We start from the raw sequence: 113137 nt of genomic DNA on the forward strand, positions 1-113137 counted from the left end.
AGCCCGGTCCCCGCAGCAGCCACCGCAGCGCAGCAAACCCAAGCCACCACAGTAGGCTTCAGGCCACCAGCAGCGTGGACCCCACCACCTGGAGGCCGGCGAACGCCCCCCCAAGGGCACGTTGGTGCCCGCGACCCAGGACAGACCCAGGGAGGTAGCGCCAACCATGACCCTAGGGCAAGCCCTGGCGTCAGCTGGTTCCAGCGGGAGCCCCAGGAAGGCCAGGCAGACCAGACCAAAATATCCTGCAGCCCAGGGCACCCCGAGCGAGCCGCCAAGCCCCAGCGGACCCCACCATCCACCGGGAGGGCCGACCTCCCCCCCGCCCCCAGAACCAGCAGCGCTCCACCCACGTACCGGAGAACCATCCCCGACGAGCCCTAAGGCAAGACTGGGGATGGGCAAAGACAGGGACAGCGATGCAGCAGAGCATAAGACCAGTGGCAGCAGACACCCAAACGCCCGGAAGAGCACCGTCCCCCCAGCAGGCCCCACTCCGAGGAGCATGCCCCCCATCACCACACGCCACCCAGGCCCCCGTCCCCACGAGCAGGATCAGGCCCCCTCCCAACACACAGCCCGGTCCCCGCAGCAGCCACCGCAGCGCAGCAAACCCAAGCCACCACAGTAGGCTTCAGGCCACCAGCAGCGCAGACCCCACCACCTGGAGGCCGGCGAACGCCCCCCCAAGGGCACGTTGGTGCCCGCGACCCAGGACAGACCCAGGGAGGTAGCGCCAACCATGACCCTAGGGCAAACCCTGGCGTCAGCTGGTTCCAGCGGGAGCCCCAGGAAGGCCAGGCAGACCAGACCAAAATATCCTGCAGCCCAGGGCACCCCGAGCGAGCCGCCAAGCCCCAGCGGACCCCACCATCCACCGGGAGGGCCGACCTCCCCCCCGCCCCCAGAACCAGCAGCGCTCCACCCACGTACCGGAGAACCATCCCCGACGAGCCCTAAGGCAAGACTGGGGATGGGCAAAGACAGGGACAGCGATGCAGCAGAGCATAGGACCAGTGGCAGCAGACACCCAAACGCCCGGAAGAGCACCGTCCCCCCAGCAGGCCCCACTCCGAGGAGCATGCCCCCCATCACCACACGCCACCCAGGCCCCCGTCCCCACGAGCAGGATCAGGCCCCCTCCCAACACACAGCCCGGTCCCCGCAGCAGCCACCGCAGCGCAGCAAACCCAAGCCACCACAGTAGGCTTCAGGCCACCAGCAGCGCGGACCCCACCACCTGGAGGCCGGCGAACGCCCCCCCAAGGGCACGTTGGTGCCCGCGACCCAGGACAGACCCAGGGAGGTAGCGCCAACCATGACCCTAGGGCAAGCCCTGGCGTCAGCTGGTTCCAGCGGGAGCCCCAGGAAGGCCAGGCAGACCAGACCAAAATATCCTGCAGCCCAGGGCACCCCGAGCGAGCCGCCAAGCCCCAGCGGACCCCACCATCCACCGGGAGGGCCGACCTCCCCCCCGCCCCCAGAACCAGCAGCGCTCCACCCACGTACCGGAGAACCATCCCCGACGAGCCCTAAGGCAAGACTGGGGATGGGCAAAGACAGGGACAGCGATGCAGCAGAGCATAGGACCAGTGGCAGCAGACACCCAAACGCCCGGAAGAGCACCGTCCCCCCAGCAGGCCCCACTCCGAGGAGCATGCCCCCCATCACCACACGCCACCCAGGCCCCCGTCCCCACGAGCAGGATCAGGCCCCCTCCCAACACACAGCCCGGTCCCCGCAGCAGCCACCGCAGCGCAGCAAACCCAAGCCACCACAGTAGGCTTCAGGCCACCAGCAGCGCGGACCCCACCACCTGGAGGCCGGCGAACGCCCCCCCAAGGGCACGTTGGTGCCCGCGACCCAGGACAGACCCAGGGAGGTAGCGCCAACCATGACCCTAGGGCAAGCCCTGGCGTCAGCTGGTTCCAGCGGGAGCCCCAGGAAGGCCAGGCAGACCAGACCAAAATATCCTGCAGCCCAGGGCACCCCGAGCGAGCCGCCAAGCCCCAGCGGACCCCACCATCCACCGGGAGGGCCGACCTCCCCCCCGCCCCCAGAACCAGCAGCGCTCCACCCACGTACCGGAGAACCATCCTCGACGAGCCCTAAGGCAAGACTGGGGATGGGCAAAGACAGGGACAGCGATGCAGCAGAGCATAGGACCAGTGGCAGCAGACACCCAAACGCCCGGAAGAGCACCGTCCCCCCAGCAGGCCCCACTCCGAGGAGCATGCCCCCCATCACCACACGCCACCCAGGCCCCCGTCCCCACGAGCAGGATCAGGCCCCCTCCCAACACACAGACCGGTCCCCGCAGCAGCCACCGCAGCGCAGCAAACCCAAGCCACCACCGTAGACTTCAGGCCACCAGCAGCGCGGACCCCACCACCTGGATGCCGGCGAACGCCCCCCCAAGGGCACGTTGGGGGCCCGCGACCCAGGACAGACCCAGGGAGGTAGCGCCAACCATGACCCTAGGGCAAGCCCTGGCGTCAGCTGGTTCCAGCGGGAGCCCCAGGAAGGCCAGGCAGACCAGACCAAAATATCCTGCAGCCCAGGGCACCCCGAGCGAGCCGCCAAGCCCCAGCAGCCAGCGGGCCAATCACGGGGGTAGGCAGCCCGCTACACCTACCAGTCCAGCCCGCTACACCTGTGTGTGTGATGATGGTATTGTGTAGATTGTGTGCAACAGATGTGCAATTAAAAATAGGCCTGCCCCATAGGGCTGACCTAGTATGTGTGTGGTGTATGTGTCTGTACACAGACAATGCTAGCAGTGACCGATTGACTGCCGCATTGACTGGCCACAACATTAGGTATACCTCCACAGTGGCCGCGTCGAACACTGTCCACTTCCGGTTTGTACCCCGCCCACTCCGAGTACGGATACAGATCATTTTGATGGGTGAACAGATAGAGATAATTGTGTATTCGCGCATCCTCCATCCTTACTGAAGTCTCATTTGCATGTTGCTGTGCTTTAAATGGATGTGCTATGACTCTCTTAGATTCTTCATACTTGGCGCTCTGGCACTGGATTCTGGAAGAATAAACATATATTGGTCTGTCCTTTTTGGATCAACTTCTACTTTTGAGCAAGCCATGGTTCTATTCGAAGACTGGGGGCATAGGAAATGGATGGACGGCTGGCTCCTGGCTCCTAAATAAACAATTCAATTGGCTCATTTTGTGTGATGTCACCACATTTGCTGTCATCTAAACCTTAATAACACGAGTGATTACGCCGGCAAGCATGATGGTATGTTATTGTATTACCTATTCACTTCCATTGGTCACAGGTCCGCAAAGGGCCCTCACTGGGTCTGGATCCAGACAGAGGTCTGCCATTTGGTGATGGCTACTATAATGCATTCTCTGTTGTTATGGTAAAGTTCTGGATGAATTTCTGTTTGTTATGTTATGTTATTGAATGGCGGGGTGGATGCCGGACAGACTTGATACACACAACATTTTTCTGAGGATATGCTGGAAACGTCTGGCTCCCAGTCTCTTGTTCATTGAGTCTTCAACTCTCACCTTGACAAAGCTTCATCTGCATCCTGTGGGTGGAGCGGGATATTGAGTGTGAATGGGCAATATTCCGTGCCACCATTACTGAGGCAGGAAATCAGAGCTGTGGCCGCAAGGTGGTCGCTGCCAGTACAGGCGGCAGGCCGCAAATCTGATGGTGGACACTAGGCTAAAGAAGGAGTCCTATCGAGCATGGATGGCTTGTGAGACTCCTGAAGCAGCTGACGGGTACTGTCAGGCCAAGCGGCATGTGGCTTCGGAAGAGGTCGAGGCAATTACTCAGGTGTGGGAGGAGTTTGGTGAGGCCTTGGACTTGGAAAAGGCATTTGACCGTGTCCCTCATGGCATTCTGTGGGTGGTGCTCCAGGAGTACGGGATTGGTGGTCCTTGTACAATCAGAGCTGGAGCTTGGTTCACGTTGCCAGCAGTAAGTCCAGCCTGATTCCGGTTAACGTTGGCCCCTGCCAAGGCTGCCCTTTGTCACAGCTTCTGTTCATAATTTTAAGAACTTCTAGGCATAGCCAAGGCGTCGAGGGAATCCAGTTACTAGGACAATTTGCATCTTGAAAGATTTTAGTTGAAAAAATGGCCTCTTACTAGCCCGGTACTAGCCCTCTTACTAGCTTCTAGCCATAGCCTCTGAAATGCACACCAGACCATGGGCTTGAGAGACAGTATTTCCCCCAGCACACACAACAGGCCTCCCTCCCAACAATTCACCAGCCCCTTTTACCCGTGAAGGGCCAACCATAACTTCCCAATGAGAGGGTGAGGCAATTTATCTAAAAGGTACCATATTTACAATTTCAACACCCTTCCATTATGTTACAAAAGCCTTTCAATATTACCACACTTAAGTTTCACTTTCTGTATACATTTTAAGTACTAGATTACATTTAACTACACAACTACCCAGTTAACCCCCCCCCCCCCCACCCCTCCAGGTGACACTTGGGAGAGTCCAATCAAGGTGATCAGCCTCTGGCCTGCACTCACATGGGCGCGCCTCCATGTTTGTGCCCCGACCGTTCACCTCAAAGAAGGGAGAAACTGATGAGAAATTAGGAACAAAACCAATGACTTCTATATGAAAAACGATAACTGTATACCCAACCTCACCAGTAGGTGGTCAGACTTTTGGTTAGTGAGCAACTTGCATAATATTAAAAAACTCCAAAGGCGTCAGTTCTTCACCAGTCATGAACATACAGTAAAGTCTCGTTATATCGACATTCTCGGGAGTCGGAAAAAATACAGATATAACCGGACTATCCATATATCCGATCCTGCGCCGAACTGCATTAAAAGTGGGCAATAATGCACTCGACATTGTTCTATAGTATAGAACAATGTCGAGCAGCTTAAATCAATCTTTGCTTAAGGATTTCAATACCAAAAAAGAACACGGCGAACGGCTGCTTCCAGTCAACTTTATTTTTCACACTTCCACCACCAGAGCCCAGCACACACACCGATTCCCGCACTTCCTGGTTCACAGGTCATGCTCAACCCGCCCCACATAGCTGGCCAAACACATGCCTGTATAGAATCTATACACACGAGAGAAACCACGAACGCCAGCATGTACATATGAAAAACAGTGATTATTGCAAGCGATAAAAAGATATCTGAATACAACACAATTAAATACATGTATTTGTACGCTTGTGTCTTCGTTAGAATAGGTGTGTATGCTATGTCAGTTGGTTCTTCTGTTGCAGGCATGTGTTTGGCCAGCTATGTGGGGCGGGTTGACCATGACCTGTGAACCAGGAAGTGCAGGAATCGGTGTGTGTGCTGCGCTCTGGTGGTGGAAGTGTGAAAAATAAAGTTGACTGGAAGCAGCCGTTCGCCGTGTTCTTTTTTGGTATTGAAATCCTTAAGCAAAGATTGATTTAAGCTGCTTTTGTATCGATATAAGCAGATCAAATTGGCTGGCGGGAGATGAAAAGGGCATCGTAGTAACCGGATTATCATAATAACCGAGTATCATACTAACTAATTATATCATAAAAGACTAGAAATATGCCGGGAAATGAAAATAGTATCGTAATAAGTAGTAATTCGTTATAACCGATATCGATATAACGAGACTTTACTGTAACTATACATCACTGCTTAAATTCTATATAAATAACAGACATGTCTCTACATCTCTATCTCTATTTCCTTTCTGTGTTTCGTCCACAACATTCCACCAAACATGCCTGCACACACAGAAACAAAAGAAAGCAAAAGTGACAGGGGCATCCGCAGAATGATAGAAGGTCTGTGCAAGCGTCCCATCAGGGCTATACTAAGCATCTGCCCTGCCAGGACACGCCCTCGAGCTGTCATAACAGGAGGCCTGGAGGGCCACTCCACAGCCGTACATTCTACAATGTTATCCCCCAAATCAAATCCTTACATATCAACAAATGAATAGTTGCTTTTTGAAGGCTCCTCTTAAAGGTCGTTGAAAAGGTAAGCACATCATCCAAAAGAAAGAAGATAAGACCGCCAGAAGCTCACCCGACATGTACATGCTATGATTTATTTGCTATGATTTGAGAGTAAATAGCCAGCAACATGTCAAGAAAAGGAATCACGACACACGACCTTTCTCTCATTCTCAGACACACCATCTAATTATGGACTTTCTCCATCTCTGTCTGTTACGCAACAAAGATGGCCAGTGTTCTTACAGTGTGCGGGACCCGAGGGACGTGTTGAAGAATGAAGCCATGCTGCACACAGATGCCACATGTCATATGATGCACATCCCATTAAAGAAGGGTAGACAGCGCCTCCAATCAGCAGATCACCTTTTCAAACAGGCCTTTGTTCCCCGACCCCCGGCAGCTGGCAGCAATTAGCTGGCAGGACAGGACACAGTCGTCCAGCTTGCCAGTCAGTCCATGATGGTGTCGGCTGAAATATGGGAGTGGAATCCCGAGTGCTGGGGGGCTATAAATTAGAACTGTGATGTTGTGGAATTTATACTCCCAAATGTGACCCACAACTTCCAGAGTGAGGGAAACTCTATATGGAGTGTGAATTTACGCACACCATAGATTAAATATATTGTCCACAGTCAACCTTTTTTGGCTTGGTCTTGTTCACGCAGCAGAGGTGATGAGCTCAGGTTCCTCTTGAAAAATCTTGTTGCTGACAGCAATAATAAATTGCAATCTGAGCAATCTATAGCTCAGTTTGAACCCCCTAAGTCCTTAAGAAAGAGAGGCCGGGAAAATCAATTAGCAATTTACATCAGGGTGATGAGTGTTGAAAACCCTAAGAAACAGACAGCTTGGAGGATCCCAGCGTAATTAAATTCCAGTCGGTACAGAATGGTGCGTTCCAACATTAAAAAATGGGTTTTGTAGTCAATGATACTGAGTAGAACCCATAGTGTGAAACTCGCTCACTCTGCTCACACGCTGGCAGATTATCACATGGGGGAGTGATTTGTGTCGTATGAAGGGGTGCACTTTATTTTGCCTTAAATTGCGTCAAACAAACTGTCTCGTATGAATGTCAAATATAATAAAACCCATGATGCGGGAACGACTTCCAATTGTAGTGCAGACCTGCCAACGTGTCTGAGCAACCATCCACTGTTTTCCTTTGAGAGAAACTCCACCACTCTCCCCAGTGAAGATATTGTTGTGCTCCAATATCCACAGAATGCCTGGTCACGTCTTATTTGCATGTTGCTTTGCTGTGAAAGAATGTGCTATGCCTCTCGTAGATTCTTCATATGGGCACTAACGTTCCAGAGCATGTGAGACACTGCATTGGCATTGGCACTGGATTCTAGAAGAATGAACACATATCGATCTGTCCTTTCACTTTAAATGTTTGCTTTTCTCGATCAATGTCTTAGTTGTAAGCACGCCATGGTTGTATTCAAAGATTAGCGGCCTGGAGGTAAACCAACAATTTAATTGGCTCATTATGAGTGATGACGCCATGTTTGCTGTCACGTTAATCGTAATAGCTGGAGTAATTCAGAGGGCATCAGTCAGACGGCAGGATGATATGTTATTACCCATTCCCTTTGACTGGTCGCAGGTCGGGCCATCAAAGGGCCATCATCGGTCTGCCATTTGCTGATGGCGGATGTAGAGAGAAGACTGCACAGTCAGAGTCGGAGCTAAAAGTCAGAATGAAGAACAGAAGCAGAGGGTGGTGAATGAATAGTCACTGTTTCAACTGGCTTTTGTTTTAGAAAGGAGGCAAAAAAAAGATGCTGGCTCAAAGGGTTAAATGTTGGCAAAAAGTGGGGAGGGGACAAAAGGCCCATTGTATGGGTCAGAAGTGTCCCCGGAAAGGAGGGGAAAGAAAAGAAAGCCACCACTGGTCGCTCCCTCGTTCCAATGGTAGCATGAGGGGAGTGCAGCCATGCATGACAGATGTCCCTGGCCATTGTTTTCTCTGCGACAGCCTCCTCTCTGGCTCCATCTTAGCTAGCATTCCACCAGACGGCCTCGGTCTGTGACAGTCGTTAGACTGTAGACACATGATCACACCAGGCCATTCGACCTAAAGCAACTGAAAGAGAGAGGAACACCTTGGTGGCTACAACACGTTCTGTTATGATGGCTTGATTTTGTGTGAATGGATTTTTTAAATCTTTTTAGCTCCAAATCTCTATTCTAGTTCATCCAGGAGTTTTTTGGTGTTGAAGTCAGGTCTCTCAGGGTCTTCCACACTAAACTCACCCAACTGAACCATGCTTTGTGTACTGGGGCGCAGTCATGCAGGAGCAAGCATATTGACAAAACATACTGATTGGTAAACATAGTGATTTAGAGGTCTCAATAATGTGCAGGATACCTACTAGTATTAGTTCACGGGGCACTAGTACTAGTATGACTGCTCATGATAATGGAACCAACCCAAACTATCATTTAAATCATTTAACAGGTATGGTATTTGGTATTGGTACTGCTGTGTCAGTACCAACACCATAATCAAAATAGCTCACCAGTAAGGATTTGACCTTTATCATGATTCATTTCAACATGAATCAACTTATGAATCAACTCCTTTCCCAGTGCTAATGCTTCTACCAACTGCTATCATAATGTCCCAAGATGGACCTGTGATGGACAATGGACATCAGTTATGACATTTACTCATTAGCTATTGTATAATCTATTCAACAAACCAATAGAAGTGGACCATAATACATAATACTATTGTTGTGTAATACTAGAACCATACTAACAGACCAGACAATCAGCTCCTCACACATACGTACTGTATGACCTTGAGGTATATCTCAGACACAAACTCACTGACGACGCCTGCACACACCAACTCATCAAACATTGTCTTTTATGGTTTGTTGGAATGTAAAACCAAAACTTATAATAAAAATCTGTGAGGGGAAGCCGCTCATGGAAAAGGATCTGGTTCTTGGAGCAGAGATGGCTTTTCCTCTTTTGGAGCAAATGAAAAAGTTCTGCCTCGGGTTTGCTTTTTGCTTTTTTCCTATTTTTCATGAGCGTGCTATTAGAATTGTAACTCTAACAACCAAAAATAACATGCACTGCCTTTAAACGTTTGAGTGGTTAAAAAAACCTTCACCAAAGTGTTAAGTGAAGTGCAGGTGAAAGCGCTTTCCAAAAATAACGAGTAGAGCAAAGGTAAGCTGATTTCACAAAGTGACGATGTTTGGCATTCCTCATGGAGCAGCCCACCTTGTGGTAGACCCGGACAGGCGGCTGGCCAGGCTGTCATTCACAGCAACGGTGTAGCCATGAGTGATGATCCCAACAATGGTTAATTGGTGAGAGACATAGCAGACAATCATTCATGTCTATGCCTTACTAACGTCTGTTCTCCATCCTATTCTCTTTTCAGGCTGAGCTCGCTCACTCCGACTCCAAGCAGTCACCCGCACCCCCGCCTGCCTGGTAACATTCATTTCACACAAACCCCACACACACCCTCACTCACATTCCAATGCATGTATGAGAGAGACAGAAGAAAGAGACAGATCTCCAAGCAGGGTGGAAAATCTTTTGGAAAGCAATGAATGTTTACTAGGGGGATCAATGGCTGCCTGTTAAATCATTGGTTGAGGTACAACATTGCTGCTGCTCTGTGAAGCCCTGCTAAACACTAAACACTGCATCAGCACAGTCTGTCTGTCTATCCTGGAGAATATTTGGTGCAATACAAAGTCAGCAATGCCTTTTCAAGGGAGCAATAAATACCTCGAGATGATGTTACCTACACATACACATTACATGGACGTTCATCTTCAAAATAATGCTAATGGTAATGGTTTTATTTCATTTGAACATGCATCAGATTCCAATTGAGTGCATCCCATAATCAGTTCACAGTTCCACATGTCCAAAAGGAGTAGGAAGAAGCAAAGCTTATTAAATCCTACCCCTCCCTCTGGTACTTTTACAATCAGTAACTGTTACATTTGTTCACTTTCTGCTTTCCTAATACAGTTTAAGGTTTTTTGTTTCTTTTTTTGTTTGTTTGTTTGTTTTTTTAAATAATGTACCTCGTACCGAAGTATGAGGTGATATGATCATACAATGACATAATGGGTACCATAGTAAGTGTCAATATAGTGATATATATAGCACATCATGACTGGTTCAAGACTCTTCATCCTTGTATTTAGCAAACATCAACTGCTTGTATTTTTTCTTGAATTGGCTCATTCTTGTGCATTGTTTGAGGTCCTTACTCAATCCATTCCATAGTTTGATTCCACATACTGAAATGCTATGGCTTTTTAACGTAGTCCTAGCATAGAAGTGTTTCAAATGTACCTCTTCTCTGAGATCATATTTCTCCTCTCTTGTAGAGAAGTATTGGATGACATTTTTAGGTAATTGGTTGTTTTTAGCCTTATGCATTATTTTAGCTGTTTGAAGATGAACTATATCAGCAAGTTGAAGTATTTGTGATTTTAGAAATAAGGAGTTAGTATGTTCTCTGTAGACGGCATTATGAATTATTCTTACTGACCTTTTTTGCAGTACATTTGAGTGAAGATTGCTTTTATAGTTATTAGCCCATATTTCCACACAATAAGTAAGATATGGTAGAACCAGAGAGCAATAAAGAGTGTGGAGTGATTTCTGATTTCTGATCTAATCTCAATTCATCTGGCTGGAATAAGAGACAAACCAATAAATACAAATAAATAACCAAAAAGTGTAAAAGTATTTTAAAACGTTACAAACATAAACATATATGTACATTTTGGAAATGATTTTGTGACTGCATGCATGAAGGAGAGTTACTACAAACGGGAAAAAATGGCCGATTCTGTAATAGTCCTAATTTACCCTAAACTATGACTGGCCTGTTCACCTCAATGGAAGAGGTGCATGGATGGGAAAGCACCAGATCCCAGGTGTTCTCCTTGGCTGTTGCCATCCTGTGGTTTTTGGTTCATCCCCACAACCACTTTTTGTAGTGGATTATCATCAGCAAACTGTAATGTGTGTCATACATGGGCTTCAATAGAAGATGTGTGTCCACTGATGGGAGTGGATATTATTTCATTAGCACTCCTCTTCTGTGCCAGACACTCATAATCCCATTACCTTGCCTCTAAGTCACAGCTTGCCTGCACAGACACAAACACATCGATCCAACATGTGAACCAGCAAACAGCAATGATGTTCATTCATTGTGATGTCACACATTCACAGCTACCCTATCAATGCAGACTTCTTCTAATCATCCGGGCAGTCAGAGGATTATTTTTGGTCACTTGATGCACATGGTAGTCATTTCCAAGATGGCAGCACGTTCTTTTCTTAGTTCAGTGTCTGTAGTAATGTGTTTTAATGCTCTTTTTTAACACTTTTAACATAGTTATATGTTCTCCGTCCTCACATCAATAAAGTTTTGTGGTTAAATCAGCAAACTATGGACTATTGATGCCAGCTTAATAGCATTGCTCTTTGAGGCCTGTTCCTTGCTGTGCTGCTAGTCAGCCTGGCCCCGTGGTTCTACACACCTTCTCCTGTTTGCAGATTTGAAGTTAGATTTCCTATTTAGTTTTGCGTTATTTTTTAAGCTGCAAGCTGTTTTACGTACCGGCTATACTCAATTTTAGAGGCCTACTCTACATGTGCCAAGCGCAGTCTATAGCATTAAGCTAACATCACCAGGCCAGCTCCACCAGGCCAGGCCAGGCCCAGGCTCCAGCTCCGCTAGGCCAGCCCCAGGTTCCAGCCAAACCAGGCCAGTCCCAGGTTCCAGGAGCAGTCCCAGGCTCCAGCAGTGGGCCATCTTCACCAGGCCAGGCCCAGGCTCCGGCTCTGCTAGGCCAGCCCCAGGTTCCAGCTAAACCAGGCCAGTCCTAGGCTCCAGTAACAGGACTACTCCACTTTCTCCGCAAGCTGTGCTACTCCTGTTTCCAGCCTAAGCTGCTGCAAATTTGTCAGTAGCGAAACAACAACAATGAAGTTTCTATTTGCAATATACTGTCTCATTGTACTGAGAGCAGAGTTGGGTAAGTAACTCAAATTTCCATCAGGTACACTCACCACAGATAACATCCTCTATAACTGCTGCTGATGTATCTTATCATAACCATGTGTAGCATGTACAACGCCTTATTACATTAGCTTTAGGCACAAACCAAGGGTAATTGCAAGATCTAAGCTAGAATCAGAAAAATCCAGATTTTGGCTCTGGGAGTGAGAGGAATTTTAGAGGAATATTACATGTACAATAAACATAGAACAATACAAACCTATTAAAATGGGAATGGCCATTCACAACATTAATTTACAACTAGAAAATTCCCGCATAAATTTTGATGGGCTTGCCACCTGTGCTGTGAACCTCGGGCCCAGTGTTTGCCATGCCACGCTGCTGAGGAATGCCGTGCGTACATTAGACGAGGAATTTAGCAACAAAGCTGACATGCTACAATGCCAACATGCTAATAGTTAGCATGGTAGATGCTAAAAAGAAAGCACCGAGTCTCAAAAGTGAAGAGGCAAGTCCCATAGGGTCCCCACATCATGCAATGTGTGTGTTTGCCTTTAGAGAGCGGCAAATTAGCTAAAATGCTAACATGCTGAGGGCTAGCTTGGTAGCATCTAGTAAGAAGGTACCAGGTCCCAAAAGTGTTCAGGCAGTACCATAGTGTCCTGACATCATGCCGTGTGTGTATTTGGCTTTATAAATAGTACATTAGCTAAAATGCTAACATGCTAAGAGGTAGCATGGTAACATCTAGCAAGTAAGCACAAAGTCCATAAAGTGTTAAGGCAGTCCTGAGATCATGTTGTGTGTATTTGCCTTTAGACATGAGTAAATTATCTTAAAAGCTAACATGCTAACGGCTACCATGCTACCACATAACAAGAGGACCTCAAGTTTACAAACTGCCAAGGTTGGCGTATAACCTCCCTGCATCATGCCATGTGTGTATTTGCCATTAGACATGAGTAAATTAGCTTAAATGCTAACATGCTAACAGCGACCATGCTAGCACCTAGCAAGAGGGCCTCAAGTTTAGAAACTGCCAAGGTTGTCCTATAACCTCCCTGCATCATGCCATGTGTGTATTTGCCTTTAGACCCGAGTAAATTAGCTAAAATGTTAACATGCTAACAGTCATCATGCTAGCACCTAGCAAGAGAGCCTCAAGTTTAGAAAGTGTCAAGGTTGTCCTATAAACTCCCTACATCATGCCGTGTGTATTTGCCTTTAGACATGAGTAAATTAGCTTAAATGCTAACATGCTAATGGCTACCATGCTAGCACCTAGTAAGAGGACCTCAAGTTTATAAACTGCCAAGGTTGTCCTGTAACCTCCCTGCATCATGCCATGTGTGTATTTGTCTTTACACATGAGTAAATTAGCTTAAATGTTAACATGCTAACAGCGACCATGCTAGCACCTAGCAAGAGGGCCTCAAGTTTAGAAACTGCCAAGGTTGTCCTATAACCTCCCTGCATCATGCCATGTGTGTATTTGCCTTTAGACATGAGCCAATTAGCTTAAATGCTAACAATCATCATGCTAGCACCTAGCAAGAGAGCCTCAAGTTTAGAAAGTGCCAAGGTTGTCCTATAACCTCCCGATATCATGCCATGTGTGTATTTGCCTTTAGACATGAGTAAAATACCTTTAATGCTAACATGCTAACGGCTACCATGCTAACACCAAGCAAGAGTGCCTCAAGTTTAGAAACTGCCAAGGTTGTCCTGTAACCTCCCTACATCATGCCATGTGTGTATTTGCCTTTAGACATGAGTAAATTAGCATAAATGCTAACACCTCGCAACATAGCATCAAGTCATGAAAGTTGCCAGGCACTGCTGTGGTGTCTGTACATGTCATGTGTTGCTTTCTAATTGAAAGCAGCACTTGCCTTGTCATGGAGTACTAAAGAGCAGAGAGAGAGTGACATGTGGGTCGATACTGAACTATCGATTCCTGACATGATGATAACACAGCTTAATGCTGTATCATGGATTCTATAAAAATGTTGATATTTTGATACTCTGGTCTTTGAGGTGCCTGGAGTCACTGTACTTAATTAGAAAAATCAAACTTTTAAAATCTACACAATACATGAGCTGTATGGTATCAGCTGGGAAGGGAATCATTGTAATCGCACATGTCAACACACAGTGGTTTTTGAAGGGAGGGGCTTTGAGGAGGAGGAGATGGCGGCCATGACAGTGAATCAGCACAAATGACTGAATCGCTCATGTCGAACAGAAGCTTCTTACGACCAAACGATTCGAGATATGGACACCAGGACACGGCCATGAGCGGCCCAAGGGTCGGGGCTTCGCATAGATCTGCTCGTTTTGCATATCGGTTGAGAAACGACTGCAAGAGGACGAGTCGAAAACATAGAAAATTCAAGATTTGGAGAAAAAAAAGACGGCGTCTTTAACATGGGAGTCTATGGGAGAAATTCTACACTTTAGTCGCTTCTAGGCGCCACAGAAGAAAACCAAAATAAATCATGCTAGCTAAAACGGTGTGGCCAGGAAGAGGAGTTGTTTGCAAAAAAAGTTATCTTTTCGCCTCCCCTGCTAGAGTGGGAGTCAGAGTGGAAGACGAGGGCCCTGTGCACACTTCCTTCTGACGAAGATAGAGCGAAAACTAAACATCCGACGAAAGTGGCCCATTTTTTAACATTTTGGTTAATAACGTCACCATGGTTACACAAACCATACCAAAAAATAAATACCGCTGTAGTCCCGAGCGTCATGATTCCGGCGGTGTAACATGTGTGGGGGTCCTTCTTGCCTTTTGGCCGCATTACGCACACAAAAATGGGAAGATTAAGATATAATAATAGCTAAACGAGGGTCGCAGGGGGTGCTGGAGCCTAATCCCAGCTGTCTTCGGGCGAGAGGCGGGGTACAGCCTGGACTGGTCGCCAGCCAATCACAGGGCACATATAGACAAACAACCATTCACACTCACATTCATACCTATGGACAATTTGGAGTCGCCAATTAACCTAGCATGTTTTTGGAATGTGGGAGGAAACCGGAGTGAATAGCAATAATAGCAACAATATGGGCTTGCTCAGTAATGCAAGCCAGTATGGTGCTCAACGCCCATAGACTGCTGCGAGCAGCTGTCTATGGGCGTTGAGCACCGAGAGGGACAGAAGAAAAGGGGCGGCTGCAAAGCCTCCTACTGCCCGACCAGAGCAGGTGGATGCCAGCTCCTCAGGTAAGAATCCAGGCTTCCAGCTTTCAGGCGGGTTGCCTTAATGCAGGGTTCCTCGCTCGCCATCTAAACCTGGCCAATTCCGTAGTTCTAATCAACCACTGCTCCTTTAATGCAGCATCGCGCCAGTGGACGGCCCCTGCAGCGACTCTTCCCATGCGTCCCCCACCGCTCCCGGTGTGTAATCCCTTCCGGACTATATTCACGCCACTGATTGGCGGTGCACTGTCACGTGACTTGGTGAGGCACCGTCACGTGACCTAATGACGTAGCACCGCCGAGACATCACAAGCATGGTAAATTTAATTAATATTTAGATTACTAATATTACTATGACAACAACCACATCTGGGTTACACCCTGGTTGCTGGTTGCTGCAAAGGTAGTAAATAAGCATCAACTAACCCTTGAAATAGTGTCTGTATGACGGAAATAAGGGGATTGCCTTGCCAATATTGCGTATTGGAGTCGATTAGAAGGGTGACGCTGCCGACTAGAACTTCTGACGACAGGTGTAGAGTCTATGGCCGGTACCTCGCTAGCAGGTGAGATTGGAGCGCCAGCATTTGATTCTGCTGGACTGAGCAACAACTAATTCTGAGTGGGGGATATCGCTGCTTGATCAATGAACTCTGGTTCTTCCACAGATAGATCTTCAAGAACACCAGTAAAGTCCTTCCAGTTCAGGTAAGTTCTCACCAGGCTCAGGGTCTTCTTCCACGGGTCAGGAATTTGACTCAGCAGACGATTCCCCATCAGTTGGTACGGTCATAGTTTCTGAACCAGGATTTACAGGCACAGGTGAAAGATCAACAGCCTTGGACATAGTTTGACGTGTGAGTTCAGTAAAGGGTTTAGCTGGTTGTGAACGATGGAACTGGAATGTTGTTGGCTCAATCCTGAGTTGTGGTACACCCCATTCATTACCATCATCCAGATCTTCCGTCTGATCAGCACTGGCTTGTTTCGTCCGAGTGAAAGGACGACAAGGTGGTGTAGTTGGTAAATGCTGGTAGGAAAGGGCATGGAAGTCGCAGATCTCTGTGCAGGGTATGAGCTGGTCCTTCCGCTTTGTTTTCAGGTCGGACTGTATACACAGGCAGGGTCCCAGTACGCTTCACAACAACACAGACGTCCTGCTCCCATTTGTCCTCCAGCTTGTGCTAACCACGAAGCCTGACATTGCGTACCAAGACTCGACTTCCTCCAGACTCGACGGAGTAACTTGTTGATCAAATTTTTTTGTTGCGTTCACCAGATTTGACGGTATTTGACGGAGTTGAAAACTCTCTTCAAGTCGGGACTGAAGACTTGCCACATACTGAGATTGTGTCATGGACTGATTTTTTCGTACCGGTAATCCAAAAGCAAGATCCACCGGAAGACGTGGTGAACGGCCAAACATCAATTCGTACGGGGTGAATCCTGTTCCTTTTCTTCCGGACCACGACAATAGGCGATGAAAACGGGGACTCCGATTCCAGGAAAAAAATGTTTTTGCTACTTTTCTTCCTGTGGTGGACTATGGAGATATTCTTTACATGCATGCATTGAAAGGGGACCTATGATGCTTTCTCCACTTTTCTGACCTATAAATGTTGATAGAATGTTGTATTCTGGTGTTAAAGGGGACCTATGATGCTTTCCCCTTTCTGACCTATAAATGTAGTTAGAATGTTGGATTCTGGTGTTAAAAGTGCCAAAGTTTCAGATAATTAGTTAGTGCATTCGTAAGTGAGCCCTTAAAGTAGTTTGGGATGGCTCAAAACGCTTGGTTTCAAAAGGCGTGGTCAAACTGCCCCTTTGTGATGTCACAGAGGGGCTCACTTCCCGTGTGTGTAATTGTGTGTAGAGGCCACAAATAAATACAAATGAGCATAATTGGTCCCCTTTAAGGAGTCGTTGTGCTTCTTGGACTCTATCATGGTGCCTTGAGGTTTGTGACAATCACCCAATGGCTAACTCACCACGGAAGGTCGGTTGGCCAACCCTTACTTTAGGCAAGTTGAGTCACTGGTATTTTTTTTAAACTCTAAGGCGATATTGAAACTATTGAAACTACTTATGTACATACATTGTCCAGTAGACAAATACAAGTTACTGTTAAGCTCACAAAACCTTGGTAAAAGTTTAGTAAAAGTTTGGTTAAAAAAAAAGTGTTTCAGTTTGCAACCCCTATGGATGGAATGAGGAATTACAGGAGCTCATCTCTTTTAATGCTTTTAAATAAATAGTTAAATGAAAGGCATATGTTGAAATATGTAGCTTCTTGTCCATACTTCTTGTCTACTAAAAACATCTGTTGTGTTATATATGTATTTTTATTTATACAATGTTGTCATGGTCTGTATCTGTAATGTGTGTCAAACCTTGGCTGCTTTCTTGGGCAGGTCCCTCTTGAAAAATAGATTCTCAACCTCAATGAGGCTAACCTGGAGAAATAAACGTTAAATAAATAAAAGAAATAAACACAGAAAGATGGTACACAAAATCTCTTATCTTTAAAATAGAATGGCACTTGACAAGCACACCTATTTTTTTCACTCTTCCATATAGTGGTATGAAAACATTTTGGGCACCCCTGGTAATTTTCAAGATGTTCCTTTGTAAATGACTGGTCATCCATTCCAGGTAAATATATCACATAGCAGACCAACACAGGGATAGATGAGAAGAGAAATGAACTTTATAGGATTTACAGAAAGTCTACAATCATTATTTAAACTAAAGTAGGCAGGTGGATACATTTGGGCACCCTTGTTGTTTTATTGGTTAGAATACCTTTAACACTAATTATTGGAAGACAAAATGTGTTTGGTAAGTGAAGCCAATCATGAGAGGGAATGGACTGTGTCGTTACCACAGGCCTGGGGTGGCCAGTAGAATTATTGCAGAGGAGCATGGGACGCCGTCCTGCCTCACCATATCCTCGAGCTTCAGGGCTGTAACCACGGACACAAGGGAGTGGATATCCGGATCACCAAGCTGGTCCACAGCTAGGTGCACAGGTGACACAAGTGCACGAGACAGACATTCAGCAACTGGGTTGGCCTTGTCCACCACATGCTGAATATCCATTGGGAATTCCAAAATGGCCGTCAAGTGGCACTGCTGGCAGGCTGACCACAGCTGAGTCACCTTGGACATAGCGAAGGTAAGCGGCTTATGGTCAGCTGTGGAATGTCGGCCTTCGAACAAAAAAAAAAAACAAAATGAAGGAAGGCATGCTTGGTAAAGCGCCTACAACTCCCGGTCAAAAACGCTATACTTCCACTTGTTAGTTTATGACTGCAAAACACCCGCCAAACGCTGCTTGACTATTGCACCAACGGCAATGTCAGACGCACCTGGAATCAAAGCCACCGGGGCCGCAGCACCGGGTGAGCAAGAAGTGCAGCGTCAGCGAAGGCGGACTTAGCCTGCTGGAAGGCCTGGACCTTCTCAGAGGTCCAGTCAAGAGGGTCATGAGCCTTCTTCTGCCACAGTGTTTGCACAAGGTGGGCCACACCAGGAAGAAAACGGTTGTAAAAAAATGCACCAAAATTCCTGCAGTGCTTTAAGTGAAGCCGGCTTAAACTGCCACCGCCTTACCTTGGAAAGCAATGGAATTGCGCCCTGTGAAGAAATATGGTGTGTGACCAGCCAGTCCCCCGTCTGTGGCAAAAGATACGGTACCAATCAGGCACGGAAAACTCCCATGAATGAGCCGTTTGCTATATGTAACTCCGGCCCTCAGCCACCTTGATCGTGTCTGCCGGGGGGAAGCAAACTGGCTTGCGAGCCAGAGTCCACCAAGAAAGACCTGCTTCTTCTTCTTGGTTTTTCCTGGTGGTTGTTAAGCAAACTTTGGTGTGCATTACCGCCGCTAAGAAACGTTTTCCGACAGCAAGTCGGTAATTAAGAGCAGCTCACACCCAGAGCCACAATGGCAGTGTGGGTGGGGGGAAGGCAGAATGGCAGGCCTTTGCACTGAACTACTGGCGAAAGAAGCACAGGTCCTCCCCGATCCACTTCTGAGACACCAGACTTGCCACCACCGGCGGGTCCATGTCCTCCGTCGCCGTTAGCTGGGGATCCGCCTTACACCGTGCACTGCCAACCCCCGGTAATTGCCAGCGGCCAAACACCGTTCGTACCGGATGCGGAAGTTGGTGCAGGAAAATGTGCGGTCAAAGGAACCCGCCGTCATCCCAACCCAACAGTGACAGATACTACTGTCCATCAAGTTTGTGCCCGACAGAGAAAGCGGTCTGTCCGGCCTGTCCGTGGGCGACAGACAACATCCTGAGCAGACGTTGCTTGAGTGCCTCAAATTTTCATATATGCGAAGTTGCGCCCAACACGGCGAGTGGTCCTCTGATGGAGAGCAGCAACGACCAGGTAGTGGACCAGTGCCTCGATATGCTGGAACCACCAAGCCGGGTCGGTCTGCCAGAACTCCAGGATCTTTGAAGCTGCGGCCAACACTGGATCTGGGAGTTGGGGCGACATGGCGGAATAGGAATCACATTCATCCGCTTCTTCAAACACGTTCCAGGGGGTCACCAATGTTGGAGGAAATACTCAATGTTGTTTTATTTCTCAAACCAGTGCATGACAAAGATGGAACATCTCTTCATAGAGCTCACCATTGCGCTCCCGAAACTGGGGATGAAAACCACACCCCCTCAAGTCCACCACTATTGCTCAAAAATAATTATTATCTCATATTAATTACTATACTGCAGACCACATTGAGAATGTGGCATAAAAGGGGTGAATTATGGGTTGACATGAGTTTCGCCACAGCGTCGATCTGCCAAGGATCATTGATGCCAGAACCGGCAGTGAGAGAGACTGTAATGTATTGACCGTTTAACGAGGATGTCACACTTTCATTAAAGACATTATAGGCTGTAGAAAGTCATGATGCGTATATAATAACATAATAAATGTTTCTGCAAGATTATATTAGTGGTAAAATGACAGAAACTGGCAGGCGCCATGATTCCACTCAAGTGGGCAGGGCTTGCACACTAAGCCGGGAAGCTACGTTATAATACAGTTGAATGGACAAATCTTTATATTTACTGCATGCTATTTTTTAATCTTGCCTCCCCTGACCGCACATCAGCGTCAACCTGGTGGATGTAATCATTCAATTCACTGATGATGTTGGAAGGATTTCATGTAGATCTAGAGAAGGTCCAATCGCTGGACTCCACATCTGCTGCATAAACAACTACGTGCATACGAGCTGTACAGGATTATTGTTCCGACTGCAAAAAAAGCTGTCAAACTCCTGATGGAAAACGGGAGTGAGAATCTGTGACGGAAATCAGCTAACAGCATAACTAACAGGAGCGCTATCAGGCTAGCTTCTCATATCTCCCACAAACCTCACCCCCGCCATTTCAAGTAAGCCTCCTGCAGACCTTGGCCTAAGTCCTCCATGCCCTAAGCGCGATCGCTGGACCAAACCAATAATGGAGCCTATTTAACAGCCTGCCTCCAGATGCTCCCTGAAACTGTCCCCCAGGCTGCAACTGGGAGCAGGAAAGGGGAAAGAGCAGCAAAGCCAGAGAGGAATCTGATAGCCGCTCTGTCTGATAGCCATAAGAAATTGAGACAAAATCTGGGTGTTAACCGCTGCTCTCCATCGTGATGGTGCTCAGTGGTGGCATTATGGCATTTCAAAGCCTTGTTATGATAACTTATTATCATAATATATGATTTATTAAGAGAAGCTATTGTTGCACGTGTATTTTCAGATGTCTGGCATCCAGTATGAACTACTAGGACCGAAAGCTTTTGCATTGTCATCTCTACGCTTTAATTTACAATAAACAAATATTCCATTAAATAAACTTTTATGGGACCATTTAAACATATGTAGCAATTAGGCCATATGTGGTCTAATATTTGTGTAACAAATCTAAAATGTATTCTGTTTGTACGAAGTGGATTTGTTTATTAGTTACAGTGAAAATATCAAAAATGTATTCTCTATAAGCTCTACTTTGGTTCGGGGAAGCAGAACATATTGTACATGCATAATCCATCATAAAACAACACTAAAGTTAATAATGACTATACTTTACCTTGGTATTAAGTGGTGCCCCATGTGCAAGAAAAAGCGTGAATCAATAAAATATGAATGTGTCAATCAATAGCAAGTAATCCACCGCCAGTAAGAACAACATGAAGGCCCCCTATAAGCATGTCCCTCAGCTATATACTGTAACTCCCTTTCCTCTTGCTCGGTAATAATAGACTCAAACATTTATAGCCTCTACTCTACTCTACTTATGACAGGGGTGTCCAAAGTGCAGCCCAGGGGACATTTTCTCACTTTTATTGGTCCTCAGTATATTGTAGATACTAGATAAACAGTACACTTGCTTAGTCATCTGTAACACAAAGCCATGATACTGATGTATTTTCCTGACTGTATGGAATATATTGACTTCCATAGGACTGCTTTGGCATCTTTAATGTATCATCTAAAATGTATCAATGTGGCCCCTTTTTCAGAATGCAGCTCTCGGTGGAAAAGGTTTGGACAATCCCCACCTTTTGAAGACCATTACTGCCACTGTAACACCCCCACATGCTTTGTGTGTATTTGGTCTTTCACGTGCTTCCTGTAATTCTTTCAGTCAAGTTTTTTTTTTTTAATTGGCCTACAAACAGATAAGATGATAAAGTATATGGTGTTTGGTTTCTAACTGTAAAGCTGTTTGAATGACTGAGGTTTTCATGCAAAGAAAGAAAGATCTCACCATGCAAGCAGAGGAAACCCGTAGTGGTACTCAAACCGAGGCTGACACCTCATGGTCAAACAGTGGAGGTACAATTCTCCCATTTATAGTAGTCATGTTATTATCATTCCATTGATGTTTAAATTGATACAAAATCTTTTAGTCTGCTGATGAGAGCATACTGGTCCTCATTGGCTAAATGACAGTATCACTTACACTTAATTACTTATTGTGTGGAAATATGGGCTAATAACTATAAAAGCAATCTTCACTCGCTAAATGTACTGCAAAAAAGGTCAGTAAGGATAATTCATAATGCTGCCTACAGAGAACATACTAACTCCATATTTCTAAAATCACAAATACTTCAACTTACTGATATAGTTCATCTTCAAACAACTAAAATAATGCATAAGGCTAAAAACAACCAATTAGCTACAAATGTCATCCAATACTTCTCTAGAAGAGAAGAGAAATATGGTCTCAGGAAAAAAATACATTTGAAATACTTTTATGCTAGGACTACGTTAAAATCCATAGCATTTCAGTATGTGGAATCAAACTATGGAATGGATTGAGTAAGGACCTCAAACAATGCACAACGATGAGCCAATTCAAGAAACAATACAAGCAGTTGATGTTTGCTAAATACAAGGATGAAGAGTCTTGAACCAGTCATGATGTGCTATATATATCACTATATTGACACTTACTATGGTACCCATTATGTCATTGGATGCTCATATCACCTCATATGAGGTACATTATTTTAAAAAAAGCCCTTAAACTGTATTATGGAAAGCAGGAAGTGAACAAATGTAACAGTTACTGATTGTAAAAGTACCAGATGGAGGGGTAGGATTTAATAAGCTTTGCTTCTTCCTACTCCTTTTGGACATGTGGAACTGTGAACTGATTATGGGATGCACTCAATTGGGATCTGATGCATGTTCAAATAAAAAAAAACATTACCATTACCATTACCACATCACTCACATCACTGGCACCTTATGACCAAGGTAAAGGATAAAAGATAAAGATGAAGGAACCATCAACAGACAGCCAGCGGACATGATCGTGTCGTCCTGATTATGATATGATTGCCACGCATCATGATTATGATGAATCAATTAATCCATTTTTTACCATTATGAATATCGACTTTGACAATCTAGAATGACAAGTCAAGAGTTCTATTGTGTGGTCCCTTATTTCCTGAAGTAATGGAGGATACTGTAAATAAGGTAGTACGATGCAGTAAGCAGTAGAGGCTCTTGGGCAGAAAAGATTTATATTCGAAATCCAATTTTGCTTTATGCAGTATTGAGTTATTTCTTGCCAATTGATGTTGTATACGGTATTCATGTATTATTTATATATTCATGTAAGTTAACAACGGCTCGTGTTGCGTTGGTCACACTGCTTCCACTTTATTAGGTTTTCTTCAGCTTCCCTCTATTTGGGTTTGTATCAAAAGGTTCCTTGGTAAACTTGTGTCGTTACGTAGGCGGGCTGCTATGCAGGCTTGTGTGATGTCAGTCAATTATGCATTATGCAATCATAGCGCTATTGTCCTTAAAATGTACTTTTGTCTTATTCCATGAAGTCATCATGAAACAGGTGCACTGCTTACAATTAGGGCTGTCAAATGATTACATTTTTTAATCGGATTAATCATGTTTTTCTAATAAATTAATCATGATTAATCACCACTTCTCACTATGTCTGAAATATGCCAATTTTTACCATATATATTTATTGAAAGAAAGACTAATGGCAGGGCAGGATTATGTATATATGTATGTGTTAACAGATTATTTGAATCAGACTTGAAAACTTAGCTTCAAGTCCTGAACGCTGTGTCTTATAGAGTGAACTAGGCCTGTTTGGCATCATTGCATGTTTGCATGTCATTAAAAATAATTCAATAATAAGTCTTAGAGATGGGCGGCACGGCGGTCTAGGTTAGCGCGCAGACCTCACAGCTAGGAGACCAGGGTTCAATTCCACCCTCGGGCATCTCTGTGTGGAGTTTGCATGTTCTCCCCGTGCATGCGTGGGTTTTCTCCGGGTACTCCGGTTTCCTCCCCCATTCCAAAAACATGCTAGGTTAATTGGCGACTCCAAATTGTCCATAGGTATGAATGTGAGTGTGAATGGTTGTTTGTCTATATGTGCCCTGTTATTGGCTGGCGACCAGTCCGGGGTGTACTTTCAGCAATACATTTCAAGGGTCTCACACACACATACACACACACACTACATTCTGTAAGCTCCATTTGTCCACTGTTGAGGTGAGTAGTTTTATTATGGCGGAGTGGTGGTTCCCTCGGTGAAGACATGAAAGCCGGCTATGTACAAAAGTCAGGATCCTCTCAAGGTGGCCCCCCCGGTGTACCCCGAAGACAGCTGGGATAGGCTCCAGCACCCCCGCGATCCTCGTGAGGAAAAAGCAGTAGAAAATGAATGAATGAATGAATGAATGAAAGTCTTAGAGATCACTTACACACATACACAGTACACATGTAGCGGGAGAATACATAGAGCGACTTCTGATCAATCCATGTCAATTTCAGACTTAAAATAATGTACAGCCCAATAATGTACAGCCCAACACATTTCCGGTTAAACCACCCCACTTCCGGTTTATGACCCACCCACTCCGCGTACAGATATGGATACAGATAAATTCGATGAGTGAACAGATACTGGTGTACTCTCTTAACAATATCAATGAACAAAGGGTACTGCACGTGGCCAAGAGCGGAGGATGTGCAGCAGACTGACAGGGAACATAGAGCTAGCTTGATGGACAATCTGGCGGTTTGCAGGTGGACGCAAGGGAGCTATGTAGTCCCAAGCTAATTGGGTTCAGGGTTCCCTCCTTGAGTTGTGCCTGGATGGCAGGGATCGCCACTTCCTCTTCCTGTGAAGGAAAGAGTGAAGGCTGGTAGCCATATGCTGCCTTAAATGGTGACATATCTGTAACCACACTCTCCCAGGAATTGTGAGCGTACTCGACCCAGGGGAGGTGGAAGGACCATGCCGAAGGGTGTCGGTGACAAACACTCCAAGTCCTGGTTCGCCCGCTCTGGCCATTGGTCTGGGGGTGGTATCTGGAAGACAAGCTCACCAATGCCCCCAGCGCCTTGCAGAAGGGGATGCCGTGCAGTTGGAAGACATGTCTCACAAGAAGGATGACGGGAGCTCGGGTAGGGCCACGAAGTGAGCCATCTTGGAGAAGCGGTCCACGATGTTCAGGATGACTGTGTTGCCTTTGGATGACGGGAGCCTAGTGATGAAATCCAGTGTGACGTGGGACCACGGGCGAGAGGGAATTGGCAGCGGTTGGATGAGGCCTGCCGGGGGACGGTGGAAGGGCTTGCTTCTGGAACAGACAGAGCAGGCTGAGACAAAGACCTTGATGTCCTTGGTCATGGTTCATGGTGGGCCACCAGAACCTCTGGGCCAAGATGAACCGCGTGCGTCTGGCCCCCGGATGGCAGGAGAGCTTGGAGGAGTGTCCCCATTCCAACAACTCAGATCTTTCTTTTGGGACGAACAGCTTGTCTGGGGATACCCCTCACACCAGAGGAGGTGTGCTTCAATGTGACACACTCTCACGCACGCTCTGTTGTGGAGAGGAGCCATCAGCCTCCTCAAAGGTGGGTGGAGGTGTTTGGATGCCTTGGGGGGCAGACTGCTTATCACACTACTATTCATTGATTTTCTACTACTTATCCTCACGAGGGTCGAAGGGGATGCTGGAGCCTATCCTAGCTGTCTTCGGCCGAGAGGTGGGGTACACCCTGGACTAGTGGCCAGCCAATCACAGGGCACATGTGATGGTGTCTGTACATGTCATGTGTTGCTTTCTAATTGAAAGCAGCACTTGCCTTGTCATGGAGTACTAAAGAGCAGAGAGAGAGTGACATGTGGGTCGATACTGAACTATCGATTCCTGACATGATGATAACACAGCTTAATGCTGTATCATGGATTCTATAAAAATGTTGATATTTTGATACTCTGGTCTTTGAGGTGCCTGGAGTCACTGTACTTAATTAGAAAAATCAAACTTTTAAAATCTACACAATACATGAGCTGTATGGTATCAGCTGGGAAGGGAATCATTGTAATCGCACATGTCAACACACAGTGGTTTTTGAAGGGAGGGGCTTTGAGGAGGAGGAGATGGCGGCCATGACAGTGAATCAGCACAAATGACTGAATCGCTCATGTCGAACAGAAGCTTCTTACGACCAAACGATTCGAGATATGGACAGGACACGACCATGAGCGGCCCAAGGGTCGGGGCTTCGCATAGATCTGCTCGTTTTGCATATCGGTTGAGAAACGACCGCAAGAGGACGAGTCGAAAACATAGAAAATTCAAGATTTGGAGAAAAAAAAGACGGCGTCTTTAACATGGGAGTCTATGAGAGAAATTCTACACTTTAGTCGCTTCTAGGCGCCACAGAAGAAAACCAAAATAAATCATGCTAGCTAAAAGGGTGTGGCCAGGAAGAGGAGTTGTTTGCAAAAAAAGTTATCTTTTCGCCTCCCCTGCTAGAGTGGGAGTCAGAGTGGAAGACGAGGGCCCTGTGCACACTTCCTTCTGACGAAGATAGAGCGAAAACTAAACATCCGACGAAAGTGGCCCATTTTTTAACATTTTGGTTAATAGCGTCACCATGGTTACACAAAACATACCAAAAAATAAATACCGCTGTAGTCCCGAGCGTCATGATTCCGGCGGTGTAACATGTGTGGGGGTCCTTCTTGCCTTTTGGCCGCATTACGCACACAAAAATGGGAAGATTAAGATATAATAATAGCTAAACGAGGGTCGCAGGGGGTGCTGGAGCCTAATCCCAGCTGTCTTCGGGCGAGAGGCGGGGTACACCCTGGACTGGTCGCCAGCCAATCACAGGGAACATATAGACAAACAACCATTCACACTCACATTCATACCTATGGACAATATGGAGTGGCCAATTAACCTGGCATGTTAACCTAGCATGTTAACCTAGCATGTTAACCTGGCATGTTAACCTAGCATGTTAACCTAGCATGTTAACCTAGCATGTTAACCTAGCATGTTAACCTAGCATTAACCTAGCATGTTTTTGGAATGTGGGAGGAAACCAACGCATGCAAGGGGAGAATTGGAATTGAACTCTGGTCTCCTCGCTGTGAGGCCTGCGTGCTAACCACTCGACTGCCGTGCAGCCATCGCCCTACCAAAGGTGTGTAATATCATAATGGCTTGCAGAGTTTTGCACAATGTGGCACTGGGGAATGCTGTTCCCATCCCGCACACCACAAGGTCCCACCAGGTCCCCGATCCATAACCTCTTCCCCAACATGAGCAATGTCAGCAGGGGGCAAGGCACCCCCTTGAAGGTGTCATGCAGGGTTTTAAATAAGACATCACTTCTCACCGATATATTTCTATGCAAGTACATTCATGAGGTACTTTGATTTACAATGAACAATTGATGTGTATTGTACATTGTATTGTCAAACGTGGGCGGGATCAGAGGTCTAGCAAACTTGTAGGTGGAGTGTGATTTATGAAGGGGGAATTGCATGCAGGTGTGCGTACGCATGGTTTTATAAAGCTGAATATTTTTTGCTGTATGCCATTTTCAGTATGATTTCTAGGCAATGTTTTATAAATGAGGCCCCTGATCAGTAATTCTTTTGCTTGTTCTGGAGTGCCGTTTATCTTTGTAGCACTTTGTAGCAGTTGGAGGTCCATGTTGCTTGAATGTTTTTCTCTTTGCGGAGGTGTCTGGCTTTGTAGCTATTTCTATATTCATTCATTCATTTTCAACCGTTTTTTCCTCACGAGGGTGGCGGGGGTGCTGGAGCCTATCCCAGCTGTCTTCGGGCGAGAGGCGGGGTACACCCTGGACCCTGGACAATCACAGGGCACATATAGACAAACAACCATTCCCACCCACATTCATACCTATGGACAATTTGGAGTGGCCAATTAACCTAGCCTGTTTTTGGAATGTGGGAGGAAACCGGAGTACCCGGAGAAAACCCACGCATGCACAGGGAGAACATGCAAACTCCACACAGAGATGGCCGATGGTGGAATTGAACCCTGGTCTCCTAGCTGTGAGCACTCGCACTAAACGACTGGGTGTTTGTCACAATGCCTCCACTTTATTAGGTTTTCTTCAGCTCAGCAGTATTTCGGTTTGTATCTAAAGTTACTTGATCAAATTGTTCTGTAACATGCCCAAATACACGGTGCACAGCGCTGCACAGACACTCAACATGTCCATACATATACCTGCATTGATTGGCCATAACATTAGATTCACTAGCGTGTATGGCTGACATATGGCTGACATTAAATATTACTCCCCTCTCGATATCCTGCAGTAATCTTAAACTTCCAAAAAATACACCTCCATCCCACAGCAACTTGGGCCTCTCATCTCCAACAGTTTTAGTCGAGGTAGAGGTGCCCCCCCACAACCTCTCGGGATAGCCGTGGACCCATGAGCAATCCTGTTTGTGACGCCAAACTGTTGTAAAGAAATAAACTGCTGAACGACAGATGTGTCTTTTATGGGTATTTATTGTGTTGAGCGTCTGACGCAAGTCTCCCCTCTGAAGGACGGGACAGAAGCAGTCATACAAACATTATCAGGCCTATTATTATTCTCACAATTCAATCGCATTTTAGAGGGCCTTGACATGCATGACAACTTGCCATATTATGCAAGCGTGTCTGGCAAAAAAATTATAATTCAGGGGTCCCAAGTACTCCAAAAATTCACTCAGTACCTCTCTTTTTTTTTTAAATCAGCCCCTGCCACCAGTTTCATGGATCGTCATGAAACTTGGTGGGGACGTCAATCATGACAGGATGCACAAAAAAGTCTCAAAAATCCTTATTCCCAAACAAACAGGAAGTCAGCCTTTTTGGTCGGTGGCGGGGTTTTTGTTGTGAAGACCAGGGTTGTATTTCGGTGAACGTGTCCTAGGGACTTTGACCAAACTTTGATGTTTTTATCGCTTTGATGTTTTTATCGCTTTGACCTATGAACAAAACTGTAAATGTTCATAGGTTGGCTCCAAAAGATCACGTCCTCTTCATAATTGGTATTTACGATGAAGACAACACCTTGAAGCCATATTTTGACTACTCATCGTTGAAAACGTATACAGGAAGAACGAATCCATGTGTGAATAATACGGTTCCACCCCCCCAATCCACCCCAAATTGACTGGCTACCGCCCCCTGTAAATTTAGAACAAATTGTCCCCCGCCACCCGTTTCACAGATTGTGAAATTTTGTGGGGGCATCAGTAATAAAAGTCTCCAGATTCCACATTCAATAACACACAGGAAGTCGTCCATTTTGTTTTAAATCAGCCATTTCAGGCAAAAACTAGGGGTTGTATTTCGACAAACCTGTCCTCGGGACTTTGAGTAAAAATCATACTACTAGATACTAGACATACGGGTGATGACCTTTTGCAAACCATTTTAACATATGCCATAGGATGTAGGCAGAGCCTTGGAGGCTCGCCAAGCAACAAGAGACTGAAATAACTTGATGACCTTGATGACCATGACCTCATGGTAAGCTCAGCACCAGTGTTGCTCCCTCCTGTCAAACTGTAACTGTTATAACTCCCTTCCATATAGTCAAATCGCCCCCAAATGTTTATATGTTGGGTTAGGTGGCAATTGTAAATCATCCAAAATGTTATCAAAGTTAATGTACTGCATTGTTATGAAGTGATAGCATAAGTAGTGGCACATCTGCGCGACATTTTCATCAATGTACATTTAACATGAAACAGTTTGTAAACTGTTCTTTGCCATGGATCGACCACCGTCTTTACACACTGGCTGGCTGCTTTTTAGTTTGATGTTGCCCTGTTATGACAAGGGACATCAGTTCTTGTTGCCCCATGTTCACCTTACCCTCAGTAAAGGTGACAAGACCTTGAAAAATGAGGAAACATATTGTCAAAAATAACCGGCCTGCCTACAGTCTGCCTCATGACCGTCACTATGCACAGAGCACTGACAGCACACCATTGCTGCCCACTCACTAAGCCACGTTCGCCTCCATGACCAGTGGAAAAAAAGCTGCTGACAATTAGCGTGTACAACACTAGCAAGATGGATACTTTGGGGAAAGCACTAGAACCATTCCAGGATCCAGCAGTACATACTTGACATAGTCCTTTTGGGCAGAGTCAAACTTTTAGTCAGATCAATCTTTCCCTCCTTGTCCACATCACGATTGACATCTGAGGGACATTTTTAACCACTACTAGAAATTTGGGATCCTCAGCGTGAGCTTGTTCATTTGATACCTGATGTGTTTCCCAATGAGATAAGGCTTGGCCGTGTATCACCACAGACGCTCCAATCCCTCAGTGTGGCAAGTCCAGTTGTGTCCAGGGTCATACTTCTTATAAGTCCACCCCCCCTCCAAATAATTGATGACGCTTTCTCACCATGCCTGTTGAAAGGATATATCGGGAAAATATTAGCATGCTAATGGTAAAAATAACACGATGTGTAGTAGATAACATGAGTGTGGTATATATGTATATACACAATGATAAATACCATATTGGTCATATGTAAACATCTATATACTGTATCCTTTAGACTGTTATTTGAATATATTCATGTAAATGGTAACGAGCACAAGTCTCCTTTCCTTCTTCCATCCATAACATGAGACTGCTAGTTAAAAAAAGAAGGCATCACAGTGATGACATGGCCAGGCCAGAAGGGCCTTACGAGAGTACATCACACTCAGAGGATGGGACAAGTATACAATACACTTCCCACGAGGAAGCAGACCAAACGGCGGTAAAGACAGGATGGACTCCCAAGAGAAGTCTGACCAAATGGAACCGAGTCAGGTTCTTCTATCAGCAAGCAAGCCAGCAGTAGAGGTTCAAATAGGACCACCGGAGATAAAGACTCCCCTTCCTTTGGGACACCACAAGGACGTTTTTGTAGGGAACATCACAACCAGCCTGTTTACGTGCATAATTTATTATTATTATTTCCCATTTTAGTAATAAAATAACATGTTGGAGACGCTGTAACTTCCAAGCATTTATCGACGCAACAGGTTTATTCCAAGCTTGTTCTCCTAATCCAGCGTGAAAAATTAGTGGAATATATATGACAATATATATATGACAATATTGAGCCCGCCGCTGTAGTGGTTAGAGTAGTGGTTAAACCTCGGGTTCGAATCTCCACTAGTAAGCACCATCCGTATTCGCCAGGAAGGGCATCCGGAAGTTAAAGGGCTCAAGCCTGTTTTTGATCCCCTGTTGCGAAGATACATTCATTTAACATGCACAGCATGCTAGTAGCATAACAAATGTCATATCAATGAAATGAAATAGTTTCTCGTTGACTGCGTGCTACATGAAAGGAATTAGACAGCGAAATAATACTTCCAGTAACTGTGTCTTCAAAATAAAAGCATATTCCAACTTCAAAATAAAACAAGACTTGAGCAAACTTAAATGACCACTCTTACAAAACATAGCTATATAGCTCTGTACATTAATGCTACAATTACACTCCCAGCCAATCACAAAACTCTTTATGGGGAATCCTAACACTCCTAACACTCTACCATCTGACCCTGGAAAAACTTCAGTGATCTTGGCCAGATCTTCAAATATATCTTGAAGAAGGACAATGTCCTTGAACCTTGCATTTTTTATGGTTTTCTGCCACGTTTGTGGTCGTTGCAAACTCAGATATTCATTCTTCCAGAGAGCCCAAATCTCAGCAAGAAGGGACTCAGCTTCCTTAAGTTGCACGTTTTGCTCTTCCTTCTTTGTTAAGCCCTTTGTCTTCCGCAAATGTTCTTGTACACGTCTGATTATTGTAACTTCTGCTTTCTGCCTTTCTTCTAGGCTTTGACTATCATTGGTTCTGGGCTTTGTTTCTGTATTCTTAGACGTGTGGTTGCAATCTTGCAACTACTTGTACAGTTCTTGACCAATCTGTGAAGGCCATCCAATAATGTTGTGCCTGCCTTCACTTTAGTGTTGCAGACAAATGATCAGACTTGAAACAACCAAAACAGATCTTTTCAGCTTGCATGAATTTGAGTCTGTCTGAGACTTTCACTGTAAATATTCTGCAGTCCTACAAAATATGTCCGTTCCTTTTACAGAAGATGCACGTCACACTGAAAGGTCAGTCGGAAAAAAAGACACAAGACAGCTCCACTCATCGCTCATCTCCGTGTCTGTGCTTATCAAGACCCCCCCACCTTAGTCCACCATTCAAATACAAATGAGCCAACAAGCAGTGCGGACTTTGTAGAAACTGAGAAATTGAGCCATGAGACAACTAATAATTAACAACAACTAAAAACAAGGATTAATATAAAGTTGGTAGTTAAAATCTGGCTGTAGGATCTATTTTTTTATTGTCCATTTTTTCTCAAGGAGGATGAGGAGGAGATACTGCAAAGATACCATCGAAGGTTCTCTATTTGTCCATATAGAGCAGGAATGCTGGTGGAAAACCAGTAAGATGCCTGGATTAGCCTGCTGCTGTGTTTAATGTAACTGTCAGGAACAGATGACGTGTGTGGTCACTGGCATTGTGACCTCTGATATGCATTTAAAGGCAATGAGAGGCTTTCATTTGATTGGTTAAGATTACAGTCGGCTATGTTAAACCCTTTCACGCCTTCTCTCCTCCCTCTTTGTGGTGGTGGGATACATGGAGGCGTGGGTGCGCGGTGCTGGGCCAGACTGCACTGCTGACGAAATTTGCAAAGTGCGCTGGCCACATCCTGTTGCCGCAGCCTAGGCACGGTGCCTGCGCCTGGTTTACGAAATTGGAGCCCGAAATCTGGATTGAAATTGGGTCTTGATTTGGATGGCAACGACATGTTCAAGGATCTTTGAGAGGAAAGGTACGTTTGAAATGGGCAGAAAGTTACTGAGGGAGGAATTTACCATTCCAGTGATAACTGGGGAGATTGTGAGTAGTCTAAATTAAAATTGACAGATTTCATGGAAATGATAGTTTCAGACAGATTGGCTTGGCAGACAGGAAGTTGTAGATGGAGTCCATTTTTTGATTGAAAGAACGAGAGCATAGAGTTGCATTTGTTGACGACGAATGTGTTGGGGTTGTGGTTATGGTTGTGGTTATTGGCGGTTGGGGAGAGAGTTCTGATAATGGCTGATAAGGTCCTGGTCACCCAAAGATGGAGGGGGGCCTTGTAGCCAAGTGCCGAGTGAGGCTGAGAATTATTCCAGAAGGATGGATTTTATGTTTCTGAAGGATATTGTAATTGGAGTGGGATGGTGGATATCGGAAACTATGGCTAGATGGTCGGTGGATGTGGAGGTTGATACTGGAGAGCTGCTGAATGTTGAGACCAGTGGACCTGGGGGGGCCTCCATACAATTCTTTAAGGGTAAACACCATGTTTTTGTCAAACTTCCAATTAAAGCTAATGGTGTAGTAGTTTTACTGCAAAGTCAGTACAGTATTGTGATGTACTATGTTCTGTCCAAAGGTATTTTATAAAATCAAAGCAAAGAAACATCCAACATGGTTGCCGGCTTCAGTTAAGGATGCTCAATCTCCACACCTGATGCCGTCGGAAACACTCTGGGATGACTTGTGACCGATGACCTGCATGGACGACTTGGAGCATCCCAGTTTACAATCTGCCATGAGTCAGACCCTAATGAGGAAGAGGGTCATCCACTGTGGGAGGTGACGTCTGCAACCGTGGGACACCTGCAGCCTTTAAAAGGTAACCTCACATCATCCACGTCCACTTATGGTCCACCCTCGGTGTCACTTCATGTGAGCTGCACTTCCCTAAAGGTGGGTCTCTTAATTGTCTCTCTAAAATAGTTTCTCCAAGGAAATGTTTTTTAATAAGTGCTTCCGCATGGATTAGGTGACCTGAGAATGATCGGTCTCATGTGGTGCATGCTGGTCCTCTTCTTCTTTCCCACCAGTAAAGAGATGGTTGTGGATCAAACTGGCAGAATGACAAGGTATGTGTTCTTCTTAAAAGCGTCATGCTGAAAACGGACAACACTAATCCATATGTTGTCATCATAGATGGCATTCCTATCAGATGGAAAAGGGAGAAAATATCATCCAAAACCTGAAAAGGCATTCAGAAGGGACCTTCACCAGTGACCTGACCGGCTATTTGGATAAAATGAAGGCTAAAGATTTTGTGGCGTGGTTGGCCAGCACTAAGAGAGAAGGGTGAGTGTAGAACAATCGTGGAACAGGAAGTCACTCTGGAGGAAATTCAATAGGGGAAAATACAAAAATTGGTCATTTAGAAATGCATATGGATAACATGGAGTGGTTAGCATGTTAGCCACACGGACTGGAGTTATGGACCTGGGTACTCTCATATAACCGTGTATAACTGTATTACTTATTAGTTCAATAGTATATACAATGGTTAGCATGATGGCCTCACAGTCAGGAGGTTGATTATTCAATAGCTGTTTGGGTGTCTGTGTGGCGTTTGCGTGTTCTTCCACGCGTTTGGGGTTTCCAGCTACTCCAGCTTCCTCCCACATCCCCACAACATGCACGTTAGCTTGATTGGAGCCCCTGGGATGGAGACCACACCTACGGATGTGAATGTGAGAGTGGGTCATTGTTTGCCTGTGTGTGTACAGTACAGCTATTGACTTCTCAAAGTATTCCGTTGACATTGAGTGAAGTCCACGTCTGCTATTGTTTTCACAGCGAAGGTCCACACCTTATTTCACCTTAACCCTTTCATGCATGACCCATGATAAACTGAGTTAAAAAAATATTACTAAGTGTTTTTATGTGTCTTTAGACATAAAAATAAGAACTGATTTGGTTCTGTTTTTATACACCAATTTTTCAAGAAGTTATGAATATGTCCACATAGGTGGACAGCATGCGTTTGTGGATTTTGACAAAACGAGACAAACAGCAGTGCTTCAAATGACAAAACTAATCAAACTGCAGTGCTTCAACTGACAAACTACACAAACTATAGTGCATCAACTGACAACCTCACAAGGTTAGGGATAGGCCACAGATGAGGTGGTACAACCCTGCTGAGGTGGTACAACCCTGCTATAACGCTTTATGCTTATGTACTTATGTAGTCAATCAGTACTGAGATAAAGTACTAGATCACCGTCTTGTGTGAAAAATTGCCATGCACCCAGGGCACACAGCCACATTGCAACACATGCAGCTGCACTTTGTTTTTCGGGTGCACGCAGGGTCTTGGCATCTTTGGGCATTTTTTATGTTGTTCAGCTGGGACCAGAGGTTTCCAGGACCAGGCCTGACCTCCCAGGGTACCTTGGATGCAGGTTTGCGCCTCACAGGAAGAGGTGGTGGGGAAGTGTCACTTGGTCTCCCCCTTTTGTGGACAGTGCCTGAATTTATCAATGAATGAGCCACAGATGCCTTGAAAGGCAGAAGACCATCCTACTCCAATCCAGAGAATCTGAGGAGATGCCAGGCATTCACAACGGTTACATCGAGAAAGTGGAAGAACATTCTGATGTACCAGTGTTTGGTCTTGCATCTGTGAGGATACATTGCCACCATTTGGTCCATCAGGTCAAACACTCCCATATAATCGTTGTTGACCTTCACTGCAAATGCTCTGTCCATGGTGATGATCTTCTTATCTTTCTTGGACCATCTGTGTGCAACATCCGTCAGGTGCTTGCCAAGACAGGAAGAGACCAAGTGTCAAGCCAACGTTTGACAGTGAGATCTTCACCATTGGTGACAACAGAGATAGCTCCTCTTCCTCCTTCTTTGAGTTCTGTTGCACTCCTGAGTTTTGTTTGTGCCCCCTGAAGCCTGTTGACCCGGCATGTGCCAGTGACATAGATGCCCTCCTCCTTCAAAGACAGTAATTAGAGGAATGCCACGAAAGTAGTTATCAAAAAACACCTTGTGGTTCTTGAATTGGATGTCATCACAGAGGCGCAAGATGACGTCTGCAGCCATTCCCAATTCCTTGACTGCACCTATGCTGGCTGCACCCCTGTACACTTCAAAGTGGTACATGTATCCTGAAGCCCCTGATCTTGCCCAAATTTTCACACCCCAGGCTTTTGGTTTTTTGGAGATGTATTGCTTGATAGACAATTAGCCTTTGAAGAGCATGATCATCTCATCTATGGCTTGAAACTCCTCAGGATCCACAGCAGAGAGCAAATTTGCTGGAAAAGTACCTGTTACTCATAATAAATAATGCACAAAACATACATATTGATATATACAATACAGCTTACAATCTAATAGCATAAAATATTGATTTATACAAAAGAAAACTACTTCAGATAAAACATTGTCAGGAGTGATATACTGTTCAGTAATTGCATGTAATTGCATGCAGTCCACTTTGGTGGACATCTGAAAAAATGCAATTTCCTCCCAATCTAAAATCAATACTTGGAAATTTTCACAACTATGGTGATTATTAGGTGTTACTTGATGTAGAAATATTTTTTTTACCTGCAGGAGTCTCCTACTATAGAAGAATTGAGCAGAAATCCCACAGGTGCTAGGCATGTTTTAATTCCTGGCAGCCATCTTCAATGTTGACAAAATTATTCTGCAGTTACAATGGTTGACCACACAAAGCAGTGTTGGGTGGATTCTCAGGCGTCCACTCTAGAGGCTTATAAGCAACACTGCCATCAAAACCCATTTTCATAATTGAAAATGACGTTTTAATAGCTGTCCACTGCAGTGACCGTCATGCGTGAAAGGGTTAAATTGCGTCAATCAAACTATCTGGTATGAATATCAAACGAAGAAGGACTTTGATGGTAGAGCAGACCTGGCCACTTGTCCGGCTCATCACGAGTGACGTCACTGCCCTTGCCGTTACGTAAACCGGAATAACAAAATCATACTCCATTCGCTTTAATTGGTTGCGGGTCCGCAAAAGACCACCACCGGGTCCGAATCCGGGCCGAGGTCCGTTTGGTGATCGCTGGTATACAATCTTTAAAGAGATTATATAATACAATTGTGTAAATTGTATATGCTGTATAGTTTTGTTATTGATGTTTCTTATGTACTTTATGTTTTAATTGCAGATTTCATGGAAAACTACTCGAAATTGAGGCAGATGTTTAAGTTAAGACCAGCCCACACTGTTTTATATGTTACACCGCCGAGAGGATTATTTTTATTATTATTATTGTCATTTTTGTCAGCTATTTGATTTATTTTCAAAGGTTACATTTTCAAAATATTTTGTAATATTTTTGGTTTATCATTTATTTGTGATGAAATGTTTCTTTTCTTTTTCATTTTGTCTACAGTAACAATGGAGCTGCAAGAATAGAAAAAAAAAAATTGACAGAAATTGTAACTTTTACATTTTTGGATACATTTGTTTTAGTTTTGTTCGCATTGTGGGACACAATGCTCTATGCCTTATGTCGTTTTCAGATTAGTATTATTATTATTTTATATACAAGTGTCTTTTTCTACATTTTCAATGCCAAGTGGCATTGTTTTGTTTTGTTTGTGCTTTTGTAACCCATAAGTGTTGCTAAAAGATTATTACAGTATTACGTCGTCTCATTACTACCACAACCTGAATAATAAACAGAGGTTACCTCTCGGTCAATCGAAACTGAGCATTGTTTTTCTGGAGGCAATGGCCCAAATATGGTACAGATATTGTTGTGCAAATGTGACGCCACATGAGGGTGCTCATGTTCAGCAAAAAATCGTTGTCAGTGTAATGGCATCTGCTTCCTTCTTTTGCTATTTGACAAACATCTACATTGTTACACAATAAGGTTATGCAATAATAATATTTTATCTGGAGTGATTTTGTGGGTTTTGAATGGCAAGTGCTCAGTCTGACTAGAGCAGTGCTCAACTAGTTGGGCGGGCCCCCTGGGGGTGTCAGGGATGATTTCCAATATTAGTGCAGACTTACCAACATGTATGAATTTGTATGAATACGCTTGTATCTTGCTTTCCATGACCTGGCATTTCGGTGGTTTCAGTTTCGGGTTCAGGCTGTACAGCCAAGATTCATTTAAATAGATCCCGAAATATAGATAAATAAGGCAACATAACATCATGGAGCATCTAGAGCAGTGATGCACTCTAAGAGTTAATCATTATAAAAATGTTATATTTAGAGGAAGCGTGCGTTGGAGCAGCATGCCTCTCCTAGGGGATATATGCATGACTGTGTGGGAGGATGGGGGGGAGGGTGAAGGTGTGGCTCGCTATGAATTAGGTCGAGCTGCTCCTCGCATTTTTTCCATGGAGGACTTGAAGCTCCACCACCACTCTAGGGCAGTGCTCAGACACTTCATCCCCACGGCAGCGCCTCAGATGCGGACAGAAGGAGCAGCCAGCCGGGAAACGTCCACAGTCATCATCAGCACCGAGGACAGATCCCCATCTGCTCATCATTGTCGCTCTCCTGGATATTGTTCACCAATCCTAACTTTAGAATGTCCTTCATTTGATGCGAGTGTGATCTCCAGGGCAACAAAAGCTGATGGAGGCACTGGGCCAAACTGGGAGTGTGCTGGTGACTCAGCCTCGACTGCTGCATTAATTTATCTGCACTGCAGTGCTCCAGCACCTCCCTTCCTTTTCCTTGCCTTCCTCCCTCCCTCCCCGCCTGCATCGCCTTACCTCACTGCACTCTCATTGAGCCAGCATGGCCAGTGGGGGGGGGGGGGGGGGGGGGGAAGAAAAAGAAAAGGAAAGAAAGAAAAAGGCGTTCCCATTGCTTATACATTGGAACATTAAAACAAAGAACGGAATGACTTGCTAGGGGTTGCTTTCCGCTGCCTCAGATGAAGGGCATTCAAATGTTTATTTGCACTGTGATGCCAAGCCTGGGGGGTATTCACTTTCAGACCACAAAAAGCACTACGGTACAGATCAATAAAATCATACAAGGAATCGGATGCCTTTTCTCAACCTTGTAACCACAAATGCACTCAGTTACATCAAACAGGATGCATTGGTGAGCCACTTGGATCCTAACAACCTGCTGTTGGTGTACTACTCAGGGAGGATTGTAGCAGCAACTCCAAGGGCCCATACACCCATCCAACCTACACCGTCATTCCGCTTGCCCTCATCAGGCCTATCCCAGCTGGCTTTGGGCGACAGGTGGGGTCCACCCTGGACTGGTTACCAGTCAACCACAGGTCACATGTATACAAACAACCATTCCCACCATCATTCACACCGATGGGCAATAAAGGCTGTGTTGGTAGGTAATGGATCACCATTGGTGCGCTTCACCTAGCTGGTACACGCTGGTATTTTTGGGATACAAGAGACTGCACAGTCCAGAACATGTGCATAAAGTGTATTACTTGACATAATTATGCTGGGTTGAATGCATACAATAATAATTATATTCTGCTATATTTACCACTTAATTGCTTTTTGCTGTCATCTTAAGACCAGTCTGTGTCTTTGGTCCAAGCAGCATCCCTAATCTGAGCTAATGTGGAGCACCCTCCAGTCTCCAGAGTCTCAAGTTGGAGACCGAAAACATGCAGCATGGGGGGTTTCTGGGGTGTGGAGAGTCAGCACACCACGATGTTTCTAGGGAGATTTGAATTAGGATCCCACCAGAGGACAGCCCCGCCCACTTCCATCCTAACAGGTCATACATGATGACCAAAAGGGCTAAAACTAAATATTAGAATTAATAGTAGGGCTGTCAAATGATTAAAAATTGTCATCAGATTAAATACAGTTTTCAAATTAATTAATCATGATTAATCACCATTTGAAACTTTGTCTGAAATATGCCCATTTTTACTGTCTTGAATTGAAAGAAAGTTGAAAGACTGGACAGGATTGTACTATAATATAGAATATAGTTCACTTGTCACATACACATTTCCTTGTTCTGTTTTCCTGTCTTCTCTTTTTACTTCTTAGCTCACCTCCCCCAGCAGGTGGGAGGAATCACTGTTTATTATCAGCTCTCATATCAGCTCTATATATAGTAGCACAAACCGGAAGTGTTTCCATGTACTTGGCGGTGTGACCAACCACAGCAGAGTGGGCGTGTCTGGAGGCGGGCTGTGAGTGGAATACATTAAATCAGACTGTTACCGTGGGGACCACAAAAATCAGAAATACAGCTGAGTTGGTGCAGATTCTGGAAGATCTAGAAATCTGTGTGCTGGTTATTGTGTGTAGCTGCTCTATAGGAGTCCACAACTCAATACAAAGGGACAAACATGAGAATAATAGGTCCTCTTTAAAATATATGAAAGAAGTTTAAAATTTGCAAGGTGCATACTGGAAAGTAGAGTGGTGTAATATTTTAGCCATATTTTAGTAATATTAGGATCTCACAAACCAAACATGAACGCCTGCAAAACTAAAATGTTGGAAATCGGACGACCTAGGACGATGTGGGAGTACCATGCATGTGAAGGAGAGGTTCACAGGTGACCAACATAAAGCTCTTCTGGGTAATCTGGGTAAATACATCTTCAGTCATTCACTTGATGACGATAAACTTGCACTGTCGGTTGAAGATGAAACCCACGTTAGCATCATGAATAAAGAGTTCACCAAGGACAACTCCAACAGTTGGGATGGCTCCTCTCCCATCCCGTAGATTAGATTAGATTAGATTCAACTTTATTGCTGTTGCTCATGTCACTGGTACAGGGCAACAAAATGCAGTTAGCATCCAACCAGAAGTGCAAATTTATAAATACCATATAAGTAAACAAATGAAGAAATAGAATGGAGCTGTAAGAGGACAGATATGTACAAACTATAACAGGTTATGACTATGATACAGTGTGGATATATACAGGGATATAAATATAAATATATATGAACAAGATATAATAGTAATGTGTACAGTAGTGCAATAAAGTAGTGCAATGAAGTGACGGGGGTGGGGAGGCTATTGGGGGGCAGAGTTCAACAAGGAGACAGCTGTTGGGAAAAAGCTGTTCCTGCTGGAGCAGTTAGTGGTCCAGGAGAGGTCCTGTGAGATATGGATTCCCAAGAATTTGAAGCTGGCCACACGCCCCACCATCTCACCATTGATGTAGATTGGTGGATGAATGGCAGCATTTTTCCTGAAGTCCACAATGAGTTCTTTTGTTTTTGTTGTGTTGAGCAGCAAGTCCCAGGCAGCACTCAATTGCCTCATGCTCCTCCACCGAATAAAAGTAAAGAAGCCTGGACCCACTTGGTGGACTTCATGACAAAGATCTTCAGCAACGGTCATGCTGAAGTTGCACCTGCACTGGAGAAAGATAAAGGGTGTTGGTACCTGCCAAGCTTTGGACTCTACCAACCAAAATAGCTGAAACAAGTTGAGTTGTGTTCTCCTCAAGTGCAAGTGAATGAGGTGTTGTGACAAGGTCCAGATTTTAACAACAGTCTGATTGGAGTCCTCCTCCGGTTCAGAAGTCAACTCGTTGCTGTCAGTTCCGACATTCAGCAAATGTTCCAGAGCTTTGTGGTCAGAGAGGATCATCGCAACTACCTCAGGTTCTTGTGGTTCCGTGACCATGATCTCCATGGTGAAGTGGTGGAGTTCCGGTGGTGAAGGTCTGTGTTTTTGGCCACCGAACTTCACCAGCTGTCGCAATTCATTAGGCCATTAGGATACACCTATTCCGACTATGAATCCTCCTGAACACTACCAAAACGTCTTTCCTTTGTGCCTTGATGCTAGCTTGCTAACACACCTCACTAGCCGCTCGCCCCAACATCATTCACAGAAGGAAGAGTGCATAGCTAGCTCTCCATTTGGCTACCAAGACTCAACAAGATGCTGGTTTGCCATCAGCATTTTTTGCCTGAGGACTGGAGCACACGTCTTGTGTTGGAAGACACAGCCATCCCAAGGAGAGAGGACATCATAAGTGTTGTCACTTCTGTTGTTGTTAATATAACTAGCATAATGACTGTGCACCAAGAAAATAAAAGGTAGTGTTTTAAATGATCCAAATAGGGCAAGATACTGCAACTATTCCATGTTATCATCAGTGTACGTGTTAATGCATGATCACAGCATGGATATCTGACCATGAAAGGTTGGTAGAGGTTTATTTTTAGAGGGATTCATAGTCGAAATAGGTGTATCCCAATGACAGCTTGTTAGCTAGCTGAAATTAACTAGTTTTCTCGTGTTAGAATGCACAGAAAAAGGAAAGAAATCTGTGTTCATGTTTCACGTAAGAATTGGGAATGATGGGTAAAATAAAAAAAAAAGTGCAGTTCCCCTTTAAGAGGTGCTGCAGCGGAAGGAACGGCTTTGGCTGACCAACTCTCCTGATGTGACTACATCTATGAACTATCTATGAACTATTACGCTATTTGAATTAACTTTGTGTATACTTATACGTACATATATTGTGTCATACTGTATGCTGCCTACTCCACATCCATTGCAGCCTGGTCGTCCTGGAAGGGGGATTCCCCCCGTCTGCGGTCCCTTCTCAAGGTTTCTCTTTTCCTCAAGTGGGTTTTGAGAATGTCCTTGCCCGGATGGGGGTTCAGATCAGGGGATGTCGTCTATCATCTACTGTTGCCTGCTTTTGTGATCAAGGACTGTATGAATAAACTTGACTGGACTTGACTTGAAAATTTGCTAGAATATGTTCTAGCAATGTTCTAGCAGTTGTTGTGGCCACAACAACTGCCCCCTGGGTCATTTTCTTTTGGAGGGGCCCAGAATTCCTGTCGGTGCCCCTGCGTGTGTGGTGTTGGAAATGCCCTGCTGTTTATATGTTTACAACATGTAAAAGAGTGTCGTCATATGCGTGACTCTGTGAGGAGCTACACTGTCATCATAACACATCAGGCTTGCTGTGATGCAATTGAAGTAATTAATGAAAAATATGAGTTACCGCCATTAACGCTGGATTTGACAGGCCGAATGAGTAGAAGTCTTTTTATGTTTTATGTGTTTTTATGTTTTATGTTTTCTCACACGTCCACAGTAAATATAAGAACCCCTAAGAAAAGAACACTCAGTCGTAACTGGAAGGCTGCTTTATTGGTAATAAAAAGGTTCGTGCTCAAAAGAAGACAATCTTTCATATATTCTTGCCAAGAGTCCAAGTGGTTGTGCAACACACCAGCGTATTGTACTGTATACCCTTTTTTTTCTTTTAAATGCCAGTTATGGGCATCACTAGGATTGAAATCTGGGGGGGCATTAGAACCATCTACTTCCTTTGGGGAAAATGTGATACTGATAATAGTCCTCGTCTTCAGTTACAAAACACTGCTGACGCCAGGATGCTGATGTCAACACAGTAATGGTCAGTTGGCTGTCAGTTGGCCGTTAGCTTTAAAAACCTATGCTATGTAATTAGGCAAGAGGGGTGTTACTTTTTAGAGGGGCTGTAGCCCCCCTAGAATATACAGTACCTAGTGACGCCCATGATCACGGTGTCAAATGATAACAGTTTGGAAAGCACTTTTCATTTTTCAGCAAAATGAAAAAAAAACATGCTTTTAAAAACCAAATGTGTCCTATCATTAAATATTGATACAAAAATAAATTTCAGATGAATAACGTGAAGATAGAGGAACTGAAAGAGAAGTATAGAAGGCAAGCTGCTTTTTCACAAGCCAAGTGGGCAACACACGGAGCACGAGAAGAAAAACAGGGCTTTGGAATGAGCCGTTTTCGCATCACATCACACGGTTGAACATCAAGATGAAGTCAGGTGTTGCCACCATCCTCTGGCAGTATTTCTGAGGACTCCAAATCCCTGATGAATGTTGTGCTCACCCCCCAAACGCTAACCCCCAACATACAGTATGTATTGTGTCTAACATGTGGCATCCAAATTTGCAGAAAAATCAGAAAAAAAGGCACATGCCATCAAGTGGAACATCAGAAAGAAAAAGGTGAGAATGAGAAGAAGCAGGTACTGAGCTGTTATGGCACTGATGTGGTGGGGGTGGGGTGGGGTGGGGGTTGTACCATCTCAGGGCGCATGAGGCAGTCAGTGGATGTCCTTCAGGAAGAGCTCGGAGCTGGTAGAGAAGGACGGTGTGTTTGTGTCCTGCTTACTGAGAGTGAAGGGGAGTGATATGGTGAGACGTGCTGGTAACATTATCCTTGTCGTCATGATCAGGCTACAATCCATGGCAAGCAACTCCATTAACATCACATATGAGCTAGTACCCCCCCATACACACACACAAACACGCACACGCACACCCCCGAGAAGGGTGTTGTTTTTGACATCCACGGAACGTGTTGCACGGAAATCAAATGTGACAGTGTTCTTGTTTTATGTATATACATATAAACATATGTATACATGTATAGATCTTTTGTATTATATAATATCTCTCCATCTATCTATCTATCTATCTATCTATCTATCTATCTATCTATCTATCTATACACACACACACACACACACACACACACACATCATTCAATTTAAATTCCGTCAACAAAGTGAAAAGTGTCTCAAAAAATTCAAAAAGGTAACAAATGTGACAAAGGGCATAGCTGGAAGCCATTCTAAATTATTGTTATTATTCTTTTTTTAATTAGTAGTAGTAACATTTTTTAAATTCCTTATTTACAAAAAACACAACAAAGCATGCCAGTAAAATAAAATCATATCGTACAATATTTATAGTTTCTCTCAAAAAGGTTGTTCTTTGTCAGCGATTGTGCCATTTACATCATTGCCTGCACTGTACATCCGTTTTTTTTGTTGTTTTTTTGTTGTCTTTTTTGTTAGTTTGCTGTTCCTTCAAGGATGAATAAATGAGTCCTCGGGAACGCTTACATCCGAGATGAGCTTGCTGCAGTTCGGATGGCGCTGCTCACCCCTCCAGTGGTCGTCATTAGGAATGTATTTGGTTTCAGTGTGCAGCAGCCAAATTTACTCGGAGACCTCATATTGTAAACAGACCTTGGTTCATGGTACAGACAAAAGGGGGTCAGGGTACAGGCAGTGTTTAAACACACCAAATGGCGTCAGTGGTGCGACGACGGATGTTGGAGAAATGTCCGCTCATCCGCTTCAATATATAGGCCCATCGGCTCCAGTGTAGAAAATGAATGGCAGGAACACCTAAGGAGGCAGCTGGATTAACAAAGCCTCACATTTCTTTGAGAACAAAAACCACCCACATAGCTTATTTTGACACCATAGCTGCGTCAATGTGAGGCCTGCTGATGTTTCATCGTTAAAGTGTTTGTGTTTAGCCTAACAAATTGGAAGCGTGTGATATATTTATGTGAAAACAGGGTCTGACAAGACAGCACAGAGGAGGTCCCACAAGAGCCCAGGATACAAAGACAAACATGGGACTTTTCAGCATTTCAACCCAAGCAAAAGTCTCCACCTCTCATGGCAGTCAGACCCTCGTGGAAGTCCCACCCACAGACAAAATCCATGTGTATGCTAGAACCCACAAAGCCCTTTGGTGCATTTCCCTTTGCATTTACGCTAGGCGAGTCCTCGGGATAACTGGCCGCTAACCCTGTCGTTTCAGATGCGCCGCATCACTCTCGCTGCTAAAAGCCTTTACTGCCAATGATTGCATCACAAGGACATCAGAGAGAAGGCTTCTTTTCACGAAAGGTGGCAACTCAAAAAGGTCTCAAAAGCAGGACCTAACAACTAATTCGCTCATTGGCATATCTTGTCAAGTGTACAAAAGTCATGAATCCCAAACTGACTGCATGGGACACATTTTCTTCCTCCACAAGCCCGACGGAAAAGCATACTTGTGACTCGGCTTACACCAGTTTCCTACTGACCATCTATCTGCAGATGGACTGAGATCATCAGGATAGTGACACATGGCAGTAAACCAAGAGATGTAAGCCCCAGACTTGGCTGGCGAGATCCCACCCTCCAAATCTGGGAATCCTCAACATGAGGATATGCTCAACTCTTCCACTTTGACATGCAGAGCAGGAAAAAAACCTTCAAGTTAAACCTAAAGGGGACCTATTATGCTCATTTTTTAAATTTGAGCAGCGACACACAATAACCCGCACAGAAAACCTTTTAGATCTTCCAGAATCTGCACTTATTCATTACAGCTGTATTTCCTTGAATTTGTGCTTCCTGCCAAAACGCTCTGTTTTCATTTATTCCACCCGCGACCCAGCCCGCCTCCAGGCATGCCCAAAGTGCTTCCTAACTATATCCATAAGGAGTCCGCTCCTCTGTGACATCACAAAGGGTTCCTTTAACCACGCCTTTTGAGCCATCCCAAACTTCTTTCAGGGCTCACTTCCAAATGCCCAAACCTCATTATCCGAAACTCATGGTTTGACACCAGAATACAACATTCTAACTACATTTATAGGGCAGGAAGGTGGAAAAAGCATCATAGGTCCCCTGGAAGTGCTTACAGTCTTGGCCAGAATTATTATTGGAGGATCCTTTTCCTCAATAGTCTAGATATCATTATTCAAAATAAGTTAATTTCCGTCCAACCACACCACTACAGTGTCTGAGAATGAAGTGTCTTGTGGACTATGATTACTCATGCATGATTCCTCATCAAAACATGCCTTCATGCAAGTCATTTCTATGCATTGAACAAGCACAATAATTAGTATTTATCTGGAACTCGGTCTGCGCAAGTCTTCAGTCCCAGTCAAAATGACTCATAAGTCCTACCCACTCACCCACTCAGTCAGTGTGAACACCAACGTGTCAGTATAACAAAGAGGAAATGGAAACGCTTGTGACATGGGCTCAATGTTGGGTTTTGTTTTGTTTTTTTGCTGCTCAAACAATGTACGGATACTCAGCACAAACAAAGAAAAAATCTTGTTCTATGTTTCTTGGTTTCCCGAACCCCTCCCTCGCACTAGCTAAAACTTGCTTTTTAAAATTTGCTTCTTAGTAAAGATGGTACACTCTGTGTTCCCTTTTAGACTGATCAGAGCCGGTCCGCTCTGGTAGCATGGAAGCTCCGCAGACGGGCTTCCCGCTTAGTGGTGGCAGGGACTTAGCTGTTAGCTAATCGCTTAGCAGAGATCTGTGTGCCTTGGCAAGCTGGTCCCCAAAAAGCAATGTGCCTGGCCAGCACACTGCTTGTTCCTCCCATCAACTTGGTCGCTACGCAGCAAAAGTTCCACGGTAAACTGATTGTGTTTGGTTCAGCTGTCTCTGATGACATAAGAAACCACGTTGCCTCAGCAGTAGGAGTCTGTAAACGTTTTTTTTCTTGGGTTTTCTCACTGTTTCTATTTGTTGGGTTTGGGCTCAAGAGTCTCATCTGGACGGGTTTCATTGATAGCAGGAGTCGCTGAACCCTAACACTTGGATTCCCACTCGTCCTTTTGGTTCTTGTTCTTCTCCTTCTTGGCCCACTCCTCCTTGTTGTCATCCTGCTTCTCCTTATCGGGTTTGGTCACGCTGTCATAAGAAGGAAGTGAAGCTGTGGATGGCGTGCTCTCCTTCTTCTCTTGGTTGGTCCCGCCATTTTCCAGCTTATTGTTTGTAAAAGTATGACGTTTGAAAATGATACCGCGCCTGATGAGGTAGGCGCGGTAGGCGTTCTGGATAATTCTGGCGGAGACGTCCTCCTGTTTGCGGCGGAGGGTGGTGGTGATGGGCTCGTATGACACCTTGGAAGGATTGGCTGCCACAAAGCGCTCCTCCATCTGCTGTCTCAGCATGTCCAACTCACCACTGTCACCCAGTACACGCTTTGTGAAGGCAAACAAGATGTCCAGGCAGTGAATGCGATCGCCGCTCACCATGGGCATGTCCATGGCGATAAGCTCTATTGTGTTAGGTTTCGGCACACGGAGCGGATGTTCCAGCGCATCGGCAAAGTCGGACAGCTTGGCAAAAGTGATGAACTGGGAGGCTGTGGGGTCAAATTTCTCCCAGATTTCATAAAACGTCTCAAAGTCGTCCTCACTGAGTGGATCGGCACTTTCCTCTGTGGCCACGCTGAAGTTCTCCAGGATGATGGCGATGTACATGTTCACCACAATCAGAAAAGAAATGATGATGTACATGACAAAGAAAAAGATTCCCACGGAGGGATTACCACAGTTACCCTTCACGGAGGTGCCAGGGTTTTCCAAGTTGGGGGTGCAGTCTGGCGGGTAGTTGAGGATGGGCAAGAGGAGGCCATCCCAGCCGGCGGATGTGGTGATCATGAACAGGATGATCATGCTGTTGCCGAAGGTCTCGAAGTTGTACAAGTCGTCGATGCCGGCGCCGTGTTTCACATAGCCAAAGTTGGACATGCCAAAGATGGAGAAGATGAACATGACCAGGAAGAGCAGGAGGCCGATGTTGAACAGGGCTGGCAGTGACATCATCAGAGCAAAGAGTAAAGTCCGAATGCCCTTGGCCCCTTTTATTAAGCGGAGGATACGTCCGATACGAGCCAACCGGATCACCCTGAACAGAGTCGGCGACACAAAGTACTTCTCAATGATGTCGGCCAAGAACATTCCTGTGAGGGCAGATAAGAAACAAACACGTTCTTTCAAAATATGACAGTGTATAACAAACAAAGTATTATCTTTCCAAAATACTGTATCTTCTCAAGGGCCAATACTATTGACTCATGGATCAACTTTAGAATAGCCAGCGTCCCTGAGGACACATGGACTTTTTTGTTTTTAATTCCATTGTTTAATTACCCACCCAACACTTTGTTTGATAAGGTCCGAGGGGTGGGCCAACATGAGACTGTTTTCCAAACTGTTCGGCGAGCTGGAAGTAATTGCAGCACGGGCCGGATTTGGCCCCCGGGCCTGAGTTTGACACACGTGGTCTTGCCCATCCAACATTGCAGATACAGGCGATGAAGTGGATGCTCTCATCATCTGTGGCGACATCTTGGTATCTTCCCTTGCCCAATATCCCCTACTCACACTCCAATGTCACTCATGTGATCTTATCTCTTTGGTCTTGGTCTGTCGTACCTCTGACCATTTTCTGTCCAGTGGTTTTACCAAATTCAGGTTTAAAGCAAAGCGACTATGCAGTTCACTCATCCTGCATAGCTAAGCTGCTCAATACAACAGGGAACAAAATAATGTGACAATTTGTAAAATGTGTGCTTTTCATAGAACATTGAAATAATGTAGAAACGGAAGGAAACATGTATTATGAACAATTTAATCATCTAATTTTCTGCCATGTAATGTGAATCAAGTGGTGTCCGATATCTTAGTGGCATTTTCCTCTTGGTCCAAGGTTCTAAGGGGCCAAGAATTTGGATTCAGCTTTCATTTGAGAGGATAGTAAATCTAGGGTAAATTAGTAAATTAGGGTTTTTGGATTTGGATTGGATTGATCCAAACGGGATATGGATTGGTACAGTTTGGATTCAGACTTCATTTCAGAGGATAGTGAATCTATACTTCCATAAAAAGCTCTACTGTAAGTTGTACATAGGTTTTATTTCTGTGTTGTCCCTTGAGAAGATCTAATAAGATGCATTTTGCAATGTCTTCCCCTTGCTCCAACTCACCAACGATGGACAGGATGACCACCACCACATCAAAGATATTCCAACCGTTGGTAAAGTAATAGTGGCGAAGAGCAAAGAGCTTCAGCAAGAACTCGGTGGTGAAGACCACAATGAAGATGAAATTGACCCAGTAGAGGACATTCTCTGTTTCGTCCGACTGATCGTCCGTTTCCACCATCATGGTGACCATGTTGAGGCAAATGAGGATCATGATGGAGATGTCAAAAACCTGCTGCGTGACAAAGTCAAACACCATCCCCTGGATCTTGTTCTGTGAAGAAAGAAAGGTCAACAAGACAAATATTTAGCTTGAATGTCCCCCTCACGGCAGGAACACTCAGGTCCCGTCCACACAGGCGGGTATCTCATCAAACCAAGTTATTTATCCACGATTGGCCGATTGTCCACATGAGGCCGCAGATATTTGGTACTAAAAACAAAGGTTTTCAAAGCCAAAGGGTGTATTAGGCATCACTACCTGCGACAAGGTATGCTGTGACATCACAAACACATCAGAAATGTATGGATGCCTCAGATCTGTGGTGGTTGGAGCTATTTTTTGAGCTTTTTGCTTGTATCTGCGAGCCCAAATATCGCTTCACTTTACAGAGAAGACGCCAAGAAACACTTTGAGGTCGGCCATCTTCGCTGAAGAAATAATTCCACTTACGAGGCGTCCCCCTCACAGCAGGCTCCGAAGACGACTTGCTTTAGCAAGATTCCCAATCAACATTTTCTTGCTTCATGTTGACTTTGTCTTCTAAAACAACATTCAGAAGTCATTCTGCCTCCTTGTCCGTCCACTCCAACGACTTGTTTTATGTTTACGGAAGTGACAGGAGGACAGAAGATGATTCTGATTGGATAGAATTTTAGGAACGACTGCAGGTTTGGTGTGCTTATGACTGTGCTTCTTGATGCATTTATATGGACGTATACGCTCACGTGTGGATGCAACACCAGCTTGTTTTGGACACCGTTTTTGTCATAAACAGAGAGGGGAAAGTCCCGAGTAAGTAAACATACCTGTGGTCGAGGGATGGGTTTCTGTGGCTTCTTAGAGCCCAGTTTTTTCATGGCGTTGTAGTACTTCTTCTGTTCCTCTGTCATAAAGATATCCTGGCCTCCAAAGTAAAAGACACAAAACATCACAATGTGGTTATAATCGTATTCCAATGCTGAATATAGAAGATATGTGTAGACTTGAAAGAGCCTTATCTTTTTCTTCTGCTGGTTAAAATTGTCGATGATCACACCAATGAAGAGGTTGAGGGTGAAGAAGGAGCCAAATATAATGAAAACGACAAAGTAGATGTACATGTAGATGTTGACTTCATAGTCGGGCTGGTCTTCCACCTTGGAGAGAGACAGGAGTTGAAATGTACGGCATAAAACAACACAGCCACGCTATGTTATTCCGACTGTACCTCTCTGGAATCCACAGCAGCATACATAATGTCCATCCAGCCCTTGAATGTGGCCTTTGAAAGACAGATATGATTGGACACAATCACTTTGAAAAGCACAACAACAAAGAGGAAATGACATCCAAACTCAAACCAAGAGTGGTGCAAGTCCAGTGGTACAGCTTGTGCATGGAAAGAAATATAAGGATGAAGAAAAGTGCATGGAGAATCACTGAATATACACAAAGTGAGTTAGCCTCCCGAGAAAATGAATTGTACCAGGAAATGAGGAAAGACACCAACTTGTGAAGAGTGAAGAACAATACAAACGTAGAGGAAGAAGGACACTCACCACTTGCAGTAAGGCCAGGTAGCCAGCACCCACGTTGTCAAAGTTAATTTTGACATTCTTCCACCTGACCTCAGTAAAGTTTTGGTGAATGAGGGCTTCACACTGGGTCTTATTGTTAACCACATCGACAGGAAAGTATTCCTCAGAGGTCTCGTTGAAACAAAAGTAGTACTTTCCCGCAAACAGGTTGACTCCCATGATACTGAAAATCAGCCAAAAGATGAGGCAAACCAGCAGCACGTTCATAATGGACGGGATGGCACCCACCAAGGCGTTGACTACCACCTAGACCGGACCAGGGAAGACAGGATATGACAGTGTGAGGACCAGGAAACAAACATACAGAAGTTCAAACCTTTGGTAGAACACTTCATACTCTTATGGACTCACATTGTACATTATATTATATTATATATAGAATATACATAATATTATATATTCAACATCTTTTTACTGGTACTTACTGGCACAGCAAATGAATTAATATTTAATCTATCTGAGATAATCTTATGTGAATGTTAGAATTAAATAGATGAGTTGCGTAATTCCTTCATGTTGCCAATATGTACCACCCAGGACTGTACTTTTTTCCACTATATTATTGTATAACAGTATCATATATAAATATATATAAATTTAATATATAAATTGGCATGAAGTGAAAATACACTGTACTCTCCAGCAGTGATTGTCAACAAGATTGTCAGTCAAAATTACATTTAAATGTATGACTGTTTTTTTAATTTTTCTGTTTTTTTTATCTATTCTGTGTTTTATTTTGCTCAGCTATATACAAATATGAATGAATATGAACCATTAATTTTTACACATCTCTTAAATGTATTCTGTGAAATACATTTTGCACACTTAGTCATGTTTTTTTAACATACATATGTTTTGTAAGGCTATTTTTAAACTGCTTGGTTTGACATAAAATTGTGACCTACATTTTTATTAGCATGATTTTGTAGTTTAATAGTATTATTTTAGAATTTAGAATGTGTATACATTGGAACAAACTGAACTGGTTATACTGAATGATCGAGCGTAAAGGGGACCTATGATGCTTTTCCCACTTTTGTGTGGTTAGAATGTAGTTAGAATGTTGTATTCTGGTGTTAAAGGGGACCTATGATGCTTTCCCCTTTCTGACCTATAAATGTAGTTAGAATGTTGGATTCTGGTGTTAAACCATGCCAAAGTTCAAATAATGAGGTTTGCGCATTTGGAAGTAAGGCCTGAAAGGAGTTTGGGATGGCTTAAAAGGCTGGGTTTGAAAAGGCATGGTAAACATGTGCCTTTGTGATGTCACAGAAGGGCGGACTTCCTTATATGGGCGTGTCTGTAAGCCGGATAAGCGCTCTGCTCCCCCCTAAGCTCTTCTCCTCTGTTTACTTGCTTACTTGCTTTACAATTCCTAAAAACGCCACAAGTGGTTGGAGTTCCTGATTCCCTTCCAGCAAAAGAAATCTATTTTCATCTGTCAAGGCCATGTCACACTGGACTGTTTAGTCAACATGGGCCACTATGCAGCTGAACTAGCCAACGCCTTTCCAATGTTACTTGGTGGTGTGGACTGAGCAATAATAACAGTAAGTAACAATTTAACAGTGTACAAAGTGTTTCTATTTGTGAAAGTCATGGAGCAAAAGCGTTTGCATAAAGGGAGCAGGGTTGTAGCAAAAGGACATTCGATTACCGACGCTGTAGAAAACCCTAATGCTAAAATGCTAAAGCTACTTACCATTGAGAGAAGTAACCTCTTTTCTTGAGTAAATTCTGACTGTCTAGTCTCTACTTCTGTATCAGATTCGGGATCAAACACTGCTGTATGTTAAAAGCCAAAATTTTAAAAAAGATACATCCCTGTTTTTTATCAACTATGCCATTTACCAACTCAGATAAAGTTAGCGGCACAAACAAGTGCTTCTATGGACACACTAGTGTGACCAACCACAGCAGAGTGGGCGTGTCTGGAGGTAGGCCGTGGGTGGAATACATTAAAACAAACCGTTTTCGCGGGAACCACAAAATTCAAAGAAATACAGATGAATAGGTACAGATTCTGGAAGAACTATAAAGCTTTGTGTGTTGGTTATTGCGTTTAGCGACTCTATAGGAGTCCACAACTCAATTACAAAGGGCCGAAAAATTAGCGTAATAGGTCCCCTTTAATACTGTTGTTTTTGAAGTAGCATTTTAATAATACTGGTAGTTGAATGTATGTATACGCATACAGTCATGGACAAAAAGAATTAAATCACTCTTGTTTCTTCACTTTAATGCAAAACTAAAGTTCATGATGAGAACATAAATAGCTCACACAAGTTTAATTTAAAAGATGACATCTACTAGGGATGAGCCGGATACTCGTTATAAACGATAATCTGTTGCAGATAAGGCATTTTTCCCGATTACGAGAATGAAACGAGTACATTTCGTCATTACCAGTATTGTTTTAAAAAAGTGATCATTACAAACGTTTGTAATGGAGACAGAGGGAGGGGAGACCGAGCCTTTTCTGTGGTTGGCCCCAAGCTATGGAACTCTCTCCCCTCCCAAGTAAAAAAGGCCCCCAACATCGAAAGCTTAAGTCTTGTCTTAAAACCCACTTTTATTCTCTGGCTTTTAAGTCGGAGTGAGTCGTATGGTCCTGTGTCTTTTAGTTCTTTCTTTTTATTTTAATTGGTTTTATTTTTTTATACTTTTATTGCTTTGCTTCTTATTTTTAATATTTTAATATCTATTTTACTATTTTATTTCTTATTTGATCTTTTAGTTTTGATTTGAATTCAATTTGTACCTTTTATTTATTTTATTTTATTTTTACTTTTTATTTTACTAGTCTGTGCAGCACTTTGGAAACACTGTTTATAAAATGTGCTATAGTATAAATAAAGTGGATTGGATTGGATTGGTCACAATGCCTCCACTTTATTTATTTTTTTTTGTTTTCTTCAGCTCACCTCAATTTTGGTTTGTATCTAAAGTTACTTGGTCAACTTGTTACGTAACGTAACGTAATGCGAGTGAGTGGTGTGCAGCGTTGCGGAGACACTCAATACTGCATCAATACTGCAAATACCGCATCCTGACCAAGCCACTCCTGTACACACCTGATCCCAATCAATCCGTTGCACTACTTAAGCCCTGCTCACAGCGATGCAAACCGCCAGATTGTCCCTCAAGCTACCGCAAGTTCCTGTCTGCTGCTTCTCTCCTGCCACATGCATAATTCCCTTGTTCCTTCGCTCTCTGGCTTTGAGTCTGTATTTGTGAGTACTAGACCGTCGGTTTTGGCCATGGTGTTTTTTGTTCCACCTCTTGGTTTTTTTCCCGTCTTTTTGTATCTTTGTATCTGTTGTACTTTCCTCTTGTGGACACTTTTGTTTCCAAACTGCTTCCGCATCTTGGGTTCCGGACCAGTACTACAGTTCTTGACAATTACTCCCCTATAATCTGTGCAGTATGCACCTTCCAATCTTAAACTTGTTTCATAACTACTACACTACATTTTTTAAGACAGCGGGAACTATCGTGCATTAGTCACTGACGTTTTTTTTTCCATCCAAATAAATTTCAGAATTAAAACAATTTACAGCTTTGAGCTCCACCCATTTCATCTTAAAACACACCCACTTCCGGTTTATGCCCACCCACGACAAGTACAGATGCGGATATAGATCATTTAGATGGAAAGAGATACAGATGGGGATCATCCCTAATACCGAGCAACTTTCATGGTTTTATTGATTTTTCCAAAATCACTTATATTTTTACATGAATAACTATAATAATAAAATATTATAATATATTTGTCCAAACAACTGTGCCTGCAGTTTTACCAGGCATTAAAATTAAGAAGTAACTAAAGAAACAAAAGAGGTCTAATCATTTTTCCATGACTGCATATCTTTCAACATAATAATGTTAATTATTTCAGGATAATTATTCCTGAAATGATCAAAACAAATCCTACATTCAAAATACAACCACAATTCCAAATATTTTAGTTCCTAATGACAATCAATAATACAGTATATTTTGGTTGCTGGTTTTATTGTGTTGATATAATGTGGGCTGAGCCAGATGTACCACATACGCTTTGCCATACCAATATGAAGTGCCCCACCTTAGTCAATCTGAGATTCTTTTTACTTCAAGGAAAAGTGAACTTTTGGGGGGAATTTTGTCCATCATCCACAGTCCTTATTGTAAGACACGAGCACACGTCGCTTTCCTTTCTGTGCATTCTAAAGATGTAAAAAAAAAACGTAATGGGACACACCCATGCCACCTACAAAGTCTCTTATCAAAAGACCCCCCAAAAACCTCCAACACGGTTTTATGGTTTTATATACATACAGTAACCATGTAGTAACACACATAGTACATAGCATATACTACTTACAGTATTTTGCCATACTTTGGTCATTTTAAGCACTATGGGAACTTTCTTCCTGGGCTCATTGATTGACATAGCAACATAGAAACCAACGCCTCAGCCTAGAATCAAGTTTTCCAAACTCAAAAATACCCAGCAGCAGTAGCGGCCACTCCAAGATGTAGCACTAGCTCTTTGGTAGCGTTTGCTTTTTGGTAGCGGTCTGAGGCATTGTAAGCTCGGTGCTGATGGCCTGGGCGCATGTGTGGTGAAGCTAGTCACTAGCCGGCTAGCAGCTAGCTAGCAATATGCCAGCAATGATCGACGTAACAATGTTAATAATAATAAGAAGAATGTCACTGTAGCTTTGCTAATATGTACGTAACATTATGCAGTATGCAAACAGAGATTTGGTGCTTCCTGGAGTTTTTCTTTGGAAGGTTTACGTGGAATAAGTGTTTCCCATTATGTGAATTCCTAGCTGCATCTTTTTATCTGTTTTGACATCTTTAGAATGCACAGAAAAGAGAAAGACGTATGTGTTCATGTCTCACATAAGTATTGTGGATGATGTACAAAAGTAAAAGTGCAGTTTTCCTTTAATATTGCCAATAGAAATGTTTTTGTGGAAACTATATCTACGAATTTAGCTATGTGAACCAACACTATCACAATAAAACAATTGCATTAAATGGTTACTTTTAGCCAAAATGTCTGTTTAGCAACACAGTCTAAGCAGTAAGCTAATGTGCTACCAGTATGGTTAGCCAGGCCAACCAGCAGTTTTCAGGCAGAGTTGAGCATGCATGCATGTCTTTGTGGAGCCATATTCCCTCTCTTCTTATAGCCAGAGACAGACCAGCTTTGGAGCAAGATTCTCTCAGAATAAACGTATACAAACTTCAAGTGTGCACATGTGGTAGCCAAATTAGAGTGTGGTATTTCAAAAATATTTGTCTCGGAATGCACACACAGACAGAATCTTAACTACAATTAATCATCTTAACTACAATGAAACTGCTTTCCAAGTCTGTGTTGAATTAAAGTAACAAGGAAAACATTGGGGAAGGGTGGGAATGGCTTTCCAAAATACATCATGTGCATTGGCAGTTCAATAACATGCATGTTACATGGCGTTGTGCTATCTCAAGAACCGCTGAAATCAATAAATAAATAGAGAAATAAGTGGATAGAGAGATAGCGACTAACAGAATCCCTGTGGATGCGTTTGTTGAGGGACGCTACAGTATGTATGCTAACACCCAGCTCAAGGAGGGTGCTATTGCTGTTTGATGCATTGCTCGAAAACGAAAGGACTTCTGCCTACAAAGCAGCATTGAGAGACAGGGATTGTAAAAGGTTGAAGCCAGGACAGCCCATAATAATCCTTGCATGTTAAGCAGTGCAATGGGTCCAGTTGAAGCGACACAGCCTGAGTCTCAAGATGCAAGGTGATGCAACATGTCAAGTTGTCATCATTTTAACTCTCCAGAATTCCTTTCATTCTGCTTGATCTCTCTATTCATCTACTTCCCCATTCATTTATTCCTTGTTTTTGCACATCAAACAAAATGCTAACTTTATAGATGGACATAAACATTCTCATACAGCAGGGTCAGTTTTCTCTGTTTGCCTGTGAATTCATGGGCCATCCTTGTCTTTCTTACCACATAGACCCTCCATGTGATAGGGTGACATCCATAAAGCCTATCCAGGGCCTTAAATGTCTGCTCATATGCAACAGCATCACATTTTAGCCACTGGATGTCTATTATGAATGTGACTTGATGATTGCACGCAGCTTCTACTGCTAGATTGTCATGTTTTGGGAATACATAAGAGGAACAAAACAATAGTTACTGGTCTATACAGACCCAGAACTCAAAGTGAAGAGTTAAACTGGGCCTGATGTTGCCTCCCAGTTTCACTTCCTGCAGGAACGGAAGGCAACTGGAAGCCAGGGCCTGCTGTGAGCTGCGCTGTTTGGTGGCATGAAGTGACAGCAGCAATGCTTAGTGCGAAATGGCAGCCGAGTATATTTGCTAAACTTCTGCTTGCATTCCAACTGCTTGCTCCCAAAACTGACTTGCGGGATTGTATAAGAAGCTAGGTGGCAATAGATGAAACAGATTAGCGCCAGAAGCTGGCAGAGGTTTAACAAATACTCCCACAGCCAACACAACACTGTGAGAGTGTGCTTGTCTGTCTTGGTTGCTGATGCACAAAGATCCTGGACCAGCAGGAGAGGGTGTGCCGACCCCCCAGCAGTCCGGCCCAGCTGAAAGCGGGTCCAGGTGGAGTTAGGGGCGGTGGAGGGCAGGGAGGGTGTTATGCGGAGGAGTAGGAAGAGCGTGTAGGACTGATGTAGGCCTGAAAGGGGGCTGATGTGAAGAGATGCTCAAACTAGAATGCAAGGCAACCAGGCCAAGAGCAGGGAGGGTTAGGAGAACCGAGATAGTAGAAGGGTGACAACAACCAGGCACAAGCTAGCACTAAAGATCAGTTATACACACCCAACCGGCTTGAGTGGAGCGTGTTCTCACAAGAATTTAGTAACAAATTGTCTATGTTAAAGAGCATAGCTAATTGCCATTTTAGCCATTTGTGGTGGAAGACATGCTTGTAGGGCGGGCCAGTAGCTGTCATCAGTCATCCCAATATGACCGTGATAGCGTTAATTTCAGGTCAGTACGAGATGAATCTCAGACACGTTTTGGAGTTATTGTCCGACGATGAGGCTATTGTTGAGAAGAAGGTTGAGTGGCCTTGGTTTGGGTATCTCCAAAGTGATCAAACCGAATAAATCAATCAATCGAGAGAAAGTGAAATGTAAGTAAAATTAACCAAAATGTGAAAAAGTACCAGCCAAGTGATTATACAGAAAAGATGGTTGCATTTCTTTCTCAGCAGAAAATAACACTTTTTTTTTCCCACCTTTCAATGTCCCAATGTTCAATGTTTGACCCTCCCAGTGGACCAAGAGGTTTGTGGCCACCTGTTTGGTCTGCGCCTGGAACAAGGCCACCCACCAGGCCCCGGCATGGCTCCTTCACCCCCTGTCCATCCCGTCCCAGCCATGGTCCCACATCGCTGTGGACTTCATTACTGGCTTCCCTCCCTCCAATGGCAACACCACCATCCTCACCATTGTGGACAGGTTCACCCTGTTATATACACCTTGAATTTATGGATTGCTTTAAAAGGTTCTTGGGTTTTTAGTTATTGTAAGCAAAAATTTGCAATTACATTCGTTATTTTATTAATTTTAGCTATTTCAAATATCAGGTCATTTGTAAAGCAACTTGAAGTACATTCCTTCAGTCAACAAGTATTCACATGCTTGGCTGTGATTGGTTTCCTGCGTTGTTTGACTTTGAAGTGGTCAGTTCCTGTAAATGAAATCACTGGACAGTCTTACATGTCAATCATTATAGCACTGAGTGCCCGTGTAACGATTGACATTATGCCCACAATCGAATTGCTAAACATGTGTCTTAGCTGCACTGTGTGATACGGCAACACCACTTGGACAAACTACAGACCCTCTAGACACAACTCCAGCATCAAAAAGTGCAGGGGTATACAACTCTGATTCTGTATGCTCACATGTCAGTCGTGCATTACATTTTTATATGAAATTCTGATGAGAACACGCTTCTGGCCAAATGTTTCAGTGTCCCGTGGCTTCCTGGTTCCTTGCTGGTTGTTGTTGTGTGCATTAAGGAATGGATGGAGGGAGGATATGAAAGTAGGGGCATGTGCCGTGGCGAGAGAACAAGGGGATTGTTGTCTTCGTTGAAAGCAGTGGTTGATAATCAGGTGAAATGAGGAGCTAATTATTGATTTCATTGCTCTGTGAGATGGCATGTAGGTTTTTTCACAGTCACTAAGGCCAATCAGTAATTAGAGCTCATGAATGTATTTGGTCATTCATGTGATGAGGCAGCTTTGTTACAAGGTACTTTTGCTATGCCGTTTGGTATGTTGGTTTTTGGGGATGATTGGAGACATTCAATTGCAATGCATGTTGTCTAATGTTACTCAGCTGCATCATGACGTGTTGGCTAACCATCAAAATGGCATGGTACAGGATTGGTTGGGTTTTCCTGTTTGGGTTGTTAGGATCAAGTTTTTGGTTCTCTTCGATAGATTTAGATCAGTTCTAGCATGCTTTAAACTGTTGAATGGGCATGCGGAAGGATCAGCTGCTTAGCTTTGGATCTTACCCTCATCCCTTCAAAACGTGACAAGGCTCTGAGGGGTCTCAAGGCCCTTAGTGTCCTGAGTGATTTAATGGGCCCTAGATCGGAGTAGCCCAGCGCATTAGCTACAAGGCTGACTATAGACACCTACACAAAAACAGAGAAGCAAAAGAGGTTCCAAACTGTTAGAAGTGAGATTATTCACTAAGGAAGAGAAAGGGCCCTGGCATAGGCGAGGAGATTTGCTTGACATACACACATAAATGTATACATGCATATCCATGTATAATATTGCATTTATACATGGATATACACTAAGATAGAAGGTCATTGTTTAGTATAGTTTTTATGTGTGTAAGACTTTTAGTAGCAGAAGGCCATAGGGATTGTTTGACGGTTAATTTGGGGCAGTTGCCCAGAAGTGAAAAGTCCTGTGTACCTGCAAAGAAACTTGTTGTTGAGAGAGAGAAAGAGAGAGGAGATAGAGACATAAGACTCAAAGGGCAAATTAGGCAAGAGAAGAATGTGGCATGATTTAGTAAACGGGAAAGCATAAGGGGGCTGGGAGAACAGAGGAAGAGTTAGGGAGGGCGTCGTGGGGGGGGCGGGGGGGGGGGTAGGCAAGAAGAAGACAGGTCACCCTGCAGGAGCTGACAGAAACCCAACAGACTTGAGAGCCTTACCCTTGCCCCTCTAACATTGTCTCTTCATGTCGCTCTTGGGCTGAGGCATAAAATCCCATACAATTTAAGACAGACAAACTAACGGAACCTAAGAGAAAGAATACAAGTAAACATGTACAAGTGTGTCACTTTGACCATTATGCTTTTGTCATCACATGTAGTTCAGTTGCAACACAGCAGTGGGAGAACAAAAACATGAACAAGAGCAACAAGAAATGGCACACTTGATGTAACTATTAGCACTGGAGGGACATAGAAACCCCACTGAACACTGAACTCCAGTTACACACAGTTAACAAGGTTAAAAAGAACAGCACACAGCAAGAAACTGATGCAGTCTCTCTCATGTAGAGTGGCAGCCACCAAGAACACTTCTGGGAGTTCAACCCCCCCACAAAATGTACAATATCAATGAGTAAAGGGTGGCCAAATGGTTCAGATCTCACTTGAAGCATCTCTATGTAAGGAGTTTGCATGTTCTCCCTGTGCGTGCGTGGGTTTTCTCCAGGTATTCCGGCTTCCTCCCACATTCCAAAAACATGTTAACATGTTAATTTGAGACTCCAAACTGACCACAGGTGTGAATGGTTGTTGGTATATACTACAATATGTGGCCTGTGACTGATTGCTGGCGTGTTCTCGTTCAAAGTCAGCTGGGATAGGCTCCAGCTCACCTGGGACCATAGTGGTAAAGAAAATGGATGGATGGATGCAATGATCAAAATAAAAAGCTATTTACAGCTGAAATGTGGATATATGGAGCTTTGTAGTCAAATCAATGTAAAATTAGACCAAGTGGCCTGACTGATGGCTTGTTCACCACAGACCCCCCATAGCTGCAAGGCTATACAGCATGGGGGAGCTCAATGCTTCTACAGCACTGCATCATTAACAAAAGGAGGATATGGACGATGTTGACAGTGGTCAATCAGCAGCGCTAATGTTTCTCGGTGAGTAATGCAAGAAGGACTCATCAAGTTTGTTGACGGCCATTAACAAGCTAAAAAGGGACTGGGACATTCTTCTAGTCAGGTGGCTGTCTGCTCATGAATCAGGAATATAGAAATGTACTTCTCTTTATCTCCGTTCAGCCCCGTGTTCTGGGAAGATGCCTGGGTGAGAGGGGAGCAGCAGTTTCTTTCAGACAAGGAAAATATCAACCCAACCAGCCACTGACAACAACTGGTCAAAGTACAACATCCAAAGGTTAGCAAAGTCACGTTGGGGGGGTTGTCATAGGCAAAATCTTCATTTTGACTGAAGAAACAACGTCAAACAAGAGGAAAAAGACTAGACAGCAGCTGTTAGGTAATGGACAGACACAGAGTCCATGTACCTATAAATCAATTCATAGTGACTAGAGAGATGTCTCTGGGGGGGGGGGCAGGAAAAATAAAGATTTTGCCTTGATCTATGCTACGGTGTTTGGAGTAATTGTCACCTTTAGCCTGACCCCTCGGAGTGCACACATTTGGGGTGCACGGCCCGTGGCCCCGTGCTGGGCCAGCTGTGTGGGCGTGGCCACGGTGCCTCAGCATCCTTCTGCAAGGCAAGGCCAATGACATCTGGGGCTGTGATCCCGGGATGACGCCAGCACAAAGCAAACAGAAATAAAGCAAATGGAAACCGGGGGGACACACAACAAAACAATGACAATAATCTGAGTGGAAAAACAAAGAATGAGTGAAGTATGATGCTTACACAATTTATATATGCTAACCTAAGCTATATCGTCATTCACTGGATTTTTAAGCGATATGGAGATTCAATAGAAATATTCAAGTGGAGTTGTTAGGTAATGCTTCTGTGTCTGATGTTGAAATTAAGACAAAACAACAAGTTCTAAAAGTGACACTAAGGGAGACATACAGTCAAATCAATGGATAACATAGGACATGCAGTAAGAGCATGGTCATGTGGAAAAGAGTCAAGCACATTCACACATTGGCTGGTTTAATGATGGTGACCAGCCCCCCTTTCGAGTCCAAGGCAACGGTTGCACCCCACAACACGGGACAGCAGAGGCACAGTCAGTCAGGCGACAACATAACCACACAACCTTTTTTTGGCTTTTTTGAAGGGGGTGCGCTAGTGAAGACCACACTTACCGCCAGGCGCCTGTCACCCACCATCATTACATCGCAGCACAATTTCATCACATTCCTGAGGTTACACTTTCCGGGGGGAGGGAACGTGGGTGGGGAAAGGGGAGAAAAGGTAACACACTGACTGACTGGAAGCTGAATTGTCTCAAGTTGCTTGGGGACACACCTACAGGGAAGGAGTCTCCATGGCAACAACCAGAATGAGTACAACAAAACTAATGTTGGAATGTTTGGCTGTTTTGGCTGTGACATTTGTACAAACAAACCAGTGAAGGCTGCATGATGTGAGAGTGGATGTTGCTCATAAAGATTCCGGTATGTTGACGCTTCCTTTTGTGTTGTGTTAGAGAAGCTTTACTGTTACTGGGCAGTTGTAACTTCTAGCCATTAATAGTCCATTCACAGGTTTGGGCTGAGGTGTTGGACACTGTGGAGAAGTATTTAGTTCAAGAAGAAGGACTGACATCAGAGAAATTGGTATTCTATTCAAATGCTTTTGGGAAGCTTTGTATTCTATCGTTAATATGGAATATTGCAATAATAATGGCTTCCTCAATAATGAAGTCATCTAGTTCAAAGTCCTTGTATAATTTTGTATTTTGATGTGCTTACAAATTGAGTGAAAAACATTCTCTTTCCTGGTCCTTCAAACTTGACACAAAACACAAGGAGGAGAAAAGTTCCCAGAGAAAAGGCTCATACCAAAATGCCGTAGAAGACAAGAGCAGCAACACCTTTACAATTCTTAGAAATCCATTGCTCTGAGAAAGGCTTGAATATGGCTATAATCAATACGCTCAATTCAAGAAACTTGATTGGCTGATTGAGCATTTTCCTCTGGTCTTATTTGAAAAAGTTGCATCAAGCATTTCCTTTCACCTAGCAAGGCAACAGACTAGGCAATATTTGCCACAATGACCAGCCAGAGCATTGATGGTTGCTCATATTGAAGCCTCTCGGAGGGGTGAACCAAGTATGACCGTAGGGATGGGGAAGTAAAAGGCATGTGTCCACTAAATAGACTGTGGACAGACTGCAGGATTATACCATAGAAAAGACATGCCTTTATACATAGAATCAGTAACTAATAGCCTATGACAATTTATGGTACAGGTAACTACTACAGTCAGAAGCTAAACACATTGTATCATACACCAGTACAGTGTTCCCACACTACAGTGCATCTGGAAAGTATTCACAGCGCTTCACTTTTTCTACATTTTGTCATGTTACAGCCTCATTCCAAACTGAATTAAATTAATCTCTTACCTCAAAATTCTACACAAAATACTCCATTATGACAATGTGAAAAAAGGTTTTTTTGACATGTTTTGAATTTATTAAAAATAGAAAACAAAAAAATCACATTTACATAAGTATTCACAGCCTTTGCCATGAAGCTCAAAATTGAGCTCAGGTGCATCTTTTTTCCACTGATCATCCTTGAGATCTTTCTACAGCTTAATTGGAGTCCACCTGCAGTAAATTCAGTTGATTGGACATGATTTGGAAATATAATAACTGTCTATATAAGGTCCCACAGTTGACTGTGCATGTCAGAGCACAAACACCAAGCATGAAGTCAAAAGAACTGTCTGTAGACCTGCGAGACAGGATTGTCTTGAGGCACAAATCTGGGGAAGGATACAGAAAAATTTCTGCTGCTTTGAAGGTCCCAATGAGCACAGTGGCCTCCATTATTCGTAAATGGAAGACGTTTGGAACCACCAGGACTCTTCCTAGAGCTGGCTGGCCTTCTAAACTGAGCGATCGGGGAAGAAGGGCCTTAGTCAGGGAGGTGACCAAGGCCCCGATGGTCACTCTGTCAGAGCTCCAGCGTTCCTCTGTGGAGAGAGGAGAGCCTTCCAGAAGGACAACCATCTCTGCAGCAATCCACCAATCAGGCCTGTATGGTAGAGTGGCCAGACGAAAGCCATCAGACCAGAGAATTTTGTTTCTCATGGTCTGAGAGTCATTCAGGTGCTTTTTGGCAAATTCCAGACGGGCTGCCATGTTCCTTTTACTAAGGAGTGGCTTTCGTCTGGCCACTCTACCATACAGGCCTGATTGGTGGATTGCTGCAGAGATGGTTGTCCTTCTGGAAGGCTCTCCTCTCTCCACAGAGGAACGCTGGAGCTCTGACAGAGTGACCATCGGGTCACCTCCCTGACTAAGGCCCTTCTTCCCCGATCGCTCAGTTTAGAAGGCCGGCCAGCTCTAGGAAGAGTCCTGGTGGTTCCAAACGTCTTCCATTTACGAATAATGGAGGCCACTGTGCTCATTGGGACCTTCAAAGCAGCAGAAATTTTTCTGTATCCTTCCCCAGATTTGTGCCTCAAGACAATCCTGTCTCGCAGGTCTACAGACAGTTCTTTTGACTTCACGCTTGGTGTTTGTGCTCTGACATGCACAGTCAACTGTGGGACCTTATATAGACAGTTATTATATTTCCAAATCATGTCCAATCAACTGAATTTACTGCAGGTGGACTCCAATTACGCTGTAGAGAGATCTCAAGGATGATCAGTGGAAAAAAGATGCACCTGAGCTCAATTTTGAGCTTCATGGCAAAGGCTGTGAATACTTGTGTAAATGTGATTTTTTTGTTTTCTATTTTTAATAAATTCAAAACATGTCAAAAAAACCTTTTTTCACATTGTCATAATGGAGTATTTTGTGTAGAATTTTGAGGTAAGAGATTAATTTAATTCAGTTTGGAATGAGGCTGTAACATGACAAAATGTAGAAAAAGTGAAGCGCTGTGAATACTTGCACGGATGCACTGTATATCACCTTTTTTTTACAGCGCATGAATGTGTATTGTGTTGTGCGTCTGGATTGGCTAAAGGAGAGTGTTCTGCATCCTAAATGCCTTAGGGACTGTAGACCACTGTCAATCACTCTGCTCCATGCCTTCCCGGTCAGTACACAATGACTTTGAAGCAAATATACTGAAATGTTCGCTCACTAGCAGTAAAGTGCTGTATGTGTGCAAGTTTTACATATCTCCGACCACACCCACAATATTGACCAAATGGCACCGATGGTCGCACCCGAAGCACAGAGGAGGAAAAAGAAGTTGCGGTTGTACGCCGCCGTTACAGAAGGAGGATATAATAAGGTTGCGAACTTTATTGCAGGCTATTTTGGGAACCTATCCCAGTGATAAAATGAGGGAACACTGTATTAAAAATAGCTTGCTGTCATGGTGCAATTACAGTAACTAACTATTACATTACATTGTCATTGTCAATTGTCATTACACCAGTAATGGCCAACTAAAAGCTCTAATTTAGACAAGAGATGGACTTACATCCACAATGAAGAAGTCCAGCCAACACCAAGCGTTGGTGAAGTACTTGACAAAACCATAGGCCACCCATTTCAGCAGCATCTCCAGGATAAAGATGTAGGTGAAAACCCTGTCTGCATACTCCAGAATGATACGGATGGTTTTCCTTTGCTCAATGTACACGTCCTCAAAGGCCTTTGGGAAAAACAGGACACGTGCATCACTGACAGGAAAACACCTTCCCGCTTTAGAATCCTCCTCATCAAATCAAATCACAAAACAGCCAATCCCCTTTGCTGTCATTTAGCAGTTTTTTATTTTGCTGCTAACTAGCATTGGACACAATCTGGCATTAATTGAGGACACCTCCTCCTTCCACTGGTGTTTTTTTGACACTTCACGGCCATACAACATTGTACATTTATCATTCTTCCAACTTGGTCACAAGACATCACTCACCAAGGCTCCACTGCTGAGGAGGATCATGAAGATGATGAGAGTCTCAAACCAGTTGTGCTCCACAATCAGGTAGCAGGTTTTCCTCAAGAACCACCAGCTCTTCCCCCAGCCCATGGTGATGTCAACATCACAACACTTGTACTTGGCAACACACGCTATGACACACAAGTTTTTAAATCAGTGATCAGCCGGGATTCATCCCTGTACTAAGTTGCAGATTACATGCCTTTCAGCGGGACGGTGCCCTTTTCTTGCTTGATTGGGTGCCTAATATCTCAGCATGCAGGTTTAAATATGGCAGGGGTAAATAGGTCAAATTAATTAGATGGCTCAACTCATGGCTGCTTCTGGGAATGGGTAAAATGCATGAAAAGAAGGAAACTGAGTGCTTATAAAATTTAAAAAAAAACGACAAAGAGACTATCAGAGCCGACAACAATGATGTACTGTATCTTATACTTCAATTTAAACCACCAGTCTATGTTGAGATTTGTAGAACTGTCCCTATATGACCACGGTAACTGGAATTCTTCACCCAAATCCCATCATCAACAGGAATTGGGAATGTAATGGAATATGACAACTTTTGATTTTTTTTCCTGTATCACATTTGGGTGAGCTTTCATAGATGAATAAGTAAACCCAACTCATGTTTTGCCTCTTTAAAAAGGCAAGTGTTATTTTGGGGTTCAGCCCCATTGTTGTTGTCAGTCTAATGAATTGCAAGTGAAATTGCAGCCAATCTGTTATTTTATTGCATAGGACTGGGATGACCACTGGTTTTGCGATCACTTGTACAGAGCTGAAGATTTGGGCCCCCACAAAGCTAGGTTAGAATGCCCAACCAAGCACCAGAAACAGGAACCATCAAGGCTAAACATCAGACAAAGCGACCCGTGTGGCGAGCCAGCCATCAAACTCATGCAGGAACTACATGCCGCATGCAAGTACAAAGACAATCTGGCATTGCACTTCATTCTCACAAGTTAGTGTTTTTCTTGTTGACGGGTAGCAGTGTTTTTAACTGAATTCCTGCATATGTACTAGCCTAATGATTTGTCACAATTTGACTATTTTATGACATACAGTATGACTGCAATGTCTGATTTATTGCAGGCAAAACTCAGAGGTGTCATTATTGTTGCAAGGTACTTATGCTTAAACACTTATTATTTTTACTTTTAATGACTTCTTGTCCTGAACTACAAGATAACATCCAATTCATTGCAGGCCAAATCTCCCAAAGTAGTCATCCTTCAGAGGAGGGCATATTGTCGCTTAGGTGTAATGACTAGTGACATGTAATGACTAGACGTTTGTTTCATTGTACTGGGCTGCAAAATACAGTTTTTTTTAATGTTTTTGGAATATTTGCTTTTTTCTGTACTTATCCCTTAATCCTCTAGCGATCATAAATATTCCCAATATCAAGTCAGTCGTGGGTGAACTTTTTTTTTATCAAATACGAAAAATCACAAATTTCCATCCGGTTCCAACAAAAGTTGATCAAAATTTGACACAGGATTTTGGGTTTCCAAAAAGTAGCAATCCCAATGAGCATGTGTTCACCTAAAAAAAACCCCTCTCACATTCAGCGATAACATTATTCACATGATTATTATGTACAAATAGCTTGAGGGCATTCAGGGATTAGTGGTGAAAGAGAGGCAGGCAGAGATGATATATAGCCGCCATGCTTGAGTGAGCCTTTATAATGAAACTGTCCTTCTCCCAGCTGCCTATCGTTTTCATTCCGCCCAAGGGAGTCTGGACTCTGTGGACTGGAGGTAATGGGTGCCATGGGAGCAGTGGTCTCACCATCTGTCCAACATGGCTCGGGTTCCATGTATTCCTCCACCGTCTCCACCACCACCACCTCCTCCACATCTGGCTTGATGTCAATGGTGCTTCCCTCTGATGAGCTGGTGTCGTCCAGCTGCAAAGACAAAGATGTTTTAAGCGTGAAAACACAGCAAGAACACAAACGTTTCCTAAACACACACATTTTATGAATGGCCTTTTAGGAAGTGTAAACATTATGTGATCTTCAAGAGGAAAATACCCTCAAGCCCATCACATATGCATATTGAAATTTACACCATAGCTACAATATTGAACACAAAACCACTCACAATAAGTATCTATTTCATTCACGTTGCTAGCTTGGCCACAAATTACAATACAATGGTGTCTTGTTTTTGGTATTAATTGGTTCCAAAAGGTCAGACAAAAACCAAAACCTACAAAAATGGTCGTGCTAATGCTAATGTCACTGTCTTAATTGTACTTGAACATGAATCATGTTACAATGTAATCAATCACATAATCAATTCCCAGGAAGAAGCAAAGCTTATTAAATCCTACCCCCCCCCCATCTGCTACTGTTGCAATACACATATCATGTTTATTCCTCTATTCCAGGTGTAAGGTAGTGTAACCATGGTGATTTTCACAACCATAATAAATAATGATCATAGATTTCTTCTCTGGCTCTCAACGAAGGCGGTCGCATCTTTCCTCTCTCCTCCCTATCCCTATCCCTATGCTTAGCATCTTTGTCTTGTCTAGTCTCTTCTTATATTTCCTCAAGAGCCTCTCACTGCACTGCTCTCCAAAAACCTAAATCATGGAATTGATCAACTGGTCTCTCCAGGAAATTGACACGATCTTCTCGACGAGAAGCTCAGGTACGGGTGAACCTGCCTGCCCTGACGGAACGTTCACCGCTGGGTACGTGATGGACAGTTAGGGGAAGTGGAAGGTCATGTGCCTGCCGATTCTTTCCGTGGAGAACATCGAAGACGTCTACCTATTCAGGACCATGATGACAGGTCTGTTGCTGATTGGATTGGGCACTTTCCTGCTGTATCGCAAAATTCGTATGATGATGAAGGCAGCGGATCGAGTTGGCCCACAGCTGCCCATCGTGAATGATTTGGTGGGCAAAGCCGTTCACACTCTGACTGTGATTGCCAATCACAACAAGGATGCCATCTTGGTGAAGATTTCGGCTTTGCAAAAGCAGTTGGATCAATTGGGAGGCCAGAATGGACAATAGGGTGGTCCGGTCTATTGGAATGTGGCTGCCCGACCTAACCCAAACAATATTCTTAATCTGGATTTCGGCGTCTTTACCACGGCTAACCAAGGTCGTGTTGTGAAAACAACTTCTCCCAAGAGATTGCTGCAGCGGGACGCTCTGACCCTCCTTCATTCCTTCATGGACACCTGGTGTTTCTCTTCTCTGGCCCACCACTGACTTCTCCATGGCAACTGCTATGTATCGCAATGACACCATGCGAACAAAACTCCAGGTGGGTGGGGTAAGTGGCTAATTCCCCCGGTGCGGGCATGACGGACCACGGCTTGCGCCGTAAGTGGCTGCAGGTAGCAGTAGTTGTGGCGCTGGTCTTGTGTCTATGTGTGTGAACAATGTCTTTTACCTGCCGATTTGTATGCCGAGGTTTTTTTAATGGTCCCACACTGTACTCCTTCATCTAAGAGTCTAGTTTGGAGTTGTTGTTTTTTCCCCTCCCCTCTCCTAGTGTTGTCCCACCCACCCCCCCCCCCCCCCCTTCATGCAAATTTCCCCACTGAGGCACAAATAAAGGGATATCATTCATTCATTCATCATTCATTCATTCATCATAGATGTAGCCATCAAAATGGTGATATATATAATAACAAATAAACACATCATGACTGGTTCAAGACTCCTTATCCTTGTATTTAGCAAAAATCAAGTGCTAGTATTGTTTCTTGAATGGTCTCATCCTTGTACATTGTTGGACTTCCTTAGCCAATCCATTCCATAGTTTGATTCCGTATCCTGAAATGCTATGGCTTTTTAACGTAGTCCTCACATAGAAGTGCTTCAAAACTTCTTCCCTGAGATCATATTTTGATTGTATTGGATGACATTTTAGCTAATAGGCTATTGTTAGCTTTATGTATCATTTTAGCTGTATTATTTGACATTTTAGATGTATTATTTTAGAAATAAGGATTTTGTATGTTCTCTATAGGCGGCATTATGAATTATCCTTACTGATCTTTTTTGGGACATTTAGCGAGTGAAGATTGCTTTTATAGTTATTAGCCCAAATCTCCACTCAATAAGTAAGATATGGTAGAACCATTACATTCTGATTGACAATCATCGATTATCATCTATTATTATCAAAGCAGGGTTTTAATATGACCATTTCTTCTCTGACCTTTCTAATGATTTCTTCTGTGCTCCCTCCAGAACTAAAAGCAGTGGTATCATCCACAAATAATACCACCTTTAAGTCTTTTGTAATTTTATAGATGTCATTGATGTACAAGTTGAACAGTTTTGGTCCCAGTATTGACCCCTGGGGTACTCCAAACGTAATATTTAAACTTGCAGATGTGTGTTCTCCCAGCTTTACATATTGCTTTCTGTCAGCTGAGTAGCTTTTCACTCAATTCAAGATTAATCCTCTGATTCTAATTGAGTTATTTGGATGTCATGATTGATTGGATCAAAGGCCATTTTAATGATGCATACCAAACAGAGGCACAAACCTCTTTGCTGTTTTCATTGTCCGACTCGCTGCTGAAGTCCTCCGTATTAAGGTTCTCGAAATCCGACTCCCCAACAGCAATCGGCACACAGACGGTCAGGTTCGGGTTATGGATGAATGACATGTGGTCCTCATCGATCATATACTTGCCCACACTGCTGCCAATGCCACTGGTGGTCCCATTACCATTCTTTGCATAGTCCAGATCTCGGTTGATGTCCACTCCAGTGTGGTTGGCAATGCAGTTGAGCTTCTTGTCATACATGTCGTCCAAAGGCTTCTGCTCATCCTCCATCGGCGGCTTCCTTAATAAACTGGCCACCAGCACACGCATTTTGGCTTTTATCCACGCAATACCTTTCTTGATGCGCATGACAGAAATCTGTAGGTTGTTGAGCTCCCCGTCGTCGTCCGTTGCAGCCAAGTTGTCAGCACTGAATGAGCTCAGCAGCAAGGCAAGGAACAGGTTTAACACCTTTGGACATGGAGCAAATGAAAAAGTTAAGCGGCAGATCTATCAGCATCATCTGAAAGTATCTCTCCAGTCTCCAGACACTTACTACCAAGTTACCGATGACCATGACCATCATGAACACGATGAGGCACATGGCCTGGCCTGCCACCTCCATGCAGTCCCACATGGTCTCAATCCACTCACCACACAGCACCCGGAAGACGATGAGGAAGGAATGGAAGAAGTCGTTCATGTGCCATCGTGGCAGCTCACAGTCAGTGTCAATCTTGCACACGCAGTCTTTGTAACTTTTGCCGAACAGTTGCATGCCCACAACGGCAAAGATGAAGACGATGATGGCCAAGACTAGAGTCAAGTTCCCTAAGGCCCCCACTGAGTTACCGATGATCTTGATCAGCATGTTGAGAGTCGGCCATGATTTGGCCAGTTTAAACACTCGCAGCTGGAAAATAGCAGGAGGAAAGGAAATGATGAAAACATTAAAACATACAGCATATTTCCACGGGTTGTTTCAATGAGGGAGGACCTAAAATGAGTGCTTACCAATCGGAACGATCGCAGCACAGACAGGCCCTCGACATCAGCCAGAGCTAACTCAACTAAACTCAGTGTCACGATGAAGCCGTCAAAACAGTTCCACGCTTCTTGGAAGTAGTAGTAGGGATCCATCGCCACCAGTTTGAACATCATCTCCCCCGCAAAGATTCCAGTGAACACCTGGCAGCAGTGAAATGTTATGGTTGGCATCACTCATTCTCTCAGTGTGCAACAATATAAAATGATAGCTAGTCCATTGACTGTGGTTGGCCATTTGGCATATATTGGTAATGCGGCTGGACCGCAGAGGTCAAGATCCACTGAAGATGATAATATGGAACCAAAGACCTGGCTGCTGGAGAAATGCCAGTTTGCTAAGGTCACATCTCTCCTCAATGTGCAAACTCAAATTCCCCCCAGGGATCAATAAAGTATATAATGAAATATAAAATAGGAATAGAATGCAGACATGGGGTCAGGAAAATATCATTGTTTTTTGAAAATATCCCTTCAAAATGCGGACCCTAATAAATGATATTCTGTGCTCTGCTTTTTTGTAAGTTAACAGTATAAATCTAAAAAGGCGTAAGGTAACACCTTGGAAAAACACCATAAAAGGAGAACAAAAATCAACCGTAATGCCATGATACTATCATTTCTACTGCACAGTAGTAGCACGACTCAGCTGACCACTAATCAGGTTGGTTCTACTGGCTTGGTTTTACCACAGGAAACTGAAAATGTAGTCGACACTCTTGAAAGCCTGGCTGAGCAAGTAGCAAAAACAGTACCTCACAGTAACTGGTTTTACAAATACAGTAGAAACTATCAAAAGTACAATCAAGAGTAAGAGTAATGTAAGTAAGATCAAGAGTAATGTTGTAGAGTGCAGTAGAAACCAAGCATGATTACTTGTTGTCATATGCAGATTTTTAATCTATTCCATGTGAATTAGCTAAAATTCCACAGAGACATTTTCTTGGGGACGCAGTACAATAGTCCAACTGCTGTTAACGATGGAAAAAGTCATGTTGAATTAGCCAAGTTATGATTCAGGCAAGGAGATCGGAAAGACCTGGGGTTCATTCACTGCTTGAGCATCTCTATGTGGAGATTGCATGTTCCGTGGGGGGGGGGGGGGGGTACTCCGGGGGGGTACTCCGGTTTCCTCCCTCATGCCAAAAACATGCTCGGTTAATTGGCCACTCCAAATTGTCCATAGGTATGAATGTGGGTGGGAATGGTTGTTTGTCTATATGTGCCCTGTGATTGGCTGGCCACCAGTCCAGGGTGGACCCCCGCCTCTCACCGGAAGTTGATCCTAGTAAGATGGATGGATGGATGGATGATTCAGGCAACATCTCGGAGTGGCTCATCGATCAAGTTTCCTGAAATATTAATGCAGCCTCCCACTAGCCAGCCAACCAGCAGAGAGACAAGCTGGTTTCACGACGGCAACACACAAGCACATCCTCCCCACCGGTGCAGGGAAGCGGGTGTAGAGGTGGGGGTAGGGGGGTAAAGATGTGCTTGTGAAGGAACACTTACCAGATTGCCCACAGACAGCATATGTTCAAAGTCGGGGGTCATTGGGTAATGCTCCATAGCCATGAAGAGCGTGTTGAGGACGATGCAGATGGTGATGGCCAGGTCCACAAAGGGATCCATGACAATCAGGTTGACAATCTCCTTGATCTTCAACCAAGTGGGGGAGCATTCCCATATGAGGAATGTGTTAGAAAACTTATACCAGCACGGCGGACACTTGCGCTGAGATTCCTCCAGTTCTGAAGACATAGTGTGGACAAAAGGTCACAACCAAACGTACTTGTGGGATTGAAGCCAACTGCATGCAAAGGTGTTGAATGATCAAATAATTGTATGTATGTATCTGATATTGCTGGGTTATGCAAAGCAGATAAGCAGGAACTTCATGTCAAACTAACCAACCCATGAGAGCAGCCCTAGTGAAATCATAGTGAGAAAGCAGGTTAAAAAGCTGGGTTAAAGTGGCAGTACCCTCCACTAGTGTGTTGGTAATGACGCTCATGACACTGTTGGCCCGCTCTTTCCGCCCAAAGGAGGTATTGAGCTGGTCCACAGACACCATCAGGGAGCCCGACAGCTTCTTCTTCACCTCAACCTCAGTAGTTGGCTGTCAGGAGGAGAGGAAGAATCAAGCACCCATGGAGAGGACATGAACACCATCCCACATTGCCACCGGTGGCGGGCGGAGGGAAGTGCACAATAGCATTGCAGTAAAAAGTACTGTAGTTCAGGTTCAGATTACTGTGGGCAGGCATCGGGGCATGTTGAATTCATTTGTCTCAGTGCCGGTTAAGGGACGTGTTTTGGATGCTGAAAATGCATGCAGTAAAGTTCAGGACTTTTAATAGTTTGTAAAATTATGTTTTACTGCTTATACAAGGATTTATTTACAGGCCTTTTATGCAATCGGTAAGGCATTACTGCATTGCAGTATCATCTTTCGCTCGTTTACCACTTACTATATTTGACTATGCTTTAAATAGCAAAACTTGAAAAGAGAAAATGGAAGCGAGTGGTTGATGTCAGTCCAGTCGTCATGCATGAGCATGCTCCAAGTCAAAGAGGAGGAGATTCTACAGACAACATAGCCATCCTTCTACTTACTAGTCATGCTTTTTCTGCTTGGAGCTACCATGCTAACGGCCATCACACTACTAATTCAATGTTGTAAAGTTAATCTAAGAAATTTAGGAAAACAGAGAGAGGTCAAGACAAACAGGAACAGCAGCCCTCCTTTGTTTCTTCATTTGGATTATTTATCATGATCAAGGCCTAATAGGATGGTGGTTGTGGTTCTTCCATCTCCATATGTGAACTATGCGTTAGGGAAGCAGTAAAAATGTTTCTGTGCTGTCTCCTCCACCACCTATTGTAGAGCTACCCACACAGGCCTGCAGAGCCCCTGAATGCCTGGAGGAGGAACATTGAAATAGTGGAAAGTGGAATAAGGAATTGTGTTTTGGCACTAAATTGAGAAACAGTAGAAGAATAATGGTCAAAAAATGTCTGTTTTCATGACCTTTGCCAAAGTATTTGTGAACCTTACACTGACATACATATCAATTAGCCCAAGCCAGAACATGTCTGGAGGTCAGTTTTACTAACTGGTTTTACTAACCTATCCAATGTAGCGCTACCTTCAGTGTGTACAACCAGATGTACGCAATGTACGGTGTGACTTCATCCTGTGCTTAACTATGGAGGGCAGCATATACTGCAGGCGTTGAGGGAGGGGGAGACGGGCGGGGCGAGCGCTGAGCCAAGAGATACATACGACTTGCAAAGATGACAGATCAGAAAGAAAGGAACGAACGAGAGGGGGGGGGGGGGGGCCATGCCTAGATTGGTCTACTCATTGACTTCCTTACGCTGTCGTCAGTGGCTGCCTTATCTATTTTCACCTCAGGCAGAAGGCGTCCACCGGGCCCGGGGCCGATGAGGGACACAACGCCGTTGCAATCCACCGTGCTGTTCCTCTTGCCGTGGTAACCACTGTAGCTGCTCCGCCGGTACGGGCTGAAAAGGGAGCCCCGGCGCTCCTCGCACTCCTCCACCGTGCTGTGTTCATCATCAGCAAACTCATTCTCTGAACCCACGTCCTTTCCGCGGCCCTTGAAACTGAAGATGCTGCTCTTGCTGTTGTGGCGGGACAGGAAGGGCGATCCAGGTATGCTGAGAAGGGACTAGACAAGAGAAAGAAGAACGTAAATGGTTGATAAGGACATATGGCTACTTCTAAATTTCAAGCAGGATAATCAGTTGGCTTATCAGAATGAAGGTCAGTGCTCTGTGCTTGCAAGGTCCAAAAACGTTCATGTTAACATTCATGGAAGTCTTTCAATTGCCCACTGGTGTGAATACGAGTCTTATCAGTCCTGTGTTTTACAGGCAATTGATTCATTGGCAAGTTACAGTGCGCTATGATGTCACAACATTTACCAAACAGAGGCTGGGATAGGCTCCTGCATGAATGGATGGGTCATTGTATTTTAGAAAATTGAATGTTCACTTCTCCCCGAGGAGACACGTTCTGCTGGAGCAGTCATGTGACTACATAAACAAGAAGACGAAAATTGGGTCAGCGATATCTGACGCTTGCCAAGGTCACACAGAATAGCCAAAATAAGACTGGGGAGGTTCCACCCTCGGCCATCTCTGTGTGGAGCTTGCATGTTCTCCCCATGCATGCGTGGGTTTTCTCCGGGTACTCCGGTTTCCTCCCCCATTACAAAAACATGCTAGGTTAATTAGCCACTCCAAATTGTCCATAGGTATGAATGTGGGTGGGAATGGTTGTTTGTCTATATGTGCCCTGTGATTGGCTGGCCACCAGTCCAGGGTGTACCCCGCCCCTCGCCCCAAGAGATCTGGGATAGGCTCCAGCACCCCTGTGACCCTCGTGAGGATAAGCGGTTCAGCTTCTTTTGGCAACCGTCACTGTTGATTTGAAAGAAATATGTCACATTACGTAAGTCTGCATGTCTTGTTTTGCTGTTTGGTGAAGCCCCCCACCCCCCACCCCCCACTGTACACAACATGAGAGCTGGCGGAGCCAACGTGAGGCCTTTGCAAAGCTGCAGAATTGCACCTTCTGAAACATTCATGTAATCACTGTGAATTATTCAGCACCTGGACATGTGCTTGAACACGTCTGGCCACTATACTGGTTGTTCCTGTTGGCCACATCACACTGTGACTCCAATATGAAATATCGATCATTTGAAGTCATATTTTCCTGTGGCCACATTATCCATCTGCAATCAGGAGCCACTTGACATGCAATACAACATGTGGAACAACACAATAAGACCTTTTCGTCTGAACACTTTCAGTGTTTCCCTCATACTGTACTTTCAATAAAAACACGCTTGGCAACACCAAAATACATTCATGTATTTGATTACTTCTGAGATGGATTCATTATTTTGGATTCATTCATGTATTGAATTAATTAGAGAAATTGTTGTTAAATTCCATCACATTAGACAGATAAGCCTCTATCAGACTGAGATCCTGTAAAGCTGGGGCATGAAGAGCAGTAAATAGCAAATCCAGCAGTTACTGACCTGTACCGTTCCCCAGGGCGTTCCCCAGGGCGTTCCCCAGGGCATCAAATCTTTGCCTGTTTATTTATTGAATCATTTACTTTTTTAAAAGGAGTCAGGGTCATTTGGCATGCCTGTATTAGAAATACACTGGGATAGTTTACACTGTAAATGCCATCATTCATTCATTCATTTTCTACCGCTTATCCTCACAAGGTTCGCGGGTGGTGCTGGAGCCTATCCCAGCTGGATACACCCAGCCAATCACAGGGCACATATAGACAAACAACCATTCACACGCACATTCATACTTATGGATAATTTGGAGTGGCCAATTAACCTAGCATGTTTTTGGAAAGGGGGAGGAAACCGGAGTACTAGGAGAAAACCCACGCATGCACGGGGAGAACATGCAAACATCACACAGAGATGGCCGAGGGTGGAATTGAACTCGGGTCTTTGAGATGTAAGGCCTGCGTGCTAACCACTCTTGGCCCTCTTGACTTTTCTGATCCTCAATTTACCTTGGTGTATAATTTGCACCAATTTGTATAATTTTTTTTAAAAGCGGGCACGATCGTGCATCAGTCACTGACGGTGTTTTTTTTGGATGTTTTTTTCGGGTGATTTGGCTGGTGATATAAAGTCAGTTGTTTAAGCAATATGAGTAAAGCAAAGTCAGTTTCCATCAACTTGGTCTGAAGACTAATTTTAAATACGTCTTTAGTCATTTGGGGTTGCAAACATGCCTAACCTGATTTATACCAGTTAAGTCAAATTTGAAAAAAATAACCACTTCGTATTAGTAAACAGTCACATCCAAACAGCAAAAAAATCCAAAAACTTGAGCAACGCATTTCCACAATGTACAGTGTCCGCGAGGCCAAACTCCTAATGGAGACCATCACCTTCCGTCCCCCATCTCCTCAGTCTGAACCAATTACTCATCCAGCCTCTCCCACTGCCTCACTCCTGTTGAAGAGGTTGCTCCTGCCGCCTCTGCTGTCCTTACGACGGTTCCCAATGCTGCCAGCGCCTGGTCCAAGCAGGGAGGTGAATCTAAGTCCTTGGCGACCTCTGCTGTCGCATCTCCTGCCCCACAGTGCCTTCCTGCTCCCCTCACTTCAGCTCCTGTGTTGCCGCCACCCCTCCCGGCTCCGCTGTCGACCTCGTTCCCTGCTTCCTCATAATCTCTTCATCCTCTATTTCCTTCGACTACTGTGATAGTTGGGGACTCCATGATTAGGAACCTTCGCTTCTTCAACGCCATAACGTACTGCTTTCCAGGAGCCACTGTCCCCGTCATCCACTCAATGCTTTCTGACATTCTGAAGCAATCTCTCCCTCCTTCCATCCAAAGAATAATGATACATGTTGGTTGTGTTGATGCAACCTGCCGACAGTCTGAAATGACCAAAGAACTTACCAAATCTCTCTCAGTTCCTTCGCAATACTGGCAAGTACGTCTTCATCAGTGGGCCCCCCTCTTCAGCCATATTCTCTTGCTCCACACACGACCAACACTTTCCCCCTTACTTACATCTACAATTTTAACCTTTTCGGGGGTAGGGACGGCCTCCACCTTAACAAGCCGGGAAACCGAATTGGTCTAGCTATCCAAAATTTTCATAACAAGAAAACATCAAATAAAGCCAAATAAGATGTAAGGGCATTTAGATCAATAATACTAATATCTTCGCAAGAGTTGGACAGGACAAAAAAACTATTTAGAGTATGCCAACTACAGTTACTTACAGATTAGTTAATGTGTTGTGTTTAAGTACCCAATACTTCACACAATACAGGTTGGCATATTGGAGTGCAGGTTACAGCTCTATTCTGAACATCAGAACACGGTAAACTGATTTCACATATTAGTGGGCATCACCAGTTCGAGTGAACAAATCCAAACAAAAGCAAATGTAGTTGAACCCAGCTACCCAAACTGTGTATTGGAGCAATGTCAGTAAAACTGACATTGGTCTTCCGCAGTAAATCCCTGACACCCTCTGGCTTCACCTCACAGGACACTGGCAATCGAACAACTAGCTTGCCAACTCCAGTCACAGAACATCACCTAACTTAACTATACGGGTATTTACCTCTTTTTGGTCAAGCAACAATGAAAAATTGTGTTTTGTCCACCTTTTAGTACTCTTTGAGTACTATTTCCGCAGTTCTGCTGTCTACACCCATACCAAACATACAGCAAAGTCAGCATAGAGACTTCTACACCACTATGTACATCTGTGCAATACTTTGTTTTTATACTCAGTATAGTTACTCCAGACTCCATTCACTGTGCAATATCTGATCAACCTCCATGTGCAATATTAAGATTCTAAATACAATATATTAAGTTCTATGTGAAGTACTTCTATAATGCCTCATATTAACTCACTAGCAAGATCTCATAGTGTATACACTGGTCATATATCTTACCTTGTTTCATATTATCTGCATACTGTATTTGTATATAACTCTGGGTAAAACTGTTGATTTGTTAATACTTGGGTTGTTTATATTGTTTATTTTTTTATATTGTGTATTTTTGTACTGCTTAACTGATTCTGTACTCTTGCTGCTGTGCAATGCAAATTTCCCCACTGAGGGACGAATAAAGGCATATCTTATCTCTTATCTTATCTTATAGAGAAAGTGGTTTGGTAAATGGTCTTTCACTTGTATAGCGCTTTTACCTACTGATGAGGCAACATCAGGACCAACTGATGGTTCAGTATCTTGCCCAAGGATACTTCGGCATGATCACGGTAGGACAGAGGATCAAACCCACAACCTTTAGGTTGGGAGACAACCACTCACACCAACTGAGCCATACCGCCCCTCATATGATAATACATAGGGAGCTGCATAATGGTCATGAACGAGTATCCGTTATGGATAATGCATTTTAGCTGGAAACCAGTATGAAAGTAGTACATTAACAGTATTTGTGTTTGAAGAAAATGCTCATTATGTATTCACTGTGATTGGCTGGTCACATACAGTGACCACCTCTCCCGAGACCTCAAGCAGCAGCCACAGCAGCAGGAGCTCAGCAGTCCCTCGTACACGGTGCAATTGCGTAGTTGAAAGTGGCTCGCCGTTTGTCACAATGCCTCCACTTTGTTATCTTTTCTTCAGCTCGTCTATTTTGGTTTGTATCTAAAGTTACTTGGTAAACCTGTTCCGTAATATGCTGTGCAGCTCTTAACAGTGCTGTACAGACCTGCATTGACTGGCCACAACATTAGGTACACTTGATGCCGCACAAGCATTTTGCATGTATGGCTAAAATATGACTAAAATATGACTAAAATATTACATCCCTCTCAATATGTTGCAGTCTGCAACTTGCAACCTTGAACTTGTTTCATAAAATACATGGTGTTTTTAACAGGACAGCGGGCGCGACCGTGCATCAGTCACTGACAGTGGGGGTTTTTGGTTCCGTCTGCTCTGGTGATATAAAGTCAGTTGGAAAACTGCTTGTATTACTGAATAGGTGCTTTTGTTTATTGTCATGTTTGCATGAATCACTGACTTCACAATAATTACAATATATATAAATAATGAAGGCCACTCCAAATTGTCCATAGGTATGAATGTGGGTGGGAATGGTTGTTTGTCTATATGTGCCCTGTGATTGGCTGGCCACCAGTCCAGGGTGTATATAATAAACAATATACAGTGCATCCGGAAAGTATTCACAGCGCTTCACTTTTTCTACATTTTGTCATGTTACAGCCTCATTCCAAACTGAATTAAATTAATCTCTTACCTCAAAATTCTACACAAAATACTCCATTATGACAATGTGAAAAAAGTTTTTTTTGACATGTTTTGAATTTATTAAAAATAGAAAACAAAAAAATCACATTTACATAAGTATTCGCAGCCTTTGCCATGAAGCTCAAAATTGAGCTCAGGTGCATCTTTTTTCCACTGATCATCCTTGAGATCTTTCTACAGCTTAATTGGAGTCCACCTGCAGTAAATTCAGTTGATTGGACATGATTTGGAAAGGCACACGCCTGTCTATATAAGGTCCCACAGTTGACTGTGCATGTCAGAGCACAAACACCAAGCATGAAGTCAAAAGAACTGTCTGTAGACCTGCGAGACAGGATTGTCTTGAGGCACAAATCTGGGGAAGGATACAGAAAAATTTCTGCTGCTTTGAAGGTCCCAATGAGCACAGTGGCCTCCATTATTTGTAAATGGAAGACGTTTGGAACCACCAGGACTCTTCCTAGAGCTGGCCGGCCTTCTAAACTGAGCGATCGGGGAAGAAGGGCCTTAGTCAGGGAGGTGACCAAGGCCCCGATGGTCACTCTGTCAGAGCTCCAGCGTTCCTCTGTGGAGAGAGGAGAGCCTTCCAGAAGGACAACCATCTCTGCAGCAATCCACCAATCAGGCCTGTATGGTAGAGTGGCCAGACGAAAGCCACTCCTTAGTAAAAGGAACATGGCAGCCCGTCTGGAATTTGCCAAAAAGCACCTGAATGACTCTCCATGAGACCATGAGAAACAAAATTCTCTGGTCTGATGAGACAAAGATTGAACTCTTTGGTGTGAATGCCAGGCGCCATGTTTGGAGGAAACCAGGCACTGCTCATCACCAGGCCAATACCATCCCTACAGTGAAGCATGGTGGTGGCAGCATCATGCTGTGGGGATGTTTTTCAGCGGCAGGAACTGGCAGACTAGTCAGGATAGAAGGAAAACGAATGCAGCAATATATAGAGATATCCTGGATGAAAACCTGCTCCAGAGCGCTCTTGACCTCAGTAGACTGGTCATGTACCTTGACCGTATAGACAGTAGACATTAGCACACAGCCAAGATCTCAAAAGATTGGCTTCAGAACCACTCTGTGAATGTCCTGGAGTGGCCCAGCCAGAGTCCAGACTTGAATCCGATCGAACATCTCTGGAGAGATCTGAAAATGGCTGTGCACAGACGTCTCCCATCCAACCTGATGGAGCTTGAGACTTATTGCAAAGAAGAATGGGCAAAACTGCCTAAAGATAGGTGTGCTAAACTTGTGGGATCATATTCAAAAAGACTTGAGGCTGTAATTGCTGCCAAAGGTGGATCAACAAAGTATTAAGCAAAGGCTGTGAATACTTATGTAAATGTGATTTTTTTGTTTTCTATTTTTAATAAATTCAAAACATGTCAAAAAAAACTTTTTTCACATTGTCATAATGGAGTATTTTGTGTAGAATTTTGAGGTAAGAGATTAATTTAATTCAGTTTGGAATGAGGCTGTAACATGACAAAATGTAGAAAAAGTGAAGCGCTGTGAATACTTTCCAGATGCACTGTATACAGAAACTTCTGATCAATCCAAATCAATTTCCGACTTAAAATAATGTACAGCTTAAAGCACATTTCTGATTAAACCACACCCACTTCCGGTGTATGTCCCACCCACAGAATATGGATACGAATACAGATAATTAGAGATGGGTGAAGAGATACAGATAGTGGTGTACTCGCTCATCCCTTTTAATACAGCAGGGGGAAGGAGCAGGGGGTGGGCTTACATTACCAGATGATTCAATATGCTACTGTTTTGCTGGTAAATGATGAAAAAAGTTATATAAATATATAATACATAATAAAGAAAATCAACAAGATATTAATGCAAGATAATGCATATTTTGTTAACCGGGGGGGTTATATTGGCTGAATCAGATTTTTACGGGGGTCATGACCCCGGTATCTCTTGTGCAAATTACGCGCTTGGCTTTCACGTAGGATCAAACAGAAAAAAATTATTGCCATAACCCGGTGCTTCTCACTTATTTTCTATCATTTTTTTCACGCCCCCCCCCAATATGAAATACTAGAGAAACTGATAATATGTATTCATGTATCTGTACTGTAGAGACTGAACGTGAAACTGAAACCAGGAAAATGACACAATTGAGAGCATACACACGTATTCAGGAGTCTAAATGTTTGTTGGTAGGTCTGTATTAAAATGAAAGCCCCCCCCAATCCCACAATCAGAGTTGCACAACGATGTCCACTGCCGTGTCTGGAGTGATGTATAAAATAACTCTGTTATGGTGTCGATGCAATACAAAGGTGGTACATTGCCAGAAAACGACACAAGATGTTTTTCTTACCTGGTTCATAATGGAAGACTTTCGCCCCAGGCGGTTATCAGGAAAACGGAAGCGGCTCCTCTTGCTACCGTCGTCTGACTCAGACTTAACAAACTTCTCACTGTCACCTTTCTCCTTTTCTTGCTCCTTCTGCCGCCATTTCTTCTTGCGGTTGCGCCGCTCTTTGGCACTCTTGGAGCTGAGCTTGGACATCTCCGAGGAGCTGCATGAGAGGCGCCCTCCTCCATCGTCCTCTACTGCATCCTCTGAGACTGTTCCCGCCGAGGTTGCCATGGCTGCAGTCTAACAATAAACATAGACACAACAGGAATGACAACTTCATACAGGGTGCCCAAATTTTGTACAGAAACATTTAAGGTTGTTGGTTGGTTTTTCAGTAACACAGTAAATTTGAAAATTCGTGGCTATTTGGTGACATGCGAATACAGCTTACTTGAGCATCTTCTTGTTGTTTCTTGAGCTGCTCCAGCATGGCCTTGAACTCCTCCTCCTTCTGCTGAGCCTCCTCCATGGTGGCCTGGTTCTGCTCCTCATAGGCCATGGCCACCACAGCCAAGATCAGATTCACCAAGTAGAAGGAACCCACAAAGATCACCAACACAAAGAAGATCATGTAGGTCTTCCCGGCGGCCCTCAGGGTCTGTGGGGAGAATAAATAGGAATGGGAAGAGAGATGGGAAGGGGGAACGCTTGATTAGAAACTAAACGTAACATATTTCCTAACATTGTGGGACATACAAAGGACAACAAAACATATCATCTTTCAACCAGTCTGTAGAAAAACATGCATCCACACTTAGGGCTGGGTGATATATCGATATTTTTAAAATATATCGATATTTCTTTTAAGCACGATATCAATAGCCATAGAGAGATAGACTGGAGGTGATGCGGGGGTCTCATGTTGAGTGCAAGCTAGTTAAGGCAGCTCCGTGTCTCCGGCGGCATTTTTAGTGTTTAATAGTACTTATTACATAGTACTTACTTACTTATAGTACTTATTACTTCCTTATTGTTTTTGTGCCATAGCGACCCCTTAATCAAGTATGCAGCTATGGATGTTCATCTTATTACGTTTGACACTCGGGAGCAGCTGTTAGCTTCGAGCATCCCGCTTCACTATCCCTGCGGAAGTGGAGTGAATAGTGAAAAAGACGGTATAAAGGTTGCTGTATAAAGATGGTATCAACCATGGTTACCACCTGTAGTCATGGGGAACGTGAGATGGAAACGCTAACGGTGCTAACATGGCTGCAAAGACTTTTTCTATATTTTTTTTACAAAGGGGAATATGCTATTTTATTTCAGTGGCTATTTTTCTATAATAAAACTTTACATTCATATTTGGCTTCGACTTTTGTCTAAATTCAGTTTATAGAGTAAAATATCAGGATATATAGTATCATATATCGATATGCTACCTAAATATATCAGAATATGAGTTTTGGTCCATATCGCCCAGCCCTCCCCACACTGAAGAACTAATGTGGCTGCACAATGTCTTAAAGACATGGTAGAAAATATTGATAGGAGGGCTGCTATATGGAGCTGAATGTCAGCAAAGTCATGAGCAAAAATAGAGAGTCAGAGCTGGGATGTTCCCGTCATGTCTCATCTCCCTCATTGGCCGATCTTGCACACTTAATATTTTATATTTCCTTCCACTTCCATGTGGAGGCAATTCCGCCATTTCAGAGCGCTATTGTGCAGACAAACAAACAGACAGACAGTATGGCAGCAATCCACTGGAGGTGAACAAACTGATTTATCATTTTTCGGACGTACAAACTACATACTAGAGTACATAAGACTGGGTAATCTTAAAAGGGACTGTGTGCAACTGGTTCCCAGCTGCCTTGAGGACACCAACATACAAATGTGCTGCAATCATTATTTCCTGTCCTCTTCCTGCTTGGAGTAAGTCAAGTATGCCAACATGAACACATGCACATTCATTAGTTATGTTTGTTGTCAAGGATGTCGATTTGGCAAAGTGTAGCGCCCCACAGTAGCCATCGTTGAACATGCAGCCCATCATAGCAACATGGATGTAAACTGTTGGCCACCTCTCTGGGGCTTTGTGTGCCAATCAATCAGTCGATCAAACACAACAACAGCTATCTAATAGCGGTCACATTCATACATTCAAAACAGAGAACCAACTGAAATCTCACATGAGCAAGCACTTGGCGAGGAAAGGCAAGGAAAAACTCCCTCCGGGGAAATAACCTTCAACAGAACCCGGGCTCTGTGACAAGTTGGGTTAAAGTAGAGGGATAGATGGTAGATCAAGCCAGAGGTCTTGGTCTTAGTCCCAGGAACACAGAGGAGTGTCTCTGATACAGATCAGCGTATCAACTACGTACGTATATGCTTATAGCAAATGCTATGCTCTTAGCAAAGAGGTTGAGTTGAGTTGACTTTTAAATAGGGAGAGGGTGTCTACCCTCGGATAGAGTGGTAGAGATGGTTCTCCAACAGAGGAGCCTGATAATGAAATGCTCTACCTCCCGTTCTACTTCTAAAACAAGGAATAATTAGACTCCTGTGCTGTTGTAGCTTCTTTGTCATCAGCCTCCAGCTGAAATGAGGATTAAGGAGAACATGTCCACCTTACCAGCATGTAGAGGTTTTCCCAGAAGTCCTGTGTCATGAGTCGGAAGAGAGCCAGGAAGGCCCAGCCAAAGCTGTCAAAGCTGGTGTAGCCGTAGTTTGGATTCCTCCCAGCTTTCATGCACGTGTAGCCCTCCGGGCAGCGGCTGACGGAGGGAGGAAGAGAATGACTCAGGACTATTTACTTGCCATCTCATTGCAGGCATCTAGACAGACAAAGTCGGGTATTGGTAGACAGGCAAAGACGACACTCACCCAGAGTCTGAGCTGTTCCCACAGAGAAGAGCGTCTGACTGGCCGGGCAGGAAGTAGAAGTTTGCTTAAGGGGATACACAAAAGAGGCCCAATGAGTCATTCCAGTCATATTCTATTGCATGAGAGTTTGTTTATTCTACAAAATGTCCGTCAATTATTTCAGACCACTTTCTACCTTCATCCTGCTCATGCATCTTCTATTCAGCTCATTTCACAACAATTCTTTTTGTTTCCCCGATGCCAAAATGACATATTGTTTTCTTCTTCCAGCATATTGGCTGACTCATACTTGGAGTTTGCCACGCCAGCTCACTGCCAGCACAGCCTGGCCACCACTCACTATTGTTCATGATGTACTCGTCCCAGTCAAAACTGCTGCTGCCGTTGGGCGGGTAGCTCTCGGTGATGTTGATGGGCCAGATGACACACTTGTGGCGCAGGTTTCCCATGAATAGCTGCAGGCCGATGAGTGCAAAGACGCTCAGGCAGAAGACGGTCAGGATCATCACGTCCGAAAGCTTCTTGACAGATTGGATGAGGGCGCCCACGATGGTCTTCAGGCCTGGGGGGGAGACATGCACACGCACGCAAAGCACAACCAGATGATGTAGGGGCAGGTCAATATGGGCTCTATCACCCAGCTGGGTATCGTCTTCTGTATTATAAAGCATTTATATATATATATATATATTCTATAGTATATTCTATAGTACAAATGTACTGACATGTCATCTTTATGTATGGAATGTACTGACTTTCTGTGGAAAGGAGATCCCAATAAATCATGTTATCATTTTATTGTAAGCAGTAATTGGTAGAGTCATTTATTATTAATAAATCTATACATTTGCAGCAAAAATGGCAGGTAAGATACAACTTTAGAAACAAAATGAACAATAAATACTTAAGAGCCTTCCCACTCTTTTTAAAAGGAGCAAAACACAATTTGTTTTCTTTTTGTTGCCAATGACGGATTAAGTGAAAGAGAGGGGGGAGGCTGCAGCAAAGTGAGAGGGAAGCCAAAAGAGAAAGAGCACAGCAGCACAACACAGGGCCATGGTGGGATGGGGGGGGGGCACAGCAGGGTGGGGGACGAGAAACCAACATGCAGGTCATTTAAACTCCAAGGCTGAACACAACAGTTCAATGCCAGTGCCGTGTGGGGACACTTTCTTGAACTGCCTGGTGTGAGGTGTTGAGACGGCATCGACTCTCCATAGCTCCATAACTACATAGCGCGACCCTGCAGTCTGTCTCATCCACACTTGGACTAAAGACGAGGTCACGTTACCTTCAATCCTCTGGCAGCGTTCGCATGGGCCCACCGGGAACTCAAATATGGAAGCAGGATGACCATGTATTGTTATAGTAGCTCATACGCTGTTTTGTTCTTGTCGTGTAGTATAAGCTACAGTTAGGCTATGACTAATGTGGGAATAAAGTTTTTACTACTTCAAAGCACTTCCTTTTATTCATTTGTAAAGTTTTTCTCCTGTTTCATCTTGACATGACCTACATGAGGTCCGTCCATCACGTTGTGGTTGTGCTTACACTATAACTTTATAAGGAGCAGTGTAATGGGGGGGGGGTGCTTTTCCACGACCCCTTCAAGAAACACTAGCATGCCAACTTCCTCTGCATTAGCAAGAGGATAAAACTTTGACGTATGAAGCAGTTGGCTGAACATACCGAAGTGAAAGAGGAGTGATTTGGTTTGGGCTAGGATGCTAGCCTAAGCCTCGATTATGCTATTTGCGGTCACGATGCTGTCCACTCAACTCCAAAAGCCAGTCCATAGTCCATATGTTCCAACAGTCGTTGTTGGGAGTAACCAACGTCACACCAACACCGTTACTGCTTTGCTACTCGAATTAATGACTATTGCTAACATTACCATTACCATTAGCAACATGTGTGGTGTTGTCACATGTTACCATGTTATCTAACAGCTAATATAGATCATATCATCAGACATCACAAATGACGCCACCAATGGCGGTTGTAAGTAAATCTAATTTCATCAATGCCACTACAAAGCTGACAGTTTTAAACCAACTGATGATGACCATTATCAAGGAGCAAATCTGTTTTTAATTCAATTAGCAGGAAGCTAACTAGCCAAATGGGTGATGAGGGCCAAGGTTGCGTTCTGATTACACTGTCCCTCACGTTACGATATCACACGGCCACTACACACCCAACCCCGACAAGGAGCTATGAAAGGATCAAGGCGGCATCAGAGGGGATGGCGAAGCATAAACCTGGCTTACGTGTGCTGACTTGCTCATTCTTCATTTCCATCGTAGGATTCATAAATAATCCATCTAAGTCCAAGGTTGAATCCTGTACTCCCTATACCGTGTATCTCACCGTAGCGACAGAAGTGCTGCCATTCATCTCGCACACTGGTGTAGACATATTTGTAAACGTGTGTTTCCTTGTGAGGCAATCTACAGGAAGCAGGACATCTTCAGGACATGGCTAGATAGATCACCCATTCCATCTGCATCCAGCATCTACAACCGAGCACACTGATTCTTTTGTTTGTCTAGAGGTTATAAAAAGGAGAAAGGAAATCAATAATCAAAGAACCAAAGAAGAACCAAAAGGAGGGCAAATCAAACTTCCAATGCCATTTGTCAGCCAAGCTCTTGGTAGGTTATTATTGGAAAGCAAGTGACTGAAAAGCATCATGCAGCATAAAATATGTTGGCAATCTAGGCTTGGCAGTCTTCATCCATGACTTCTCAGCATACATACATATAAACATATCTCCATATATACATAGTATCTACGTGTATAAGGGGTGCACTATGGTCTCTTACATTCAAGTGCAGCAAAATGACTGAGCCTTTTATTTCACTTTCATTTATGATAAAGACTAGACATCTGAGACGCTGTTCTCTATCCTTATCTGGTCAAAAAGCATCAGCATGGATCTTAGATCAGTTATCTTCGCTAAAAAAGAGTGTGTGCTTATTGGGAAAAGCCAGTGAAAGGAGCTATTTTAGAAGAGAGACGCAGCTGCCTTGGAAACCAGCCTCATAATGAGAGCTACTGGGGCAGCTGGGGGGGGGGGGGGGGGGGGGGCAGACACGTGGGGGGGCCTAAAGGAGACTGCAAAGCCTATCAAAAATGTATTGATACCATTTTTGATCATTTTGGAGGAGAAAAAGAACCAAAACAAATGGCTATATCCAATTCTTTTGCTGCTGCTTAAATGATAACCGTAACCATAACAATAGTGAGTAGAAAAGAAAGGGTGAGAGGATCAGCCTTAGTGTTTAAACGGAGTCTCACCTGGAATCACAGAGATAGTTTTCAATGCTCGGAGAACTCTGAACGTTCTCAGCGCAGATACATTGCCCAGGTCCACAAACTCTGTTATATATCTGAAATAGGGGAAGGATCACACACAGAACAAACACGATGACAAAAACCACACACGGCAAGAGCACAACACCACCGAACCAGGAGGAAAAACGACGCCACTCACAGAGCCTGTCCACGGAGGAGGAGAAGGGTGGAAGGTAAAATAAAGGAAAGAAAGACACACACATCTAACACCAACCCTGCCACTAGGAAGCCCCGCCCAATCCTGTCTTACCTGGAATTACAGAAATAGTTTTCAATGCCCTCAACACCCTGAACGTGCGCAGAGCTGAGACATTGCCTAGGTTTACAAACTCTGTTATATACCTGCAGGATCAAATCACAGTTACAACAGCTTGTTATTGATGTGCACATGTGACCAAGGAGAAGTTCACACAACACCGCGGTAGACGGGCTGCAGGATGACAGGCGTGGACAGGGAACGGGCAACTTTACAACCTTGACGGGCTTCATGAGGTCCCGGAAAATGTGCATCAATAAATATGGAGGAACACCCCAATTATATATTCCAATGGAAATGTGTCCATCGAGCTGGAATTGGAATGTCGTTAGCGTGTAGGCCACATGAGATTGGTTCGAATCTCCGCTTGGGGATCTCTGGGAGGGGTTTGCATGTTCTCCCCGTGCCTGTGTGGATTTTCCCCCAAGGTTAAGGTTTATTGGCGACCATCGGTATGTACAATTGGATGGATGGATGGATCTGGAAATGGATATTTGCCCTAAGAAATGATGTATCTGTTTGAACAAACACATTTTTAGGTTTTTAGGCTTTTTAGGTTGGTGAACCTGATGGCCGGCCTAGCTAGCCATCACTAGCCACATTAGGCTATGTTCACACTGCAGGTCAATTCCGATTTCTTTGCTCAAATGCTGATTCATCGTGCAAAACCCAAAAAAAGTTCTTCTCATCCGAAAATTATTTTAAAAGGTGTTAGCGAAGCAGCTCTCATCATGTCTCATTACTCCCCCCACCCAAACGCAGCAGCAAGTTGTCACCTCAAGTTGCCCTCTAAAGCCCAAATTTCTACCCTCTTTCTTCTTCATCTCCTACACCGAATCACTTGGTTGAGAACATATTGGCTTCCGTTGCACAAAATCCTTGAAATTGCCCCAAACGCGTTAAGGAGAGCGTGGTAGTGGAGTTATTGATACTTTGATACCAGCTCTAAAGTCGATTCTGAAATCAAAATAGTGATACTATATGATTATGTCCTTTGATTTTTCTTAGCTTGGTTATACTGTATACTTGTTATACCACCCCACTACCTCAACATACTTAAAGTGGAACTGAATTTTTTTTGGACTCATTCACAATCCTTATGTGAAACATGAACACATATTTCTTTCCCTTTTCTGTACATTCTAGCACCTGAAAACGAGTTAATGTTAGCTAGCTAGCAATGACTGTCATAGAAAATTTGACGCGAAAGCCCTCACAGGGATAGATGAGAAGGGAAATTAACTTTATAGGATTTACAGAAAGTGTGCAATCATTATTTCAACAAAAGTAAGCAGGTGCATACATTTGGGCATCCAAATATCAATATTTAGTAGATCCTCCTTTATCAGAAAAAAAATGCTTCCAATAGCTTCCAATGAGGGTCTGGATTCTGGTTGAAGGTATTTTGGACCATTCCTCTTTCCAAAACATCTCCAGTTGAGTCAGGTTTGATGGTTTCCAAGCAATTTTCAATAATTTTCAATAATATTTCGGTCTGGGGACTGAGACGGCCATTCCAGAACGTTCTACTTGTTCCTCTGCATGAATGCCTTAGTAGAATTGGAGCAGTGTTTAGGGTCATTGTCTTGGTGGAAGTATCCAGCCAACTTCAACTTTGTCACTGATTCTTGAAGACTGTTGGCAACAATCTGATTGGCGTCACTTGTGTATGCAGGTCAAGGGTCAATGAGCTTACCAAACTAATGTGTTCCAATAATTAGTGTTAAAGGTATTCTAATCAATAAAACAACAAGGGTGCCCAAATGTATCCACCTGCCTACTTTAGTTTAAATAATGATTGTAGACTTTCTGTAAATCCTATAAAGTTCATTTCCCTTCTCATCTTTTTATGTGTTGGTCTGCTATATGATATATTTACCTGGAATGGATGATGAAGAATAGAGTACAAGCCACCAATGTCACTTATAGTCATGAGTGTGACGAGTGAAGGCTCAGTGTATTCCCATTATAAAGGCAGTGCTTATTCCAATAGAACACATTTAGAATGTAGTAACACTTGGTTTTAATAACATTATTATGTTTGCTTTGGCAAACATTCACTATCTCTACTTTCAGTGATTTTGCATTGATCTTAAACTACATTTCCATCGCATTTTGAGATTAATTTCCTTCCCTCAAAGCACATATTAATTCCAATGGGTTGATTCCAATAAGAAAAATAACAGCCAATGGACTTTAAGTGTGTTTAACTGTTTGGGGCAGCCTACTGAGTATAGTTGAAAGGCCCTCAATTGAGAATGTTTTGATGAGAATAGGTGTTAAAAATGAGATGAGGGAGTCTGAGGTGTGGATGCTGCCAGCCAGGCCATGGTGTGTGGTGTGTCAACCTTCAATTCCCCAAGAGAAGTCTCTCAGAACAACGGAGGTAAACCCCGAAGGTGAGTTGTCAGCAGGAAAGATGAACATTGAGATCAGCCAAAGTAAACATCCATCAAACATACTTTGGAACCAACCAACCAGCATTTCAGCTTGGATGAGGACTAACAAGTAAAAGAGTAACACTTACGCCATGGAGATGACCATGAAGTCCAGCCAGTTCCATGGGTCTCGGAGGAATGTAAACCCGTCTATACAGAATCCTCGTGCCGTGATTTTTACAAGAGACTCAAATGTATAAATCCCTGTGAATGTGTACCTAAAAGACAAACGTGTTGACAGAATCACCCCAGAATCCATGATGAATATGCACATGTACATAAACAGTACAATAGTAAAAACGACCCAATAGTTGGGTGGAAGCAGCTCTAGTTTATGCCTCTCTCACGTTATTCGGAAAGAAAGCATATTTGGTATCTAGCAAAGGACACCACAGCAGAAACAGATGCTTCCAAACCGCATCCTTCATAGTATTCTTCTTGAAATGATATTCATCACTATCACAAAGGAAATGATAATGAAAACAATTTCAGAAAGTGACTTGCATTCAACTACAATCATTTTCTGGGGTCACAGGTTCAATTCTAAACATTGATTCAAAACATATTTCAATGAATGCCGATGGTGGGGGGTGTCTCAGGATGGCATTATTACAAAGGCCATGAATTGAGATTTGAATATTGTGAAATGTTTGTGTAAGATACTTCAGATGAATTTCCATCCATAAACGAAACGCTGACATGTGAAAATATTCCACTGTGGCAAAGATCAAGAATGGAATGTATGGCAAAGAGAGGCACAAACTGCAACTGACTGTAAACTGTTATTATTAATATCATCCACTACAGAAGAGGTCAAATAATAAAATGTGTACTTACTCTACTTGTTTTGACCACTCGGGAGGATCACTAAAGGTCATGAATATACAGTTGGTCAAAATAGTACACATAATGATCATGCTGAAAAGAGTGAGGAGGAGGTTAAGGAAAAGAAGGATTGAGGAGGCAGTTATAAACATTACACTCATAACACAATGTATGAAACACACAAAACACATTATGAAAAAGAATAAAAGCGATAAAGGGATCAGAAGACAAGACAAACGTTGGACAAAGTACGTACAGTAAAAGACATTGATCTATTCATATTGATTTCATACATATTAATTGCAAGAACATAGAACTGCATTCGTCTGAAGAGCGTTCATTACTGTAACTATCATGGACATTAGCGGTGCATTCTCACGGTTCGGTGCATACCTCGTTATTAAGGGTTCAAACTACAAAACAATTGCTGCTCAGCTGTTGTGCTATCATGATTTAACGTTTCATAAACTTCCGGCAATTATGGGTTGGACCACCCTTAGCAGGAACAACTGCAATCAAGCATTTGTGATAACTTACAGCTCTGTGGAAGAATTTGGGCCCGGATTAGATTCAGGATCCAAAATGGAACACACCTTCCAAAAAGTTCTACTTTGGTCCCATCAGACCACAAAGTATTTTCCCAAAGATCTTGGGGATCATCAAGATGTTTTCTGGCTAAATTGATACGAACAAATTATGTTTTTGTTCAGCTGTGGTTTTCAGCTTCAAACTCTGCCATGCTGGTTGTTTTCTTGTTGTTTCTTTCTTATGGTGGAGTCATGAACACTGACCTTAGGTCTGCAGTTCTTTGGATGTTAGTGGAGTTTTTGTCACCTCTTGGAGGGGTCCTTTGGGTTGGCTGGCCCCTCCTGCCTCCCCACTGCTCCATGTCCCAAAGCTTTAAAATGACTTTATAACCTTTTCCAGACTGATAGAGCTCTAGTCAGTTATGTTTTACTGGGGATGAGGATGATATTGAGGCCAGCAAAATTATCTAGTTTATTTATTGTGCAATAAATGTATTTATTTATGATCGTCCAAGGCGCCATTTTTTTCTGAACAAGATATTTTATCAACTTTTAATGTTGTGAGCCCCTTACAGTATTTTTTTCAGTTTTAACAGTGTGAATTACTGTTTTTGTTTTAAGTAAAGTTCTTATTAGCTAATCTCCTTACCAGTTGCATACTCTGACATGTTTGTGTGTTATCATTAGGCTTAATGGTCATCATTTCTGCTGTTTCCTGTTACATTACATTATACTTTGTGCTCTATTTTACTTCTTCAATGTGCCTTCAGCCAAAGAAGACAAGCCACATGCCCCAAATGTCCCCCGGGGCTGCACCTTGGACACCACTCGTTCACATAGTTCACCTGTGTTTTTATGGCTGCTTTAATACTTCAGCTTGTAAAAGTGCCGTCCACGCCTGAATCTCTGTTTCAGGGCCCACTCATGAGATACTGAAATAATACTCAGGGCTCTAATCTTATGGCGCAGCGCAAGGTGGCGCAGGGTGGCGGAGTGTAGCGCAGTCAACGCAGTGCTAATTCCATCCAGCACACTACAGTCCCCCCCCCCCCCCCCCAAAAAAAAAATGGTTTGCACCCCCCAAATCACAATTTTAGAAGTGAAAACTCCACCAGAAAAAGCACAGACAGATCTTACAGATCTACTCATCGCTCATCTCCGTGGCTATGCTGGATGCTTTTTCATGTAGAGCAGGAATGCTGGTTGAAAACAAGTAAGAAGCCTGGATTAGCCTGCTGCTGTGTTTAATGTAACTGTCAGGAACAGATGACGTGTCCCACAGGGTGGCGTATGTGGTGCATGACATGCATAGTGGCCTCTGATTGGCCTCTGCAGTCCACTCATGTGCATTTAAAGGAAATGCGAGGCATTCATTTGATTGGCTAAGATTACACTCTGGTGGGAAGGGTGGAGGCGTTGGTCATCAGTTCCAATGTCATTTTCATTTTCTGGCATTCCATCAAAGGAAGGATAAAATGACACAATTCTACAAGACTATGACTCATCTCATCGCTCTTATTTCTTATTCAGTCATTTTTGCGTTCTTACCTCCCGTCTACACTCATCATATGAAATGTACACCACATGTAGACAGACAGGACAGGACATGTGAATCATTCATCCTGAATAATACACAACACAAGCAATCCTTAAGTCTTTGCATTTCAAAGGATATGAATGTATCAAAATTTTAATAGCTATTTGCCTAACCGGATTAAAAGGACTTATGAAGTACAAGGCAGGTGTGGCACTAAAACGGAAGATTGTCTTCCCCCTATTTAGCACTATAAATGTCTGTGGAAAGAAGAAGAAAGACAGAGAAAAAGAAACTTCATCAGTTCAAACAATCTGAATTAGAATTAGAAATGCATTGTCGGTGTATCCCACCAGAGATGGTCTGCATTCTGTCCTGAATTCGACACAATGAGACCTGCCCTCTGTTCAATCAATTCTTTGGCCAAAAGGTGATCAGGATGTCACGTTGTCATGGATACGTTGTCAAACCCAAACTGAGATCCTTAGGAGTGATGTGAAATATGTTCCAAATAAAACTACGACACAAAAGACTTTCAAAGACAATCAATCCGGTGGATTCTGGTGGGATACATGACATAGATCAACCAGGATGAAGGATCCTGTGAGCAACTGCACAAAACATTCAGATCATAGAGTCTTTTTATACTCAAAACACAATTGAAGAAAGAAAAACTGCTGCCAGGTTGTTTCTATTATTAGCATGTTGTCCCATGAACTCATCTGATTGATCACATACTGGATAACCAGGACGTGGTTGCATGTGTGGAGTGTGCACGTGTAAAGGCATCCTGCATTTAGCTGCCCCCGCTCATGGCGCCGCACCCATGCTCAGCTCAGGGTTTTTTGAGAAGCCAAAAGAAGGCGCCAAGCCTCTTACTGTGGATAACCTCATAATTGCTTCAATAAAACATGGCCAATGGCATGAAAGTTTAATGAGACGCTGTGCATTTGCACAAGTGATATGGGCCGCGTGCTTTAACAGGGCCTCCCCCACTACATTAAGTACTGCAGAGGATGCTGAGGGCTGGAGATGTCGAGTCAGCTGTTGGGCAGGGGGGTGTGGGGCGGGGGGCGGGGCACATGACTACTGCAGCTAAAATGAATCCAAGAACCAGTGGCCGACTTACCGTGAGGCAAGCACAGGTAATTGCCTGGGGGCCTAAGACTTCCAGGGGCCCCCAATGTGTCATAAAAGCGTATTACTAGGGGGGCTCCGATGGATGGGCTGATATCGGTCACAAGCCGCGACACTTGCATGTGGGCAAAATCTGTTGCACTTAGTGCAGGAGGACCATGGATGACGTGTGACGCGTTTTCCATCTGCAACCACTTCTGACTCTGTGGTGGATGCACAGCAGTCTCGGCCCGACCCAGTTTGGCTGTCCAACGAGACACACCAATTTCAGCTCCAGTGCCAAGCTAACGGACGAGGGCCGGCAGAAGAGGGAGGCAGCGGATGCAGCTGGAGGGGCCCAGCAGAGGTAGATAAACCTGCTTTTCATTCAGGTTTCCAGTGAATAATAAGAAGAAGACTAGAAATAAATCCATTGTGGAATAGAAAAGGTGAGTTGTGGATACCAGCATGTTATTCATGTTCTGCTAAAACCAGCATATTGGCTTAGTTAGGCTTGGAATAAGCTATGGAAATAAATGTTACAAAGATGAGTAGCTCATTTTCATTGTGTAGAAGTATCGCTCACAAGAACAACCTTGGTGAGCCAGTAGTACGTGTGATCGGTATTGGTATCGGTATCAGATGATTTCACTCACAGATTATCGACATCGGTATCGGCAGCATAAAACCCTGATCGGAACATCCCCACTCATTACTGATTTTATTTCTTTAAAGTATGTATTGCTGTTTTAGTGTTAGTGTTTGAAGGACTTCTGCGAGCTCAGGAAATATTCTTTTGTCATATTCACACTTGATAGTAGATGACATAATGAATAAACCAAATAAATCAATAGAATAACGCCTTTGTCTGTGCAGTACAAGGAGGTGGAGTCCCCATTGACTGGGTTGGCATCGACCCCTAAATGGCTAAATACACCCCTGAACATAAACATGTGGGGTGGTGTGTGTGTGGCGGTATAGTGATAAAATGACAAGACTGATTACAGTCACATGAACCTCTTGACATGAATCTCATTTAAATTTAGAGAGTCAGTCCAATCAGGCCAATTAGATAATCTTGTCCATCGTTAGCCCCCAAAGTCAGCTGGGATAGACTCCAACATGCCCCCACGACCCTTGGGATGGATAGATGGATGGATGTCCACCGTTAAGGTCTAAGCAGCACCCTCCTCCTGAGTGGCAACATTCCCATGTTTGGAATGTCCCACTTGCCATTCATTCATTCATTCATTTTCTACCGCTTATCCTCACAAGGGTCACGGGGGTGCTGGAGCCTATCCCAATTCACAGTAAGCTTATTTCATGCTACCACTTTTTACATCAATTGCTAACACACTTGTTTGTGCACTTCCTGTATTCAACATATACCGCAAATTTGGAAATAAAAACATTTTAATTACATAAGAATGTATTTTTTTAAAGCATTAATGGTCATGGTCTTTCTTTCTCCAGGAAATGTTCTGATACTTTGTTGTAAAAGACTGATCGCCTCCTGATGAGTTTGTGTATGTAATCCTCCATCTTGACAGGCAAATTCCTTCATTCAGCAGAGCATAAAAACATATTGAATGCATTTCATTTTCTGCTAGCTAGTTTCTGCTAGAAAGTTAAAAATCTGGCTTTTCATCTGTGGAAGGTTGGCAGTGACAAGCACTTTCCAGTTCAACTGATTCAACTGACAAATGATGTTTTTGTATTTTTCTCCCTGGACTCCATCACTGGCTGTAGCCATATTCACGGCAAACATACTGTAGATGAGCACCATGATACATGGGCCCCACTTTGACTCATCCACACCCAACTGCCATGTTTGCATCAAGTCTTCTTCATCCTCTGTCACGCATGACTAAACTACTTCAAAGCTACTGAAAATTTCATAATGGGGTGCTGCGCGGCAGCAAGACGAGGCACACAGCGGCGAGATGGCGAGCGAGGGAAGCAAGCAGACATGCAGCAACTGTGGCAGCAGTAGGCTGAGAGGAGCGAGCAAGTCGGCCAAAAGACAGGGAGGGGGGCGGGGCTGAGAGAGAGGCAAAGAAGAAGCACCCGCCATTATGCATGGCTTCAGAAAAATAATATCACAGGTAAGACAGTGGAGGTGCACTTAGTGAGGTGGTTCAGGAGTAGACCAGTTTCACCAAGTACATATGACTGTACTGTAAAGAAATCTCAACTCTTTCATTGTCTCCCATTCTGAGGAGTTGTAATGACGAGAACAAGTCTGGGATTCAGTGCCTCACCCAAAGGCACTGCTCGGGAAGTGAACCGGTGTCTCCCCAGCATCTAAATGATCTGTATCCATACCGTACTCAGAGTAGGCGGGGCATACACAGGAAGTGGGTGTGGTTTAACTGGAAATTGGCCAAGCTTAAAGCTGGCCATAAAGCCGTACGTTATTTGAAGTCTGAAATTGATTTGGATTGATCAGAAGTTGCTTTATGTTTTGTTTATTATGCAAACAACATAACAATAATGTGTCCGCCTTGCTGACCTATTTTTAGTATTCCAACTGACTTTATATCACCCGCCCAAAAAAAAAACACTGTCAGTGACTGATGCACAATCGTGCCCGCTGTCTCTGAAAAAAAATTATAAAAAAAGGTAAATTGAGGTACAGAAAAGCCAAGAGGGCCAAGAGTGGTTAGCGCGCAGGCCTCACAGCGAGGAGACCAGGGTTCAATTCCACCCTCGGCCATCTCTGTGTGGAGTTTGCATGTTCTCCCCGTGCATGCGTGGGTTTTCTACAGGTACTCCGGTTTCCTCCCACATTCCACAAACATGCTAGGTTAATTGGCCACTCCAAATTGTCCATAGGTATGAATGTGGGTGGGAATGGTTGTTTGTCTATATGTGCCCTGTGATTGGCTGGGCCTCTCGCCCCAAGACAGCTGGGATAGGCTCCAGCACCCCCCACAACCTTCGTGAGGATAAGCAGTAGAAAATGAATGAATGAATGAAAAGCCAAAAAAGTGTTTGTTGTCAAAGATATCAAGTATCTGGAACATTAAGTATCTAAATGAAGTATCTACATGAAGTATCTACATGAAGTACATTCACAATACTACACGATAGACAGCAGGACAAGAAGATATGGAAGTGGAAATCTTTTTCTCGCCACAACACCAACGTTTAGATTGGATTAGTATACAGCCGGACAACCAAGGAAAAAATATATATAGTTTTAGAAAGAACTGCTTTTATTACACGGCAATTCTTCCTACTCCTTTTTGGACATGTGGAATAGTACCATGAAGTATTACATGTACCCTGTATACATGTTTAAAACAAATAATACCATAGCATACCAATAACCAAAGAACCTGTGCCTTTACTCAGTGGGCCACCAGCCTCCTGCCGGCCGGTACCAGTATCACTGCCCCCCCACTCCCTCCCTCAGAGGGAGATGAGTCAAGAACGAGCTTGCGGTGACAAAGACACAAAGGCCAACGGTCTGCTATCAAGGTCATCACCTGATCTGACGTCAGAGCAGCATCAGCACCAGCCTCCATCTTTTGGTGTTCCGAAGCAGACCTCATCCAGACATCAAAGCAGCTCTGGTGGCAGTAAAATGGAAACAAAGACGATACATACTCCCGGAATCACTCAACTATGATGCCTGCTATCATTTCCATCGTGTCTCCTGCTTGTCCGTTACGTAACAGTCAGTGTGCACGGCAGGAGACGGCCAGCTATGAGCACTGCTCCTCCATGCACCCGTATCACGACAAATCAGCACACAAAGGCTTTTTGTGTGCAGGTGTGGCTATATCTGAAGATCCATGCTGACCTGGAGTTATGCAACACTTCCTGTCAAAAGTGGGCCGGCATTTAGAGAAAATTGCGTCTTTTTCCTTCCTTAAAAATAGAATTATGTTGATAGATCAATTTAGCCACAGGGTTTGTTTTGGACTACGCTAACATATCAATTCATGCTCAGGAGGTGCACACATCCATTTATGACCACACATGTCTCCTGACGTAAAGACCAGGTCTACCAGGCGCCCCCCAGCAGGACAAGCTCAAGTGGCTCAAAATGGTTGCACATTTCAAGTATGTCACACTCAGCTTGTCTTTTTTCAATAAGTTTGCATGTTCTCCCCGTGCATGCGTGGGTTTTCTCCGGGTACTCCGGTTTCCTCCCACATTCCAAAAACATGCTAGGTTAATTGGCGACTCCAAATTGTCCATAGGTATGAATGTGGGTGGGAATGGTTGTTTGTCTATATGTGCCCTGTGATTGGCTGGCCACCAGTCCAGGGTGGACACTGCCTCTCACCCGAAGACAGCTGGGATAGGCTCCAGCACCCCCGCGACCCTCGTGAGGATAAGTGGCTTTATTGAGTTACTTTGGTATACACCAGCCAAGGTCACCCCACCGTAGTCACAATGAGTGCAGGTCACATGACACGTCATGAACTTTCTGGCCTTCTTTCGAGCTCATTCAACCTTCTACTGCTGCCTCCATGATATTCTTCCCTGCTTCACATACGTATGTTTATAGTCTGTCATGCGGAACAACAGTCCCAGATTCATGCTGCCATTTCACCAGGAGATAAAAGCACACAACCCACCTGGATGGCAACCATCAGCCTCGTAGGGATGTTCTATTTTTAGCCATCATGACTGACTCCACCTGACCTGATGATGGAGCTATGTTAGTCCATGTTTACACCCACCACCACTGATATATAGAAATAGTGTGGCATCATAGCAACATGACCCTGTAACCTTCCAGTACCTTTAGAACCTTTAGAACAACACACAAAAATCCTAGAGGAAGAGATAATATGTATTCATGTATCTGTACTGTACAGACTGAACTACCAGGAAAATGACCAAAATGGAGAGCATACCAGCATATTCAGGAGTCCCATTGCATGTTGAGTACTATAAATGTGTACATGTTGGTAGGTCTGCATTAACATGAACTGAGGTGGGGAGCTGGTTGCTTGCAAGGTTTTTCTGCAAATAATAATTAGCATCCCAGTTTTCCTCCTCGGGCTTTGTGTGCAGGCTGCGGGATGAAACCCCCCCCCCTACATTTCTTTGTAGGAAGGCGCTAATGAAAACAGGAAGGTGACGTTCAGCACTTGATGCGGGATCTTTTCCTGTTTCCCAGAGTGCTTTGCTGTACTGTTGTTGTAAATGAGAATAAATGATATGGTTGTTGATTATTTAGCATTATTTGCTGGTAGCGTCTTGTCTGTTGACTTCTGGGCAGGTGCAACAGCTTAAGAAAAAAAAAGGAGATATAAATAATTGTATTTTTTCAAACCAACTTCGGTTATGTGAAAGGCAAAATGAACAGGTTTTTAGTTTTTAGACAGAGTTAAAAGAGTGTGGGGCTAAGTTTTCAAGGGGAGGCCTTGTTCGAGATGAGAAGTAAACCTTCACTGTTATCATTTGAGATGAGCGTAATTGAGAAAACGGGACATATGCCATTTGTAAACAGAGGCAGGCAGTTTCCAGTGTGATGAGTGACACCGACAGGAAGTTGAAAGGCATTTTAGGCTGGACAAGTGTACGTTTTTCCACTCACTTTCTGAGAGTTCAGGTAGTACGGGTCCAGATCCTCCAGTGGTACCGCCACCATTCCTTTAGGGATGTCCCCGTAGATGTAGGGCAGGCTCTTCCCAGCCTCCAGATCGCTGTTGGGCTTGGGCTTGTTCTCGTCATCGTCGTCACGGTAACTGCTGTCCTGCTTGGGTGGCTTCTTGTTCTTCTCCTCGTTGATGCGCTGCTCGAGAGCCACCAAAGATTCCACATTAAATCTCTTGAAGCTATCAGGTCCTGGCGGTGCGAGAAGGGGTGCAGCCATGTTTTCATCCTGCAGCTACTTGGTCTTTAGGTTTGGACCATCCACTCTAGCAGCTCTAGGGAGGAACAGAACAGAAAAGGTCAACTTTGCTTTGTGTAGTGAAACACACACATGATGTTTCACTTCTTCACAGAGAGGACAGGTAAGCCTGAGGAGCTGGTCGAGATAAAAACGTTTGCCACCGTCCAAGACTTGTATGGACGCTGACAGCCCATAGAAACTTCCAGACCATATTTGATGACATCAAACAATAAATGGCAGCTGCCAAACACAAACAGTCAATACGGATCGACGTCCAATGGGGCTCCTGATCCGGGTGTCTTCCTGCAGAGTGTTTCCCCCGCTGTACGACTGGCAACTGGTCACAGGGGCGTTGCAACCGGATGTAGTGATCATCGGAGCCCGTGGTGTTGTTGTCTGATTGAGGGTTGGGAACAGCCCATACGCCCGGCTATATCACTGTCGCTCACACCAGCCACCATTGTACCCAGTAGCCGGAAACGTTCATGTGATAGCAAGCGTGGTGCCGTTCACTGGACTAACAATGCTGGCCTTTTTTGCCGTTTTAATTGGCCTCCAAAGCCAATCCTCTTAGTACTAAAGTGTGATCACAGTCGTTTCGGCAATAAAATCCACCACGTTTCCACCATGTCTTATTTTGTACACAAGAGGTACGTATAGTCATGTTTTTTTTAGCGCCACCCCAATTTGAAATCCTGGAGGAAGTGATAATACGTATTCATGTATCTGTACTGTACAGACTGAACTCCTGAAACCAGGACAATGATACAAAATGGAGAGCATACCAGCGTATTCAGGAGTCCCATTGCATGTTGAGTACTATAAATGTGTACATGACAGTAACACCCAGACCCCCCCCCCCCACAGGGCCATCCAAATATTTGAGAAGCACTGTGGTGAAGTAACAATTACTATACTCTTAAATGAGTCCAGTTGTTTTGGCTACTCCACCCATATCTGAGTAGATTACTCATGTAACATTGGCGTGTGTAACGTGAGGCATTGACGTAAAGCATGAGTTACATCCCGACTATTCTTGGCAAATGTGTTGGCTGAGCCAGATTGGACAGCAGGAGAAGCCGCTCGCAATGGCCGGGTCAGGGGCATTCATGCTATCCCGCCGTATGTCCACAGAGGTTAGTTGGGAGAAGCCGCCCACCTCAGTGGGGGGGACGGCCATAGGAGGACATCGCCCCATGCAGGCGGAGCCACTGCTGTGGCGGCCGATGTACTTTTAAAGGGGACCTATGATGCTTTTTACACTTTTGCGCCCTATAAATGTAGTTAGAATGTTGGATTCTGGTGTTAAAGGGGACCTATGATGCTTTCCCCTTTCTGACCTATAAATGTAGTTAGAATGTTGTATTCTGGTGTTAAAGGGGACCTATGATGCTTTCCCCTTTCTGACCTATAAAGGTAGTTAGAATGTTGGATTCTGGTGTTAAACCAGATAATGAGGTTTGGGGATTTGGAAGTGAGCCCTGAAAGAAGTTTGGGATGGCTCAAACCGCAAAAGGTGTGGTAAAACTGCCTCTGTGATGTCACAGAGGGGCGGACTTCCTTATATGATTCATAGTTAGGAAGTACTTTGGGCATGTGACCAATCACAGCGGAATGGGCGTGCCCGGAGGCGGACCATGGCTGGAATAAATGAAAACAGAGCGTTTTGGCAGGAAGCACAAATCAAAGGAAGTACAGCTGGAATAGGTACAGATTCTGGAAGATCTAAAAGGTTTTCTGTGCGTGTTATTGCGTGTAACTGCTCTATAGGAGATCACAACTCAATACAAAGGGTTGAAAATGAGCATAATTTAAACTCCCGACACCCTTACTCCTTCCCTGCTTACCCTTGCTTGCAATTTGCATCCCAGTTTTCTTCCTCAAGCTTGTGCTGTCTGCCGGAGGAAACTGCCCCTTAAATGTCCGTCTGGTGAATAAATGATATGTTTAAAGCTCACATATTTGTTGGTTATTTAGCATTATTTGTTGGTAGCGTCTTGTCTGTTGTTCTCTACATTTATTACTTTGTTATTATGTTATTATTACATTCTTTACTTACTTCTACAATAGCTCACAGACCTCACAGATGGATGGGGGCAAAGTGGTGTGGGTGTGTACCAAATCCAAACCCGAAGGTTGTAGTGGGACTTTTGTACAGTGCAAATATGCGTGTGTGAGACATTTCAAGTCGATATGAGTTATGGGGTCAGACTTTAAGTTTACTAACAGTGTATTTATCCATCTTCTATACCACTTGGCCCCATTGGGGTCATAGCTACGCTGGAGCCTATCCCAGCTGGCTTCAAGTGAGAGGCAGGGTACACCCCGGGCAGTTACAGGGCACTTACAGACAAACAATACAACTCCCCCTCAATATTCAGGATTACATCACTCCAGAAAAGACCAAAAGTTATGCAGATGAATCTTATCATCATAATATCTCCTTAAGGATAAGCGGCATGAAATATCTCAATAATGTAAATGACAAAGATGGAATTCCAATTTCCATTTTAAATATACCTCAAATAGAAGATCTGTGTAAAGCATCAGCGGTTCAGAGAGAGTACATATAGCAGTAATACTAAAATACTGTGGTACATCCCAGTGATTTGAACTGTGCCTCTTCTCTGAAAGACGTTGCTTTCAGGGTGGCCTAAAAAGGGAGTGGTTACCACCATTCCGAGGGCCTCAATAGTGGATGGTATTATGTCATTTTTGGCCTAAACGGTATTGTTTCATCACTGCACTCAACATACAGCAGCAACAGGCTGCTTCTTATGCAGTAAACCTGACAGGAATCTACCATCTAAACATTGTCTTTATTTCTACTACACACAAAAATGTGACTGCATCAGCGGAGAGAGCGGTCCTAAAACAGAAGACTGTCATCACCTCCTCAGATGGCATTGTTTAAGTTTACATAATCAGGCCATTTTATTCCTCGGCTGCAGATTTGAGAGACGAGTGGAGGATGCAGACGCAAATTTGGTGCTTTCCTAACAAAATCTATCTGAACATGCTGGTCGTGAGCTTGCACACACACACACACACACACACACACACTTCTGACAGCAATCAAACATGCTTGGCGTTACACGTCTGTTTAAAATGGACCCCGGAACCTCAGAGCCTTCTGCTGAGGCTGCTCTGCTGGCGCTGTCCGCTTCAGCACCACACAACATGGAAGCAGGAGCACATGCTCGGATGCACACACACATACACACACACATACACACACACATACACACACACACACACACACACACACACACACACACACATACACATACACATACACATACACATACACATACACATACACATACACATACACATACACATACACATACACATACACACACACATACACATATGCATGAATATGGGGTCTGAAAATGATTCCAGAAACCAGGCAAGGCCCTCGACGGGTTTAGCAGGCCTGTGAGGCAGCTATGCCAACATTTTTTTGTATTCGCCCCCCCACAAATCAACCATGATGATTTTTGTGGTGACCCCCACCCCGAACTGTACATTTAAGCCTATTGCCCAAATATCTGGGATGCAGGCTGATGGTCGTGATGTGGAGGAAGGATTTGTTTGGATGCATTTTGATGGAAAATTAGGTTGCGGTGCCGCCAAAAAGTGTCTCCGCTTGCGACCACGTTAACCGAGGCAGGCAGTAAACACCGACTACTGCAGTGGGTGGTTGTCGTGTGGAGAAAAAAAAGCGTCAATGTCGTATGTTTGTCTCGCCGTGCATCGCAGCATCACACCAGAACAAAGGAAAAACGGATGTTTCTACCGGGGGCTCGCCGGTGCGGGTTTTTCCGCTTTGCCTTGAGAGATGAGCACCACACCCGAGGAGCCATGTCGACTAGCAAATCAATAACCGCTATGGATGTGCTACCAGCTGGATGGAGGCAGCGCATTTGGGAACAGAAACAGAAATCCAACCGCATAGAAAGGTTCCCGATCACCTGCATGGATCTCATAGATGGAGATGATCGGGCTGTACTCACATAGCTTCGGCTCCTGCAAATGTGTCTTCCAAGGTTGGGAAAAGGCCAAAGATAAACTGTCCAGCAACGTCAACGTCATCTTTCTTCTTTCTGTTTTAGCTTGGAACAACCTCAGTACAGCCTACAGTTACCGAATATGACCAACACTTGAAATCCAACATTTTCTATGTTTGTCTCCTCTTGATGGTCCGAGTGAAAGATGCACACGCATAAAAAAGAAGCAGACAGACCCCCACATCGAGCTCCCCCCTCTATTTCAAAAAGATGCGGGCCAGCCTGCATGTCTCTGCGACATTCACGTAGGAGAAAAAGCAAACACCAGCCGCCTCCTTCCCAAGCACACGAATAAACGCAAATGTTCACCTTGGAAACGTTACCGAGGGTCCGGGGAGAAGCCTTCGCGGGACTGCAGATGCTGGAATGGTCGGAGAAAAACTGCAGTTGTCGCCATATTGTTGCTGCCGTCTCCCCCCCCACCCCCCCAGTCTCTCCTCTCACACGCCACCCCACCCCACCAGTACCTTCCACCTCCACCGGCCCTCCTCGGAGCTAGCGGCTTCCCTGCACAATTGATCAGAAGTGTCTCCCCCCCCTGCTCTAAATCCTAAAGGTCATTTAAGCCTGTGGCCCCCGCCCCCCTCCCCCGGTAGCCAGCAGCCGATGGACCCAAAGTCTAAATGCCTGTGTGCTAAAAGAGAGAGAGTTTAGTGCAGGAATGTTGGCGGCAGCAGCCAAGTTTATCAAACATTCCAATTGTGAATAAAAGTTGGTAAACCTCCCACTCCCACTTCCTGATTTAGAGAAGTCTTTGTACGGCTCGTACAGCGGTATATTTACGATTGGGATTGGCCGCTGGTGGACACCAAAGAACATCTTCATCCATTTTCAAGCGAAATGTGTGTGCCACGGTGTGCCACGGTGCTCACAAGTTTGGCTGAAATTCTGCAAAAAAACCCCAAAACCAATAGTCGTCACGAAGCAACATCAAAGCGACCTGTTTGATGTTCTAGCTGGACCTGGCAGGTCAGTAAAACAATCAATTATGTTGCTTTTATGCCAACATTGAAGCAGCAAACAAATGATAGCTTATGGTTCTAATATTAGTCAAATCATTCATTTTTCCTCATGAGGGTCGCCGGGGTGCTGAAGCCTATCCCAGCTGTCTTGGGGCGAGAAGCGGGGTACACCCTGGACTGGTGGCCAGCCAATCACAGGGCACATATAGACAAACAACCATTCACACTCACATTCATACCTATGGACAATTTGGAGTGGCCAATTAACCTAGCATGTTTTTGGAATGTGGGAGGAAACCGGAGTACCCGGAGAAAACCCACGCATGCACGGGGAGAACATGCAAACTCCACACAGAGATGGCCGAGCGTGGAATTGATGTCTCCTAGCCGAGCGTGCTAACCAAGTATATGATCCAGGCTTTTTCAAAGATAAATGAGCCAAAGCTAGCTTTAGCCAGGGCGTTGAACCCGCATTCAGCGTTATTCTGCATGCTGGTTAGTAGGAAGGTAGCAGCATGGTTAAGTTACACCGTCTAGTCTGCATAATAATATAATAAACAACAGGATATGCGTGATATATGTGTGTAAAAAGATGTAGGACATAGATATTTATGTACTTTTTGAAGATAGCCAGGTGAGAAATTCATAGTAAAGTAATTCATTAAAAAAATCATATCATAAAAACAAATCACTGAGACATTCCCACATTTCATCCAAGAACTTTGGTCAGTGCCTGATTTAAACCCTCCAAAGAATCGGAATTGCAAATTGTCAGGAATGTTCGGGCCCACTTTCGATCTTCCTCCTCCAGCCATGCCTCTCCTCCCGCCGCCTGGCACCTCCCTTCAGGAGCACCCCCCACCCGGCAAGGTGTGGAGGCCACTTTGACCAGAGCGGGCTGCTCGTCCACCATTGCACCCTCACCTTCGCCGAGCAGCCTGTCACGTACGCCACGACATTGCAAAGGGAGCATATCTGCTCAGCCTCCAGCTGCTCCATGGTTAGTTGTGAAAAGAAACTGCAGCTTCTAGCCAACCCCGTCCAGTTTGTGATGGACATGAAGAGTGTGTTTGACCACCCCATGCCAAAGCATTGTGGTGATTGGAACGAAAAGGTGCTTCGCCGCAGCTGCCTGGGAAGCCTCGTCTCCGGCTTCAAGACGAATCGGCTGCATGGGATGAGATGAGGACGTTGGAGGACCTTGTTGCTCTCTCCATTCGGCCGGATGGTCGGCTGTGGTGGTGAAGCCTTCAACATAGAGCATAGATTACTTCCGTCCAACGCCTGGCATTGCCAGCGCCCCAAGAGGATCATCAGGACCCTCTCATCCCCTCATGGACATCAGTGGCTCTATTTTGGAGATTCTTGGCGGGGTCGTGCCCATGCAACCATCGCTTGTCGTCGGCGAAGAGGATTCATGTGATACACTCGCATAAGACTTTTTGCTCCCTCGATGGAGGCCACCTTGCTACCATCACCGATTGGACTAGTGTTTGCACTCTCCTTCTTGCTGGCAATCACCTGCACACCATTAGTTCTTTGGTCTTTCCTTCACGTTCAGCGCTAGCGATCCTTGGCTCACTTGGCTCAGGCAGCACACTCCAGTTGGAGACATTTTAGCCACTCTCATTGTTTTGTTTTTTTTTTTATTACATTTATACACGAAACACCACAGTGCATCTCCCACACCAATCAAAATACAACTCTCCATTATTTACATCTGTATTCAGCTATCTGATCACAAGCCCAAAAGGAGTAGGCTGAAGCAAAAGCTTATAAATGCCTACCCCTTTTTGCAAGATATAATCATGTTCATGCCACTGTCTTATTTTCCCCTGTTATTATTATCATTGTAATATTATTATTGTTATTATCATTATCATTATTGTTATAATCTTTATCATTATTACCATCATTAATCTTATCATTTTCATCATATTATAGTTAACAATTTTTGGATTTTTTTTTTTATTATTTAATTTTACAGACTTCATTGATTCTTGTAGAGTGCTGTATCATTCCATCTGTTATTTTCTGAAATCCGCAGTATTTGTGCTTTTATTGTCAATTTATTAGCCCACTTTTTTGTGACATTTACATATCATTTTCTGGATTGCATGTGTCTAATCTTGTGCATTAAAAAACAAGAACTTGAGACTGTGTGTGAACAGGTGACCAACCCATCAGTATCTTCTTGTTATACCCTACCTGAGGTTTTTAGACGTGTTTATTAGTTTGTGCTTGTGCATTAAAAAGCAAGGTTGTACCGATGACCAGCTCCAGCCCCAGTCTTCACTTGCTGTGCCTAATCTAGGTTGTTTGTTTGCATTGTATTTTATTGTATTGTAATGGTTGTTGTATTTTGAGGTATGTAGATGATGTTTTTAATGTTTTTAAATGAGTATTTAAAAAAAAAATATTTTCTTTGTCTTATCATCAACAACCAATTGTTGCAAACTCAATTTTTGAAGCAATGATGTCTTGCTGTCCATTATTACTATTTTTTTGTAAAGTAATAATTAATAATAATTAATGATAATAATAATGATAATTATTACCTCTATATTTATGTATGATTAGCCTAGGTACCTCTACCAATTTATAGTTGCAAGGGTATTAAGGTGGTATTCTTACATTTCTCATATCAGTCAATCAGAGATTTCAGCAGAGATGACAAGAAAATGACACAGAAACCTCTTCTTGCGGTCCGGTAACTTTCAGATTTAAAATGGTTTGGATTTCTGAATTGATAGGATATTTCTTTTTCCTTGAACAGACTTTGAATGTTTCCTGGTAAGAGTTTATGTTTAGCTTTGTAAATGATCTGTAAGGTTTTCAAGGATATTATATCCGCAAATTTGGGCAGTTTGGATTCGAGGAATAATGTATTAGTATGCTCTATGACACCTACCTTAGTATGTATATGCCGAATTGCTCTTTTTTTGCAGGAGGACCAGAGGTTGCAGATTGGTTTTGAAATTGTTTCCCCATATCTCTGAACAATAAGTCAGATATGGCATTACAAGTGTGGAATATAGGATGTGAAGAGATTTATAGGTTAAAACATGTCTTGCTTTTCTGAGAATTGCAACATTTTTGCTATTTTTTTTTGCTGTGTAGTTTATGTGTGATTTCCAGTTTAATTGGCTATTGAGAAATACACCTAAAAATCGGATTTCATTAACTTGTGTGATTGTTGCTCCTGCAATTGAAATTTTGATCTCTTTGTTTTTTGATTGCTTTCCAAAATATACACATTTTGTCTTGTTCATGTTCAGTGATAATTTGTTTGAATCGAACCATAATTTAATGATGATATGTTGTGGATCAATTTATCAAGATTTTTTCCTGAGGAAAACAAACTAGTGTCATCGGCAAAAAGAACTGGTTTTAAAAAGTCTGACACATGACACAGATCATGAATATATAAAGAGAAAAATTTAGGTCCTAGCACAGAGCCCTGGGGGACCCCACAGGTTACTTGCATATGTTCCGAGTTATAATTGTCCATACTAACACACTAAGGTAACTTCAAATCCATTTTAATGCTAATCCTCTTATTCCATATCTGTCCAATTTCCTCAGTAGAATATCATGATCTATGGTATCAAAAGCTTTGCTCAAGTCCACAAATATTCCAATGGAGTGATTTTTTTCTTCAAGAGCACATGATATTGTTTCTACAGTGTCCATGAGTGCTAAGGCTGTTGAATGCTTGGATCTGAAACCATATTGTGCATCGGACAGTAGTGAATGTTTGTTCATAAACTTTTCCAATTGATTATTGAATAACTTTTCGAGAATTTTTGAGAACTGCGGTAATACTGAAATAGGTCTAAAGTTATTAAAGTCCCGTTTGTCACCTGATTTGTATACTGGTATAATTTTGGCTATTTTCATTTTGCTGGGGAATACACCTGAACTGAAAGACAAATTACATATGTGTGTCAGTGGTAAAGCTAGTATATATGTTTGATTGTGGATTTAATTGTTGACATGTCGAGATCATTGTAGTCTGTTGATTTCTTACTTATGAATTTGTTAACTGTTTGTATAATTTCATTTGGTTCGACTGGGGATATGAACATGGATGAGGTATTACGTTCTGTTAAATTTTCTTTCCAGCCTAAGGGGAGTACTGGATCTGGTATTTCCCACATTTACAAAATATTCATTTATTTTATTTACCACAGTATTTTCATCGAAACATTCTTTGCCTGCAATGCGAAAAAATTTTGGGTAATTATTAGATTTTTTCCCTTTGTTTATCACATTTTTTAGAATACTCCAGAAAGCCTTCATATTATTTTTGCTTTTTTCTAACTCGGTACTGTAATAATCTTGTTTGCTTTTCCTTAAAATGGAAGTTAAGTTGTTTTTTTTCTTACAAGCATTCTGAAGACCTTTTGTCATCCATGGACATGGATTATTATTCTTTTTTATGCAATGTTTTTTGATTGGACAGCACACATTATATATAGTATTGAGAATAATCAGAAATCTATTGCATGCACTGTCCACATCATTATCTGATAATACCAAATCCCAGTTCACTGCTTTCAATTCATTTTCCAGTTTGTTGAGTGAGTTATCATCTTCAATTCTTCTGTAATATATTTTAGATGTGCCGCAATATTTTGTTCTATAATTAGTGTCGTATAATAAAATTCTTGGTAAGTGGTCACTGATGTCGCTCAAGAAGATCCCACTTTCCAGGCTATTGGTGAAATTGTTTATGAAAATATTATCTAATAGTGTTGCACTGTGAGTTGGTCTGGTTATGGATGGGTACAAATGCATACTGTATACTGTGTTTACAAAATTGTCTGTTGTCTTGTCATGACCAGTTTTTAGAATATCGATATTAAAGTCTCCACATATGAATAATTTTTTTTGATCTTTCGGTGAGTTTGTTACATCCATTCTTTAAATTGTTCGATGTTTGCTGATGGTGGTCTATATACACAACTCACAAGTACACGCTTATCTTTTTCATTAAATATTTCAATTGTTAAACTTTCTACTAAATTATCTATGGTAAGTGACGTGTTATTTATGACTTTATAATTTAGATCCCTGTTCACATACAAGCCAACTGCTCCTCCTCCTTTATTTTTCCAATCTAGATGAATGAATTCGTATCCTTCTATGTCAAATTGATTTTCTATGTCTGGTCTTAACCACGTCTTGGTTATTGCTATAAATAAAATAAATAAATTCACTTATGAAGTTTTTAATACTTAAAAAATTGGAAAGCAAACTGCGTGCATTAAAATGAACTATACTGAATTTGCCTTCGTTATCTAATTGATTATATTGTTCTGCAGTGTAGTATTCACCATTTATCTTTATATTATTGAAAAGATTATTGTCAGGGTCTATATTTGTTTCATTTTCTAAATCACTATACTCTTGGCTCTCAAAGGGGTCTTGTTCAATGTTTTGATATTGTCTAATTAATGATTGTAGTTGCGTACTTGATGATGATTGTCCATGTGATATCTGTCATTATGGTATGATGTGTTGATTATGTTTCCTAATACAGTAAAGTCTCGTTATATCGATATTCTCGTGAGTCGGAAAAAATACAGATATAACCGGACTATCCATATATCCGATCCTGCGCCGAACTGCATTAAAAGTGGGCGGATCTTTGATATGGCATGTAATTTTCTCCTTGAGTTCATGGATTGCGTATCTAGCATGCTTTTGTACTACAATAAATGTTGTACTACAGTAAATAAAAATAAACTTACGCTGTAGTGATTACCGTGTTGCAGGCATGTGTTTGGCCAGCTATGTGGGGCGGGTTGAGCATGACCTGTAAACCAGGAAGGGCGGGGGATCGGGGTGTGCTGTGCTCTGGTGGTGGGAGAGTCGGAAATAAAGTTGACTGGAAGCAGCCGGCAGCCGTGGAAGGATGTGACGGTACGTTCGGGAACGGGAGAGAACTGGCCGGCGCCGCGACGCGTGTGGGTTTCGAATATGGTGCGGTCCGCCGCACGGTGCGTGCGTATGAGGCGACGCTGCTCACCCCACCACCGTCCGTTAACCCTTTCCTGACGCCAGCAAAGCAGCCGGGCACAATCACGGGTGAGCAGGAGACTCTCACAAATAGTTTTGGTCGTTGCAGGAGTGCCAGGGCGTCTACACCTGCG

At 43.7% G+C, this 113137-nt stretch overlaps 1 protein-coding gene across 7 annotated transcripts; it reads right to left on the minus strand.

The window, feature by feature from the left end:
- Positions 1 to 43938: 43938 nt before the first annotated feature.
- Positions 43939 to 106447, minus strand: scn8aa (sodium channel, voltage gated, type VIII, alpha subunit a). Of its 7 annotated transcripts, XR_013630094.1 has the most exons (28): positions 106327 to 106447; positions 101645 to 101978; positions 95110 to 95228; positions 92920 to 93009; positions 92172 to 92300; positions 89332 to 89423; positions 86372 to 86593; positions 86032 to 86095; positions 85781 to 85922; positions 83597 to 83803; positions 83164 to 83445; positions 75348 to 75662; positions 73951 to 74086; positions 73480 to 73718; positions 71938 to 72111; positions 71480 to 71836; positions 70921 to 71394; positions 68188 to 68305; positions 66370 to 66524; positions 65932 to 66105; positions 59855 to 59977; positions 51245 to 51529; positions 50914 to 50967; positions 50705 to 50842; positions 50513 to 50617; positions 49487 to 49757; positions 44422 to 48460; positions 43939 to 44391 (listed from the first exon to the last, which is right to left on the minus strand). XR_013630094.1 is itself a non-coding variant. In XM_058085757.2 (27 exons), exons 2-27 carry the CDS (start codon positions 101921 to 101923, stop codon positions 47301 to 47303), a joined length of 5871 nt encoding a protein of 1956 aa, XP_057941740.2. In that variant the 5' UTR covers positions 101924 to 101978; positions 106327 to 106447; the 3' UTR covers positions 43939 to 47300. The 7 variants fall into 7 exon arrangements, 6 of the variants coding, with proteins under 6 accessions (XP_057941740.2, XP_057941737.2, XP_057941741.2 ...); XM_058085757.2 differs by having other exon boundaries at positions 43939 to 48460; positions 75381 to 75662; XM_058085754.2 differs by having other exon boundaries at positions 43939 to 48460.
- Between the last annotated feature and the right edge of the window lie 6690 nt (positions 106448 to 113137).

The sequence above is a fragment of the Doryrhamphus excisus genome, linkage group LG17, assembly GCF_037039965.1.
Source record: "Doryrhamphus excisus strain RoL-2023G ecotype Guam linkage group LG17, RoL_Dexc_Guam_v1.1, whole genome shotgun sequence".
Classification (NCBI taxonomy): Eukaryota; Metazoa; Chordata; class Actinopteri; order Syngnathiformes; family Syngnathidae; genus Doryrhamphus; species Doryrhamphus excisus.

Excerpts from the sequence above, each read along its gene's own strand:
- scn8aa (XM_058085754.2), bottom strand. The coding sequence starts at position 101,923 with ATGGCTGCACCCCTTCTCGCACCGCCAGGACCTGATAGCTTCAAGAGA. Across the intron at positions 86,594-89,331 it reads AACTATCTCTGTGATTCCAG|GCCTGAAGACCATCGTGGGC; the intron begins GTGAGACTCCGT and ends TCTCCCCCCCAG. Across the intron at positions 86,096-86,371 it reads CGAGTACATCATGAACAATA|CAAACTTCTACTTCCTGCCC; the intron begins GTGAGTGGTGGC and ends TATCCCCTTAAG.